At 44.7% G+C, this 141,849-nt stretch overlaps 4 protein-coding genes and 1 long non-coding RNA gene across 11 annotated transcripts; 3 read left to right on the top strand and 2 right to left on the bottom strand.

Moving 5' to 3' along the window:
* Positions 1 to 11,511: 11,511 nt before the first annotated feature.
* Positions 11,512 to 21,609, bottom strand: LOC143638325 (uncharacterized). Its single transcript, XR_013154588.1, has 3 exons — positions 21,283 to 21,609; positions 16,332 to 16,456; positions 11,512 to 12,380 (listed from the first exon to the last, which is right to left on the bottom strand). It is a non-coding gene; the product is annotated as an uncharacterized LOC143638325 (long non-coding RNA).
* On the top strand, positions 18,193 to 24,516 carry LOC143385331 (uncharacterized). Its single transcript, XM_076840770.2, has 3 exons — positions 18,193 to 18,707; positions 18,906 to 19,019; positions 20,657 to 24,516. The coding sequence occupies exons 1-3, from the start codon at positions 18,503 to 18,505 to the stop codon at positions 21,832 to 21,834; spliced, it is 1,497 nt and encodes a 498-aa protein (XP_076696885.2). The 5' UTR covers positions 18,193 to 18,502; the 3' UTR covers positions 21,835 to 24,516.
* A 17,187-nt stretch (positions 24,517 to 41,703) lies between these two features.
* On the top strand, positions 41,704 to 43,893 carry Znf688 (zinc finger protein 688). Of its 2 annotated transcripts, XM_076840493.2 has the most exons (3): positions 41,704 to 42,133; positions 42,442 to 42,555; positions 43,188 to 43,893. In XM_076840493.2, the coding sequence occupies exons 1-3, from the start codon at positions 41,938 to 41,940 to the stop codon at positions 43,703 to 43,705; spliced, it is 828 nt and encodes a 275-aa protein (XP_076696608.2). In that variant the 5' UTR covers positions 41,704 to 41,937; the 3' UTR covers positions 43,706 to 43,893. The 2 variants fall into 2 exon arrangements, with proteins under 2 accessions (XP_076696608.2, XP_076696609.2); XM_076840494.2 differs by lacking the exon at positions 42,442 to 42,555.
* Positions 43,894 to 53,679: 9,786 nt separating this feature from the next.
* Positions 53,680 to 70,823, top strand: LOC143385165 (zinc finger protein 764-like). 5 transcript variants are annotated; one of them, XM_076840490.2, is made up of 5 exons: positions 53,680 to 53,773; positions 54,476 to 54,587; positions 57,653 to 58,375; positions 58,519 to 58,632; positions 59,296 to 64,364. In XM_076840490.2, the coding sequence occupies exons 3-5, from the start codon at positions 58,201 to 58,203 to the stop codon at positions 60,240 to 60,242; spliced, it is 1,236 nt and encodes a 411-aa protein (XP_076696605.2). In that variant the 5' UTR covers positions 53,680 to 53,773; positions 54,476 to 54,587; positions 57,653 to 58,200; the 3' UTR covers positions 60,243 to 64,364. The 5 variants fall into 5 exon arrangements, with proteins under 5 accessions (XP_076696605.2, XP_076696604.2, XP_076696606.2 ...); XM_076840489.2 differs by having other exon boundaries at positions 57,628 to 58,375; XM_076840492.2 differs by lacking the exons at positions 53,680 to 53,773; positions 54,476 to 54,587 and adding an exon at positions 69,474 to 70,823 and having other exon boundaries at positions 57,900 to 58,375; positions 59,296 to 59,940; positions 62,249 to 62,256.
* Positions 70,824 to 76,326: 5,503 nt separating this feature from the next.
* Positions 76,327 to 119,569, bottom strand: Itgal (integrin subunit alpha L). Of its 2 annotated transcripts, none has more exons than XM_076839872.2 (31): positions 119,432 to 119,569; positions 118,086 to 118,188; positions 117,305 to 117,399; positions 117,125 to 117,192; positions 115,106 to 115,223; positions 114,849 to 114,979; positions 113,502 to 113,647; positions 109,987 to 110,119; positions 109,695 to 109,845; positions 104,467 to 104,540; positions 104,241 to 104,373; positions 101,842 to 101,993; positions 101,442 to 101,579; positions 100,791 to 100,988; positions 100,543 to 100,673; positions 98,195 to 98,355; positions 97,955 to 98,106; positions 95,651 to 95,740; positions 91,395 to 91,451; positions 91,228 to 91,298; positions 90,573 to 90,714; positions 88,663 to 88,773; positions 88,202 to 88,281; positions 88,024 to 88,110; positions 86,311 to 86,386; positions 82,304 to 82,417; positions 82,024 to 82,080; positions 81,335 to 81,433; positions 80,844 to 80,939; positions 80,159 to 80,269; positions 76,327 to 77,404 (listed from the first exon to the last, which is right to left on the bottom strand). In XM_076839872.2, the coding sequence occupies exons 1-31, from the start codon at positions 119,496 to 119,498 to the stop codon at positions 77,234 to 77,236; spliced, it is 3,513 nt and encodes a 1,170-aa protein (XP_076695987.2). In that variant the 5' UTR covers positions 119,499 to 119,569; the 3' UTR covers positions 76,327 to 77,233. The 2 variants fall into 2 exon arrangements, with proteins under 2 accessions (XP_076695987.2, XP_076695988.2); XM_076839873.2 differs by having other exon boundaries at positions 91,395 to 91,448.
* Between the last annotated feature and the right edge of the window lie 22,280 nt (positions 119,570 to 141,849).

Below are 141,849 nucleotides of genomic sequence, written 5' to 3'. Positions count from 1 at the left end.
TTTTTTTTATTTTCTTTTTTTAGAGAGAGAGAGAAGTTTAATATTTATTTATTTAGTTAGTTATTGGCGAACACAACATCTTTGTTTGTATGTGGTGCTGAGGATCGAACCCGGGCCGCACGCATGCCAGGCGAGCGCGCTATCGCTTGAGCCACATCCCCAGCCCTAGAATTAACTTCTCTCAGGACAGGAGCCCAGTTTATTTTATAGCCAGGACACACTCTTGAAGGCCTTATGGACCAAGGGAACAAAAGCAGCCAAGGGAGAATCACGCTGAACTACATGGCCTCAATACACGATTACCTCCTCTGAACCTCCTCCATCTTGCGCATAAACAGCTGTCAGTCGTTACCTAGCAACAGCGTCCTAGAGTCTGGTCCAAGACACCAATCAGCGCGTTATTTCGATGAGGCGAGTTGTCCAATCACCGCGCACTTTCGGAAGCCAAGTCTTCTAGCCTGCCTCCGCCAGAGCCAATGAGGGGTTAGGAATTTTAAGAACCTGGGCTGAACCTGCTTAGCTGTTTCTTATCTGATAAGATCAAATGGAGGAAATGAGTGGCAAGCCTCAGAATGCTTATGAATGATGGTCTTAAAGGGTCGCCGCCATATTCTCTTAGGGTATTGTTTGTTCCGTTGTTCATTTTGGTACCAAAGTGTCCCACGCCGTGGTGATTCCTCCATTCTGGCCGCAATTCGCCCCGTGCGAGGCTAGTTCAAGGCCGGCTCAGATGTAGGGTCCAGCAGAGTGGCTCCCTCTCATCTGGAAACTACAGTGGTGTGATCATGGGGCTGAAGCATTCAGCTGGGGATGGGGATCAGGGAGGGTTCAAGGCGCTGCCCCCAGCCAGGTTCCCCATCCTGAGCCCAAAAAAACCTGAATCTGTGCAAAAGAGGCTGAGGTTTGTGAGCTTCTAGGTGGCGATCTTGTATTTCTTCCTGCGGGAGTGGTGAAGTCTGGGTCAGGGATAGAAAAACCCTGTATTGGACGGTGACACCAGAGATCAACCGCCACTTGGGGGCGCTCAGTGAGGCCGTTTAGGACCTTCACTCCGCCCAATTCTGCTCACTCATTTATGCAAAATGTTACTTAACCAGTTCTTGAGCGAGAGCTGCAGATGCAAAGAATACACAGAGGGCTCAAAACTGCTTGGAGAGGACAGGGAACGGATGAAAGAGAATATTGAGTTGGGCTGAGGTTTGGGGAGCGACTGTTCCAAATGCCTCCTGGCAACCTTTGTGTGTGTGTGTGTGTGTTTTGTATAATTTACCATGACCATATTTCTATGCCTGACTATTTCTTCTCAGCAAGGGTTTTTTGTTTTGGTGACAGCTTTCTTGGGTATTAGTCACATACCATTAAAACTAACTCATTTTCAATGCACAATTAAATGGGTTTTAGTGTATTCCCAGAGTTGTATACCCATCACCACAATAAATTTTAACACATTTTCATTAATCTCCCAAAGAAATCCCACACCTCTTGGCCATAACTTCCTCTATTCACCCCTTCTCCAGCCCTTAGCAAAAATTAATCTACTTTCTATCTCTATACATTTGCTCATTTGGGGTCCATATAAATGAAATCATAAGGCTTGGATTTGGGCAGTGGGTGGGGGTGCTTGATACTGGATTAACACAGAGATGCTTTACCATTGAGTCACATTCCCAATTCTCCCCTCTATTTTTGTTTTTAAGTCATTCATATTTTATTTCCATCCCCTGGGGTAAGGCCAAACCCACCTGCTCTGAATAACATTTTTTAATTTTTTTTTCTATATTTTTAGTTGTGGATGGACACAATACCTTTATTTTGTTTTTTTATGTGACTCTGAGAATCAAACCCAGTGCTTCACATGTGATAGGCAAGCACTCTACCTTTGAGCTATAACCCCAGCCCTGAAAAACTTTTTTCCTCATTAAAATTCTTCCTCCCAGGACCTGCCAGGTATGGTCTTATGTTGCCATGGCAACTAGCCTGGCCTTTGTCCCAATCTACTTGATGAAACATTGTCTTCAGGATTCTCAAGATTCAGTCACTAATTTTTTTTTTCCCCAAAAAAAGTAGTTTCAGAGGCCTATGTTTTCCCAGATGGGCCCAACCTCCTTTCAGTCTGGGAGGAAGGGGCCTATTCTAATTCACCTAGGTTATGCCAGAGGTGGCCCTCAGGAGTATAGAGACTTATAATTCTCTACTACTGCTAAGATTGAAACTCAGTTGACATTCATACATGCAAATCCATCTTCTTTCTGGCTTGGTCCAAATTTCTCACAAATCCATAGAAGTCTCTTGAAGACACTTAGTACACAATTTCTGGACAACCATGCTCTGGAATGATCCACTCACTCCCACCATCCTGGTCTCCCACCTCCAGCAAATCCATTATGATGTGAAGAATGGTTTCTGTGACACACTGGATAATCTTGGATTGCAACACCAGAAAAATATGGAAACAAGGCTCTCAGACTTTGTCAGGAAAATGAAAACTACCTGGTTATATTCCCTCATCATGAAGCCCCTGCAACAGAATGGGGGGAAATATTCTCAGCTTCTTCAAAATAAGACACTTGTAGCTGTAAATAACAAGTTCAATTTCTGCCCCAGTAGGCTTTATATGCTTCTGTGTGGAACATAAAATAAGCTATGAGGTGTTGTAGTCATTATTCAGCTAATCTGGCTTCTTTTTTAATTGCTAAAGGAGATTTCTATTTCAATAACTACAAGTTCCATGGATATTAAAATACTTTTAAGCTTTATTTATGTGAGTTTCCCTAACACACACAAAATTACCAGTGTTAATTTGAGATAGGTGGTCTCCCATAGAGAGAGCAAAAAACAATCTTAGTAGATGGAGACTCTGATCTATGAGCATGACCATTTGTGCTTATCTCTTTAATTAGATGAATAAGATCTCCAGCTAATGCTTGTAGATCAACTAATTTATTTAATCTCATCAGATTCAAAGACCTGCACAATGTGCCCAGAACTGATTTATGGTATTCTCCTTAATTAGGAAGAAACAAATGATTGACATGCCATCTGATTTTTACAATAGCTTGCCTGGGAATCTGCAATTTTCTGCACAAGCAAAATGTATATATAGTAATAGAGCTCAGTCCTGGCTGCATCATTTGTCTTCTCTGAGAGATAAAGACACTTCTCTGAGACACTGTAATTGCGGCATGCATGCTTTGCTTTACTGTCCTATAATAAATCTTTGTGCCGTGCTCAGACATGTCCTGAAAGTGTGGTGTAAGTCAAGAACTCACCTGGGCCAGAAGGTTCCACTGCCCCCTTGATAAGACATCCTTGGACCCTATCTGGTGACAATTTCATCTCTGGTTCTGAGCCCTGCATCAAGAATTTCCTTTCCATCAATACACTCGGGGAAGCTAGTCTGATTGATAGATAAAGAGACATGTGTGGAACATCTTTAACAATGAGGATTAGTAAATATCCAGAGGTCTCAGTTTAATTTACCATATGGAACGTGAAAAAAAACACATGCACATGTATATGGAGATATTCATAACAGACCACCCAGTTTGTGTAGAGCCATTTATTACTAACACTAAAAACCAAATTTGAAGACTCAACACACAAGATTATGTTCACACAGGGGGCATGAAATGCCCTGTGTGTATCCCCAGGCTACAGTCAGGCTACAGGAATGCAAATTTCACTTCTTTCCCCAGGGGTGAGTTCACATACACCTACTCCACTTTTCCTCCAAAGACTTGTGAGAATGGGCCTCAGACTACCATGACCACTATGATTTTCCCAGTTTCCCCACTCTACTTGGTGATGAATTGTCCCCAAGTTTGCTACGCTGCTCCATTAAGGCAAGGTAGTTGGTACCTTCTTTGCTGTGTCCAATGAATCTTCTCTTATTCTAATCAGTGGAGGCTTATTCCAATTCACCCATGTCCTGTCAGAAGTAGCCCTTAGGAACATGAAGATTTCTACTTCTGGGTCACTATACCTTCTACTCAGGGGTAGAAACCCAGCATATTTTTGACCCGGTCCCAGATTATCTCCCAGGATTCAGAGAGAAACTTGTCAGCAACTCAGGTGTTCTTCAACATTCTAAATTCATCTTCTTTGCTACCTGGTCACAGTTTCTCTCCCAGGTTTTCACAGATATCCTTTGGAGACCCAGGTTCTGCCAAACCTGACCTTCGGGTGTGTGAAGCCTTTTAGCTCTGGACCATTCTTTTGATAAACCGGGTGTCCTTCACAGCTCCAAATCCCTCTCTCCTCACTGGCCTGGCCCTATCTTCTCTACCAGGCATTTACATAGATCATTCAAGTCCTAGCACTCAGATGCTTTGTGTGAACAACTTAGGGGTAGGGCTTTGGGTATTTTCATTTCAGTTCCCTTCTCTGAGATGAGTTGAAGAGGACCCAGATTTTCTGTCATCTTCAAACACCCAGAACTGAAAGAGTGAATTTATCTGTTGTTTTCAGGCTATGCAGCAAGAAAATTTCTTTCCCCCAACACATTTGGGGACACTAGTCTCCTGTGGGGTGAGACTATGCCCAGTTGTGCTGAAAAACAGTACTCCACAATAATAAAAATTATTCCTCCAAGGAACTCCCAGCAATGTTCTCAGGCTTCCATGTCCACCAGATATGCCTGGTGTCCCAATTCCACTAAATAATACATTGTCTTAGGATTCCCCAGCTTCAAAGTTGATACTCTTTTAGGGAAAGGTATTTTAGTGGCCCATGCCTTTCCAGCTTTTTCCAACCAGTCTCCTCCTAGACTGAACAGAGGTGGCTCATTCCCATTCACCTAGATTCTGTCAGCAGTGACTTTCAGGAGTGTGGAGTCTTCAAGATCTGGGATCATCTGCCTGCAAGTCAGGTATCCTTTGCATTTCCAAAGTCATCTTTTCTTGGTGTGACCTGAGTGTGACCTCACCAAGGTCATAGGAGAAGCAGATGACCAAGGGTGTCTCGACTTAATACTGAGTTCAGTTTCTTTTTTCTCAAATAGACCACGATGGAGAAACCTCTCCAAAAATTGGCTCTCAAGTTTGCCAGGCACCTTGCATCCTCTGCATGGAAGTGGGTTGCTTAGAGAGTCAGGCCTGCCCAAGAAAACCAGAGCAAGGGCTGCTCTTGAGTCCCTTTGTGGGTCACCAGTTTTGATATCAAAAGTTCAGTCCTTGTCCCTGATGCCAATTTAATAAGGAGGACATGGTTTTGAGAAAAAGGAAAAAGAAGTTTTATTGCTTTGCCAATAAAGGAGAAGCACAAGGGACTCCTGTCCCAGAGGCTGCGATTCTCTCCCAGCCCTTTTTATTTTAAGAGAGTGTCTCACTAAGTTGCTTAGGGTCTTGCTAACTTGCTGAGGTGGTTTCAAACTTGTGATCCTCCTGCCTCAGTCTCCTGAGTTGTTGGGGTTATAGGTGTGTGCTGCTGCTCCTGACAAACATGTGGTCTTTTGTGTCTGGCATCTTCCCTTGGCATAATAGTTTAAAGATTCATCCATGTCGTAGCACGCATCATCGTATCATTTTTATTATTATTTTACTGAATCCAAGACCACACATATCCTAAGCACATGCTTTACCCCTGAGCTGGATGCCAGGCCCCCTACATTTTAAAAAATATACTTAATTTTTTACAGCAGTTTCAGGTTAACAGCAAAACTAAGTGGAAAGTATAATTTCTATGTCTCTCAGCCCTACCCCCTCAACACACAATTCTCCCACTATCAATATCCCCCACCAGATTGATACATTTATTAAAATTAATGAAGCTATCAATACCCAAAGTCTTTATCATTATCACCCAAAGTCCACAGTTTACATCAGAGTTTACTTTTGATGTGAAACCTACATCTTGTGGTTTGGAATAAATAAAGCCACCATTATAGTATTATTCAGATAGTTTCGATATCCTAAATAATACTCTGTGTGTTCCACCTATTCTGTCTCTCCTTACAACCCTGCCTGGCAACCAGATTTTTGTTGTTGCTTTTATGTGTATTTTTTTTTTCTTTCTAGGCATTGAACCAGGGGCACATTACCACTGACCCACAACCCCAGTCCTTTTTGGTTTTAGACAGGGTCTCATTAATCCGCTGAGGCTGGGGACTCATGATCCTCCTGCCCTGGCCTCCAGAATCACTAGAATTACAGGTACATCACTGCTGCCTGGATGAGATTATTTTTTGGTACTGGGGATTGAACCCAGGAGCACCATAACCACTGAACCACATTCCCAGCCCTTTGTATTTTGAGACAGAGTCTCTCTAAATTGCTGAGGCTGGCTTTGAACTTATCATCCTCCTGCCTTAGCTTCCTGTGTTGCTGATATTACAGGCCTGTGGTCACCCAGCCCGGTTTGAAAATAACCACTTTTAATGTAATTTCTCTGGTTTTCTCCATATTTCAGTTAGTTGGAGACTATTATTGACTTTTTCCCCCTTCACTGATTCACAATGCATTTAGAACTCAGAAGTGAGAGACCCCGACATAATTCCTGTCAGTGCTTACTAATGTGGCATAGGCGCGCGCGCGCGTGCGCACACACACACAAACACACACACACACACACATCTTTGCACAGTTTTGTGTCTCCCTCACTAGGTTGTAAGCACCTCTGAGAATAGGCACCCTGACCATTACCTTTCTCAGTTCTTAGCCTTAGGCTTGGAGTTACCCTGATTAGATAAAACCAAAGAGCCAGGCTGGTGCTTGAGGACTAACCTTCAGTGAAGTGTAGTGGAAACCTTAGAATCAGAAAGGTTGTGAGGGAATTTGACCTGCGGGAAGAAAAATTTGTTTAGTTCCCTGCTATACTATATGCCCGGGCACCTAGAACTGTGTTGTCTGACAGTAGGATCTTAACAAATGCGTGTATGCTGTTTCAGCCTTGGTACAAAGGAAGGGAAAAGTCCTAGAGAGGCACAGATTGAGCTTGGGCAAAGGTGAGCTGAGCTCTGGTTCACTGTCCCTCTCTCCAACAGCCCAGAACAGTGCTGGGCACATAGCCGGTGAACCTGAAGTCTGAAATTGGTGATATTCAGACCTCAGACTAGATGTTGCTCAGGCAGAAGTTCTGCTCCCTGGCTACTGCCAGCTTCCAGCAAACTGGAATGTTTTGCCAAGACCCAATTCAAAGGATTGTACTTTGCTTTCTGCCAAGATCCCAAGGAAGAGGCTAGGCACCTGGGGTCTGGCATAGGGAGGAAAAAGGAGCAGAGGTGGAAGTCAGCCTTTCTTAGGTTCCCCTTTCCCCAGCAGTCCCTGTCCACGCACAGCTTCGCTCTTTATGGGCCCCAGTTGGTAAGAATCCTCTGAACCATCTCTTCCGAAGTTCCTTCCCCAAGATTTGGAGTCTCACTCACATTCAAGGACAGCTGATCACAATGAGGTGGAAGGGAGGTGGCAGAGTGGGGATTGGTGTCTTTTTCTTTCTTTTTGCCGAGTACCCACAGTATTGCTGTCCAATTGAGCTTTTTTCAACCTTAGGCATGTTCTGCATTGCTGCTGTCCCCCAGAGAAGCCACTGGCCACACGTGGTTATTTAGCATTTGAAATGTGGCTAGTGTGCCTAAGGAATAAATGTTTACTTTTGATTAATAAAAGCCTTTTCTGATTGGCCTCAGCTTGACGCTAGAAGCATCACAGAGCCGCCAATTTTTTATTCTGTGTATGTGCTTGTGCGCGCGCGCATGTGCATGCGCATTTTACTAAGCATGTGCTCTTACCACGGAGCTGCACATCCCCCCACCCTAGAACATACTTTTTTTTTTTGGGGGGGTGTACAAAGGATTGAGCCCACGGCCTATGTGTACTTGGCAAGTGCTCTATCACTGACTTACATCCCCATCCCTTTTTAATTTTTTTGAGACAGGGTCTTGCCAAGTTGCCCCAGCTGGTCTCAAACTTGTGATCCTTTTGTTTCAGTGTATTGAGTAGCTGGCATTACAGTTGTGTGCCACCACACCTGGGTTCCCAAAATATTATCTTAAAAAAAAAAAAATATATATATATATATGACACAATATCTTTATTTTATTTTTATGTGGTGCTGAGAATTGAACCTAGTGCCTCACGCATGCTAAGCGAGCACGCCACCACTTGAGCCACATCCCCAACCCCAAAATATTCTTTATGTAAAGAATTTGATGGGAGGCTGGGGTGGCTCAAGGTAGTGCGCTCGCCTGGCATGCATGCGGCCTGGGTTTGATCCTCAGCACCGTATACAAACAAAGATGTTGTATCCGCCGGTAACTAAAAAATAAATATTAAAAAATTCTCTGTCTCATTCTCTCTTTAAAAACAACAACAACAACAAAAAAAGAATTTGATGATTTGGCACTTAACAATTAGGATAAAAAAATGTCTTTTTTTGTTTGTTTTCCGCTCCTGCTAAGTTTTTTTTTTTTAGAAGTCTATGTCCATTGAAATGCCCATTTTTACTATCTTTAACCAGGAGAGGTACCAGCTTACCCCTGAAACAAATTCAGCCTTTCCTTATAAGAATACTATACAAAATTGGATGTCAGCAATAAGGAAGAATTCTAGAAAAGTGATAGTACTTTTGTCTGAAAATGGGAAGCTGCTGCCTTTGGTAGGTGGAGTTTCTCTGAATTCGAGATTTGCACATAGGTCCTACACCTTGAAAGAGCAGACAATCTTGTGTGCTGTTCTATCCTCACATATAGCTGCCCGATTCAAGAACCCAGCTTTCAAAACACCCTATCATTTTCAGTTCAAATTCTCTTGTTTTGTGGAAAGCAAGAGAAAGAAGGTAGAAATAATCAATAGACTTGATCCTTGGGCTGGGATGCACCCCAGAGGTAAAGCACTCCTGAGTTCAATCCCCAGTACCACCGAAAGAAAAAGAAAAAATATAATCATCCTTACAAGGACTCTACAATGCTGAGAGCCATTAGCCAAGTAGGTATGACAATTTCCTTGCCAGTGTACCCCATGTTGCTTAGAAGAAGGACTCCTGGAAATGGACTTGCCCAGGTCATCTGCAGTGACATTGCATGTAAGGTGACCTTGCTCAAGGACCAGGGCGGATCTGGGTTTAGAGCGGATCAGGGTTTAGGGCTCTCCTTGGGTTTAGGGCGGGTCCAGGTTTAAGGTGTACCCTGCTGGGAATAGGGCATATCCTGCTGCCTCAGGCGTGCCTGCTCCTGGAGTTCCTGTTGAGTTCTCTCGGGATTCAGAGAGTTTTGGGGATCCAGAACGTGGAACTTGGGATAGAACGTGGATTTTCCCCCGAGAACGTGGATTCCCCCAGAACGTGTTTGTAGAGGGCCGGTGTGAGTTCGGGAATAAATAATTGCTGTTTGAATCTACAAAGCTGTGAGTGGCTCGTGATTTTGTACCCAGCCAGACTGCGGCACTACAAGGTGAGTTTTGAATGATATCTATATTAGTGTGCCATGTATTTAGTTAAAACTCAACACCATTTAGTTATATTTTAATTTTTTTTTATTTTAGTTGCCAATGGACCTTTACTTTATTTATTTATATGCAGTGCTGAGAATTGAACCCAGTGCCTCACACATGCTAGGCAAGTGCTCTACCACTGAGCCACAACCCCCGCCCTAGTTTTATTTTTTGTGTGGCTTTTGATGTGTAGACTCTTGGGATCTTCTGTAACCTTCTCTGCAATGGGCCATTTTACTTCAATAGGAGCTTTGCTTCACCTGATGCCCAGTGTGGATCCAGAAATTTATACAGAGGGAGAAGGGACTCTGCTCTCACACTAGGTCCTGGTTACTTCTTTCTCCAACAAGTTTCCCTATAATTAAGAGCATCTGACTCTGCTTATCAATATCCCACCTTAGTGCGTTGGGGATATAGCTCAGTTGTTAGAGTGCCTGCCTCACATGCACAAGACCTGGGTTCAATCCCCAGCACCACACACACAAAAAAAGATCCCACCTTAGTGGCTCCTACCAGGATGATGGCAAACCTTGCCAAACAAGGCTTGTGCAACCAAGAGCCGGGATAAGCTTGCACCATTAAGTTTGACCTGCCTTCCCACTGCATGGATGTGGGCAGAGGGCCCAGCACCTTCTGACCTCCATATTTAATATTTCTTTCTGGTTCAGTTGTGTATCAAGGCAAGCTGATTGCAGATTTCTTTTCTTTTTCTTTTCTTTTCTTTTTTTTTTTTTTTTTGGTATTAGGAATTGGACTCAGATGTGCTTTACTTTTGATCTACAGCCCCAGCCCTTTTTATTTCTTATTTTGAGAGAAGTTCTTGCTAATTTGCTGAGGTTGGTCTTGAACTTGCAATCCTCCTGCATTAGCCTCCCAAGTTGCTGGGATTATAGTATGTGCCACTATGCCTGGTGACTACAGAGAACTGATTCCTTCCCCACTTCCTTTCAAATATCTGCTATTCATTTGCCTTTTTATTCCGTTAGCAGCCTACATTTACACTCATATTTTCCCAACTTAACTGTGTGTACACAGAAGGAGTAGTTCAAACCTATCAGTTCAGCTTGCAAACTTCCTGAAACATTAGTAGGTCATACATTCCTATAAACTTATTTCAGAGCTTCCTAATACACAAGATGAAGTCCACTAATGTCAGGTGCCAACTAACCTTTTCAGTTTTACCACCATTGACTACACCAGAAAATATCAATATTCTCTTCATACCTAGAACTTTTCTGAATTCCTAGCTTTGTGCCATAGACCTTTGTAGCCATGATTCAATGGTTTATTCAACAAATGTCTATTGAGCACCACTGTCCTCCCTTCATAGACCAATGAATCAATCTGGAAAAAAAGAAGAGTTGTTTGTTACTTATCCTGGCAATTCTAATATTCCATTAGTTCCCCTGTTTAGTTCAATAAAAGCAACTTAGCCCTGAGCAAGAACTCAATTAATGTTTTTGGTTTGACCTTTTTTTAATGGGGTCTCTGTTAACCAGGTTGGTCTTTGGTCTTAAAATGATCTCACGTGATACTCCCATCTAAGCCTCCTGAGTAGCTAGGATGATAGGTAAGCACCACAGCACTAAGCTGAAACGGCAGTAATTGCAGTTATTTAATTAGTGCAGAATGTTAAGTGCAGGATTTTTAAAAAATTCATCTCTATTCAAATATCTTTCTCATAATTCCTGTCTTATTTTGTGATTCCTGACTTTATTACTTTATGAAAGCTAAAGGGTTACTGTTTTCACCACAGTAGGTGCTTTTAAGTATCAATTACTGGATTAGAAAGATGTCTATATTGCCAGCTAAGAGAGATGGCAAATGGGCCAGGCACACAGGTGCACACCTGAAATCCCAGAGACTTGGGAGGCTGAGGCAGGAGGATCACAAGTCTAGGTCAGCCTCAGCAACTTAGTGAGGCCCTAAGCATTTTAGTGAGACCCTGTCTCAAAATAAAAAGGGGCCAGGGGTTTGGTTCAGTAGCAAAATATCTGTGGGTTCAATCCCCACTACCAAAGCGAAAAAGAAAAAAGAGATGTGGCAAATGGTATATTCTCCTGAAAGACCCACCGATTCCCTGTCCAGGAAAGACGCACGAGGCACTGGCTGCAAACGCATGAGGTTTATTCAGACACAGACGCCTGTGGGTGCTCAGCGAAACCTCAGCCGGAGCTTCGGTGAGCTGGCACACCGGGCTTTGGGGTACAGGTTTTTTTATAGGGTCAAGGGGCAGGTTTCTTATTGGCTATTTTGAACCCAGCATATAGGTTACCTAAAGGGTAAAGTTATTTTTCATTTTATGTTCCTGGAACAATACCACATGACAGTTACATATGAGCACTCTGATTTTTCTGTTCCTGCTTATTAGCCCCTGTTTATTCAGGCATGCCCTGGAATCTGTTTTTCTGCTCTTTCCCAACCATCCTGTTTTTCCCTTTTCAATCGGTCACACTTAACTGATTATCTGAAAAACACATTGTCTGCAGGTTTGTGACGTGCCCTAATAATTTTGTAACTAAGCCTAAGGTTGCTGGGCTGGGGTCTTTCATTCCCCCCTTTGTCTGGAAACTTGGGAACCAATCATGGTTCCCTCAGTTGGGGGCCTATTTGGGCTGGCTCTACATCTTGGTAAACAGTAATCCTCAGGGGACAGTCTTTAACTTCCCAGACTTACTTAAAATTGACCTCCTAGATCCAACCTGACTTGATTTACCTATCTACACTATCTATCTACTTTTGGCTTTGTTCCCCCCCTAATTTTAGAAACTTTATTGCTGTGTGGAGAAGGGGCGATGACTCGTTCCGGCTGCTTCAGAGCTGAAAAAGGGGTGTCGAACATGAGGGGGCTTGAAGACGTTGGGGAGCGACGTGGGGGACGTGAGTTTTCTTTTAGAAGTCAGTTCCATTTGAGGTCTGGTTGGGGAAAAACAGGTTGTCATCTGGGGATGGGTGCTTCTATGAGAGAAACAAAAACCATGAGTACTGAATAAGTGTTGCAGCAGCTGGAACATGTCACTATACATAAGTTTCCTCACCAGGCTTTAACATCCCCAGTTACTAGGACTGTAAACATAACATTTAACTTTTAGGGTTACAGATGTCCTTTTTTAAGACACAGTTTAATAATTTAATGTCATCTGATCTTGCAAAATTTTTTACTAATTTGACCTCTGTGTCTAATAGAGAAATCTTTAATTCTGTTACTAGGGCTGGATAACCATATTAGTAAACATTAAGCCTACCTGTGTAGGTTAGAAATAAAAGCCTTAAACTAAAAACTACTCAGGCAGTTCCCTTTGATAGTTATCAGGCATTTCTACCTAAGAATCTCTTTTGTAGCCTCCAGTTTACTTATTTATGGAAGTTACATTTAACTATTATTTTATTTAAAATGTCCAGGAATAGCTGTGTTTTGGCTTTGACTGTCTTTGCTAACTGTTTAAGATGAAGCAAGTCAAACTGACCTTTGTTTTTATCTATTGTTAACAGCTGAGTTTTCTTAGGAGTCCTCGGGAACTTACAGCAGCTTTTCAAGATCTGCTAGTGCCATTTGCGCTAGGATGGGTCCAGGCCTTGCTTGACCATGTGGCTTCCCTCGGAAGCATCAGGGATGTCTCCCTTTTCTGATGACCCTCCTCTTCACATCAAATGCACTGATTGGCTTTCTGTCCTCCACTGGTCTCATTAATCTCCCTGTTCAGGAGGTTATGTGGCCTAGAGTTGCAGAGCCCTTAGGAAAAGTCCCCTATCCCTTGACTCAGACTGACTCAGAGGGCAAGAGCCAAATTTTTAATTTTAAAACTTGATCTTAAACATCCAGCAAATAAGTCAACAGCCTTATATTAAGAGCACTGGGCTTTAATGTCTATCTCTCTATCCTGTAGGTGATAACTTTTTATCTTACATTAACCCAGGTTGTGAGTTCTTAAATCAGTACCTCTGCAGAACATTAACAGGCAGTCTTTCAGCCATTTTGAAAACTACAAGATAAAATTATCAAAGAGTAAAAACATATTTAGTTCATATAATAGCTACCTTGAATTTTGGCAGAGTTATACATTATAATTTCCTGTTTGAGATCTTAGTAATCTTAACAAAAACTAACTTTTGGACATAACTTTAAATGTACTGAAATCTAGCCTACTTTTTTTATAGTCACTTTTACATATAGTGGGATGGGACATAGAGCTTTATCTCAAGTAAGGCGGGGCTCTTTATAAATCTTAAGTACTGCAGTTCTGAGACTGATCTTTACTTTTTAGACATCATTTTATAAAGTTTACATAAATTGTTGTGAACTTGAGCAAACATAACATAATATTACATTTAAAACATGAATTAAAGAAAGGCTGAAAGCTTTTAACCTTTTGTAGAAAAGTGGCAAAGTACTTTTGTGTTTTGCAATAAAACCTTTACACAGATTAGGCTCTCATTAACTTAAAAATATATTTAAATTGTATCTCAGTGTAAAAAGTAACATAGAACTTTACATATCTTATTGATAACAAGTCCAGTTATAGAACACAAATGATATAAATAAATCTTTAACATGTTTTTTTTTTAAGCCTAAAATTACCATACAACTTTAGGACCCCAATTTGATATAATGTTCTTTTGAAGCTTTTACCTTACAGACTTGTATACCTGGAAGATATAAACATATTAATGGCACCACAATTACATTGATGTTTTTATATTAACCAAGTTTAGCTTTTTAAAGAGATAACATAGCACAATTTTTTTAAAACAACAGCACTTGTTTAACCAGCTGTTTAATTTTTTTAAGATTACTTGTTCAAAAACTTACACTTATAAGCAACTTATACAGACCTTTTTTATATCATTTACTTAAACTTTTTTTAATTATTTAATCATATAGACTTTTATCCAGAAATTTTTTTTTATTAAATTTATATCTAGAACCTTCTAGTTTTTTTTTTTTTTATCTGTTTACCCAATTTAAATTGAACCATTTGAATCACGTGAGTCAAAGATATTTGGATCCATTTTTAAAATATTTTATGAGTGCTCCTCATCTGTCAATTGTCATATCACTACATGATACACGGACATACACACATACAGACATACTGACGTATAACACGTAACAAGTGTAACACAATACAATAGTAAAGGCCTTGTTGCTTTCTCAGGTGATATCTCATTGCAATGTTTAAAAACTCCATAGTTGATCAAAAATAGAACTTATCAGAAAAACATTAACTTGTCTGTAGGATCAAAACCATTAGCTCAAAAAAAATACAAAATTTAAGGAAAAAGCAAAAATCCTAGAAAAAATTGACTGGCCAGTAATTAGTAAATGCCATACAATTTACCCTCTGGTTTAATCTAGTTTGAGTTTCCATAAAAAGACACTTTTACTATTTTTTTTTATACTAGAAAAACTTGCTCACACAAAACTGAAAATAGGAATTTACTTAATAATATAAAGCTACCATCAGAAGAGATCCCTTCAGGATCATTAAGTCACTTTCTTTGTTCTGAAGTTTTTCAAAGTAGTACTAAGTTACATTAAATCACCTGGAAAAAAAAAATCTTAAAAAAGAACCACACACTACCATGTATATCCAAAATTAAGCTTTAAATATTTCCAAAACTGTTGCTATTTAATGTTATTTTAATAAGCCAGACCAACATTTTAATTTAACATTTTTTTTTCTGAATCTTACACACTAAGGGGAACAGATACCAAATCATAATTTACTATCCTTGCCCAAATTAATGCACTGGTATACCTAGTGAAATCTTTTTAGGCTACCCAGTTCAAAATTGATGAAAAAATAAAACTGAATGATTGGGAGTTACTTGCCAACTTGGAAGTAGAGTTCTTTTAATTTTTTTATCCTAAATATTTAAGTTTTCTGGCATGAATTATCTGAAATCACAAACTAAACAATTACCTAACCCTAACTTTTAACTGCAAGATTATACAATGCTTCAAACTCATTTAGGTACCAGATTGTTACAATAAAAAATTATCTTTTAGACACACATTTAACCTAGATTATCCCCAAGAAACAATCAGACAACTAGATAAGAAAATATCTCTCCAGGTTTTGAACTTTCATTTAATTATGACTCCTATCAGTGGCACCATAGATTTTCCCATGAGTGGACCAGATGTTTTTACATAGGGGCAACTATAGGTGTAAAATCAAGGGTCTCAGTGTGACTGACTTTACTGCATTCAGGTGGAGTAATCCTTGCAGTGCAGGGAAAGAATGAGGAAATTCCCCAGAGCGAAGATGGCTCTGGCAGCTGCTGGGAGTTTCTCAGTCTCTCCTTTACTTACAGGATTAACTTCTTTGGATAGACCCAATTTCAGGCAATCTGGCATATCTCCTAACTTTCCAGTAGAGTCAGTTTTTATCTGTCTTAGGTCTTAAAGGGGGAAGAGGGTATGTACTTTGATCGGCTCAAATTTCTCTCTTGACTCTTTTTTTTTTTCCTTTATGGCGGATCTGTAGACTAAAGAAGCCACCTAAGTGTTAAGGGATATCTACTGGTTTTAAGGTCCCATGTTAGTCTTAGATGGAATGAGAAAGTACAAAGGCAAGAAGACAGACACAAATATCAGACTGGACACAGAGAACGCTGCGCGGCTCGAGCACAAACCGAACGGATTAGGGAGAGGAGGGATACCGTCACCTCCGTCACCCAAGAGTACAGTGTACTCTACAGAACATTGGAGGCCCCCCAAGATGGGCCTCCCTGAGTCCCTGGGACGTCTCCCAGGGTGGCAGGGGAGAAGTCTGAGTTCGTCAACTCCTTCTCAAGCTGCCCAGAATACAGAGCAATTACGCGTAATCGTACAGACGCTGCGCATGAACAGATAACAATCAGACATAGACAGAGACACAAAATGACACGAACTGGCCAGCTTACCTCCCAGTGGTTATCGGGTGTTCCTCGGGCAGGGATCCGGACGGGGTTACAGGAGTTCTCCTGGCTGGCTCGCCAAATGAAAGACCCACCGATTCCCTGTCCAGGAAAGACGCACGAGGCACTGGCTGCAAACGCATGAGGTTTATTCAGACACAGACGCCTGTGGGTGCTCAGCGAAACCTCAGCCGGAGCTTTGGTGAGCTGGCACACCGGGCTTTGGGGTACAGGTTTTTTATAGGGTCAAGGGGCAGGTTTCGCGCGCGCGGTAAGCAACAGGTTTCTTATTGGCTATTTTGAACCCAGCATATAGGTTACCTAAAGGGTAAAGTTATTTTTCATTTTATGTTCCTGGAACAATACCACATGACAGTTACATATGAGCACTCTGATTTTTCTGTTCCTGCTTATTAGCCCCTGTTTATTCAGGCATGCCCTGGAATCTGTTTTTCTGCTCTTTCCCAACCATCCTGTTTTTCCCTTTTCAATCGGTCACACTTAACTGATTATCTGAAAAACACATTGTCTGCAGGTTTGTGACGTGCCCTAATAATTTTGTAACTAAGCCTAAGGTTGCTGGGCTGGGGTCTTTCACTCCTGCCCCCAGTATCCCTGGGTGATGGCATTGAGCTGCAAAACTCTGTACCATAATGCACACAAATGGGAACTGATGGGAAATATATGTGGCTTGTTCTCTCAGCATTTGTGTGTGTGTGTGTGTGTGTGTGTGAGTGTGTGTGCACGCGCCTGTGTGCCTTTTACATGTTAGTTGCATTCGGTTATTAGTGGTTGTGAGTTTGCTTCACTAGACTGTAAACTCCATTTGAAGCACAACCCATGAGTTACTTCTGTAATTTTGTCTCCCCTAACTGCCTAGCACTATTCTATGAACAATGAACAAATGTTGTTAGAATAATGTATGGAGATTAGGCAAAAGACCAAACCTGAGACCAAGAATTCAGATTGATTCCTGAGTTAGCAAGCAAATCAGGATAGTCAAGTGGTATGAATAAAAAACCTTGTCAATCTCAGGTCTAATTTTGGTTCCCCTCCTTACTAGCAGCATGATCCTGGAAATGCTTAGATTCCCTCTTAAGACATTTCTTGAAACTGGGATGGTATCCATCAACTCACGAAAATGGCAGCAAAGGATAAAATGAAGCACCAAGTGGTGGCACACACCGGTAACCCCAGGAACTCCGGAGGCAGAGGTAGTAGAGTTGCAAGTTGGAGACTAGCATCAGCAATTTATCCAGACCCTGGGGATGTGGTAAAGCAATCTGGGTTCCATCATCCTTACGGTAAAAATAAGTAAATAAAAAATATTTTAAAATTTTAAAAAGGCTAGGGATCTTTCTCAATGGTAGAGCACCCCTGGGTTCAATCCCCAGTATGGGGGGGGGGGGGGTAAAAAAAAGAGGAAGAAGAAAAAGGAAGGAAGAAGGAAAGAAGGAAGGAAATGAAATGTTTAGTAGGGCGCGTGGCCCACGCCCGTTTTCCAAGATACAAAGGAGGCTGAGGCAGGAGGATCCCAAATTCGAGACCAGCCTGGGCAACTTAGTCATAAATAAATAAATAAAGGGCTGGGGGTTAGCTCAGTGATAGGGCACTTGGCTAGCTAGCATAAGAAAGCCCGAGGTCCTGGGTTCAATTTCTTAGAAACACTGCACTACTGGTCCAGCTTCCTGCCCTTATGCATTCGTTGGCTTCGTTCAAACAGGCCGCCTTCTCCAGCAACCAATCAGAATGTTCGATCTTCAGTCGCAGGCCAATGAACAAAAGTAACAGGGCGACGGGGGTGAAAGGGCGTGAAGCCTAGTCTCGGCGCCATTGCACTTTAGGGCAAAAAGGTTAGGAAGCCGGCATGGCGCTCCGGTCAATAAAATCGATAGCTGGAAGCTGTCTGTGTTACAGGCAAAGGCGGTGCAGTAGCAGCGCCGCCATTTTCCCCGAAGGCATCTTCCGGTGCCTTTCACCCAAGTTCGGGCAGGAGTTTCCTGAATAACACTGAGAGGTTTCCGTTATCCCCGCAGGCGGCCGATTCTGATTCCCTCCGGGCCTTCCCGGCCACGCTTAGCCCCGGGCTGGCGGGGGCTCCTAAATCTCGGGGTCCGTCATCGCCCAGAGGTCCGGGCTGGGAAGGAAAAGGCCGTGGCGCGGGTTTCTCAGGTCCAATGGCGCCGCCTTCGGCTCCGCTCCTTGCTCGGGGACAAGGAGAGGCCGGACCTAGTCGGAGAAGGGGAAGGAGGCCAAGGGCCTTGAAGTTTGTGGACGTGGCCGTGTACTTCTCCCCTGAGGAATGGGGGTGTCTGCGGCCCGCACAGAGGGCCCTGTACCGAGACGTGATGCGGGAGACTTACGGCCACCTGGGCGCGCTCGGTGAGGCCCGCCCCACTCCGCTTCCGCGGGGCCTAGAAGGGAAGAAGGAGTTTGGGGGCGGGGGCGGGGGCGGGCAGGGAGATCAGGGTCCTGTCCTGCGACCAGGTTTGTGTCAAGGGAGAGGGCAGACTGTTGGCAGCAGTAGCCAACGGGTGGATTAACTGGGGATAGCCCTCTGACTTGGTTCTCCTTCTCCAGGATGTGCAGGTCCCAAGCCAGCCCTCATCTCCTGGCTGGAACGAAATACCGATGATTGGGAACCGGCTGCCCTAGATCCGCAGGAGTATCGGAGAGGATTAACAGTCCAAAGGAGTGAGTGAAAAATGCCCACGGAGAGTCTGCAGCCCTCCTATAGTGTTCTAGCCTCTAATGACTTAGTACTGACTTTTGTTCTGGCTAGGGGTACCCATAATCCATTCTGTGTTGCTGCTACACTTAACTTTATTCATTTTCAGGGCGTCAGGTTGTTTGTCTGTTTGCTTTGCAGTGTTGGGAATTGAACCCAGGGCTTGGTGCATGCTACGCAAGTGATATATCACTGAGCTACATCCTCAGCCCAGGGTCTTGTTTTTGATGGTATGGGGTTGGTCCACAAACAAAGATTATCAAGTCAATTTTCAAACTAACCACCTGCTGTACTCCATTGTGTGTGTGAATGATCAGTGAGCTTAAAATAGCTACTCTCCTGCCTCCTTCCCAGGATCCCTGTCGTGGCCTCCTTTAAATTGGACTCTGACCGAAACACCTTAAATTTCTGTTTTTGGGTTTGGTTGAAGGGAGCAAGGGACCTCATGGGGGAACACTGCCTGGGATGCAGCCCAATTCCCCCAACCCCCATGTGGAGCCCAGGGTAGCAGGTGCTCCACCACTGAGCTACATCCCCAGCCCTTTTTATTGTAAGACAGGATCTTCTCAGTTACTGAAGACTCAAACTTGCAATCTTTCTGCCTCAGCATCTGGGAGTAACTAGGTTTACAGACATGCGTTGCTTCATCCAGCCTCTTTATGCTTTTATGGCAGTGTGACCCTAAGTGGTGAAAATCATTTCTTCTCAAGATCAAGTAAGGCTCTGGTCAAGCCCATTCAGGTAGAGAGACCCCAGATCTGCCCACAGGGGCAGAAAGAACTGTTTGGGCTGGAGTTTCTGAGCCAGATTCTATAAGGCCACAGGTATTTCTTAAGATTTAGATCTGATCATATTTCCTTATTTTAAAACTTTCAGTTAGTTTTTGCCAAGGTTATCAAATGGCTGTTGTTTATATCTAAGTCATTTGAGGAACAAGTACAGATACCAACACCCCACCCCAGATGCCCTTATTCTCTCTTGTGAATGTGTACGAGTTTATATTTCTTTTTTAATAGCTCCATTGATTTGGATGTGCACCTAGATCTGTGAACCAGTGGGTAAAATATAGTCCAAGGACCTTATTAACAAGATTTACAGCACTGGATCTCAAAATGTGGTTCCAGAGTTCCAGATTAGCAGCATTACTTGAGAACATGTTAGAAATGCAAATTCTTAGACCCTTCCATAGTTTAGCTGAATCCAAAGTTAGCACAATAAAGTTTGAAAGCCATTAGTTAGAGGGTCTTATAACCCAGACATTGCCAGTTTACACCTCATTTATTTCCATTTCTGCCTATACTCTTTTTTTGGGGGGGAGGGGTACAGGGGATTGAACCCAGGAATACTTAACCACTGAGCCACATCCCCAGCCCTTTTTTTCTTTTTTTTAATATTTATTTTTTGGTTGTAACTGAACACAATGTCTTTATTTTATTTATTTATTTTTATGTGGTGCTGAGGATCTAACCTAGGGCCTGGCTCATGCTAGGCGAGTGCTCTACCACTGAGTAGAGCCGCTGAGTCTATGGGTTTTATAACCTACAACATTGTAAGAACAAGAGCCCAGTATTTCTTAAATTAATTTTTCCCTGTGTCCCTGTAGAAACCAGAAAGAAGAATGGGGAGAAGGAAGCATTCCCACCCAAGGAGGCACCCAGAAAAGGCAAACGGGGACGGAGACCCAGCAAACCCCGATTGATTCCCAGGCAAACGTCTGGGGGCCCCATCTGCCCTGACTGTGGCTGCACCTTTCCTGATCACCCGGCCCTGGAAAGCCACAAGTGTGCCCAGAATCTGAAAAAGCCTTACCCTTGCCCAGATTGCGGGCGCCGCTTTTCCTACCCATCCCTGCTGGTCAGTCACCGGCGGGCACACTCTGGTGAGTGCCCCTATGTTTGTGACCAGTGTGGCAAACGCTTCTCCCAGCGCAAGAACCTTTCTCAGCACCAGGTTATCCACACCGGGGAGAAGCCTTACCACTGCCCTGACTGTGGCCGCTGCTTCCGCAGGAGCCGGTCCTTAGCCAATCACCGGACCACACACACAGGCGAGAAGCCCCACCAGTGCCCTAGCTGTGGGCGTCGCTTCGCCTACCCCTCCCTGCTAGCCATCCACCAGCGCACACACACGGGAGAGAAGCCCTACACCTGCCTGGAATGCAACCGTCGCTTCCGCCAGCGCACCGCCCTAGTCATCCACCAGCGCATCCACACTGGTGAGAAGCCATACCCGTGTCCAGACTGTGAGCGCCGCTTCTCCTCCTCGTCTCGCCTGGTCAGTCACCGGCGCGTGCACTCTGGGGAGCGGCCCTATGCCTGTGAGCACTGTGAAGCCCGCTTCTCCCAGCGCAGTACACTGCTCCAGCACCAGCTCTTGCACACGGGAGAGAAGCCCTACCCTTGCCCTGATTGCGGCCGTGCCTTCCGGCGGAGTGGCTCCCTAGCCATACATCGCAGCACGCACACCGAGGAGAAGCTGCACGCCTGTGACGACTGTGGCCGCCGCTTTGCCTACCCCTCGCTGCTGGCCAGTCACCGGCGGGTACACTCGGGCGAGCGGCCCTATGCCTGTGACCTTTGCTCTAAGCGCTTTGCCCAGTGGAGCCACTTGGCTCAGCACCAACTGCTGCACACTGGGGAGAAGCCCTTCCCCTGCCTTGAGTGTGGCCGATGCTTCCGTCAGAGGTGGTCTTTGGCCGTCCACAAATGTAGCCCCAAGACCCAAAACTGTAGCCCTAGATCTGCTATAGGGGGGCCCAGCCAAAGGGGTAATGCGCTTTAGAATGGAAAGGAACTTGTACTTCCTTTCACTTCATGGAGGAATCCAGAGAGGAGTCGTCCTAGGTCACACAGGGCAGAGCAAGAAATAAAATCCAGGCCTTCTGCTTCACATACCTTACCTTTAGTGTATTCTACCACATTGGCTGCCTTACTGTATGTGTCTAAAACAGTCCCATTAGGAGAGGTGACATCATTTTGTTAAATTTTCCAAGCTACCCTATCCTAAAATAATATATGTGAGCAGATCCCAGGCTAAAAATCTTCATCTATTTTGAGTGCTGTCGGTTTAGTTTGTGCATACAGGATTACCTGTCCCCTTGCATGCTGTCAGGAAAATCCCATTTATAGGGAGCAGGACCTCTTATACTCTGCCTCTTTCTCCAAACAAGGCCAAAAAGCCCTTTTTTTTCCCACCACTCCTGCCAAGTGATCTACTGCTTGCTTGAAAACACCCCTTGAGGTAGGGGGCTCACTACCTCACAAGGCAGGTCATTTCATCTATCTGGCAGTCCTTCAAATGATCTAGTTTCTTTCTTTTTTTTTTTCTTTATTTTTGATACTGGGGATAGATACCAGGGCAGTTTGCCACCTTTTATTTTTTATTTTGAGACAGGGTCTTCCTAAATTGCTGAGGCTGGCCTTGAACTTGAAATCTTCCTGCCTCAGGCTCCCTGAGTAGCAGGGATTACAGATGGAATCCCACTACCCCTGGCAAAGTTTGTTGAATCCTGTAGGCTGATCTCAAACTTGCAATTCTCACCCTCCTTAGTAGTTGGAATTACAGGCTACTTCACTGTGTCTGACTTGGTCAATCATCCATTAAAGTCAGGGTTTCAATTTCCACTTGTGATCTTTCTCCAGTTTTTTCCCCCTCAGTATCCCTTTTAAAGGGTCATACAAAAATAAGGCAGTACCCATAGTGTATGCTCTATACCTCTTTTTATGTGTATATATTAGTTTTCAATGGGTCTTTATTTATTTACATGTGGTGTTGAGATTTGAACCCAGTGCCTCACATATGCTAGGCAAGCACTCTACCACTGAGTTACAACCCCAGCTCTACATCTTTGGTCTATACTTGTTTTAACAGCTCTAGGTTGATGAGTCTGGGGGCAGCTGTGCTGTACCAGGGCTCTCCTGAGCTGCAGACCTCTAAATTCCCTAACCTTTCTTTTTAAATGGCATTTGATAAAGTTATCTTGTTCAAGTTGGTATGAGACATAAGCACACTAAGCTTTGGGAGAAAGACTGATTTTTTTTTTGTTTTTTTTTTTTTAAATTGGGAATTTAACCTAGGGGCCAGGGTGCTTTACCACTGAGCTATGTCCTCAGCTTTTTTTTTTTCTTTCTTTTTTTTTTTTTTTTTGAGACAGGGTCTTGGTAAAATTATTTAGGGCCTCACTAAACTGCTGAGGCTGTCTTTGAACTTGTAATACTCAACTTTCAGAGTTGCTGGGATTACAGGCATGTACCACCATGTCCAGCAGAAAGACTACTCTGTGGTCTAGCAGGTAATAGGGAAAAATGGAACTGGCTTACTATACTTCATCTGGTGGACTTGGATTCACTCCAGGCAGTGGCTGAAAAATCCAGAACTGGGTCTTATTTCTCCCTGATTCTCATGAGAATCAGCACAGAACCTATGAGGCGTCAACATTTTTTCATAAACTAAATGAGTCCATTCAAGGAGGGTAGAAAGATAGGTGACTGAACACAAAGAAGAGTCTTATGTAATGTCCATGCCCACCTCTCCTAATCTGCTAAGGGACCATGGCAGCAGTGTGTCCTAATTTTTGATGTCTCCACAGCACCCACCAGAGTAGGTAGGTGCACTGTAAAGCTTTATTAAATGTGAATGAGGCCTACCACTTTGCCTTGGGCAGCTGCACCAAATTGGAATTGCAAACATGACTCATTCCAACAGTTGGAATGGGTCTTTCTCCTACACTGGTTGTTTTTTCCTACAGTTCTGATCTTTGCTCCAGATTTGGGGAGCAGCTGGGAAACACAGTGTTTTGTAATTACCTCTGTTCAGGTCTTTAGCAAGTTGCATTGTAACTGTCTTGTTTCTCCTTGGATGATGAGCTGCCCAGTGGGCAGGGGTCATATCAGATTTGGACTCATTAAAATATTTGATGAATTAATTATGTTCATTGTGGAATTACTGTTTATAAAATGTAAATCTAATTCCTTAAGAAATCCACTGTTCCAATGGATATCCAGCCTTCCAGACCAGGAGACCTGACCTGCCCTGCCCCAGCAGAGACCAACTGAAATGGCTGTTGAGTCTCCTGTGTTAAAACCAGCTCTTTTCTCTACCTATTATCACCAGGCTAGTCCAAGTATTTCCTCATGTAGGAAGCTTATTTATGTTAGGGCTTGAATCCAGGGCTTATACTTGCTAGTCAAGTACTTAACCACTGAGCTGCGCCTCCAACCCTTTTGTTTTTAACTTTAGACAGGCTTGCTTTCTTCCTCCCTAGCCTCCAGGGTAGCTGGGATCATAAAGCATGTGCTACCATGCCTGGTGGAACTTTCTTTGAGCCTGGATTGTAATTCACAAAACTTGGGATCCATCAATAGCTAAATTCCATCATGTGGTTTGTGGAGAGCAGAAAGAGTAACTTCCTAGACTCCCTAAGACACTTCTGTTCCAGGGTCCTTTCCAGATGTGACCTGAACTTATTCAGCATGTGATCCTTCTAATAAATTTCTTTCTCTGTTTAAGATAGTTTGAGTTTCTCTTACTTGCAAGCAAAAGAATTAACTATATGGGTTAACAATATGGGTTAACCTCCCTTCTGCCTTCATGCCTATATGTAAACTGTAAATGAAAAAAATCACTGTGCTGTTGACAGAAGCCAGAATTCCTTTCCTGATCTCCAACCTCAATTGATTTTCTAGTATTTATATCTTCCAGATATTAACCACCAGTGAGTAAGTGTTGAACAGGAACTCCTTCATCCCGACTCTAAATTTGCTAGTATAAGTACCCAATCAGATTTTTTTGCTTTCATGTCATCTCAGGGCAAGTTCCTCATATGCACTGCTACTTGACATAGCTGTGCCTATTCCAAAGCTCAGACATTACTCCATCTATTATTCTCTCTCTTCTTTAGATTTATAGTTTCAGAGTTCCTCTCATCTTGACATACACAGTCCAGCTCTATAAACACGCTAAGATCTGTCTTTAAAATATTAAAAAACTTTCCTCAGGCCTTTGTTTTCATCTCCTATTTTCACCTAATTTCTCTTTCTTCCCCTCCTTATTCCTTCCTTTGGTTGAATTCAGGGATCTCTACTACCATGGTACATCCCCAGTCCTTTATATTTATTTATTTTTTAAATTTTGAGACAGGGCCTTGCAAAATTGCTGAGGCTGGTCTTGAACTTGTGATCCTCCTGCCTTACCCTCTCAAGTTGCTGGGGTTTCAGGTACGCACTGTCACACTGGGCTTCACCTCAATTTCTTGCAGCAACAACCTACACTCATGTGTCCACTTCAGGTTATTCTTTGACCTACTGCAATATTGTTAATTGATCAAGTTTTTGTTTTTCTGGTACCAGGGATTGAACCCAGGGCTACTTAGCCACTGAGCCACATCCCCAGCCCTTTTATTTATTTATTTATTTATTTTAAAGAGAGAGTGAGAGAGGGAGAGAGAAAGAGAGAATTCCAATATTTATTTTTTAGTTTTCGGCAGACACAACATCTTTGTTTGTATGTGGTGCTGAGGATCGAACCCGGGCCACATGCATGCCAGGGGAGCACGCTACCACTTGAGCCACATCCCCAGCCCCATCCCCAGCCCTTTTAAAGATTTTTTTCAGGGCTGGGGATGTGGCTCAAGCGGTAGCACGCTTGCCTGGCATGCGTGCAGCCCGGGTTCGATCCTCAGCACCACATACAAACAAAGATGTTGTGTCCGCTGAAAAACTAAAAATAAATAAATAAGTATTAAAAAAAAAAAAGATTTTTTTCAATTAGAGACAGGGTCTTACTAAGTTGTTTAGGTCCTTCTAAGTTGCTACGGCAGGCTCTGAACTTGCAGTTCTGCTGCCTCAGCCTCTTCTAGCCGCTGGGATTACAGGCATGCACCACCACACCTGGCTTGATTTGAGATTTTATGGTGTGCAGTGTACTGTATTAAGCACTTAGTATGCATTCTAATCTCATGCTTACAAGAATCCCATGAGTTAGGTGTTACGCGATACTTCCCCATGGGTCCCTCATGTTCCTTCACATCCTGGTGAATATACCTAAAATGCAAGACTCTGCCCTCCACAAATTCTCACACTTAAGCTAATTCACTGACCTAGATAGAGCTTCTTAGTGAGATCCTATCTCAAAAAGACTAGGATTGTAGCTCAGTGGTACAGCACCCCTGGGTTCAATCCCCAGTACCACAAAATAAATATAACAAACATTTAAATAAATAAGCAAACAACTCTTAACACAGGCTGTTTTCTCAGAGTTATGTTTGTAGTAGGCAAACTTGAGGGATGGATAATGTCTCCAAATGGGGAAAAGAGCAGCTTACTCATCACTTACTATAAAATATTAGGTCCCAAGCTCCTTGTTTTCCCCCTATAATTCAGTTTCCTGTATGCCTCACATCCATCTGGTCCCCTCTATGTTGGCTCTGGGGGACTTGGGAGAATGCAAACAAGTAACCAAGGCATATGTGCTTGTGTTACTTGTGCCTTGAATTATAAGGTCTTTTTATCTCTGACCCAGATATCTCTTGTTTTCTATCAATATCCATGAAACAGTAACTAATTTATTAACTTGTAAGTAAGAAGACCTCAAATTCCAGACCTGATAGTAGATATTATTTTCCTTTCCAATTGGATGGATAGATAGAAGAGATTCATTAGGGGAACTGGCTTATATGATAAAGAGGCTAAGAAGTCCAACCATAGGCCTTCTGCAAATTGGAGGCCATGGAATGCCAAAAGGGTGGCTCAGTCTCAGCCCTAAGGCATGAGAACATGGAGGGGTGGGGGGGTGTCACTGATGTAAGTCCTGAAGTCCCAAACTGGAGATCCTGGAATTCTAATGCCACAGGGCAGGAGAAAAGCATTTACCAATTCCAGGAGAAAGAGACCTTTGACTTTTTGTCCTCTCTGGGCCTCCAGCTGATTGGATAGTGCCTACCCACAATGAGCATCGATCTTCCCCACTTAGTTCATTCAGACCCACACACCAATCTCCTCTGGAACTCCCTTCAGACATGCCAAAAAATAATGCTTTAGCAGTTCTCTAGGCATTCCTTAATTCAGTGAAATTGACACTTAAAGTTAACCATCACAAGTCCAGCCCTTACCAATCTGGTACCTCCCAATAAATAATGAGGGAGTAGTTCTATCCAAGATTACGCAACTGTTTTGTATACAACAAAAAGTCCACTACTATCCCTTCCCTCAAAGGGAAAGCAAAGTCTTTGGGTAATGTTTACTCTTCTCCTGATATCTTTTATCTTAAATACTAAGATATAAAATTAACAACCCTTAAGCACTGAAACACATCCAACAAATCTTTTTTTTTTTCTTTTAATTTTTTGGTACTAGGAACCGAACTCAGGGGCACTTGATCACTGAGCCATATCCCCAGCCCTATTTTGTATTTTATTGAGGCAGAATCTCACTGAGTTGCTTAGCGCCTTGCTTTTGCCAAGGCTGGTTTTGAACTCCGGATCCTCCTGCCTCAGCCTCCTGAGCTGCTGGGATTACAGGTGTGCGCCATTATGCTTGGCTCCAATAAATCTTTGTTACACAATAAAATAAGAAAGGAATTGAAAACAAAGATACTGCTTAACATATGAAAACACACAAACATATTCTTAACAGTGTAAGAAAATACTCTTGATAATCACAGTCCTCATTTCTGAAACTAGTCACAATTTATATATGCCTCCAGGTGCTGGGGGATGGAATGTGAAGTTTCATAAACGTTCAGAAAGTGCTCTATCACTGAGCTACACCCCAGCCCCACAGCTACCTTCTACTACCATACTGTACTCCATTTACCTTCAATAAGCACCTCAGCTAGTCATGCTTCTTACCTTCCTGAGTGGTCCAAACCTTCATTCCAGATGTCTTGGCCATTTATAGGCTTGCTTTGAATTGGGTTCTAATTTCCCCTTGATCTTAATCACAGGGCATAGTAATATTAGGAGACGCTTTAAAGGATTACCTACATCCCAGACATATTCTTCCTTACCTCCATTGTGGAGGACCAGTCCAATTTCCCCTTGGTAGTCTGGATAAGTGACCCTAGCCAACTTAACCTGTTGACTCAGAGGCATGAAGAGCCCAAAGTGACCTGATAGCTATCTTAACTTCCAGTTCAATGTGTCTCCTGGTGGAAGAATCCCCACTCTGGCATTAAGACCTCTAGGCCAGAAGGACATAATGTTACAGAAGCAGGAAGCAAAAAATTACTTGGTCACTACAGATAATGGTGAATTATGTCACTCCCATTTGTATCCCTTGGTTCCTGGATTTGTGAATCCTGGCTATGGGAGTACTATAGTACTATTACACAGTTCCCAGCTTATAATGACTCAACTTGCAATTTTTCAATGGTGTAAAAGCAGCATTATGAATTCAGTAGAATCCATACTTCAAGTTTCAAATATTGATCTTTTCCCAGGCTGGCAATGTGCAGTGTGATACCCTTGTCATAATGCTGGACAGTAGAAGCAAGTCATAGCTCCCAGTCAGCGACATGATCATGAAGGTAAACCAACTTGATTATCATTAGTACTAATGATAGTACTGTGTTGCTAAGTCATGATATTTAAAAGGTTAATTATATTAAACGTACTTTCAATTTGATATTTTCAATTTACAATGGGTTTATTAGGATATAGCCCTATCGTAAGTCCAGAAGCCTCTATGTTGAATGCTAATCTGGAATAAACAAAGCCTTTAAAAGAATCTTGCCCCAGCCCTGCAAAGTATTGTCACCTACCTGGTGATATGACCCTTCAAAGGGCCATTCCACTACTCCAGGTGCTTCAGGATGATGAAGATCATGTTAAGACCAGTGAATCCACAAGCACGAGGCAATTATCTCACTTTTTTGGCTACAAAGTGTGTTCCTTGATCAAAACCAATGCTATGTAGAACACCATGATAGTGGATAAAGCACTCTGTGAATCCACAGATGTAGTTTTGGCAAAAACACTGTTTTGGCTGGATAGTCAGGGACTTGAAGGAACATGATTGGAAAACTAGTGACAAAGAATTTGACAGAAGTATGTAGATTGATCGCTCTAAGGCAAAGGATGTGGAGATATCTGTGTCCTGTGTGAATGCTCACCAAAGGATGACTTTTCGTAGTAATCAGGTGGATAGGATGAACTGTCTAATGGATACTAGTCAGTTTTTCTCCCCCAACTTTGTCATCACCAAATGGCCTTGTGAACCAAGCGACCATGGTGGCAGGGATGAAGGTGTTATGCATGCACTAAGCAACATGGACTTCCATTTACCCAAGGCCAACCTGACTATGTAACCAACTGAGTGCTCAATCTGCTGGTAGCAGTAATGAACATTGAACGCTTGATGTGACACCACCAGTCTCTGGGGTGACCAGTCAGCTAACTGGTGGCAGGTGGATTACATTGTAATACTTCTGTTTTGGCAGGGGTAGTATTTTGTCATTACTGGAATAGACACTCCAGATATGATTTGCCTTCTGCACACAATTCAGAAGCAGAAACTATGAGATTTGGGGATATTTCTTTATGTAACTTCTTTGTTCCTTCAGGATCTGCTTGGGCCTGATCACGTATGAATTTGATAATGGACTGCTTCTGTACATGCCCAACTGTTACTGGAGTCCTGGGCCACAGGCCAGACTCCAGGGGTTCCAAGAAACCAGATCCAGCCACTTGTCCAGAGAACCAAACAGAAAAGATATTGGCGAAAAGCAGGAAAAGAACTTTATAAACAATATGGCCATATTGAGACGGCAAAGTGAGATCCATCATCTTAGCCCTGTCTTCAGTGTGCTGACAGAAGCTGTAAGTTTAAATAGAGGAAGAATTGAGGTGGGGTAAGAGGTATGCATAATTAAGCAGTCTTAGACTGTTGTCTGGTTGATCACTATTTCAGTTTTGGTTCTGAGATGTGGTCTGGAGTTCTTACTACTTGAGAAGACAATTTCTACTTGTTGCTCGGAATATTTATCTACCAGACTTGTCATCAAGTATAATTCAGTTCCCATGGAATGAAATGATTGTTCCTGTCCTGCTTAGGATGGTAGTCTCATAGTGGGGTAATTTGTCTATAAGGTTCTGTTGTTCCTGGAAGGTGTAGAACAATCACTGATTTCTAGGCACCACTCCAGGAATCTGAAACAGGATGTTATATAAGCTGACAGTTGCATGTCCCTGAAAATCTCATCTCAGGGGGGCAAACTGGTTAGGTAAACTTAGGGCTAATAGACCCTATATTACTAGTTTTTAGGTCAGCACTCCATAAATGATTAATATGCCTACATATAGAGCTAAGCAGGTACAAAGTTTAAGGTAATAAAAGAGATACAAGGCAGGGATGCCAAGCTTTATCCTGCATTCAGTTACCTAATGGGCATCTACAGACTGAAGTAAAGAGTCATTGCTTTTAGGAAAGGCAACTTCAAGTCCCTGTTGAACAACTTTCTTGGCTTGGTGAGTCAAATAACACCCAGTTCATGACGGGCAGTTCAGGTTGCATGGTAACTTGGTAGCCCTGGTCAAGCACTCAGTTTCTACCAAGGTCCAGTAAGCTAAGAGTTGTCTTTTAAAAGGAGAGTAGTTATCTGCAGATGATGGCAGGTTCTTGCTCCCAAATCCTAAGGATCTGACTATAATTCACCCATAGAGACCTACCAAAAGGATCCAAATAACTGGAGTCTGCCAGTAACACCTCAAGTGTTAGCAAGAAGTACTATTGGATCTGTTGGATCCTATGGCTGAAGTTGCAGAGCAGCTTACACAGCAGTTTGGACCTGTTGCAGCTGTCTCCAGTTCTCCACTTAAAACTAGTAATTTTTAGGTCACCTGATAGAAGGGCCACAGTAGCACATCAAAATGGGAAGAGTATTGCCTCCAAAATCCAAACTAGGCACTGTACCTTCTTCTCAGTTGTATAAACCCTTTGAAGGGATATCTTTTTTCTTTTCTTTCTTTTGTAGTGCTGGGAATCAAACCCAGGGCCTCATGTGTTCCAGGACACACCCTACAACTAAGCCACATTCTATGCCATTGGACCCCTAGAAATCTCACTGATGTAGACAGCCCCTGAATTTTAGTCTGATTTATTTCCCATTTTCTGATATATAAATGTCTTACCAATAAGTTCAGAGTACTTGCTATTCATGCTCACTAGATCCAATCAAAATAATATCATTTGCTGGATTTCTGTTCTCGTGACTAAAAGGCTCAGGGGTCACTCTAATTAAACTGGGCTAACTGGGCTGCATGAAATAACCACACAAGAGACACAAATACCTTTTTCTTTGGGGTTGCTGTGACGGCGCCTCTGACCTTAAGGGTCCACAGAAAGAGAGAGAGCGAGAGCACGTGCTGACCCCTTTTATTGAGGAGAAGCTATTCAAATGAGGCAAGCGGGGGGCTGAGTCTATCTTCATGATGTCCACTGTCAGCAGGTTGACTGACACCTGGGTAGGCCACACCCAAGGGTACAGTAAGAGGAGGGGACACACACAAGACACTTCCATGGAAGATTCTATCCTAAACAGGGCAAGGGGTTATATTACAAAGGAACAGGTGAGCATAGCTTCACCCATGGGGCTGTAGCAAGACACACCCATTTCTGTGACTGAGCGCCTCAGCACCCAGCTGGGGAGTGTAACTCAGGCACCCGTAAGGTTGGCATCCCACAATCATTAATGTAATGGATGAGTGTGATACCTTGTAGAAGGGAAATGCAGTCAAGATGTCTGAAAACTAAATTATGATACACAGCTGGAGAGTTGATACAGAGTAAGACAGTGAAGATGTATTGCTGGATTTGCCAACTAAAAGTAAACTGCTTCTGATGGGCCTTATGGACAGGGATGGCGAAAAAGTCACCTGCCACAACGATACCTATACCTGCATTCCAAGTACCAAAAATGTTAATTTGCTCAAGCAATGAAACCACATCTGATACTGCAGTTGCAATTGGTGTCATCTACTGCTTATCCATTCATTCTATAGTATCCACATGTCTTCCACAGAGGCAGAGTAGGAATGGGGATGTGGTGGGAATCTCAATCCTTGCATCTTTCAAGTCCTTCATCACGACAATAATCTTTGCAATTTCCCATTTTCTTAGGTAGAGGCATTTTTAATAATTTCCATTTGGCTTTTCCTAATTAATGCTAGTCAGCTTTTTGTCACTGGAGAAAAATAATATACAGGAGGAAAAGTTATTTTGGTTCACAATTTCAGAAGTTTCAGTCTATTGTCCCCAGTTCCACTGCTTTGATCCTGGGGCAAAGCAGAACATGATGGCAGAAGGGTGTGACAGGTAGCCAGCTCCTGGTAGCCAGGAAGGCAGGGGGTGGAGGATATAGGGGCAGGATATAGTTCTCAAAGGCATACCCCCAGTGACCTATTTCTTCCAATGATGCCCTGCCTGCCTCCACCACCTCCTAATAGTCCCCTTACTTTATTAATCAGATGGATTAATCCACTGTTAAGTTGAAAGTCCTCCTGATCCAATCATTTCCTAAAAGCCCCTGAACATCACAACATGGAGGACCAAGCCTTCAACATATGAATCTTTGGGGAACACTTATAATACCCACCTCACTCCAAAGGTTAGGGAACCAATGTGGGGATCTGCCAGCTGCTAAGTACATGAATTCCAATTATGCACTCTGGAACTGGGGAAATGATTAAAGGAGGGGTTCAGGACCCTCTGTGAGTTGGATCTGAACTACAGCTTCATCTATTACCTGACCTCTATTAGCTCCTACTCTAACTGGAGAGCCACAGTGATGTTTTGGGTCTCCTGGAATCAATGTCCATTCAGAGCCAGTGTTCACTAATTCCCCCCAAAAGGCCTTTTTATTTCTGTTTACCCAATGTACAGTTACCCTCATAAAAGGCTGTAAGTCCCTTTGGAGAAGGATGGGAGGAAGATTAATAGTATAAGTTTTAGTAATATACCTGGGTCCTTTCTGGATGAAAGCTGGCCTACACCTCATTCAAGGGGAAAATTGACTGAAGGGCCATGATTCTGTTTTTGTATTTATTTTATTTTTTCAAGGCATTTTTTTTTAAATCACATTTACTATGTTTCCCTACTATTTATATCACATTCAGTAGGGCTCTTTTATGCATAATTAAAAGCTTCTCAATTTATCAGGCATCTCATTGTGCATAGCACATGTATCACATTATTGATTGGCACTTGTTAAAACTATAGATGGATTCTGAAAACAGTGAAAAGTACGGAAACCTCAAATCCCTATCACAGCAACTTGAAAACTGCAATATTTCAAAGGTTCAATTACATTGTTAGATGCATAGCAAATGATTATACATACAAGTGGTAAGGATGTGCTTGTTTTCATGATTTAAGTTAGACTCTTGTTCACCCGACCTGAAAATTTTCTAGTTATACAAATGAGGTAAGAATTTAGTAGCCTTTCTATCTATTTTACTTCTAGGAACACCACGAGTTCCTAGGAACAAGCAGCCAACATCACAGATCTACACTAATCAAACTATTCTAATTGTTGCTTTGCCTCTACTTTCTGTACAATACCTTTGTTCATCTTGCATTTGATGGTTGAGTGCTGTCACTTGGCTCCTGCCTTGCTAGGATCTAATTATTCCCAATGCATTTAAGTTGTCCAATTGAGTTACTGTGGTTCCCATTGTAATGTCTGGTTTATAGAGAAGCACAATATCATGGAGTTCTACGGGGATGCTGGGGATCCCCTCACATAACTACTTTTATTTCCTTTTTAAAAAAAAAATATATATATATATATATTTTTTTTTTGGGCTGGGGATGTGGCTCAAGCGGTAGCGCGCTCGCCTTGCATGCGTGCAGCCCGGGTTCGATCCCCAGCACCACATACAAAGATGTTGTGTCTGCCGAAAACTAAAAAAATAAATATTAAAAAAAAAAAAAAAAAAAAAAAAAAATATATATATATATATATATATATATATATATTTAATTGTAGTTGCACACAATACCTTTATTTTATTTATTTTTATGTGGTGCTGAGGATCAAACCCAGAACCTCGCAAGTGCTAGGCAAGTGCTCTACTGTTGAATCATAACACCAGCCCCATCACATATCTAGTTTTCAAAGTAGATTGGACAAAGGTATATCTTCCGGACCCTCCAGTGTGGGAGAAGTCAACCAAGAAGTCATAGACAAAGTTAAAATAAAAGCAAAGATGTTTTAAATTCAGATACAGAATAGGTTTGCAAATCAGGGGTGTAGGTTTGAGACAGACACCATCATAGGGACAAAGGGCAAATGCATTCCTGCACAAACATGACCAAACAGCCATTTAAAACAGCAAAACATAGCTGGGTGCAGTGGTGCACAACTGTAATCCAAGTGGCTCAGAAGATGGAGGCAAGGGGATTGTGAGTTCAAAGCCAGCCTCAATTTAGTGAGGTGCTAAGCAACTCAGTGAGAACCTATTGCTAATAAAACACAAAATAGAGCTAGGGATGTGACTCAGTGATAGAGTTCAATTCCCAGTACCCTGCCCCCCCCAATAGCAAAACGTGTTTTCTTTTCCCCCCTCCTCTGCTCTCCTACTCAACTCATAGCTTGTTAAGTAGCAAAAGCTTGGTATGCCTAATTACCCCTTAAACAACTTTACCAGCTTCAGACACCAGGTGCACCATTAGGGGCCGGTTGATCTTGCCATGACTCTCCAACGACAATATAAAGGAAAAAAACTGTTGAGAAGCCATCAAAATGGCAAATTCCCAGGGCCCTTAACTTGTTACCTGCCATGATATGTGTTCTCTTCCATTTCCCACCTGCCTGTTCTCTTAACAGTTTCAACAGTCCATACTTACCACAAGATGTTTATACAGACCATTGTCTCAATGTGAGAAACTAACACTTGGCTCCACAGGGCCTTCCCCAGAAGTTAAAATGTCCTCAAATTAAAAGAAAAGCACACTTTTAAGCATACCTAAAGATAATCAACATTCCTAAATCTTAGCTCCCTCCCTTGCAAATAGCACTTTCACATGAATAACTCCCTTTATTATCAGAGTCAGCCTGACACTGTGCTGTGACACTCGACTAAATCAGTCAGGGTCACTCCAGGTGAATTGGGCACTAAATAATCACACAGACATGGAAAGTACCTTTTTCTTGAGGTTCAGTGACAGCTCCTCTGCCCCAGCTCCCACAAGGGAGGCAAGAGAGAGAGAGCAGGCCTGAAACCCTATTTATTGGAGGGAAAGACATTTGAGAAAGTTCAACCCAAATAAGACAGCAAAGAATTGGGTTTCAGGGTGATTTCTTGTAGTCAGCAGATTGACTGACATCTAGGAAAGCCATACCATCTCAGGTGCTGTGTGGGATGGAAGGCAGAGCAAGGGAAAAGGACACATAGGTGGCACAACCCAATCAGAGCAGCACCCTCAGGCCAGTACCCTCATATGCTGAAATGCTCACAGCTCACACACACTCATGGCTGTGGTCAGTTCTGTCTACCTTCTCTTAGGAGAAACCATAATAAAAGCCTTGTCCATATATTCTCTCCCCTGACTTGCTTTCCTTTCTGCTGTTACTAAGTCAAAGTTCCCATATCCTGCATCAGGCTCACTTCGAAAATCAAACAAAAAGGGCTGTGAGTGTGGCTCATGGTATGAGTTTACCCAGCATTCAGGGGACCTGTGTTCAACACCCAGCACCTCAAAGAGAAAAAAAGAAACCAAACAAGTATTTCAAAGCATTTCATCAAGGGTGAGGAAGGCTGTTTTTTAGTGGTTTTTTTTTTTTTTTTGCACTGGAGATTGAAGCCAGAAACACTTTACCACTGAACCACATTCCCAGCCTTTTTAATTTGTTAATTTTGAGATAGGGTCTGGCTGTTTCTTAGAGTCTCCATAAATTGCTGAGGCTGGCCTCGACCTTGCGTTCCTCCTGTTTCAGCCTCCTGAGCCGCTGTGATCACAGGCGTGAGCCATCGTGCTCAGCAGAGGATTCTTTTTTTAATACGGTAAAAGAGAGACTGTGGGGTGAGGTAATGCAACATTATTATTATTACTATTAGGTGCGAAGATTGAACCCAGGGATGCTCTACCAACGAGATACACCCCCAGTCCTTTTTATTCTTTCTTTATTTAGAGACAGTTCTCGCTAAGTTGCCCAGACTGGCCTGGAACTTTCGATCCTCATCTCGGCCTCCCGAGTCGCTGAGATGATAGGCGTGTGTCGCGCCGGGCTTGGACACTTTGTGTAGGGACCCTACACTAAGCACTCGACGGAATCCGGGATTCAGAACTTTGGGTCTCGGTTCTGCCGCCTGCAAGCAGCACCTTGGCCTCTGCATCTCTAAGAGGAACGGCATCCGTGACCACAGCCAGAGCTAAATCAAAGCGAGGCGGGAACCTGCCGCCGCGGGCCAGTCCAGCCGAGATCGCGAGCACCGGTGGCTCGGGCCGCCCCTCGCTCCCTTGAGTCGCTTAACGGCTCCAGTCTTCGCCTTCGGCTTCTACTCACCTCACCGATCCGTAGGCAGTCTCACCTAAGTAGCGGGAAGGAACTGCGCCAGGCAGTCGGAACCTTTCTCCCAGGCTGCAGTCCGGGAAAAGCGAGTGAGGGCAGGCCCCCAGCCCCGGCTGCTTTCAGACCAGTCGCTCCTTCATCCTCATTCGTTCAAATAGGCCGCTCCAGAAGGACCAATCACAGCCTCCCTTGTCTCCCGGGCTTCCCGGCGCCGTCCAATCTACGCAGGCCATCTCTCAGTAAGTTGCGCCCAGGAGTCCAATCTCCCCTCCGGTTTCTCTACTCCCATAGGGTAAGGTCAGAGGGGAAAGGCAAGGATGTTGACGCCGGAGAGGCGCCATCTTGGCTAAGGGCAGGACAATGGGTCCTGATGGGTTTTTCTGATAGAAGAGCTACACCATATCTTCGTGTTTCGGAAGCCTGTCTTAGCCAAGCACTGAAGGGATTTCTCATGGCGCCACCCCTGAAGAATGTAGAGAATGCGGGCAGTGAGATTCGCGGACGTCGCCGTGTCCTTCCCCCCTGAGGAGTCGGGGTGTCTGCGGCCGGCGCAGAGGGCGCTGAACCGGGACGTGATGCGGGAGACCTACAGCCACCTGGGCGCGCTCGGTGAGGACCGGCGATCCTGCCAAGACCCCCGGAAAAATCTGGAGCAAGTGGGGATTGGTGTTCCCACAGGCGAGTGGGCAGGTGGTGGGGCCATGAGAAAGTGGCAGCATCCGCCCCTCCCGTGGTGGCCAGCCGGCCTGTCCCCTGACTATACCCGACAGAGGTGGCGGATAGAACAAAGGACACCTATCGCTGGGTGTGGTAGCTCACACCCTAGTCCCAGCCGCTCTGGGGCAGAAAGATGGCTTGAGGCCAGGAGTTTGAGAGGCTAGCCTGGGAAACAGCCAGAACCTGACTAAAAAAGAGAGAAATAAGGGACTCATTTCTTCACTTTGCACCAATGACCACAATGAGCGCAGGGAGGCACTGCCAGAGCTCAGGCCATAAAACCTGCATGTAACCAAGAACAGGTGGGATGGCAGAAGTCCTACCAAAAGCCAGAATGTATTGCAGCCATAACAGCCAGTGGAGGCCAGAAAATAGAAATTGACTGAAAAGGCCCTAGTATTATCCTAAGTGAAGGACATGTTTAAACAAGAACGGGAGGTTGGGCCTGAACTTGGAGGCAGGAGCGCCGGCCAAGAGTGGCTCCAGGGCCAGACCAGGCTCCTGACAGCAGAGCCTAGTGGGTCTTATTTGTTTTCTCCAGTGACCAGCCCCAAGCTCGGCAAGCAGTCTTCTGGCATCTTCCTGCCTGACTGCAAGAATGTTCCAAGTGGGAGGATGAAGGTATCTGCACTGACAGTCCAACTCTACTAGCCACCAAGATGACCCATCTTGACTAAAACGCAAAGAGGAAAACACTGAATCTAGGAAGCAGAGGTTACAACCCAGGGAGACCCTGAGTGACAGATGAGGCCCAGTCCAGTCTGGAGAGAGGAATGAGGCTCAGGGAAGGAGATTTCCAAAGGGGGAAATATGGATTTGAGAGCTGATGCTACTATCCTTAATAATTTGGAACAACTTAAAGGAGAAGGAGTAGATAACACAAGGAGGGGAGGTAATTAGAAGCCTCAAACAATTGAATAAGAAAGGAATCAACAAGCACATATGGGGAATATTTACTAAGATTTCATTAAGTGTGTTAGGAATAGAGGTGAGAAAGGGGCTGGAATCTAAAGCAGCAAGTATGGAGAAAGATCCTCTCCTTGATCAAAATGAGCAATTTCTCCATTAGCTCAGCCTTGAGCTATAAACACTGACATAGTTTCTAACAGCTCCAGACCACACTCACAGGGGATCCCATCAACCCCTTAAAGTTCCTGCCTGAGAAAATTCAAGGCTGCCAAAAGAATCTACTGTGGGCTGGGGATGTGGCTCAAGCGGTAACGTGCTTGCCTGGCATGTGCAGGGTGCTGGGTTCGATCCTCAGCACCACATAAAAATAAAAGATGTTGTGTCCACAGAAAACTAAAAAATAAATATTAAAAAAATTGTCTCTCTCTCTTTAAAAAAAAAAAAAAAATCTACTATGTGTTCCAGCCAACACCTGGAGATGGGACTTTCGCCCAGCCTCTGTGGGAGGGTAGGAGCTTAACTTTAATAAGCATCAGTTAAATCTTGTTAACAAACCCAGGCATGTTTCACATGGATCAGCAGCCCCTTCCTGATCCCTTCATTTCCCCCCTTTAAAGTGCTCAGTGGCAGCTGTACAAACCAAAGTTGAGTTCAGCTCACATTGGGCGCCTCTCCTCATTGCAGTAGTGTATTACCAACTAAAATCTATCTTTACCACTTTAGTACCTAGTTTTGATTTGTGATAGCATCACAGCAGGATGCCCTAGATAATGACAAAAATCGGTATATATAAAAAAAAAAAAAAAAAAAAAAAAAAAAGTAGTCAGCACATAATCCCAGCATCCCAGCAGTTTTAGGAGGTGGAGGCAGGAGGATTCAAAGTTAGAGGCCAGCCTCAGCAATTCAGTGGGATCTTGTCTCAAAATAAAAAGGGCTGGGGGTGTAGTTCAGTGGTAAAGCGCCCTTGGGTTCAATACCCAGTATCCCACCCTCACCCCACCAAATTAAAGTTCTAAAAGAAACAAATCAGAGCATTAAAAATATATTGACCCAATGTGTGAAGATGAAAATGTTCTGGAGATAGTTGGAGTAATGGCTGCACAATGTGAATCTACACTTAAAATGGTTAACTTTGTTACATATATCACAATTTTTAAAAAAGAGGAGTGAAATCCTAATATGTGCTACAAAATGGATTTACCTTGAAATTAAGTAAAATAAGTCATATTATAAAAAAGGGCAATTATCATATGACTCTATATGAAACATCTAGAACAGGCAAATTCAAACATGCACAGAGTAGATTAGAGGTGACTAAGGGCTGGCGGGAGAGGAAAGGTGTAGTAAGCCATTGTTGCAAATTGTGGCCGCCATTAGAAGATGGCGCCGGCTTCCACTGTGGCCTGTGATAAACAAATTCCTTTGTGGAGAGTTGGCACGTTATCTCTTGCCACCCTATAAGAAAGATCCACGCGGCGGCTTAAGATTGGTACGTGGGAGGCTTTATTAGGCTGTGCTTGGGCCCTCGAGAGGAAAGGAAGAAGAAAGAAAGGGAGTCACTAAAAGATACTTAAATCAAGGCCTGAATAAACTGCTGAAAGAAGATTCCTGAGTTGCGTCTTCCTTGCGGGCAAGGGGTCGCGACAGAAAGGAATGGGAATTTACTGCTCAATGGATTCTGGATTTCCTTTTGGACTAAAGAAAACATTTTGGAACTATATAGTAATGATGGTTGCATAACATTGTAAAAGTACTAAATGCTGCCAAACTGTAAACTTTGGGAAATAAGTTCTGGTGTTCTGCATGGCACGTTAACTCCAGATAACAATAATTGTACTGTATGTTTCAAAAAAAGGAAGAATTCTTCCTTCTAGGTTTTTTGAAATATGCAGTACAATAATTCACAGTTGTGAATGTTTTCACTACAAAGAAACGATACTTGAGGGGATAGATATGCTTATCTTGATTTGAATATTACACAATGTCTACATGTATCAAAACATCAGACAGTATTCCACAAACGTGCAATATCAACGTGTCAATTTTAAAAAGTGGGGCTGGGGTTGTGGCTCAGTGGTAGAGCACTACAACTAAAAAATTAATATTAAAAAAAAAAAAAAGTGACTGGAAAGGGTACACAAGGAAACATTCAGAGGTGACATCCATGTCCCAATCTTGTTTGGGGTAACAGTTACATTTGTTAAAACTCAGGGAATCTTACATCGAAGATCTGGGTATTTTATTGTATGTATACTATAACTCAAATTAATAAAGAGAAATAGTTTCCTTCAAGAAATGGGGGTTGTGGCTCAGTGGCAGAGCACTTGCCTTGCTCATGTGAGGAACTGGGTTTGATCACATCATCACATAAAAATATAAATAAATAAAGATATTGTGTCATCTATAACTAAAAATTTTAAAAACTTAAAAAATAAAAAAGAGGGGCTGGTGATGTGGCTCAAGCGGTAGCACGCTCGCCTGGCATGCTGCGGCACGGTTTCGATCCTCAGCACCACATACAAAGATGTTGTGTCCACCGAAAACTAAAAAATAAATATTAAAAAAAATTCTCTCTCTCTAAAAAAAAAAAAAAAAAAAAAACTTAGAAGATAAAATTTCATTAAAAAAAAATAAAAAAGAAATAGGGGGAGTTTAAGTACTCCTCTTTACATTACAAACCTGGTTATATTACTTTTATTTTTCTTTTGCAGTACTGGGGGTTATACCCACCGGTGCTCTACAACTGAGTTACATCCCTAGCCCCTTTATTTTTTGCTTTGAGACAGGAGCTCGCTAAGTTGTTGAGGCTGGCATCGAACTTGCGATCCTCCGGCCCCAGCCTCCTGAGTACCTGGAATTACAGACGTATCCAGAGCCAGGGCAAGCGGAATCTCGCATACATAAAGGGTCCTGTTGGCTTCGCAGCTGTAAACACGTACTGTTTTCTACCTGGACCGCCGTACCCAGGTTTTGCCACAGTGTCTTCCCGCAAGAGCTGGGGTCCAGATTCTAGATCCCGCCGCCGAAATGCACGAGGGAAACAGTGGAGGATCAATTCTCAGGCACCAAAGCCGCCAAGGTTCTTCTTGAGCTCCAGTAACTGGTCCACCGAGGATTCAGGTTCTGTTTCAAACGCCCCGCCGATCTGGACCAGTCACAGCGCAGCTTCTTCCTGCGGTTACAGCCAATCATCAACCGCTGTGTGTTGGGGGTAAAGAGAGGTGGAGTGAGCTGCGTCCATCTTTCTTGAGGGCAAGAAAGTTTTCCTCGACTTTCCAGTCAGTCCTTCTGCCACACCAAAAGAAGGGGCCCCGGGGACAAGGAGGGCGGGGAAAACTCCTGAAGCGGCCATTATATTTAAGGGCAAATGAGACGCTGATGCCAGAGAAGCCAGAAAGCGCCATATTTGATATGCCTAAAAGAAACGGCGCCCTCAAGAACAACCAGTGGCAACTGAAGCCAAATTGTCGCCATATTTTCTGAAGGCACCTTCCGGGTCCTTTAACCCGGGTGTCTATGTCCAAGCGGCCATGAAGTGAATAAACACCAAGGAGTTTTATTTGTCCCCATCCCCGAATCCTTAGCAGCCAGTCCCTACTATTTCGGTTCCCATTCCCGGCCGCGTTCGGACGCCGAGGCTGGGCGGGGCCCGGGCCTGGGCAACCCTTCCCGTGGACGAAGAAAGCTGAGGCCAGGAGCCGGGAGGCGGTGGCCTCAGGGACTAGGCTGCCGCTACTCAGGGTTGGAAACCCCATGGCGCCGCCCCCAGCCCAGCTCCTGGCGCTGAGACCCAGGGAGACCCGGCCAGGTTGCAGGGAGCCCGGGGCCGTGAGCTTCGCGGACGTGGCCGTGTACTTCTCCCCGGAGGAGTGGGGGTGCCTGCGGCCCGCGCAGAGGGTGCTGTACCGGGACGTGATGCGCGAGACCTACGGCCACCTGGGCGCGCTCGGTGAGGCCCCTGGCCAGAGGCCCCCTCCTTCACCGGGTTTCCTGGGGGACATGATTCAGAAGGACCCAGTGGATCGTGAGCCCTCACCCCGCATTAGTTCACCAACGGCGCCAGCCACCTCCCATTCCCGGGGCTTCAGGTTCTCTCCCCCCGGGAGTCTTACCCTTCCGCATCCGCTTCATCCAGAGCATTGCAGACTCTGTCCAGGTTGAGCATAAGTTCTGAGGAGGTGCCCTCACTGTGGCAGGGGGATGCCATCTTCCAGGACAGCCTCTCAGGCTGGCACTGTGATCCCTGTTCTCTCCCAGGATTCCCAGGCCCCAAACCAGCCCTCATCTCTTGGATGGAACAGGAGAGTGAGGCTTGGAGCTCCGCCGCCCAGGATCCTGAGGAGGGGGAAAGCCTGGGAGGAGCTCTGAGAGGTGAGGGGTTGTCCCAGGTCTCCTCCCACCCCCCCCTTGATACTCTTCCTAGCAAAGTTTTCTTTCAGGTCCTTAATCCCAACATCTCTAATGAAAGAACCAACCTATGTTGGATACTAGAAGAGGAAAGAAGGCAGACCTAGTACAAAATTTGCAGAACTTGAGTCAGTAGTCATGTTGACGCCAGGAGCCCAAGTCCAAGACTCAGGTTTCCAAGCCCCTCTGTTAGAAAGCACCATTCTCCCCTTTTCAAGAACAACTCAAATGTCCTTAACAATGGAAGTGGCTTCCGGTCTACTTTTTCACAATTCTCAAGCAAGCCAAAGTGGTATCAGAGAAAATACTGGTAATTGATTAACTTGGGTCTTTTCCCCTCATCAACCCCCAGGGAAGTGAACTGGAGCAAAGTGCTGACTATGCATTATTCATTTAATCCTCCCATGGATCTTATGAAGTCAAGAAACCATTATTGTTTCCATTTGACACATGAGGAAGGAGATCTGTTCACCTTCCACCAAAGGTTAATTACTGGCAGTATTTTTTTTCAGCACTTCATAAGTAAAAAGCAACCTATAACCTGAGATGGTTTATGCAAAAGTGTTTTAAAATGTACCTTAATACCTGTTTCCCAGGAGACATCCCAAACAAGGAGAAGTTGGAACCCATGGAAGGTCCTGCAGCCAGAAGAGGGAAGACTCCTGGGAAAGAGCAGCATCAAGAGTTTGTTAAACACAACCCCGACTCTACTACTAGCAAGGCCTCTGCGAGAGCACAGCTGCCCATGAAAACTGCCTGGGACCAGACGGCACATGCACAGTCCCCAGTACCGGTGCCCAGTGTAGATGCTCAGGCAAACCAGCGGCGTCATGTATGTGCAGACTGTGGCCGCCGCTTCACCTACCCGTCGCTGCTGGTCAGCCATCGGCGCATGCACTCCGGCGAGCGGCCCTTCCCCTGCCCTGAATGTGGCATGCGCTTCAAGAGGAAGTTTGCCGTGGAAGCCCACCAGTGGATCCACCGCTCCTGCTCTGGGGGGCGGCGGGGCCGGAGGCCTGGCATCCGGGCTGTGCCTCGGGCCCCAGTCCGAGGTGACCGGGATCCACCAGTGCTCTTCCGGCACTACCCAGACATCTTCGAGGAGTGCGGGTGAGCATCTCCCACCAGCTGGACTTCAACTTCACCTTGGCACTGTCTGAACCCTGAGGTTGGCTCCGGAGTCAGGGATTTGGGAACTGATATTCATCCCTTGTGCTTCCCTCAAGGATCCCTCAAGTTTCCAAACTTGTAAATAAGAAAAGTGCCTGTAAAGATCTAAACAGATTAAAACCGATATCCCTCTCCCAGTCTTCTGTTAAAAAAGGGGGGGGGGGGCGGAGTAAGAGGCTGGACTTTTCTCAGTGTTATCTCAGTAGCAGGTGCAACTGAGACCTTGCCATCATCTCAGGAAACATCCACTGACTCCCTGTCTACTTCAGAGGTAAATGTTGAGGCCTGGGGAGAGAAGCCTGCAGGCAGACATGGTCCCCCAGGATGTAGGGCAGGTGGACTGGTGCATGAGTACAGATGCATGTGGCCCAAATCTGTTCTCTGAAAATTGCCCCAGGGCACTTCTGGTAAGTCATATGCCCTCCCTGAGCCTCAGTTCTCTCATCTGTAAGAGGAAGGTTAATATCTACCTCAAAGGGTTGCTGTGAAGATTGAAATTTTAACAAGATAATATGTATGACATAGTAAATGTGCAATAAACATTTGTTAAAAAGAGTGAGTTATTGTCAACATTTTACACTTTACAAAGTGTAAAGAAGAGTTGGTTGTGGTGGTGCACATCTGTAATGCCAGCTATACCAGCTACTTGAAAAGCTGTGACAAGAGGAAGTCAAGTTTGAGGCCAGCCTTGACAACTTAGCAAGATCCTGTCTTTAAAAAAAGAAAGAAAGAAAAGAGGGCTGGGGTTGTGGCTCAGCGGTAGAGCACTTGCCTAACGTGTGAGGCCCTGGGTTTGATCCTCAGCACTACATATAGATAAATAAAGGCGTTGTGACCATCTATAACTAAAAAATATTTAAAAAAAAAAAAAAAAAAAGGAGCTAGGGTTGGATAAAATGGCACACATCTATAATCCTAGCAACTTTGGGAAGCTGAAGCAGGAGGATGTAAAGTTCCATGCCAGCCTGAGCAACTTAGTGAGACCCTGTCTCAAAAAGTAAAAAGGGGTCTGGGGATGTGGCTCAAGTGGTAGCGCGCTCGCCTGGCATGCATGCGGCCCGGGTTCGATCCTCAGCACCACATACAAACAAAGATGTTGTGTCCGCCGAGAACTAAAAAAAAAAAAAAAAGTAAAAAGGACTGGGAATGTAGCTCATTGGTAAAGTGCTTGCCATTGGGTTCAATCCCCAGTAAGGGGATTGGTGGGGTGGGGATAAAAGGAAATAAAAAGAAAAAAGATTGTGCAACTGAAGTGATTCTGCAATCTGTATATGGGGTAAAAATGGGAGCTCATATCCCACTTGAATCAAAGTGTGAAATATGATATATCAAGAACTATGTAATGTTTTGAACAACCTACAATAAAAATTAATTAAAAAAAAAAAGAAAAAAGAAAGAAGTCAGGCATGGTGGTACATGCCTATAATCTTTCTTTTCTTCCTCCTTCCTTTCTTTGCAGTACTAGGGATTGAACCCAGAACCCATAGCCTCCCACATGCCAGGTAAGTACTCTACCACTAAACTACATTCCCAACTCTTCAAAAAAAATTTTTTAAGGGTCTGGAGATAATAGAGCATGTTCGACCCCCAATACCAAAAGAAGGAGAAGGAGAAGGAGGAGGGGTGGGAGAAGCAGCAGCTTTCTAAGGAGGGTATGGATACCAACAGCCATGTTTTGCAAATATGTAAACTTAAGGTCAGATTTAGTGATTTAGTGATGCTCTCCAGGTTTGACTGTTATTCCACAGCAAGGCTGGAAACTAACATTGAGCCCCAGTATTTCTATCACTTCTTCTGAGAAGTCAGATCTGAAGCTCAGGATACAGGACCTAGCCCAACCTGCCTGGGGAGTGTGTGCAGAAAATTAAGCACACCAGCAAAGCTAGTGCCATTTTCACTCCAAAGGTGCAGCCAATATTCAGTGACTGTGTTGAAAGCTTTCTTTGGAGAGACTGGGTGGTAAGGGAATTCCAAGATGAGGAAAGCAGACCTCATTTATTCACTCATTCATTCATTCATTCATTCATTTAGCAAAGGTCATCTGAGGCCTCTGTGGGTTTTGTGCTGGGCTCTGGGGTCACAGCTCACCCAGGTTGGAATGTGGAAGAAAGTGATTGGGGCAGATACCACATAACCCAGCCTAGCTGATGATAAGCCAGGAAATGCTGCTGGGAGAACTGTCCTTGCTTACCATGGCATGAGGAAGAACTGGTGTGGGGAGAGGTTCTCCAGCAGAGAAAGCAGCAAAGGAGGCTTGTTTCACAAAAATGATAGAAAAGGGACACAATATGGGGCGAGGTTAAGAGCACTGGCTCTAGGCAGACTGGGTTCAGCTTTTGACTCACCTGCTCTTTGCTATGCAATCCTGGGCAAATCATTGCTTGCCCAAGTGCATCAGTTTCCTTGTCTCTAAAAACCTGGAAATAACAACACGTATCTCATAAGATTGGTATAAGGAGCCGGGTGTGGTGATGCATGCCTGTCGTCTCAGCAGCTAGGGAAGCTGAGCTAGGAGGATTGCAAGCTCAAAGCCAGCCTCCTCAACTTAGTGAGGCCCTAAGCAATTCAGTGAGACACTGTCTCTAAATAAAATATAAAAAGGGCTGAGGATGTGACTCAGTAGTTAAGCGCCCCTAGGTTCAATCCCTGGTACAAAACAAAAGAAAAACACCAAACCAAACCAAAACAACAACAAACAAATTGGTGCCAGGAGTCATCTGTGAAATGTGTGTGAACCCAATCATCATGGAAGCCACTAGGTAGGAAAGTCTGGAATCTGGGAACTCCCAGAGGCACTCATTTTGGTTCTGAGACTGCCCAAAACATGGAAACTCCTACTTAGCTCTGCCAGGTTCAGCACTGCTCTGGAATTGGGGTGACCCGCTGGAGCTACATAGGCACACAGCGTCTCAGATATGGGTGTAACTTGCCAAGATGCCAGTCAACCTCCCTCACTGAAAACTTATCCCCTGCTTTTGAAGTTCTCCCTTAAACAAAGGACCAGAGCCATTTTCTAGTCCTTCAGTTTCAGCTCCTACCAGGACTGGAAGACCTATCAGGTGCTCTGCTTTTTAAAACTAATTTCTGACTCTGGTCTCTTAATTCTTCACTAGTTATTTAAGACTTTCATTTTCTCAGGTGGCTCATCACCTCTTGAGCAGAAAACTATACTGTCAGGGTGCTGGTCACCCTGTGATAAATTGGTATAAAGATTACAAATAGGTGCTGGGGCTGTAGCTCAGTAGTAGAGTGCTTGCCTAGCATGCACGAGGCACTGGGTTTGATCCTCAGCACTGCATAAAAATAAACAAATAAAATAAAGGCATTCTGTCCATCTACAACTACAAAAAAATAAAAATAAAAAAAGGTTATAAATAATGGAATCTTGCACATTAGTGGTTTTTTGTTTTGTTTTTATTTGATTTGTTTTTGTTTTGCAGTAGTAAGGATCAAACTCAGGTCCTTGCACATGCTAGGTAAATGCTCTACCACCAAGCTATACCCGTAGCCCCTGCCCCCTTTTTTGGTGGAGTCTCACTACTGTGCCCAGATTAGTCTCAAATTCCTAGAGTCAAGCAATTCTCCGACCCAGCTTCCCCAGGAACTGGCTTCACATTAGTGTTTAATCAACATTAGTTATTGTTATTATAAAATAATATGTGGGAGGACCTCGGAAGAGACTTGGGCAGGTCTTCTGAATCTAGGAAGGCTTCCCAGAGGAGGTAGAGCACACCGGACTTGAAGAATGACAAAGATTTCAATAGACCAGGTAGACCTGCATGTGGAATGGTCAGCAGTTCCTCTTGACTAAAACACGAAGACCTAGGAATGGAATAAGGGAAAACAGGCAGCTGAGGGATGGGGTCATGTTTTAGTCAGCTTTGTGTCACTGTGACTGAAAGACCCGAAGAGAACAATGTAGGGGAGGAAAAATTTATTTTGGCTGAAAATTTCAGAGGTTCAGTTCATGGCTGACCAACTCCATAGCTAAGCACCCCAAGTGAGGCAGGATGTTAAGGCAGAAGGGCCTGGTGGAGGACAGCAGCTGAGACATGACAGCCAGAAAGGAGAGATGGAGAAGAGGGGGCGGGGGAGAGAAAGAGGGAGAGGGAGGGAGAGAGGAAGTGTTCTGTTCAGGTTGAAAGTAAATTCCCTAAAGTTAAGCACCCACTGACCTATATCTTGCAGCCACATCCTACCTATCATTATGCTGCAGGGACAAACGAGACAAGGCACCGAAGACAGCAGGAAACAGTTTTATTTGGCTGCAGCCAGGTTCAGAGGGCACAGCTTTTGCTGTCATCAATCAACCCCCTGAACCCAGAGTTCAGGGAGTTTCAGAGTTTTATACCCAGCATGTAAGGGGAGGGGCTCAGAAGTTCACAGTCTGCAGAAGTTCACATAAAAGCAGCTTTTTCTTTCACTATTTTGGGCAAGTTAACCTTTCAAGGACAACACCTGAGAAGGGGAGAGCTTCTTCTCCCCTTCTTTCTTCCCCTGCCAGCTGTTACCATGGAGCCCAATTGGTAACTTCTCTTATCTTAGAAATGTAGACATCTCTGTGAAGCCCAGCTCAAGGGCAGAGGCCTTGTTTGCACATTTCTTCAAAGTACTATACTGGATATTGAAAGGAAAGTGACCACAACACTCGGAGCAACCAAGAGATCTTTATTGCAGCAGTGCAAAAGAGGAGAAAAAGAGAGAGAAAGAAAGAGGGGGAAAGAGAGAAGAAAGGTGGGGGAGAGCAAAGAGAGAGAGAGAAGAGGAGAGGAGAGAGTGAGAGGGAGAACTGAAGCAAGAGAAGAAAGAGCAAGAGCAAGAGAGAGGGGCCCGGCGGGAGGGAGTTTTTATAGCCCAAATCTAATGGGGTCTCAGGGTCTGTAAGCTGCCTTGTTGGCCTACAGTGATTAGATCATACAGTAGTGTCATCTTCTGCCTTTAGGCAGACAGGGCAGGGGCTAGATGTGGGTTTCCGTTGCACCAGACCGGTGGGGGTTGAGTGTTCAGCCTTGATGCAAACAGGTGATAAAGGACCAGACAGAGGGGGGTTTGAGTGTGTGGGTTATCCTGCAGCTAACATTCATTCAGCCTGCCCTGCACCTAACAGATATGTTTGTGAAAACTAATAAGGGGTGTCCAGCACCTGGAGTGCTGGTATCTTCTTAGCCAGTGGCCAAGTAAAACAGGGCAACAGGAAAATAGGAAGTTTATCTACACTGAACTCTTTTGCAGAGACTCTTTTGCTGATAGTCCTAAAATCAGTCTGGGTGAAGATTTCTGGAGAAGCCCAGTTAAAGTCTTTTCTAGGGAGAAAGAGGGTTTAATTATAATTCAGTTAATCCACATCAGTGGATTAATCCATTGATTAGATTCAAGCTCTCATAATCTAATCATTTTACTTCTTTTTTAAAAAAAAAATTTTTTTAAAGAGCGAGAGAATTTTTTAATATTTATTTTTTAGTTCTCGGCAGACACAACATCTTTTGTTTGTATGTGATGCTGAGGATTGAACCCGGGCTGCACGCATGCCAGGTGAGCGCGCTACCGATTGAGCCACATCCCCAGCCCTAATCATTTTACTTCTGAACCTTCTTGCATTGTCTCACACATGACCTTAGGGGATATCTCATGTCTAAGCTATAACAGATCAATCTGAGAGAATAACCCATCCCAGCAGAAGAGTCTGAAGTTTATTTTGCAGGCACTGAGGAACCATAGGAAGTTCCTGAACAAAAGCAGGACTGTTTGATAGGTGTTGTCAGAAGATGTCTTTGCAAAGCATGTGAAGTGAGATTTGTAGAAGAAGCCTAGACCCTACAGATCTGTTGAGGAGCCATGGGAGTTGGAGAGGAATGGGTCTCGGGGCTGCGGGTTTTGGGATGGAAAGAGTAGGGGGTACAGGGAACAGCAAGTGAACCTTCTGAACTAGGAATGAGTTTGGGAGAGGTACAGAAAAGACACTTGTGTTTGGACCCAAGAGCAGAGTACAGATTTACAGATGGGCTTGGAGAATGGGAAGGGGCAGGTCACAGAAGCTCTGGTTGCAAGTATGCAAACTTCGGACTTGATTCTAAATATACCAGGATTGTGTTTGTACAGTGCTATGGATTAAATCCAGGGCCTTGCACATACTTACCGAATGCTCTACCATTGAGCCATACTCCCGAGTCCCACCTAAACTATTTTTAAGTATACAGTACAGTGGCTATAAATACAATCATGTGTTGATTAAGCACAGGGTTTCATTCTGAGGAATGCTGCCTTAGGTCACTTAATTGTTGTGTGAATATCATAGAGTACTTAAACTAAGAAGGATTTGACATCACCTGGCAACATAATCCCTTGGGACAGTTGTTGTACTTGCTATGGACTGAAACCTCATCATGTAGCTATACATTCAAATTGTTTTATGACTATCAAAACCATCATGGGCTGGGGCTGCAGATCAGTGGCAAAGCACTTGCCTAGCATGCATGAGGCACTGGGTTCGATCCTTAGCACCACCTAAAAATTAACAAATAAAATAAAGGCATTTTGTTCATCTACAATTACAACAAAAAATTAACAACAACAACAAAGAAATAAAAACCCAATCAGGCTCCAGAACTTCTTCATTTTCCCCAATTAAAATTCTGCACCCATGAAACACTGACTCCCTATTCCTCCCTCCCTGCAACCACTGGCAACCACTGTCCCTTTTTGTGTGTGAAGGTGACTCCAGTATGTGCTTCGTGTAAACCACTGGGGGTTTAGGCAACATGTTAATTAGATTTGATTTGCATTAAACAAACAAACACACTTTGGCTGCTCTGAGAATGAACTACAGAGGAGGATAGAGGAAGGGTGGAGATGGAGAGTTGCAGATGAGGCTAGAGGTTAACAAGAAGCACCTGCTTCCTTCTTTGGCTAAGCGTGGGGAGCATCAAAGGAGGCTGGGATGATGGTTTCAGTGAAGAGGAAGATGGAGGAGCCAGTTCCTGGGTAGCCCTGGGGTGGGCTTTTAAGCCTCTAAAACTCCGGTGGGTCAGTGTTTTAAGCACGGTTTGGTAAGCAGTGGATGCAGTTCTTTCCTTCCCCTCTCCCTCCCCTCCTTTCTTTTTTCAGTATTGGGGATGGAACTCAGGGCCTCAGACATGCTAGGAAAGCACTCTATCCCTGAGCTACATCCTCAGCCTCATTCTCTCTTTCTGGTACTAGGGATTGAATCCAGTGGTGCTCGACCACTGAGGTATATCCCCAGCCCTTTCTATTTTTTTTTTTTTTTTTTTATCTGAGATAGGGTCTTGCTAAGTTGCCCAAGCTGGCATTGAACTTGAAGTTCTCCTGCCTCAGCTTCCTACTTGGAATTACAGACATGTGCCATTACACCTGGTTCTTTCTTCTTCCCTTTTCTTTTTCTTTCTTTCTTTCTTTTTTTTTTTTTTGGAGTAAGAGTCTCACCTAGGTTGGTCCCCAAATCATGGGTTCAAGGGATCCTCCTGCTTCAGCATCCCAAATAGCTGGGACAACAGGCATATACCATCACATCTGGCCTTAGGTTTCTTTCTGAAGACTGCCCTGTATCTTAAATATGTTAAAGGGACTCTCTAAGGGACATGGAGGAAAATTCTTATTTTTCCCCCATAGGGCATTTCGTGGGAATACCATTCCACAGAATATAGTCAGAGAAAGCTGAGGCCCAGAGATAGGAGGGAACTTACTGAAGGTCACACAGTTGAGTCAGTGGCAGAGACAAGTCAGAAACCTAAACCTCCTGATTTCTCATTTCTTTTCACTACAACAGACTGTCACAAAAGATGGATGGGAAAGGCAAAAGACTAGGTGCCCAGAGACCAGCAAGGAGACCCCAGACTTAAATCTGTAAGGGTCTGAATCAGAGAAGCCCACAGGGCACCTTTTGTTCCTGTCATCCTTCCTCCTGGGCAATTTCACATACCTCCTATACACATGAAACAACTTTCTTCCTCTTTTACATGACCCCTAAATATATCTTTCTTATTTACTTTTCATGGCTTATCATAGCCTATTATTTTTAGCTTTTCTTTTCAGGGTTATAGGACTGTGGAACAGTGCATGAGGCCCGAAGTAGCTTTTCTGATCTCTAGGTCCCTGCTTCTTGCACTACCCCATGTTACTACTCTATCTGGCCTGAAATTCCACTTCTCTCTGGTTGTTGAAAAATTGCCTTCTCTTGGGCTGGGGATGTGGCTCAAGCGGTAGAGCGCTCGCCTGGCATGCATGCAGCCCAGGTTCGATCCTCAGCACCACATACAAACAAAGATGTTGTGTCTGCCAAAAACTGAAAAATAAATATTAAAATTCTCTTTCTTTCTCTCTCTCTCTCTCTCAAAAAAAAAAAAAAAAAAAAAATTGCCTTCTCAATTCTGTGTGTTCCAGCATGTGTTGTGGAGTCATATTGCCTGGATTTGAATCCTGGCTCCACTACTCACTAGTTCTGTAGCCTGAAGAAGATAATCTCTGGTCCTTAGCTTCCTGATAAAGGAGATTACCTATCTCTGAAGAGTTGTTTAATGAGTTAACCAGAAAGACCACTTAAAGTGTGTGTGTGTGTGTGTGTGTTTAAACCAGGAATTGGACCAAGGGGTATTTAACCATTGAGCCACACCCCCAGCCCTATTTTGTATTTTACTTAGAGACAGGGTCTCACTGAGTTGCTTAGTACCTCGCTTTTGCTGAGGCTGTGTTTGAACTCACGATTCTCCTGCCTCAGCCTCCCAAGCTGCTGGGATTACAGGCTTTGCCACCGTGCCCTGCAGCACTTAAAGTCTTGTACACAATAAATGACCAATTAAGGTAAACAAATACTACTAATCTCTTTAGTCATATCACAGAACCAAGTGCAGTTTTGTAGAGTGGGCTATTGTCTTCTGTCTGGAGAGCCTGGAATTAGGAAATTCAAGGAAGTGCAGCTTTAAAAACAAACAAGGAGCTAGGAATGTAGTTCAGTGGTACATTTTCCTAACATGATCAAAGCCCTGGGTTCAATCCGTATCACCCACAAAAAAACCTGAAAATAAATAAATGAAACAAATGAATCCTGTCGTCCATTAATGCACCTAATTTTTTACACAATCATACCTTAATACACTTAAAATCCAGCTCCTTTTCATATGGTCAGCAGGGGTCAGCATATTCAAAGTGTTCACGTAGCTTTTCTGGCCCACACCTGGAGGAGGCAGTGTGAGGCGCTGGGAAAGGCTGAAGACCTGCAATCACCGAAGGGGTATCTGCCTTTGGCTAACAGCCGGATTTCAGCTTTCTCTTTTCTCGTTGAACTCCTAAGGCATTGAGAGATATTCGGCCCAGTGTCCTCAGAGCTAGTAAATATGACTTCTGTACAGGAATACTTAAGAAACTGATAATAAAGGAATTGAATAGGAAGTGACGTCACTGAATATTCTTCCGCACCTGGTAAATGAAACTTTTAATAACATTTTAAATGAGGTTGTTTAAAAAAAAAAAAAAAAGATCGCTGGTTATATCTTCTTGCAGAAATTGAGGCGGCGGTGGTGGGGGCACCAGGTTCCCTGACCCCATCTTTTTCCACTTCTGGATCACTCGCCGCCGCCCGCCCTGAGCTCGTAACCCGAAGCAACCGGGGCCATATTAACTATGGGCAAGTGGAGCCGCCAAGGGACCCTCAGGAAGAGAGGACAGAGTGTTTCTAGGGGGAACAATCCAGGTTACTGACACCAGGTTGACATTCAAGCTATTCAGTGACTTTTTCTAAAATGAATAGAGCCTAGGACGCAGCCATCTTTTGTGAGGTCACCTTAGTTTTCTAGCCCCCGCACCACTGAGTTCGTGTAACCTGAGTTTCTCGCGGTCCTAGAGCGGACGCACCCAAAGGTATTTCCGGTCGCCGAGCTCCCTATCCCCCGCCTTGGCCCCCAGATTCCTTAGCGTCGCTCTCTGGGTTAGCGGAACTCTTTTATTTCGCTCCCGATGTGCCTGTGAAGAACTGAGAAGGGGAGAGATGGAAGGCTGTGAGGTTCGCAGACGTGGCTTGGAGCAGTGGGGTGTCTGCGTTATGGGGGTGCACACGTGTTCGTTAGCTGGTGGGGATTTCTGAAAAAGGAAAAAGATGGGTGGCATGGGCAGGGCCTTGTGTCTGACTCGCCCTCGCTCCTGCCCCAGATTGATTCCTCCCTCTCCAGGTCAACCTCACTGAAATTCCTGGCTGCTTCCCCTGCCAGATTCCTCCAGTGGCCTATCAGAACCCACTGTAAAAAGTTCTTAGTGTATATACCACAGTGGCCGGCTCCCTACCTTCGGAGAGGCCGTCCCACTTAGGTTACACCTCCAAATTTAACTCATCCTTCAATGCTCTCAAATGCTACCTCCAGAAATTCCCCCTGGAGCTAGGTTTGGTGGCTTACCCCTCTAAATCTCAGCAACTCTAGAGGCTGAAGCAAGAGCATTCAGGTTCAAGACTAGCCTCAGCAATGTAGCAAGGCCCTGTTTCAAAAAATGAAAAAAAGGACTGGGGATATAGTTCAGTGGTAGAGTGCCCTCAGTTCAATATTGGGGGGAGGGGTGTCTTCTGAATCCCTTCTATCCCACGTTAGAACCCTACTCAGAACCGTGGCTCTGTGTCTTATTTGTATAGCCATGAAGTTCTATACAATCTGCCCAGAAGATCTTCTAGAAATTTGTGCCAGGGAAACTCATACCTGGTGTCTCTCTCCCTCAGCTTATTGTAAACTTAGAGCAGAAACTTCATTTTGATTCAACAATGACTCCAACACCCAGAGCATCTGCCCTGCACGGAAGAGATGTTCCACTTTCATTCAATTAGTACACAGGTAGTTTTGGTGGGGGGTGGGGTGGTACCAGGGATTGAACCCAGGGGAGTTTAACCACAGAGTCACATCCCCAGCCCTTTATATTTTTTATTTTGAAACGGTCTCACTAAGTTGCTTAGGGCCTTGCTAAATTGCCCCAGCTGGCCACAAATTCCTGCCTTAGCCTCTGGAGTTGCTGGGATTATAAGCATGTGCAACCATGCTCTGCTACGCACAGATAATCTTAGGATAGGTTTCTTGAGTAATGAGTGTTTTCCCCAGGATTCTTAGACCCCAAACCACCTTCATCTCTTGGGTGAAGGAAGAATCTCAGCTGTGGGGCCCAGATACTCAGGATCAATAGGAAGGCAGAAACCTGAAAGCCAGTAGGGATAGTGTACTGGTTCCAGCTAGAAGAGAGGATGTTCTGTTGAGCAAGAAACATCATCTACATATTCTTTGCTGCCAGTGTTACTAATTTCTGCTGACCTGAATTTCTAACACACACTAGAGCCTGAGATTTTGACCTTCTTCTCAGGTAATTGGCTTTGAGACATGCAGTGGTACCATGATCAGGCCACACTATATGAATCATTCAAACTTGAGGTCAGTGGCAGAGTGTGAATTCAAATTTAGCTTGGAGGTGGTACACCTTTCCATCTCCACTTCCCTAAGCACTGTAATAGTTGCTCCTATGATACATCCTAAAATGTGTGATTGGCCCTACCTGGTAAGCCCCTCATTTGCCCAGCATAGTTCAGGGGTCAGTGGCTCCTAGGGGCTAGCTACCCACCTGAATCCTTCTGCTGTTGTGAGGTTTGATGCTGTTACCTAAAGGTAAGTAACCCTTGGGGAGGTCCCAGAGCAGAGTGTGGAATGGAAGATAGATTTTTAAAAATCTTTGTTTAAAAAAAAAAAAAATCTACTTTGTTTCTTTCTGAGTAGCCACTCAGGGAAAAAAAAAAAAAAAAAAAAAAAGATACATTTAGAAGAGGCCAGCAAGGGAGCTAGTTGGGAGTTGTCATGAGCCCTTGGGCTCAAGATACACTGATGTGGTTTCTGAGCCTCTAGCCAAGGCTCTCTGTATCCCAAGCCTTCCCCAAACCCTCAATCTGTGCCAGGTTTCAAACACCTGGCACTCACCCAGCAACCTTATGGCTGTTCCCAAGTGTAGTCATGAATTGCCAAAATCTTCAGTCTGGCCCAGTGTACTGCATGGAGTGACCTTTTGCCTGTAGCACCTGTTTCTACCACAGGGAATAACATTGGAACAGTGTTTTTATGTCTTCCTTTAGTGGGCCATACTTCAGTCAGAGGCTTACTGGGGGACCCAATGCTGTGGTCCCATGGCCCTTAGGGGCTCACCTCCAGGGGTGTGAACTCTGCTCCTGGTTCTTCCCTAGAAGGGTCCAGACCCCCCATAAGTCTTCCCAGTCCTGTGGGTGATGAGTCACTCAGGGAGTGGGCACTGAGAGGTGACAAAATGCCATTGCTCTTAAGGGAAGTTTTCAATGTTCTCTGTGTCCTTCTGGGGCCTGAGAGACTGGGAGATCCAGGGCTGAGGTGTAGACCCTTGGGAGCAACTCTATACCCTCACCCTTTCCAGCCCACTCTTCAGTTAGTCTGGCCCTGCCCAAGATCTTTTGTCTCCTCCTCAGTCTGCTGTGATCAACTCTTTATTTGCCCAGCTACCCTGGGTGTGGGGAAAAGCATCCACTAAGCAAAGTGTCAGGTGAAAGCTTCACAGCAGGCTTCTAGAAGAGATGAAGTCTTTCCATGAAGCACTCGAAATGCTGTGATTGATTTAGCCTGCCCAGAGAAAAATACCAAGTCTCCCTATGGCAGGGTATGTATGAAGGCATGTGGGAGCAGAGTTGGCAGTCAGTAAGTGAGAGGGAGGGCTGGGGCTGTAGCTCAGTGGCAGAGCACTTGTCTAGCACATGTGAGGCACTGGGTTTGATCCTCAGCACCACATAATAAATAAATTAAATAAAGGCATTCTGTCCATCTACAACTACAAAAAATATTTTAAGAAATAAATAAGAGGGAGTTTTAGGGTTAGACACTTGTTTAAATAGAAGACCTGAGGTTGGGAGTGTGCTTGGGAAAGAAAGTAAGTTCAGTTTGTCAGTTTATTTTGTTTTTGCTTTTTGCAGTATTGGGGATGCTGATAAACCCAGTCTAATTCTCTCTTAAGATTGGGAGCCATCTTGTCACAAAGGCATGAAAAGTTAATTTCGGCTTTACTATAAATTACTGCAATTTCTAAACTTGCTTGGAATGCCTGCCCTTGCCTTGAACTCACCCATGCCTGGCTTTCCCTGACCAGATAACAACCCTCTCTGAAACATTAGTGGCGCCTCATAAATTCTGGCTTTCCCTGGCTAGATAACCACCCTCTCTGAAACTCTAGTGGCCTCATAAATTCTGATGTTGGGATCTAAATTTACTCCTTAAGTGCTGAACCATTTAGACCATTAAATTATTATCTGCCTTTGTATTATGCTTGTCAAACTCCTATTATTTGTAAGTTCTCAAGATACTCCTCTTTTGCAACTTTTTGGTGCTATAAAACTGCACTCCTAGAGAGCTGGAGGGCTGTCTTCTATTCCCACGGGTTTTGGGAGAGACAGCCTGGGCTGGTGGGAATTTCAAGCTTGCTTTAATTTGATTTAAATTGGAGTGGGTGGTCTTTTCTTTGCATTATGGTTTAACAATGGAACCCAGAGTAGCACACATACTGTCAAACCCTCTACCAATGAGCCATACCCATTCTCTAAGAGATCAGTTTGAGGCATGTGGAATTCCAGGTGCTTGAATGACATCCAGGCCTAGCCAGGAAGGCAGTCGACCTATAAAGGTGGGTCCTGAGGGGAAGGTGGGGGGAGTATCAGCTTGCTTAAGAGGGTTTCTTCTGTCCTTTCTGAGACACTAGGCTAGGTTCCCTAGTGGCCCCCATTACCTAGTGTGCCCAGAATTTTAGTCTTGAACAAGTTTCCAATAGAAAAGATTCTCTTTTATTTATTTTTATTTTTTTTAATTTTTAACTGTCAACATTGAGAAATGGCTGCTATCATACAATTTAGAGCTAATAACAGAACAAGAACGGCCCAGAAAAGCAAACTAACGTCCCAACCCCAAGAGCACAGCGATCATCAGTTCCGGCCGGCAGCGACTCTCCGCAAGGGACTCGGCCTGAACCCCGACAGGGTAGCAGCTCCGCCCTCCGCGCGCGGAGTCCTAGCCCACTCGGCCCAGGGGCGCGCGGCGGGTTCTCGGACTGGCACTTGCAGCCGCCGCGGCCATTTTGGATGAGGGCTGAAAGACAAAGCGACCGGGAAATACCCGGCTGGCATCACCGTGGGCATGACGGCGTGGGAGCAAAGTTCGAGAGGCAGTGTTGCCGCCATTTTTATGAAGGCATCTCCTGGTTCTGACTATGTATCCGTCGCTCTCAGTTCTCATCCACTCCAGTGGGCCCAGGAGAGGCCCGGTCTTGCCCTGTCTGGGTCCTAATTCCCGCCCTCCGAACCCCGAGCCCGGGCTGGGGAGGCGTTCTTAAGCGCGGGACGCTCGGCAGAGCCAGGTTCGGTAGGGGGAGGTGGCTGGCCTGTCGCCGGAGCTGGCAGTTTCCATGGCGCCGCCTCTGGCTCCTGTCCCCGCCCGGGAACCGAATGGGGCCGGGGCCGTGAGCTTCGCAGACGTGGCCGTGTACTTCTCCCTGGAGGAGTGGGGGTGCCTGCGGCCGGCGCAGAGGGCGCTGTACCGGGACGTGATGCGCGAGACCTACCTCCACCTGAGGGCTCTCGGTGAGAGCCCTGCCTGCCCGCCGGCGCCCACCTGCCCCTGTACCCTGGGTTCTGCACGCGAAGTGGGAGGCCCCAGGTCGGGGAAATCGGGACAGTGTGGGGTGGCCTCTCCACAACGCGGGGTTTGCGTTCTTTTTTCCCAGGAGGCGGAGGCACCAAGCCAGCACTCATCTCCTGGGTGGAGGAAGAGGCCGAACTGTGGCATCCGGATGCCCAGGATCCCGAGGTCGCCAAGTGCCCAACAGAAGCAGATACAGGTGAATATGTACTCAGGCTCAAGGGGACTTACCTGCTTAGCATTTTCTTCCCTGAATTGCGTCTCAGCCGAAACCATCATTCCTGGCCCCTGCCTGGCTTCTGGACTCAGCCTAGAGAGAGGCGGCTGGGCCCACCTGGCTCCACTCCTTTGAGCTCTCACACCTATTTGGTCACTAAGCTCTGTTGCTACCCCCCCTACACACACACATCATTACTCTGGCTTCTCTACCACCTGTGTGTTGCAGTTCATTTTTCTCTTGGCTTTTATTGCTGTAATTCTTTAGTTCCTCAAGGGCTCAGCCTCGATTACTTTGTCATTGCTGGCCTCAGTCATGCCTTTCTTTAAGCTGTTTCTGCCTCTGGGAACATCCATAAGCATCCATTCATCTTTCTTGATCCAGTTCAAATGGTACCTCTCCTGTCCCCAAGTGCCATTTCCCTATCCCTGAGGGATAATATACTGCTTTTCCCTCCCCTCCTTTCTGTTCCTAAAGCTGATGAGAGGTGTTCATTCAAGATCCACTGCCCATTCTTCACTAAGTCCCAGAGACAGCCATGGGTCCAGAAAGTGGTGTATCTGAGAGGCCTGTCACTGTGCAGGGTGTGGGATTCAAGGACTAGGATGAGCCTGAGTCTGAGCTCTTGCCCCTGTCTTCCAGCAGATTCCAGAAATAAGGAAATAAAAAGGGAAAGGGAAGAGCCAGAAGCGCTGGAGAAGACACTTTCTGTGGACTCTGGAATTCCTGGGCAGAAGGTTCCCCAACCATCCTCAGCTGGGTTCCTTTCCGGCTTAGAGAGGCGGTCCAAGGTCCGTCACCGGGGTCGCCCTCCGCTCCGTGCCCACCCATCTGTCCCACGAGCAGATCAGCGTCATGGCTGCTATGTGTGCGGCAAGAGTTTCGCCTGGCGCTCCACACTGGTGGAGCATCTCTACACCCACACAGGAGAGAAGCCCTTTTGCTGCCCTGACTGTGGCAAGGGCTTTGGCCGGGCTTCCTCCCTGAGTAAGCACCGGGCCATCCATCGAGGGGAGCGGCCCCACCGCTGCCCTGACTGTGGCCGGGCCTTCACGCAGCGCTCCGCCCTCACTACCCACCTGCGCGTCCACACCGGCGAGAAGCCCTACCGCTGTGCTGACTGTGGCCGCTGCTTCAGCCAGAGCTCTGCCCTTCACCAGCATCAGCGGGTGCACAGCGGCAATACCCCTTTCCCCTGTGCAGACTGTGGCCGGGCCTTTGCCCACGCCTCAGACCTTCGGCGCCATTTGCGCACCCACACAGGCGAGAAGCCCTACCCATGCCCAGACTGTGGGCGATGTTTCCGGCAGAGCTCTGAAATGGCAGCCCATAGGCGTACCCATAGTGGCGAGCGACCCTACCCCTGCCCTCAGTGTGGCAGGTGCTTTGGCCAGAAGTCAGCCATGGCCAAGCATCAGTGGGTCCATCGGCCAGGAGCTGGGGTCCGCAGGGGCCAGGGGGCTAGTGGGTTGCTTGTGACCCTGGATCCTGGCCCAGGGGACCTGGACCCACCTGTAAGCTTTCAGCTTTATCCAGAGATATTCCAGGAGTGTGGGGGACAGGCAGAGGGTGAAGATCTAGACCTAGTCTGAAGCCCCAGATGAGCTCAGGGGTATGAACTTCTGTGGTGACCTCCAGGGAAGTCACAGAATTTGTAATTAAAAGCTGAACCTGGGGACTGAGGATGGTCTTACAGGCCTCACCAGCTTCATCTGCTCCCTGCTCCCCAGGTTCTAGAAGCTCTCCCCCTCTCATTTGAGGTAGGGCTGTATAACCCTCACTGGACCTCCCTTTGGGGGAAAAAAGGCAGTTTTTCAGCTCAGAAGTATCAAGAGGATTGAAGTCAAAGAGAACCTTGTTTGACCAATTGTCTCTTTAATGTAGAAGTTAAAACTCACTGCTGCATCTTGAATCAGGGCTGACCCAGGCAGCATTTTCAGTGTTATAAATTAGCAACCCAAGATTTTTAAATCTCAAGAGGCTGAGGCAAGAGGATTGCAAGTTTGAGGACAGCTTCAGTAAGTTAGGGAGACCCTATCTCAAACAAAAAATTGAAAAGGGCTAGCATGGGCAAGTTCTAGTTTCAATCCCCAGCACCACATAATAATGATAATAAAAATCGGGGTATTTCACACAAAAATCTAGGTTTCTAGCTTCTCTTGAAAAGTCCAAAGATTTGGCAAGTTGACCTAACCTAAGTTCCCATTAAACCATAGCTGGCAGAAGCAGATCAACAGCTGCTTCCTCAGTGAAGCCAGAGCTCCCTATAAGCACAGCCCACACTCCTTATCAGCTCCTGACAGCTGATAAGCTATTAACCATGGCTTGCTTTTTAGTGTTTTCAGTGTTTTTCTTAAAGCAAAAAGATAAAGTAAATTGTTTCTTGAACCAATCAATGTCTTTGACAAAGCAGGTCTTCTCCCTCTGGACCTGCCCTCAAGGAGTCATTTGAGTTTACAAACCAAGGTCTACAGTGTTTGGGTTTTCTTGAATAGGAATGAGTATATATGGGAGAATGTGGCAAGTGGGAAGTAACATCAAGGTTTGTATCAGATCTCTGCTTCTCTCCTGTTTTATGGTTTACAAAGTACTGTCGTCCATAGATTCATTTCACCCTTATAACAGCCTAGGAAAGGAAGCATCTTGCTTGAAGGGGACAGCCTAGTCAGGATGAGGCAGTAAGGGCTGAATCAAACCAAGTGTGACATCTGCCATGCCACAGTACCACTCTCAGGTGATCAGCAGCTCCTGGTTTTTTGGTTTTGGTTTTGGTACCACAGATTGAATCCAGGGGTGTTTAACCACGAACCACATCTCCAGCCTTTTTATTTTTTATTTTGAGGCTGGTTCTTGCTAAGTTGATTGGAGCCTCAGTAAGTTGCTGAGAATGGCCTTGAACTTTTGATCCTCCTGCCTCATCCTCCAGAGTCACTAGGATTGTAGGCATGTACCATCACACCTGGCAGGTCCTGGTTTTGAAGGGGAAGGCCCCAAGATTTCTTCCTAGTCCTCCTTGGACCTTCCTGAGAAACCCTTGGGGCTCAAGCCTTCTTAGCTACCTTAGAAGGCCTCCTCACACATTATTATTATTGTTTGTGTGTGTGTGTGTGTGTGTGTGGTGCCGGGGATTGAACCCAGGGCCTTGTGTAGGCAAGGCAAGCACTCTACCAACTGAGCTATATCCACAGCCCTCCTCACACTTTTTAATTGAAGATTTATTTTTCTTGACCCTTTGCAATTGGGGACATTGGGATCAGGTGAGGCTAAGCACCCTGCCCCAATACATACACAGTGAAACTCCAGGGTTCTTAATTGTCCTTTTTTTCTTTTCGTTTTTTCTTTCTTTTTTTCTTTTTGGTACCAGGGATTGAACCCAGGGACACTTAACCACTGAGCCAAATCACTAGCCCTTTTAAATATTTTATTTAGAGACAGGATCTTGCTAATTGCTTAAGGCCTTGCTGAGTTGCTGAGGCTGGCTTTGAACTTGCAATCCTCCTGCCTCAGCCTCCGAAGCCACTGGGATTGGGAGATATGGTCTCACTATATTGTCCGGGCTGGCCCTGAACTCCTGGGCTCAAGCAATCTTCTGCTCCAGCCTGCAGAGTAGCTGGGACTACAGGTGCACACACTGTGCCTGACTGTTGTCATTTTCACCATACCATTCATGTGTTCCTTGCCAACTTCTCAGGGTTTAGAGGCATCTGTTCCTTGTGATAACACCCAGGCACTGACCTGGATGGGGATAGTCAATCCCAGTTATAAGATGGGCCTTAGAGACAGCCATGTGTCAGACTTAGGCAAGAGAAAAAACCCAGCCCAAGATGAGAGTTGCAAATCAACAAAAGCAAATCTTGCATCTTCATTCTTTTGGTACCTGCCATAATGAACAAAGGGTGATGGGGGTCAGAAGCCATGTGGCATTATGAAGGAACTGTACCATCTGTTTCCAAGCTTTGCAGAAACTTTTCCTGATCGCCCTGTGACTCCGTTTTCCATCTACCACCAATTCCTTTGTGGTTCAAGTCCAGCCTCTCGCATGTGGCAGGGAACAGCCAGCATGGGTGAACCCTGACTTCCCTTGGTCAGGAAGACCCTTCACTTCATGGAGTCATGACAAGGGCTTATGTCCTAGCTGTCCTGTGTGCACTTGCTTGTTCACCTGTCTTACCACTGTGTTTGAGAGGAAGAAAGCAGGCCTGTCAACTTCAAGAAACTTCTGAAAAGGTAGAAAATTTGGAGAAAAGGCACTGTTCTGGTAAAGTAATGAACTCTACCCACCTAATCTTCAAATCTGACTCCATTAAGGTCTTCCTAACCCTAACCTTTTCTGGGGAGGATTGTTTTATTTGTCACCTTATCACAAGGGGAACAGGAGGTGAGAAGAGGCACCTTGGCAGTAGGAGCTGCCTTTAAACCAGATTTTAATTCCCAGTTTACAGCCCCAGCCCCTCCCTGGGGCTCAGTGCTGCCTGGGGAAATCCCAGTTTGCAACACCAGTTCTCAGCTCAGATTCAAGCCAGATCTGGCCCCTGCCCTCAGCTTGCCAATTAAAGGTGCCATAATTGCAACTTAAACATGTTTGAGTGCTTTGAAGTTTGCAAAGCTTGCTCAGGGCTCAACTGAGAAAGAAACCAGACTCAACTCCTCTGCTTCCTGCCCTCATGACACGATTTTCCACTGTTTAATCAAGTCTTTAGGGTCATGAAACCCTTGGGCCTCAGCCCCATTTTATTCTCAGCTGCTCATTTCTTGGCACAATTACTTCCACCAAAAGTAGGGCTCCCTTTTTCTGCTTTTGTAGGTCTTTGAGGCTCAGCTTCAGAAACAATTTAAACAAGGAAGAGGTGTTGTTTAGTTTTGTTTTTACTAGGAATTGAACCCAACAGTACTTTACCACAGGGCCACATCCCCAACCCTATTTTTTTTTTTTTTTTTTGAGATACAATCTTGCTAAATTGCTTAGGGATTTGCTAAATTACTAAGGCTGGCCTCAAATGCTCTCTGCCTCTGCATCTTGAGTTGAGGGGTTTCCCAAGGTTTCATAGGTGCATTGGAAGAAACACTTGTCAGCACTAGACAAGATAAGCCCTCTGTGAAAAGCCAACCAGGGTGAGAAGTAAAAGCTACAGCTACATCATTCACCCCTAGCTTGACCAGACCACTTAAAATAAGGGCAAGTAAGAGGTTGAATTCCAAAGACCCCCTAAAATTCCTCAGAACATTTGTCTTTCTAGGAATAGGACACATAAAGAAATTTATGATCCAAAGAAGCTAAACCTTGCTCTAGGCCAGTACAGTTGTTTTCAGGGTTGGGGAATTGGTTCCAGGATCTCCATAGATATTGAAATCCACAAATGCTCCAGTCCCCTGTATAAAATGGTGTAGTATTTGCATATAACCTACACACATCTGCCTGTATACTTTAAATCATCTCTAGATTACTTAAATACCTAATACAACAAGTGCTACATAAACAGTTATACTTTATTGTGTGGAGAATACTGACAAGACCAAAAAAAGTCTATACATATTCAAAACAAAAACAGATGTATTTTTTCCCCAAATATTTTAAATCTACATTTGGTCGAATTAGTGGATGCAGAACCCACAGATACAGAGGGCCGATTATATTTCCAAAATAAGGGATCCCTGTCACAATTATCACATGGGGTGCCTTTTAAAAAATGCAGCAAGCTCCCTGGCTCTGGGCTCTGCCTATTGAATCGGAATCTCCAGGGATGGAATTTTATGCCTGCTAAAGTTCAAGAGAACTACTCCTCTGAACAAAAGGTCATTTTCCAATTACTCTTTTTTTTTTTTTTTTTTTTTTTGAGGTAGTGCTGGAGATTGAAGTTGTCTTTCCAGGGTCACTTTCTTCAGCATTCAAAACTATACCTGGGGCAGTATTCTTGGATTCTCTTCCTCTCAGCCAGACAGGACTGGAGAGTTCTTGGATCACTTAAAAGGAATTTCATATATGCTAAGTGAGCACCCTACCATCAACTGCATCCCAAGCCCCTCACTGCTCTTAGTTTTGCAAGAATAGTGGCTGGTTCCAGGGTCTGTCCCAAATGTGTCAGGCCAGGGGATGACCTGCCCTGGTACAAAGACCACATTTCATTTTTCTGGTGCCTTAGCTGGTCTCTCCTGGGCACCTCAAATCATGTTGTCTATATTGGAGCATCTCTTCTCATGCCTGACAGAGGCCTTTTAGAGGCTTGTCTTTTGCTTGCAGGAAGAGACAGTTCACGCAGAAGTCCTTCACACATTGAGAAGCTCTTTCTAGCATGGGCCCTGAAATGTTGTTCAATACTTTGTCCCTAAACTGAATGGTTCTGCCCCAGGCTCCTTTACACTGAGTGGACAAGGTGGCCACTCAGCTCAGGACGTGCACAGGGTTCCTCACTATGGACACAGTGGTAGAACAAGTCCAGTGGACTCCTAAGTTTTCTATGCCTTGCAGTGAAGTTTGTAACCCTTACTTATCAGAGGGGACTGCACCATCTGCTAGAGCTTCTCACTCTGGGTGTGTGGCAAGTGGAGGCTGGAAACCCATTGAAGGCCCTTTGCATAGACAGGACCCAGTGTTGGGGGAGGTGAACTGGAAATCAGCCACTCTTTTCCTCTAGGGACAAAGGTGGCTAAATTTCCCTGTGGAAATGCTGGTGCCAGAGCAGCTGGAAGTCCTGGCCTGACTTCTGCCACACTTTGGGTTTGTGACTCATGATAAGAAGAATGCAGGCAATGGACTGTGTCAGAGCTGTGACTGGAGGACCTGCCATACATTTTGTAGAATTTGGTTGCTCTTCTGTGAATCTTCTGGTGAATAAACAAGTTAGAAGCCAGAGAAAAGTTGTAAAGGAAACTTTTGTTTCTTACCTATGTTCGTGCTTTGGGTACAAGAGGTGGCCTCATGTATAGCTCTTCCCACAAACAGTGCACTTTGTAGGGTGTTCTGGCTATGTGGGCTCTCTAGTGATGCACCACACATATCACTCTTAGCAAAGATTTTAGAACAAACAGATATTGTGATAGGAGAGAAGCATAGAACTGGTAGCTGTTTCCTTGGAGGGCAGAAAGGTGCCTCAACTTCACTGTGGAAAGATCTGTAATTCTATTTGTAAGTCTCTCTCTCTCTCTCGTCTTTTTTTTTTTAATTTTAAGTTGTAGAAGGACACAATATCTTTATTTTTATGTGGTGCTGAGGATCGAACCCAGGGCCTCACGCATGCAAGGCAAGCACACTGCCACTGAGCTACAACCCTAGCCCTCTCTCCAGTCTTTTATTGTTAGACCATGATGCAAAGAAAGGACCACTGACTCTAATTTAAATCAAATTAAAGCAAGCTTATAATTTTGACTGGCCGGGCTGTCTCTCCCCAAAACCGTGGGAACAGAAGATAGCCCCGCAGCTTTCTAAGGAGCACAGCTTTATAACACAGAAAGTTACAAAAAGGGGGGTTTGAGAACTTACAAATAACAAAATTTTGACAAGCATAACACAAAGACTAGTTAATATTTTAGCTGGCCCCAACATCAGAATTTATGGGGGCCATTAGAGCTTCAGAGAGAGTTGTTATCTGGTCAGGGAAAGCCAGGCTCCGGTGAGTTCAAGGAACGGGCAGGCATTCCAAGCAAGTTTAGAAATCACAGTAATTTATAGTAAAGCCGAAATTAGCTTTTCATGTCTTTGTGCAAGATGGCTCCCAATCTTAAGAAGGAATTTATCATTACCACTTGGTATTGTCTAAATAATTGTTCTCATCTCTTTTCAGGAATATTGGAAGATGCCATCTTTCTTCCCAACAAGTTTCTTACCTTTATTTGTTCGGTTAGGCAAGAAAACACACAATCCATGGCCACTGTAACATTCACACAGGATAATTTGGCTCCTTAATTGTCAAGAATGTTACCTAACTTGTTTCAGCAAGAAGGGCAGAAAAAGGACAAGATTGGATGATATTAAGTTGTCTTTTTAGGGTCACTTTCTTCTGCATTCAAAGATACACCTGGGGCAGTATTCTCAGGTTCTCTTCCTCCACAAACATCCAGTCAAGCCAGACAGGACTAGAAAGTTCTTAGATCACTTAAAAGGTCCTGTGGTTCTGTCTGTCAATTCTCTTCCTGAACTCTTCATTGTCATCCTCCCCTGCAAGAAATCCTGCTTCCCTGTGAGAAAATTCAGGAACCAGGGACTAAGGTTCCCAGGGATTGAGTTAAATTCAGGCTTTGAGGAGAGTAAAGGGAAGAGACAGGGTAATGAAAAAGAAAGAGGCTTCCTCTCTGCAGGAGGATCTCTGGACTGGTTCCTTCAGCACTTAGAACCTGTGGGAAAAAGGAAACTGCTGAGAAAGGACTGCAGGGAGAGAGGGTAAGGAAGTGTATCTATCCTCACATCCCTTGGCTTTCATTCCTCAAAAAGATAAAACATAATTGAGGGCAAATGGGGGTGGAAAAGTTTTGAAAGCACGGGCCGAGGCGCCGGGCATCTCCCTCCCACTCACTCCCCCGGGCAATTCTGGCGGACAGATGTGCAACCGGCCTGAGTGCCTTCAGCCAATCATAAAGATGCCTCTGGTTCCCTGGCGACCATTAACGCCAGGCAGCCACCGAAGTCGGAGGAGGAGGGGCGGCGAATGCACTAGCCACATTGACCAATCGTTGAGCTCTCTGGGAAGTTAGGGGAGGTGCTTCTGGGAGCCGGAGGCGGGGCTGTCTCCTTGGCAACGATCCTAGCCTTCCCAGTAGGGGAGAAGGGTGGATTAGGAAGAATGGGGAGGGGGCCGAAGAGGAGTGAGGGTGGGCGCGCTGGTGTGGGGACACGGAGTTCGACGAGGGAGTCCCAGGCTCAAGAGCCGCGATGAGGTCAAAGGGGAGTCCGTCTAGGATTCCGAGGTGCGGCCGGAGCTGACCCGAAGGCCTGGGAGGGGAGGGGAGTTAGACACCGCCCCCGCTGGCGCCGGGAAGCGTCGCTCCTTCTCGCTGACCTTGGTCTCGCTTGTCGCCTCGCCCTTGGCCACACGCACTGAGGGACACAGGGTTCGGGAGGTCGACAGACAGGCTCGTGGACAGACGGAGACCCAGGATATAGGCACACAACTGCCCTAGCCCCTTCCGCTGGCTCCAGCACGCTGCGTTTCCCCTCGCCCTAACGCCGGGGCCATCCAGCCCAGGGTTAATGCCAACGAGTTTCCACCTCCAGCCGCTCCTAGAGAGGCCGCGGCGCTAGCCAGCGGGGGGAACTGGCCGAGGACGGACACTTCCTGTGCGGGGGGAGGGGGTCGGAGAGCCGCAGCCCAGCCCCGGGCCGGGGGGCCAGACCGCGGGGTCTCGGGCGGGGAGCGGTGGCCAGGGGCGGCAGGGCTAGTCGTGAAGCCCCTCATCTCCGAGGCCCCGACGCGCGGGGGCTGGTGAGGGCCACGGGACAAGTCGAGACCTTGGGAGGGGGGCGGGGCCGCGGGTAGGGGAGGGGCTCGGCGGGCCGGAGAGGCCCAGGGTCAAGACGTCCGGCCTCGGGGGCCAGGGCTGGGCAGCTGGGTGCCCTGGGCGGCGCTGAGCGGGCGAGTGGCGAGGGCCCAGGGCCCAGGGCACTCAGGCAGGGTCTCAGGATCGTTCACCATCGCCACCGTTGCTGCACTGGGAGCTGGCGGGGATGGAGCGGGAGGCGTCGCCGTGGGGTCTCGAGCCCCGGGATGTGCAAAGTCCTGACGAAATGGGGAGCCCCGAAGGGTCCCTCAAAGGTGAGGGAGGGACCTCTCCTCCGAGGATTGTACCGGGAGCGGGAGAAGGGGCTTTGGTCCGTGGGAGGGAAAGAGGGTCGGGGGCTTGGACACCTGGGACTAGGTAGGGGGGTGCTGGGGACTGGATGTTCTGGGTCTTCTCTGAAGGGTTGGGAATTTCAGCACCTGCCAAAGGGTCAGCGACCCTGCTTGGGGCGCGGGGAGAGGTTTGTGGCAACTAATGGACCAAATGACCTTCCAGGTCCCCACACAATCTGGATTTTCTGTAATTCTCTTGACCCTGCAGGCAACTCGAGTGAGAATGAGGAAGAGGAAATTTCTCAGCACGAAGGCAGTGGGGAATATGAAGTTGAAGAGATACCTTTTGGGCTTGAACCCCAAAGCCCCGGGTTTGAGCCACAAAGCCCAGAATTTGAATCCCAAAGCCCCAGGTTTGAGCCTGAAAGCCCGGGATTCGAGTCCCGAAGCCCTGGGTTTGTGCCCCCAAGCCCCGAGTTTGCACCCAGAAGTCCTGAATCAGATCCTCAGAGCCCTGAGTTTGAACCCCAGAGCCCTAGGTATGAACCCCAAAGCCCTGGCTATGACCCTAAGAGCCCTGGTTATGAACCCCGGAGTCCTGGCTATGAACCCAAGAGCCCTGGTTATGAATCCCAGAGCCCTGAATTTGAATCTCAGAGCTCCAGGTATGAATCCCAGAGCCTGGAATATGAACCCCCAAACCCTGGAATTGAACCCCAGAATCCTGGGTTCAAATCCCAAAGCCCCGAATTTGAGGCTGAAAGTTCTAAATTCCAGGAAGGTGCAGAGATGCTTCTGAACCCAGAGGAAAAGAATTCCTTGAGTATCCCCTTAGGAGTTCACCCCCTGGACTCCTTCACTCAGGGGTTTGGGGAACAGCCTACAGGAGCCCTGGCCCTGGGGCCACCTTTTGAAATGCCTACGGGGGCCCTGCTGGCAACACCCCAGTTTGAGATGCTCCAGAATCCCTTGGGTCTGACAGGGACCCTTCGGGGCCGGCGGGGCGGCAGGGCCAGGGGTGGGCAGGGCCCTCGGCCCAACATCTGTGGAATCTGCGGGAAGAGCTTTGGGCGGGGCTCCACCCTCATCCAGCACCAGCGCATCCATACCGGTGAGAAGCCCTATAAATGTGAGGTCTGTAGCAAGGCCTTTTCCCAGAGCTCTGACCTCATCAAACACCAGCGCACCCACACGGGCGAGCGACCCTACAAGTGTCCCCGTTGCGGCAAGGCCTTCGCTGACAGCTCTTACCTGCTTCGCCACCAGCGCACCCACTCTGGCCAGAAGCCCTACAAGTGCCCCCACTGTGGAAAGGCCTTCGGCGACAGCTCCTACCTCCTGCGGCACCAGCGCACCCACAGCCACGAGCGGCCCTACAGCTGCCCTGAGTGCGGAAAGTGCTATAGCCAGAACTCGTCCCTGCGTACCCACCAGAGGGTGCACACCGGGCAAAGGCCCTTCAGCTGTGGCATCTGCGGCAAAAGCTTCTCCCAGCGGTCGGCACTTATACCCCATGCCCGCAGTCACGCCCGTGAGAAGCCCTTCAAGTGCCCGGAGTGCGGCAAGCGCTTTGGCCAAAGCTCTGTGTTGGCCATTCACGCCCGCACCCACCTGCCAGGCCGCACCTACAGCTGCCCCGACTGTGGCAAGACCTTCAATCGCTCCTCCACGCTGATTCAACACCAGCGCTCACACACGGGCGAGCGGCCTTACAGGTGCGCCGTGTGCGGCAAGGGCTTCTGCCGCTCTTCCACGCTGCTGCAGCATCACCGGGTCCACAGCGGGGAGCGGCCCTACAAGTGCGATGACTGTGGAAAGGCCTTTTCTCAGAGTTCCGACCTCATTCGCCACCAGCGGACCCACGCGGCTGGCCGGCGTTAACCCGGGACCCATCAGGGGTGGGGAGGCGGTGGGCAGAGGAGAAGGGGACCGGGAGCTAGAGAAACCTTTAGAGAGATTAGTGGAAGGGTTGAAGGAGAATGGAAGAATTGAGCATCCTACAAGAGGGCCAGGGTGCAGGAAGTTACATGCCCTGGAGACTTATGGGAAATGGGCTATGAAGAGGGATTGGAGGGAGGCCAAACAGGCAGCAGGAGGCACTGGGAGAGATCCAGAAAGAGGTCAGCAGAGAACTGGCCTCAACAGCATGCTCCTTAGTGGGTGCCTGGCTTGGCAAAGTGCTAGATGGGGAGGGGGGGAGGGAGAGGGAGGGCTAATTAGAGTGGGGTAGTTTAGATTGGTAGCTGCTGAGACCCTCGTTGAGTTTGGAAGGGGTTAAAAGGGTAGGTAGGGTGGGGATTGGGGCCTTGGGGTAGGGCCTGGGCCTCCTGAGTGCAAACCCCAGCCTGCCTTGTCTTCCTCAGGCTTTGGAGCCCCTGAATTTGAGATCAATAAAAACCTTATGTGATAAAAGAGACTTGTCCTTAAAATGAGTGTGTGGACAGTGCCCTGGGCTTCATGAGCCACTAGTCATGACTATAAACAGCCAGTGAAGCCCTAGGGCCTTGTCTGGGAAGTGCTTTTATGTTCAGTGTTTCCTTGGAATCTTATCTAAAATTCAGGAGGCATGATTTCCACCTAAGTTCTTGTTCCATGCATTGTATGCTGCACAAATAGAGTGGCCCAGTGTGGGAGGTGTGAGGAAGCCTTCAACTTTATGGAGATTGCTCTTCCTAAACACAGGGTTTCCCCTTGGGCCAGAAAACACCCTGATTGTCATCTCTCCCTGGTTCCTAGCACCCAGTTGCTCTGCAATCTCCAGCCACTATCTTGTGCAGATCCTTTGTCCAGGCTCTGAGACCAGAATGGGCAGCTGCTATCACAGCTTCACCCAAAGCACAGTGTATATTTGATCAGGTGTGAAGACTGGACCATTTTTCTTACTCTCATGACCCTCCCACCACACTGGGCTGAATTTGCCACAATTCTGCTTCCTTTTTAATGCCCCTGTGCCAGTTGGTGTGGGACCCCCCTGTCCCTGCCCCACTTTTGTGTTACTTTTCCATCCAGTCCTAGCCTTCTTAACTCTTGGCCCCTCAGGAATGGATGGAAAGTGCCATCTGAAGTGTGGCCTCTTGTGACCTTTGCTGGAGAGGACAGATGCCACAACTCGGGGAATCACTTGCTGCTGGACACATTTTGAGATAAAGACTACTAAGGGCCTGACAGTTCTCTCTGAAGGTTTACTTATTTTATTCACAGATAAGAAAAGAACTCATAGAGCTAAGTGACTTAAAGTTACTCTGTGGCTAAGAGGCAGATGTGACATTCAGATTATATCTATGTGGCTCTGCCTCTCTCCAGCAGCTTGGTTACACAGGCATATTTAAATCTCTTGGGTCTCTGGATCCAACCCCATACCCATCCTCAGGGCTTTATAACTTGCAAAGAGCAAATAACTTCTTGGAGCACATTTCAGACCAGCCTCTCATTATCTGCAAGCTCTAGAGTTATGCAGTTCCGTTTGTTTGGTTTTCAAACTAAAATATTTTTGGAAGTAGGAGCTGGAGATTTTAGCTCCCAGGCAGAGCTTTTACTTAGCATTCATGCACAACACCCTGGGTTCAAGCCTCAACGTGTGTGTGTGCGCGCACACACACACACACACACACACACACACACAAAGTAAAACATCATTGTCAAATGAAATCTTAATAATAATTTCAAGATTTTTATGAATTTGTGTGTGGGGGGGAGGGGAACTGGGGATCAAACTTAAGAGTCTCATGCATGGTAGAGAAGCACTCTATCACTGAGCTACCTCCTTAGCCCAACCTTTATGAATCTGATGAATATATTTTTTTAAATGGGGTTAAATATTGCCCAGGCAGCCCTCAAACTCCTGGATTCCAGTGATTCTCCTGCCTCAGGTGCATGCCACAGGGCCCAGCTGATGCAGACTTTTTGTATTGACATTCTACCACACATAATTTCTAATATTAAAATACTCCAACTACCACATGTAAAATAACTACATAGCTATAAATGTTTAATAGTACTGCACCTGACTACCTGACATATTTGTGCATTTACTTAACCCTTCATTTCAATTCTATAATTTTATTTTTGTATTTTGAAGTTGATTTTGTATTCAGCTCCCAAACTTGTCTATAGACCCTTGAAAACTGGAAGACCCAGGGCACAAGACCTGTGACATTTAATACAAGTGGCTTGTATGAACAGACCCTCAATATTCATCAGTATCCATGGGTAATCAGCTCCAGGACCCCCTGAAGATACCAAAATCTGAGGATGCTCAGGTTCTTTATATGAAATGGCATAGTATTTGTGTTTTTATTATGTAATTTTCCCATACACTCTTTTTTTTGATACTGTGGATTGAACTCAGGGGTGCTTAACACTGAGCCACATACTCAGTCCTTTTTTGAATTTTATTTTGAGGCAGGGTCTTGCTGAGTTGCTTAAGGGCCTTGCTAAGTTGCTGAGGCTGGCTTTGAACTCATGATCCTCCTGCCTCAGCCTCCTGAGCCACTGGGATTATAGGTATGTGCCACCTTGCCCAGCTACTTTATTATTATTTTATTTTATTTATTTTTAAAAAATATTTATTTCCTTTAGTTTTCCGCAGACACAACATCTTTGTTTGTATGTGGTGCTGAGGATCGAACCCTGGCCACATGCATGCCAGGCGAGCGCACTACCGCTTGAGCCACATCCCCAGCCCCGTCCAGCCACTTTAAATCATTTCTAGATTACTTATAATACCTATACATGTAATTAATCATTAAACTGCATTGTTTTAAGGAATGATGACAAGAAAAAATCTGTACATTTTCAGTACAAATGCAATTTTTTCTGAATATATATTTTGTAGTGCTGGAGATTAGACCCAGGGCATCATGCATGTGAGATACATGCTGTACCAGTGAGCTACATCCCCAGTGTCCTAAATGTTTTCAATCCACAATTAGTTGAATTGGCAGATGTGATAAAGTTTGTGGATAAAAGGTCCATTGTATATAAAAGCAGATCAAATAAGGGTGAGGATTTAGGTGATCAAACTCCACCCTTCTCTTCTATGACAGCTCCTGAGAAACTTCCAGAGTAGGGGAAAAAAAAAAAAAAACACAACAGAAAGGGCAGGTTTCTTTCCCAAGATCACACAGCAAGCTAGTGGGAGAACTCCAACTCCAGATTAGGTCTCTCTATTTGGCTTTCTGCTACAGCCTGCACAAGGAAAACCATTGCCGTCCACTACCATTAATAAGCATATATGGGCTAGGAACAGTGCTAAGCAGTTTGCAAGTGTCATCTCATTTAATGCTCATAGGAGCTCTGAAGTATACATATATATATATATAGTTTTTATTTTCATTTTACAGATGAAAAAAAAAAGTCCCAAGGACACAACTAGGAGGCAGCAGAGCCTGAACTCAAACCAGGTCTGACTGAAGTTTGACTATTCTCCTTAACAATATTAAGATGTTCTTTGTTCACTCTCTCTTGAAAATACAGCATTTTCTAGTTATGATTTGCAGTGACATATATCATTATTCTGATGGTTCATGTGGAATATGGGCTTGGATGTTCTTATGTTTTAACTTTTTCTTCCATTTTTATCTTCTAATTTATAAATAACAATAGATATAACCCATATAAAAATGGTTCTTTGGAGAATCCTCAATAGTTTTAAAAGCATAAAAGAATCCTCATATTAAGTACCTCAGAATTAGACACTTATGGAACAGTCCCTTGTGCCAGCCCTGGGGAGGAGCAGGTGCTGCTAAGACACAAATGAGGCTTTATCCTCCTTGCAGGACCTAACAGTTTGGAGAGAAGCCTGCTCAGAGGCAGCATGATGGGCCCCATTGAGGAGGAAGCTCAGTGCTGATGGAATCGAGTGAATGAAGAAAGCTCAAGTGCTTTGAAGTAAGGAAAATCGTATTTGACAGAAAAGAGGTAGAATCCAGGTGTGGTGGTGTGTGCCCATAGTCCCAGCTATTTGGAAGGCTAAAGTGAGAGGATCACTTGAGTCCAGAAGTTCAAGGCCATCCTGGGAAATATAGGGAGACCCCCATCTCAAAACAAAACAAAACAAAAAAAAAAAGAAGAAAGGAAAAGGAGAGGTGGAATGAGCATTTTGTGTAAAGTCATAAAGGCAGAGAAAGGCAAGTAGAGAGGACCAGTTAGAAGAGATTCCTAGATGCAAATGATGGCAGTTCTCATCCTGAAATGAGACTTGCTTTTTTGGTTCCAGACTCGATGAAAACAATCTTTTTTTTGTGTGTGTGTGTGTGGGGGGGGTGGGGGTATGTGTGTGCAAGTATGTCTCAAACTATCACCTCCTCAGAGATACTTCCCTGACCACCCATGGCCTTCTGCATCACTCCCTAACCTGTTATCCTGCTTTCTTTTCTTCCTATCCCTAATCACTACCTGAAGTCACCGTACTATTTTCCCACTGGAACAAACTTCTTGAGAGCAGAGATTTGCCATTTTCATCACTACATCTTCAGATCCCAGGACAGAGCTGGACACAAAGCCCTCAAGACCTACTGAATGAAAAGAACCTGACTTACCTTTCATGAGCTCTACAGATCATTTCATGTGCTGTTCTTGGTTCTGCGATATTCTGGGAAGTTAAATATTTTCTCCACTCTGGGAAAATGGGTCTCAGTTCTTCCTTTTTGCTATCTTGTTTATGGGCCAGCCCCAGGTTCTTTGGGGGCTTGACCAGGAGAATGGGTGGTGAGGTTGGAGAGGCTAGGAGGCTTTGAATGACCATCTTGGGTCTTGCATGCCAGGCTTGGGAATGTTTATTTATGTCATCTTCTCTAGGCAGAAGGGGGCAGTCACTGCCTGGGGAACCAAAATATTGCACCATGTTCTCTCTTCCCAGTGCTAGACCAGGAGCTGATCTTAGTCACTCAATATTTCCTTGGGGTCTTACTGAGCACAGGAAGACAGCAGTGACTGGCCCCCTCTTTCTCCTCTAAAGGAGGTACTCGAAGGCCATACCTCTTCCATCCTTGCTCTAAATAAAAGATGAGGAAGGTGTGGGGATCACTGAATCCAGGGTCTCAAGCATGCACAAACATACCACTGAGTCCTTTTCTAATGTTTATTTTGAAACAGGGTCTTACTTTGTTGCTCAGTCTGGCCTTGAACTTGTGATCCTCCTGTCTTAGCCTCCCAAGTAGTTGGGATTACAGGCATGCACCATTATTACTGGATTAGACTCCCATCTTAATAAATTATCAAATGCCCCTAACCTTTTCTACCTGTTCTCTGATTCAGTCTTTCCCTTCGCCCCCACCTTTGTCCTTTGTGGTGCTGGGGATTGAATCCAGGGCCTCATGCATTTTAGACAAGTGTTCTACCACTGAGCTACACCACCAGTCTCTCTCCTTTTTTAAAAAAATATTTATTTTTTAGGTGTAGATAGACACAACACAATGCCTTTTTTTTTTTTTTATGTGGTGCTGAGGATTGAACCCAACTCGTGCTAGGGGAGAACTCTACCACTGAGCCACAATCCCAGCCCCTCTCCTTCTCTTTTTAATAAAACCTACAAGGTCAGGCACAGATCAGTATCTGAGGGTCACCATGGAAAAAGAAAAAAAGAGGGAGGATAGGAAGGAGGGAGGGGGAGAGAGAGAAGGAGAGAGTCACAGAGAAGGAAGAGGCAGAGCTGACCATTTTGGTTCCTCTTAGGGAGAACTGCAACCTCTTAGGTTGAAAGGGGAATGTTTATCTAATTGAACCAGTCCGGAATGTTGCACCAGCACAAAAACATCACAAAATTGGACCGAATCTCACATTTACTGGGCAAATATGTACAGGCACTGTGCTTGGTGGCAAGGCACCAGTGGAACCCATTCCATTTTGAGCTTGGCTTTCCTCTGAGCAGGTGCTGTGGAACCAGGAGAGGGGCAGAACCTGTGAAGGCTCTTTCCATAGGTTCCATCATGAATTTAATGAAATTGTGACAAACACCTGCTGTGTGCCCTACCCTGAGATAGCATCAGTGATTCCAAGGTGAACGCGGACAGTTACGCACTCCTTACTTCATGGAGTTCACTATTTGAGAGATTGAAATTAAATAAATCATTAAGCAGTGAACACATACAACCTGGGGGGCAAGGAACAGGTTCAGGCCGGTGTAAGTGTGGACAATGTAGAGCTGGATTGAGCCAGGATGGGGGCTGCCTTGAGGAAAGGACAAGTAGGCAGAGATCTGAAGGGTAGGAATGTTCCAGGCACAGGGGGCTGTCTGGGCAGATGCAGCAAGAGAGGAAGGAGCTTGGCAGTCAAGAAAGGCTGGAATAACAAAAGCCTAGAAAGCCCTAGAAAGCGAGGTAGGACATCTCCAGAACTGTAGGGACCCAATTCTGCAAGACCTTGAAAGTCTTATTAAGGAAGGTGGTCTTTGTCATTTGCTATAGCAATGCAGTTACACAGATCACACTTGCTCTCTGGCAACAGAATGGGGGGGACTAACACAGGCAGGAGAGAGTACAGGGGCAGGTTCTGAGAATCCGAGGCCTCTGGACATTCAAGGGCAAAGGTGAAGGCCAGAGTATCACTAGGTTCTGAGACTGCGGTTCAAATTTCAATTTCAATTTAAATCAGATATTCTCTTCCAGGGGAGAAAACTAAGACAGGCTGGTGGGAGCCAGGACCATCTGAGGACCACAAGGCCTCACCTCTGTAAATTCTCACCGTGAATCTGCAGAAGAGACAGGCGGGAATGAGATCCATGCTCAAAACCAGGAAACAGAGGCCTGCAATGCAGGCAGAGGCTGACTAGCCCCAGGCATCTTAAGTCTAGTTCTGAGTCCTCTGTGCATCAAGCCTGGACCTCAGTCCTTGTCACCTCCATCCTGGGCCTCCTCTCCCTGGAGGGGCTCTAAACAATCCAGCTCCATGGACTTTTCCTGAGATGCTTCTCCAGAGTCTTCTCCAGCAATTCCATTTGGAACATTTCCATCAGCTTCCATCTTCTCCTTCAGGTTCCGTTTGAAGAATCCAACCTGAAGGAAGACAGATATTGAGTGAGCAAAAGTCCAGGCAGCATTTTGGACCAGTCAGTTCCAACAACATGTGAAGACACTCTGTCATCTGCAAGCTTGGTTCTTTGGTGGGGGAAAATATATGTACATATAAATCTTGAAAAAACTTTTTTTTGTGTTGGGGAATGTAACCGAGGGGCTCACACATGCTAAGCAAGTACTTTACCATTGATCTACATGCCCAGCCCTTCATATTGTTTGTTTGTTTGTTTGTTTTGTTTTGATACTGGGGATTGAACCCAGGGTGCTTTACCACTGTGTCACATCCCCAGCCCATTTTTTTTTTTTTTTAGTTGTTGATGGATCTTTATTTTATTCATTTATTTTATATGTGGTGCTGAGAATTGAACCCAGTACCTCATGCATTTGAGGCAAGTGTTCTACCACTGAGCCATAACCCTAGCCACCCCTAGCCCAATTTTTATTTTATTTTATTTTTTTTTAAATTTTTTTTTAATATTTATTTTTTAGTTTTCGGCGGACACAACATCTTTGTTTGTATGTGGTGTTGAGGATCGAACCCGGGCCACACGCATGCCAGGCGAGCGTGCTACTGCTTGAGCCACATCCCCAACCAATTTTTATTTTTTTATTTTGAGACAGGGTCTTCTTAATAGCCCAGGCTGGTCTTGAACTTGTGATCCTCCTTCCTCATCCTCTTAGGTTGCTGGGACTACGGGTGTGTGCCACCCTGCCTGGCTGGAAATACTTTTAAAACCTTTAAGTTTAGTAGTTCACTCTTTTTTCTGCAGTGCTGGGGATTAAACCCAGGGCCTCATGAGTTCTAGGCAAGCACTTTACCATTGAGCTACAGTACAGCTACATCTCCAGCACTAGTATTTCATTCTTTTGGCTCATCAAAATGTGATGTTTCAATCTTTTAAATGAGTGTCTTTTTTTCCTCCCAGTGCTGGGGATTGACCCATGGCCCCCCACACACTAGGCAAGTGCTATTCCCCAGCCCATTGACCAGTTATTTGACAGTATTTAGTAACAAACATGAAGAGCCAACACTTATATAGAGCTTATTATATGTACACACTTGTTGAAAGCTCAAAACATACATATATTTTTCCCAGTGCTTTCACTTCTAGGAATTAAGTCTAAAAAATATTTGAATGAATGTGCAAGGATATTGGTAAAGAGTCTTTCTTTGACACATTGGTTGAAACAGACGGGAATGAGAAACAATCCAAATGTTCATTGCTCATCAATAGGGAACTTGCTTAATCTTGGTGACTTGGGAGGTTTAGACAAGCCTGGACAACTTAGCAAGACCACATCTCAAAATATTGAAAAACAAAACAAAACAAACAAAAAAACAAAGAGGGCTGGGAGACTCAGTGGTAGAGCTTCTCTGGGTTCAATCCCCAGTATGAGAAAACTAAAAATAAAAACAAAATAGGAACTTGTTAAATAAAAAATGGGACATCCAGATATTAAAAAACTAGCCAAGTTCAAAAGCAGGAGGTAAAGCTGACGAACATCAAGATGTAGTATCAAGTAGATACCAGACACAGTGGTGCACGCCTGTAATCCCAGTGGCTTGGGAGGCTGAGGCAGGAGGATTGCAAGTTCAAGACCAGCTTCATCCATTGGCAAGGCCCTAAGCAACTTAGTTGTGAGATCTTGCCTCAAAATAAAAAGTAAAAAGAGCTGGAGGCTGGGGGAATGTGACCCAGTGGTAAAGCACCTCTGGGCTAAATCCCCAGTACCCACCCCACCGCCCGCAAAAAAAAAAAATAAATAAATAAATAAAATAAAATATATATATATATATATATATATATATATATATATATATATATATAGAGAGAGAGAGAGAGAGAGAGAGAGAGAGAGAGAGAGTTAAGTGGAAAACACAAGCTCCCAAGAAGTCTTTATAGTTATTACTCCATTTATGTTCTTCATCTATACACACATAAAATTTCTCTTTTCTCTTTGTTAAAATATTTTTTAGTTGTAGATGGACACAATACCTTTACTTATTTATTTATTTTTATGTGGTGCTGGGGATCCAACCCAGTGTGTCACACATGTGAGGCAAGTGCTCCACCACTGAGCCGCAACCCCAGCCCTCTCTTTTCTCTCACACTCACATGCACACATATATTAACAATGAAATCGGAATTTGAAGGAATAAAAACAAAATGGGAGTTTATGACAATCCTCCAGGAATGCAATTAGAGAGAAACTTTGATTTTCTGTGCTCTCTTTTCTGTAATATTTGAGGTTCTTTACCTGGATCATATGCCCTTCACTCTTCATCTCTATCTTCTAGTCATTCTTTAAATCCCAACAAAATGCCACCTCTCTTAGGAGGACTTCCCAGGCCCTCCCAGCCTGAGTGAGGTCCCTGTATGACAGGTCCCCAGTATGGCACTCATTATGCCTTCCCTTTGGGAAGACAGGGACCATATTTTGGCATATGCCTCTGTACTATGGGACTTGGCACCAGGAGGCCCTGCTACATGGGCATCCTTGTCCCTCCTTTCTAGGGTACCTAGTCCTGGCTCTGCCAGTGCTGGACTGAGCAATAGTGGGAAAAAACCTCACATGCTCTTTGGACCTCAGTAGCCTTATCTGCAGAAAGAGGAGATAAGTTGACACCTTTTCTGGCTCTAATGCTCCCTGAACACAGTGGTGTCCTCCCTGGCTCCTGCCAAAGGGCACCCCCCAGTCTTGGCGATGCCCATTCCTCCCAGAAGTTCCTACCTTGTATAACGCTGCGAAAATTAGCAGCAGTAGTAGCAGCCCTCCAATGCCACTCAGCACATACAGATAGAGCATCTCCTTTTCGTAAACCACATCGACCTTCATGAGGACCTGGGGGAGGAGGGGCAGCTGAGTGCAAGCCTTCCCATCCCTAAAAGTTCCCATACCACCCAGTCCCAGTCTCACCATGTCCTTCTGGGCTTATTGGAGCACTGGACTCTGGCTCCAGATCCCCTCTCTCAAATGTGTCACCCACTATAGTCGCCACATTGGCTTGGTCAACCTACACCACAGTCTTCCCTAAAACTTACATGGCTTCCCATTAGCCCCAGCACACAGTGCCAGAATCTCAGCTCAGCATTCAAATCTGAATCTGGCTTCTGCTTCTGCTTTAAGATTCATCTGTGGGGCTGTCTATATTTCTCATTGATCACTCTCTGAACCTCTGTACTGCTCTCTATGTTCACTGCTGGACTGGTGACCCTTTGCTAAACTGCCATCCGATTGATCTTTAGCTGACACCTGAGTCTACCTCATCTCAGAGGGTTGACCTTGGGGTCTGCTTGCACCCAAGTGGGGTGGGAAATTCCCCAGGGCAGATGGCTTTGACTGGGGTTGTGGGTGTGTGTACTTGGCCTGAAAACCCTCTGCTGCCTGTTCCTGGGACTTCTAAGCGGGAAGATACCTGGGCCATGGAGGCGTTGCTGCCATACAGGTGGAAGTGCTTGCTGCTATTGAAGGAGATGGAGAGCGAGCTGCAGAGGCTGAACGTGGTAGAGGCCTGTTGGAAGGGTGGGAAGACATCAGGACCAGGAGAACAAGGATGGAGAACTCACTGACTTCTGCCCCCACTTCAACACAAAGGGGAGAAGAGGGGAGTGGGACCAGTGGGGTGACCCTCCTCTACCCAGTTCTCTACCATGGGCACCTCCTCATTGCTGGAAGGAAGGTTTTTCCCATAAAGAACATCCCCTTCCGTAGACTCACAAAAACAGCCCTGCAAATATCAAGCAAATCATAGTTCTCTTTCATCTGTAACTGTCTAAACTTGGGGAATTTTCATCTAGACAGAAAGAAAAATAGAAGTAGACATTTGGGGGAGTTCCCATGCACTACCACCCACAGAGGCTCCTAGGCCCTGACTACTCCCCATCACCAGTTTTGAATAGGTGGTACCTCAATCTCGCCCACCAGCTCCACAGTCCCGGTAACATGGACGAGGATCTCCTGACTGAAGACAAATGGGCAGTGGAACAGGACTCCTGGGAGACAAGGCTGACCGGGTCAGGAATACAGGGGTATCAGAGAGGGCTATTGTCTCTTTGCATACTACCCAACCACAGACTGATTTCTTTCTTTTTTTTTTTGTTTTTGTTTTTTTGTACCAGAGATTGAACCCAGGGGGCTTTACCACTGAGCTATACCCCTACCCCCACCCCCATTTTTGTGTTACCAGGGATGAACTCAGGGGTTCTCTACCACTGGGCTATATCCCCAGCCTTTCTTATTTTTAAAGTTTTAAAAAATTTTAAATTTGTTTTCTTTCCCTTGCTATTTCTTTTTTTTGGGGGGTGGGGGAGCAGTACAGGGGATTGAACACAGGGGTGTTTAAAGACTGAGTCACATCCCCAGCCCTATTTTATATTTTATTTTATTTATATTTCATATTTGTAAAATTTATAAATTTATATTTATTTATTTACATTTTGTATTCATATTTTATTTAGAGACAAGATCTCGCTGAGTTGCTGAGAGCTGGTTCTGAACTTGCGACCCTCCTGCCTCAGCTTCCTGAGTGACAGGGATTACAGGAGTGTACCACTGTGCCTGGCCCCAGCCCAGTTTCTTAGCTCACATGCTCATACCTCAGCTGCACTGGGCAACTTTCTCAGTTCCTCACGATGGCAGGAGACAGGAGGATCCTAGGAATGAAGATGTGGGGTCTCCAGTTGGTCTGGGGCCTCTTTCCACCCGAGTAAAGACATTAGCATTCCAGTTTTCTTCCCCCACTGGCCCTTAGTTATTTTAGACATCACTGAGTCTATGGGACTTGGATCCCTCCATCCTCACCGGCTTCGCATATCCAGCTCCAAGCTCTGAACCCAGGATAAGTTCACCCACAGGCCTTCTCCGGGCAGCACTCACCATCTGCACGTGCCACTGGTGTGTGATGGGCCCCTCGCTGTGAGGCTGTGGCACCCCAACCAAGGCCTCTAGGGTCGGCATGTTGTGATCATGGACAGAAGGCTGGATCCTCACCTGGCATAGAGGACAGGGACTTCAGAGCCTGAATATCAAACACGCCAACTGCCCCTCCACCCAAGTGCCCTGCAGTCCTCACTGGTTGAGTCCCAAGGGCCTACTATTTGTGGGCACTGGGCACTGATGACCCACACCTGGGCCGCCCTCACAGCTTTTCAGTGTGGCTTCTCTGCTCTTCATAAGACAAACCCTCACACACCTGCCAGGCCCTGCCCCATCATCATCTCTGAAGGTTTTACTGCTGCCCCAAAGAGAGGGCAGTTTCCTCCTCCTGTGTCCCACAGCACTGGTCATCCCTGGCAGGATGGCAAAGTGTCTGTTTCTGTGTCTCAAACTCCACTAGACCTTGAACTTCCTGACTACAGAGGCAATGTCTTATTTCATCTCCTATTCCTTATTGCTTGACGTGGTGTCTAGTACGTAACAGGCTGAAAAAAAAAGGTAGTTTTGTGCTTTTGTTTAGGTGCTGGGAATTGAACTCAAGGTCCTGCACATGCTAAAGTATATGTTCTTACCACTGAACTAGCCAACCCCAGCCAGAAAAGTAGGGTGTTGTTTTTTTTTTTTTTTTTTTTTTTTTTTTTTTTGGGGGGGGGGAATCCTGGGAATTGAACCCAGGGGCTTTACCACCGAGCTATTGATAAACCTAGCCTAATTCATTCTTAAAATTAGGAGCCATCTTGTCAAAAGTTATAAAAGAATCATTTCTGTTTTCTGTAAAATATTAGGGTTTCTATTTGGTCTGGCTGTATTTTGATGTTTTAAACTGGCTTGGAATGCCTGCCCATGCCTTGAACTCACCCAGGCCTGGCTTTCCCTGAACAGATAACAACCCCTTCTGAAACCTTAGTGACACCTCATAAATTCTGGCTTTCCCTGGCCAGATAACCACCCTCTCTGAAACGCTAATGGCCCCTCATAAATTCTGATGTTGGGATTTAAATTTACTCATTAACTCGATACCTGCCTTTGTATTATGCTTGTCAAAATCCTGTTATCTGTAAGTTCTCAAGACACCCCACCTTTTGCAACTTCTTGTGCTATAAAACCTGTGCCTAGAGAGCTGGAGGGCTGTCTTCTATCCCATTGATTTCGGGAGAGGGACGGTCCCAGCTAGTCAGAATTACAAGCTTGCTTTAATTTGACTTAAAATTGGAGTCGGTGGTCTTATCTTTGCATCGTGGTTTAACACTACATCCCCAAATCTTTTTTTTTTTTTTGAAACATGGTTTCATTAAATTACTTAGGGCCTCACTAAATTGCTGAGGCTGGTTTCAAACTTTCAATCCTCCTGCCTCAACCTCCTAAATCTCTAAGATTATAGGCAGGAGCTGCCTGGTTTAGATTTAGGGTGTCCCAAATAAACTCATGAGACAATGCAAGAGAGTTTGAGGTGAAATAATTGGGTTATGAGAGTTTTAACCCACTGGTAGGGATTACTGTGGTAACAACAGGCAGGGTGTGGCTGGAGGATGTGGTTCACTGAGGGTGTGCCCTCAGGGTATACATTTTGACCTTGGTGAGCAGAGCACTCTCTGCTTCCTGATTGTCAGGTCCTGGATTGCTTTCCTTTTTTCTGCCTTGATCTTCTACCTGATCTTGGGCCCCAGGACAGTGGAGTTGGCGGTCTACTGACTGAGACCTCTGAAACCGTGAACCCTAAATCAACTTTTCCTTCTCCACTTTGATCTTGTCTGGTCTTTTGATCACAGCACCAAAAATGCTGACTAAAATATCTGACTTTTATTTAATTATTTTATTTTATTTTACTTTTTTAGGTCCTGGGGATTGAATATCTAAGTCCACTTTATCATTGAGCAATATCCCTGGGCCTTTAAAAATTTTTTTTTAAACTTAAATTTAAATTTGACACCAAGTGTTAAGTTGCTGCTGGTCTTGCTAAATTGCCCAAGCTGGCCTTGAACTTGTGATTCTCCTGCCTCAGTGTCCTGAGTTGCTGGGATTATAGGGATTATAGGTGTATGCTACCAGGACCAGCTCTTGAATGCTTTTGTGTGACGTAGGCAAGCTACTGACCTGTCTCAAGCTACTTGTGCTAATGCTGGAGACCCAGAATGCATAAAAAAGTGACACAGAAGTCGCACCAATATGTCTCAGGGAGGTCAAGCAAGGAAATATATATCCAGTATGAAGGGTTCTATTGTTATTCACTCAACAAACATTGGTGGGCACTTAAAATATCAGTTAAAGTAACTCAAAAAGGCCTAATGTCAGAGGCAGCAATTGAACTTAACTGTGAGAGTCTGCCAGGGTTTTCATAGGTAAAGATGGGAGGGTATCCAGAAGGAGAAGATACAGAGAGTCAGAACTATACCAGGTGAGTGTGATTGGTTGGAGAGTGGAAAGGAGACATGGGGAGAATCCTGCCATCATATTGGGATCCAACTATGGGACTCAGAAGGCCTGAGCATGAGGAGTCACGGTACTATCAACTACGTGATGGAGAATCATGGTGGTAGCTGAGGAAAGAGTAGAATGGAAGAAGTTCAGAAAGGCAGGTCAGGCCCCATGTAGGGCCTGTCTCAAATTTTTATTTTTAATATTTATTTTTTAGTTTTTTCGGCGGACACAACATCTTTGTTTGTATGTGGTGCTGAGGATCGAACCCGGGCCGCACGCATGCCAGGCGAGCACGCTACCGCTTGAGCCACATCCCCAGACCCTCAAATTTTTAAAATTTTTAATAACTCTTAACGCTGGGCTATTTAGGCCTTACTAGCCACATTGAAATTATATGCAACTTTATTTCATTTTATTTTATTGTGGTGCTGGGAATAGAACTCAGGGCTCAGCATATGCTAGGCAAGTGCTCTACCACAGAGCTCTATCTCCCTGTCTGAAATCTTAGAGCCTGTTTCAACAATCCAGATGCAAGAAGATGAGAAACTGAGTCTGAACAGTATCAGGGGGCAAATAGAAAAGGGATACAGACTATAGAACAGTGGGACCAGGCATAGAGGAAGAGAAATTCATGCAGACTTGGCAATTCTACTTGAGGAAAAGCTGGTGCTTTAAAAGGATTCCGAGCAAGTCAGAGGAAATGCTGACTTAGGGGAAGATGACAAATTTGGCCTGGAACATGTGGAGACCAAAGCTGCAAGAGAGCAATTCTATGCAAAGTTTACTACACTCCTCTGCACTGTACTGTACTGGATTATATTTATCCTACAAAGTAAAATGAAAATGCTCTTGACTTAGTCAATGCCTCCTACTCCCTTTGAGGTCACCTATAAGGAAACCCTAAATGGGGGTGGTGGGGTGTGGTTGAGGGTTGGGGGTGGGAATCACTGCCTGGCAATGACCATATTGCAGGAGGAATGACAAATCATGAATTTGGAGGTTTAGCACATGGATTTGGGTATTCAAATGCAAGCCTGAATCCGATCCTTTCCCCTAGGAGCCATGTGACCTGAGCAAGCTACTGACCTGTCTCATCTGTTCAATGAGAATGGCAATGACTATCAAATAGGGAGGGCCTTACAGGCTGGAGTGGGAGTGACATAGGTGTATGAATAAGGCACCAGTCGCAGAACTTAGGTTTGGTGATGGGACCCAGCACCAAGCAAAGTACCTAAAGTAGAACAGCAGTTCATTAAATGCTTGAGCAAAAATATAGGTTCTCTCTCAGAGTCCTTGTTCTCAAGTTCTGATCCCATAAATGATGTGTCCAGTGGTGGAAAGGCAGTTGTGAGTCTGCTGCGGGTGGAAGCATTTAAATAGAGGCTGTGAAGCTCTGTAGGTGGGATGACAGACTTGGATCCACTGAGGATAGACTGTGTCTAATTGGCATGTGCAACCTCCATCCCCAGGGCAGGCCTGAACGAGTATGTTCAGGTCTATAAGGACCCTTCCCCCTTTGAGGTTCATACCTGGTAGATGTGCTTGACTTGGTGAATCTTGGGACCTTTGGGGGTGAAACTGACATAGAGTGTGGAGTTTTCCTGGCTGTAGAGAGAGAAGAGCAGAAACTGAGGGTGGAGGAGATGTCATCCAGAACTCTAGGAAGCCTCTGAACTGTCAGCACGGGGGGCTAGGGATTACAAGGGCACCATCTCATTGAGTTCTTTGGAAACTAAGGCTAGCCTCTTGCCCAAAGCCCCACAGTGGAGAGATAGGACAGGTGCCTGGTGGGCAAGGCCATGTTTTGGGGGCTGTGGTCTTTGTGCTGAGTGTCACCTCATCAGTGTCTCCCTAATCCTCTGAGCTCTGCTTATCTTGATAACCACGTCAGCCTCTGCACCCCTCCTCCAACCCATGTTTCCAGTGCATGTGGCTGGCTCTTCCTGATATCTCGCTGATCCTGATGCTACTACTCAGAACCCGTCCATAGCTCCCTGCTGCCTGGGAGGATCAGGGCCAAGCTCCCATATCCAGACTGCCTTCCTTCTGCTCCCCTGCACACACCTGCCCTTGGTGGCACCTGCCCAGTCCCTATTCCCAACATGGGTCCCTCTGCTTCCTGCCTTCATCCCTTTGCCTATGCTATGATCTTTGCCTCCTTTCTGGCCCTTATCCAAATTGCCCTATCCTCCAGACCCCAGTCCAAGCCTCATCTTCATCAATCTTTTGCCTCTCCCCCACTTACCCTGACCTTGACTGGCTCATAATTTCATATCAAGTTGGAATTTATGGTCAAAAGTATCAGAGACCTGAACTCAGATACTGTACCTGTCTTTATCTCACTGAGCCAATCTGAAAAATCCCCTCAACCTTTCTAATTTTCTTCTCTATAAACTAGCAAGTCCAACTAGAGTTCCCTGTGAGTCCTTCCTGCCCAGCATTCTAAGATTCACTGGTTCTAGGGGTGCAGGAGTTTGGTTTCTCTGGCTTGACTGTAAGCTCCCTGAGGGCAGGGGTCATGGTGGGGACTTTAATCTCTTCCAGCACTGCTGAGCCCAGGAAGAGAGAGACTCTAGAACAGCTAATACCAGCTAAGAGCTGTGGCTTTGGAGCCAGACAAAGTTGAGACCCTGGCTCCAGTGCTTCCTGGCTATATGACCTTGGGCAAGTGCCTTTCTTCTCTGAGCCTCGGTTTGTTTACTAGTCAATGGAGAGAGAGGTACAGCTTCCCCATGGAGGTGTCAAAAGCTCCAGGGAAAGCAAACAGCCATGCAGTGCCTCTGGCATAGCATCTGACACCAGGCAACTGCTGTGGAGTTTTAAATTCCATCAATTAATGCTGACCTGAGTTCTTAGAGGACCCTCCATTTTTGGAATGTGGAAAACCACAGGGGTTGTGGCTGGGATCAGTTCTAATTACTGTGCTGCCCCAAGCTCTAGAAAAGGAAGAGAAGCCAGGCACAGTGGCATATGCCTGTAATTCCAGCAGCTTGGGAGGCTAAGGCAGGAGGATCTCAAGCTTGAGGCCAGCCTCAGTAACTTAGAGAAACGGTGTCTCAAATTAATAAAAAGAACCGGGGATGTAGCTCAGTGGCAGGGCACCTCTGAGTTCTATCACCAGAATCAAAAAAGAAAAAAATAAAAATAAAAGGAAGGGTGCGTGGGCGGGGAACTCATGGGCATCAAGACTGGGTGGGGAGGCTGAGGTGGGAGTGGGGTCAACACAACACAGAAGGACTCACTCCTTGATGAGCACGTTGATGGGGTACAGGACAGGGATGCTGGTGGTGGCCGAGTTGTCCTCCAGGAGGCCCGGCTCCTCATTCTCACTACATCAGGGCAAGGCAGAGGGGGTTAGATGGGCTTGGCCAGGCCTGGGTGGTGGCGATGCTGGCAGGGGCCCTCTGAGGACCTGCTCACCAGTTCACAGTGGCGTGCAGCTCGACAAAGTCCTCCCAGGAGCTGTTCAGCAGCGTATTAAACATCACCTGGATACCAACCTAGCAGGGAAGGACAGGGGGCCTCAGGAGCAGTCTGAGCACCTCATGGCCCCCAGCATAGTCACCACGACTGCAGTGACCACCGCAGGTGCTTACTACATCCCAAACACTTGGCTAAGTGTTTCATCCCCATTGTACAGATGAGAAAACCAAGGATCCAGATGGTTCAGTCTTGTGTCCATGGTCACAAAACGAATAACCCAGTCCCAGTTTGTCTGCGTCCAAGGTCCAGGCTTTCTAACATGACAGAGAACAGCTCCTACACATGCTCCCTGGGGTAGGGACCGGCTTCCTGGTTAATCACCTCCGAGCCAAAGCTACCTCCCCTCCTCCAGCTCAGGGCCCCCTGGCTGCTGGGTTTCAAGCACACACTTCACTCACCGAGCTGCCTGCTTTGAAGATGGGAGAGCTCACGTTGCACAAAAGGGTCCTGGTCAGGAGTCTGGATTCCTGGGGAAGCTCCTCACAACTTGCAGGCATCTGGCTGTGCGGCTGGGAGTGAGAAGGGAGACCAGGGGTCAGGGTTCCCCAGGGGTCATCAACCTCCTCCAGGACCCCTGCCCTGTCATAGCACATTCCCAGAGAGGCAGAGCCAAAGAATCAGGGCAGAGTCAGATGGTGGTGTGTGCTGTAGTTTTTTTTATCTACCCAGGAATCTGAGGCAGGAGACTGTTAGAGACCAGGAGGTGGAGAGGAGCCTGGGCAACACAGTGAGCTCCTGTCTCGAAAAAACAAAAACCAACTCCAAACAAAAACATTATCTTAAGTGAAATAACCCAGACCTAAAGGGCAGAGTCATATTGTGTATATTTAACACCATAAATTTTTTTTTTAAACATGGGCGGGGGAATAACTATGTGGAGGGCAAAAATGTCAATTAGTTAAAATAAATATAGAAATAGAAAAAGTACCCAATGTGGGGGTATAGCTCAGTGGGAGAGCACTTGCATAGCATGCAGAATGCCCTGGGTTCAATCCCTAGTACCACCAAAAAAAAAAAAAAAAAAAAAAAGAATAAGTACACAGCACTGTGTATGTGTATAAATAAACAGATAATATATAATATACACCTATGTACATATGCATATATGAAACTATATATAGAAAAGTAAAAAGAATGAACACTAAAAGATTAAAGTAGTAATTGGCCAGGCATAGTGGCACACACCCGTAAGCCCAGTGACTTAGGCAGGAGGATCACAAATTCCAAGGCCAGCCTCGGCAACTTAGTGAGACCCTCAACAACTTAACAAGACTCTGTCTTAAAATAAAAAACAAAAAGGAAAGAAAATGTGGTATATATGCACCATGGAATACTCCTCAGCCATAAAGAAGACTTGATGATATTTGACAGTAAAGGGATGAATCTGGAAACTATCATGCTAAGTGAAATAAACCAATCCCCCTAAAACAAGGAGTGAATATCTTCTCTGATATGTGGGAGCTAACTCACAATGTGGGGAGGGGAAGAACAGAAGTTCAGAGGATTAGACAAAGGGGAATGAAAGGAAGGGAGGGAGGATAGCAATAGGAAAGACAGTGGAAAGAATCTGACATAACTTTCCCATGTACATATATGAATATACCACAGTGACGTAGGTCATGTATATCCACAAGACTGGGATGGGTCCTAATTAGAATAAGATATATTCTGTGAATGTATAATTTTATCAAAATGTCTCACTAAAAAGAACCAATAAAAAATAAATAAAAAGAGCCGGGGATGTAACTCAATGGTTAAGCATCCCTGGGTTCAATCCCTGGGACAAAGGGGCGGGGGAAGGGTAGCAATTGCTGAGTTGTAGAAGTACATATCATGGTCCTCTTTAAACTTCTCTGTAATTTTCAAATTTCCATTGTGATCATATATTGCTCTTATAATAGTCCTTTAAAAGTAAACATTATATGTGAAACACTCCAGGACATTGCTCAAAATCACTCTGGTTTGCCTCTACCAGGGAGGCGGATCCATCTCACTCAACTGTACATCTTACTCACCAACTGCATGGGGGACAATGGCCCCTGAGTCTCTTCCACATGCTCCTTTTGTATGACCCTCTCACTAACCCCCTGAGTGTCCCCAGTCTCATTTTTGGTTGTGAAATCTGAGGTTCAGAGAGGGTAAACTTTGTACCTCAGATCACAGAGCTCAAGGGGGACCACATCAGGCTGGGAACACAGATATGACACTCACTCCCTCCGCTACCAGCTGCTGCCAACTGCTCAGGATATAGGATGGAGTAGAGGCAGTGGGAATCAGAGCAGCAGGTAGGTGCTGCGCTCAGGCTCACCTTGAGCACCTTCACCTTCCGGAAGGAGAGTCCCCTGGGGAAGCTCAGGTTCAACTGGACCCAGTAAGCATCTTCTCCCGAGTTACTCAGTGTCCACCCCACAGTCAGACTGGCAGACGGCGTCAGACGCAGGACTGTGGGTCTGAGGGTGGGGGGATCAGGGAAAAGTTATAGGAACCAAGATGAAGGAAATAGGATGGAGGTGGGGACTTCAGAACTGAAAGATTTGTAAGGCCACACAAAATGAGCTCCTATGCACTTGAGTTCTCCACAAGGTACCCGCATTTCTCAGAGGCAGTGTGCAGGGAGAGGGGTGTCTTAAGTCCAGCACATGTTTTTTTCCCAGCACATGGGAGCTGCTGCATCAGAAAGATGGAGAATGAGCCCAGGAGAGCGCAGCGGTGCACACCTGTCATCCCAGCAGTTTCGGAGGCTAAGACAGGAGGATGGGGAGTTCAAAGCCAGCCTCAGCAATTTAGCGAGGTCCTAAGCAACTCACCAATACCCTGTCTCTAAATAAAATATTAAAAAGGGCTGGGGATGTGGCTCCGTGGTTGAGCACCCCTGAGTTCACTCCTTGGTGCCAAGAAAAGGAAAGACACAGACGGAATTGAAGGGAAGGCTGGAGGTGGGAGTGGGAGGAAGTCTTCCAGACCTGTCAGCGGAGGAAAGTTCCAGGTTAGCCTCACACTTCTTGTCCTCCCCGCAGTTTTTCTCAAAAGGGATCTGAAAGGCCAAGAAGAAAGGACTGAGAGGCTCTGGCTCCAGACCCAGCTGGAGCCCGACCCCAGGCCTTGGCATCTGCCCCTCCTCCCCTCTTACCTCCTTGGTCTCAGAGTGTGGGGCGGGTCTCAGAATGGGCTGCAAGTCCTTGTCCTGCTGTGCACAGAGGGAGGAGGACAGGGGAGCTCAGTTGAAGCAGCAGGACTAGTAAAGGCGGGGCTGGCCTCACTCCAGCCTCAGCCCTTGCCTGTGTGTGCAGCTGTCAGGCGGCAGCTACCTAATGGGAGCCTGAGGCTCGGGGTGACCCGTTCCCTCCTACGGACAAGAAATCGAGGCCAAAGCAGCCTCACCATTTCTTCCTTGACAGGGGATCCTGGCTGCAGAGCCCCAGAATTTACCTGCCTGCCAATGGCCCTTTCTTGGGGTTCTCCTCTGCCAATTCCTTCTCCCCCTAAAGTGACTCTCCAGCTCTTAGAAGTTCAAGGCTGATTTTTCCAACATTTTCTGCGTTTCTACTCCAGACCTGGCCCCATGCTGGTCACTGGTTATATACCAAAGGACAAACAGACATGCTGCCTGTCCTCCTGTTCTGGAAGGAGAAACGCCCCGCTTTTTTAACTATGAGTCAAAGTTATGACCAGACAAGTTCTGGGTATGTTCAGAGCGTGGAGAAAGGACTCCTATCTCAGACTTGGGGATCAAGGAAACTTCCTGAAGTTCCTGAAACTTTCTGAAACTTGCATTCTGACTGAAATCTAAATACTATAGTTTAGACCTGAAATGTCCCCCAAAGGCCATGTGTTAAAGTCCATAGAGCAACTGGGGGGCGGTTAGAGGCAGTTAGGTCACTGGGAGTGTGACTTTGAAGGAGATATTAGGATTCCAGCCCCTTGTCTCTCTTTCTTTGATTCTGGCAATCATGAGGGTGAATAGGTCACTCTGCTGTGTGCTCCACCATGATGTGGTACCTCACCCTAGGCCCAAAACAACAGGGTTAACGGATCAGGAACTGAAACCTCCAAAACCACAAGCCAAAATAAATGTTTCCTCTTTATAAGTCGATTGTCTCAAGTATTTGTTACAGTAACGGAAAGATGACTGACACATTAAAGGAGGGAGCCAGATGGAGAGAATGGAGTGTATCCAAAGGCCCAGAGGCAAGATAGACTGTGCTCCTTCAAGGAGCAGAAAGGTGCTCAGACTTGCTGGAGCGCCATGCATCGGAAGGGCAGGGAGGCAGAGCAGGGTCCAGGTTCCATTGAGCCTTGTGGGCCATGGTAGAGTTGGGACTTTATTCTAAAGGTAATGGGGGCCCCAGAAAGCCAGCCTCCTCTGACTTCAGATCACCTGCCATGAAATCTCTAGATTCTTCCTTGAGGGTCTGGGGTCCTAGTGGTCTCTGCTGACTGCTCCCCATATACCCTCAACATTCACAAACAGCTCTCCACCACCCACTTGAGCCATGCGCCAAATGGTAGTCCAGACCTTGAACTTGACCAGCCGCCAGAAGTGAAGTCCATCTCTTCATGTCCTTTGATATCTCCACCATACCTTTCCTCTCTTCTCCATCTACCTAAAGTTTACTCATTTTGCAAGACCTAGTACCAATGTCATTTTCTCCAGGAAGTCTTTTTTTTTTTTTTTTGACTTTGACTGACCTCATGTCTCTTTTTCCCTGAGTATCTACACTACATAGTTTGGCATTTAATTAATACCTACGGCTGAGGTTGCTGGTGGTACCCACATATCCTTCCTCACCTGTTGCTTTTCAAACAAAGCCTCCACTTTTTGTTAGATCACATGGCCTAGTTCCAACCAATGAGATGTAAGTGAAAGTATTTTGTGATTTTTGAGGAACTGTTCTTAAAGATATATTTCTTCTGTCTTCCTTGGCAAGTCACAAATGGGATGGGTAGAGTCCATGCAACTTTGAGCACAAGAAGGCACAAAGAAGGTGACGAAGAAAAAAGATGAAGAAGCAATTCAGAAGGAACTGAGGATGCTGACTTAGAGAAGGAGTAACTGGATTATAACAGGAAGGCCAAATCCTGCCCTCACTGTTCAGTTAATAAAGTGCTTCAGGAACACAGACAGACCCATTCATTTGCCTGTTGTTTATGGCTGCTTTGATGCTATAAGGGCAGAATGGAATAGCAACAGAAACCACCTGGCTTTCAATGCCAAGGACATTGATGGTTTGGCTCTTCCCAGATAAAGTCTGGGAAGTATTTGTTACAGTAATGAAAAGATGACGAACACATTAAACTCCTGATTTAGAAACTCAGAACTGCCACACCAACTCCAACCTGTCTTTTACAGAAAGACTTTTTAAAAGGTACTTTCTTTTTTCTTTATGTAGTTGTAGATGGGCAGCATGCTTTTATTTATTTATTTTTTATTTTTATGTAGTGCTAAGGCTCAAACCCAGGGACTCAAGCATGCTAGGTAAGTGCGCTGCCACTGAGCTACAGTCTCAGCCCTTAAAAGGGGCTCTTGATCTCAATGGAACCAAAGATTTACTTTCCATGTAAATTTCTGTGTTTGCAGCTGAGCTAATTTAATGATACTTTGCCTCTGCCAATAATGAATCCAGTTGCCTCTTGGATGATGCACAGACCCCAAGTGCACCAAGTTCAAAGAAGTTCAAAGCTGAACTCTGCAGCTCGCCTTCCTGACAAATCTGTGTTTCCATCAGCGTTTCCTTTTGGGGGCGGGCTCCGTCATCCACCCAGATGCAAGTTAGTATGAGTATAATCTTCTGCCTCTCTCCCCACATCTCAGTCTCTGACAATGCTGCCTCTTAAACTCTCTTGAATGCATCTCTTTCTCTCTACTTCCTCAGAAAATGCCTTGGGTCAGAGCTTACCATCCCCCAGTGGGACCAATCATTAGAGCAGTCTCCCTGATCCCAGGCTCAAGTCCTTGCAAGCCAGACTCCTTATGACTGCTGGAATTAGCTTCCTAAAATATCTACTCCCTGCTTTCCCAACTCTTTTCCATGCCCGGTCCCACCAAGGGCTTTGATTGTCCCCATATATCCACCTACTGGGTACACATTCTACCCAGGCCTGGTCCAACAGATTAGTTTAGGGGTGTGACTATGGCCATGATCATGACCACAAGATCTCTGCTTTCTACTTGGAGTTGCCAAGTAGTGAAGATAACCTCAGACAATGATACCAACACAAAGATAGTAAGTGATGATATGAAAAAAAAACAGTTCCTGAATGCCCACCTCTCTACCTGGGGACTTCCTGGTCACCTCTGTGGGCAGACTTTCCTTATCCCCTCAAATCTCTGGTATAGATTGTTGCTGCCCTGAACCTAACTTGACGGTGGCATCATGGCAGTGTGTTGTCACTGCTGATCCCCCCGCTTCTCCAACAGTGGACTTTTCAATGGTGGAGTCATGCCTATTGATTTCAGTAGAACCAGTGCCCAGAAAAGGTCTTAGCACAGGAAAGGGGCTCAGTCAGCTTTGCTCAGGTGCGTGGTGACCATCCGGTAGGCAGGGCTTTATTTCTACCACGGGTATCTTCAAATCTCAAGTGGGCAGGGTGCTCTGCTGACTGTTGCCAAAAGCCACAGGAACTTGCAGTCAGCAGCGAGAGGCCTCCAGCTCTGGAAGGGGCCTCACAAGGCTGGACTCCCCTCATAGGTGGGGAAACAGTTCCAAGGAGGGACAGAACCTGCTCATGCTTGTGCCAGGAAAGAAATCCACATGTTCAGGCTACCAGGCCCAGGTTCTATCTTCTAGATCCAACCAAACCATCCATTGAGTGCCAAGGATCTCAGAAAAGGACATCAGGCTCTTGGCACTGGGTAGGGAGTGTCTGATCTGGGAATGGGGGGTGGATATTGTTGCCCTCTACTTTTACAATGTCCCAATTTGACTTTGAGGAAACTGTCCCCAACTGAACATGCATAGGTGAGAAGGTTAATCAAGGTACCCTGTTCTTTCACCAAGAAGGGACAAGCCTGGGCCCAAAGCTAGGCCTTCTGAACTTCTCTCCCTGGAATTTATAGGTTGAACAGTGTTAGAACCTGGTGTAATCTGGAGCTAATACCTTGTAGGGACCCAGAGCAGATTCACTGAAGGGGACCTGGAGAATCTATCCATTATCTTCTCCTCTTGAGAGCACCCAGAGTCACTACCCAGGCCCCCCTTATTCCCAGAGTTGTGTTTTGAATTTTTTAAAATATCTATTTTAAAATTCCTTTCCTGCTTGAGTAAGCCATATTTGGTTTATGTTGCTTAGAATCACAAACTCCTATATATTCCAGTGACTTCTTGCTAAATAGAATTTCTTCTCTTCCATATTACCCATTAATGTCCCCAGCCAGTCTCTTCTTACCACACTTTGATTCCTCTGTGTCCCTTCTTCTTCCCAAAGAGAGAAATTCAGGGAGACATTGATGGGGGAGATAAGGTCTTGAATGCACACCTGAAAGTGAAAAAAGAGCACAATCTTTGTCCTGAATCTAACATTTCAATTGAGTGCATTTGCATGCCTTGCTTGCATTTTACCAAGAATCAAATGCTAGTAGTTAGTTGTCTAAGACCTTAACAGAAGTCAACATTTTTTTTTCACTGCTTACTAGTAATAAATAAATATGCCATATAGCATATGTTGATATTGTGCTCAGGGTACTTCTCAGCACAAATTTCTAATTGCCCAGCCCCAATTCCATGGAGACATCACTAATCAGTCACAGCACTGTTTGCCATTGAGTCCTAATGAAAGCTACTGAATCAGTCAAACGGTTCTAGGTAGTCATTATCAATGTTTGCTCAAGAATATTCTAGAATAAGCTGAGCATGGTAGGACACACCTGTAATTTCACTCATGAGGCTGAGACAGGGGGATTGCTACTTGGAGGCCAGCCTCAGCAATTTAGCAAGGCCTAAGCAACTTAGTGGGGCTCTGTCTCAAAATAAAAAATAAAAAGAGTAGATGTGGCTCAGTGGTAGAGCATCCCTGGGTTCAAGGTTCAATCTCTAGACACACACACACATACACACACACACACACACACCACACCCCAAAAAGACAGAGAGAGAGAGAGAGAGAGACTATTCTAGAATAATAGGACTATCCTAATTCTAGAATATTAGTCCCTTTGGGAAGTTTTGGGGGGTTTTTTTGTATTTTTTTAGTTGTAGATGGACACAATATTTGTATTTTATTTATCTATATATGGTGCTGAGAATTGAACCCAGTGCCTCACACATGCTAGGCAAGTGCTCTACCACTGAACTGCAGCCCCAGTTCCAAGGATGTATTTTAGTCGTTTGTTATTACCAGTGCCTGACACTGGCACTTCACAGGATGTAAATCATACTTCTCCTAAAATTCTTACTAATTTTGAGAGGTAGGCATTATTATTTTTATATTCAAAATGAGGAAAATTAGACTTAAAAAGGTGATCCAATTGCTCAAAGGTCTAGAACATGGAGTGACAGAGCCAAGATATGAATCCACATCTGTCCAAAACCAAAGCCAAGGTCTTTATGCCATCTTCTCTGGCAAATTAAAGTTCAAGTGTTCAGCTCTTGTAAGGGCTGGGAGGTGAGGAGGCGGAGGAGCAAGACATGAGTGAAATAAGACTGAGTTGACACTGTTGGAAAGCTACCGGGGGATCATTAAACTATTTGCTTCTACTTTCAGGTTAGACACTCCCCATAATAAAAAATGTAAAACAAACTTCAAAATCTCTTTACCCTAACCCTATCTTCAGCCCTTTTTGAAACACTTTAAGAGATATAATAATTTGATGTCAATTCCATTTTTGCACAGGATAGCTATAAGCAAACTGCATTTGAGTATTTCAGTACTTGTTCAAACTAATATAAAAAAACTTTCTGCAGCCCCATGCAGTGCCTGTAATCCCAGCTACTGGGGAGGCTGAGGCAGGAGGATCATAAGTTCAAGGACAGCCTGAACTACTAAGTGAGATGTTGTCGCAAAAAAAAAAAAAGGGGACCATAGATGTAGCTTAGTAGTAGATCACTCCTGGGTTCAATCCTAAAAACAAAATAAACAGAGACAAAAACACAAAGAATCTTTTTCTCGGATATACGTTAATAAATTATTACATGTATCTGACAAATAATGACATACCATGATGATTGAATGTTCTCTAGCTATTAAAAATATGAAAGAGCTGGGTGCAGTGGTGCACACCTATAATCCCAGAGGCTCGAGAGGCTGAGGCAGACAGAGGTGAAGTTCAAGGCCAGCCTGGGAAACTTAACAAGGTCCTAAGCAACTCAGCAAGACCCTGTCTCTAAATAAAATACAAAAAAAGGGCTGGGGATGGGGCTCAGTGGTAAAGCACCCCTCCTAGTACAAACAACAATAAAAAAACTGTGAAAGCTGAGTAGCAGCATGAATATAAGATGTGAGAAAATAATAGAGGAAAATGGTAAGTGCATTACAGTCATCACCATGTTAAAAATGCTTATGTGAACATAGTCAGGACCAGAAGCAAATATGTGTTAGGGTATTATCCCCACTATTGTACAGCATAGGAAATGGTAGTATTGAGGATCAGCATGACTTGTCACCCAGCTGGACAACAGCAGAGCTGAGCCCACACCCTCTCACCACAGTAGGCTCATCCACACCTTTCCAGAACACCAGCACTAGCTCCCTTACCGGGAAGTGAAACCAGAAGTTCATGCAGGACCTGGCTGGGGTAACCAAGGTGTTCCCAGTGAGTTCAGGTTTCCCTCCTGGGAACAAACCCCGGCTCCTGGTCCTGTGGCCATCGAGCTGCAGAATGTAGGTGAGATTGGCAACCAGGGGACCTGAGAGGGTAAAAGAGGCAGGAGTTAGACTATAGAGGATCCTGAGGCCATAGCTGGGATTCGGGGCTGGCAGGAGAACAGCACTGACCCTGGAACTTGGGGATGAGAGACTTGAGCTGGAAGCAGACTGTGACGTTGACACCTTCCTTCTTCTTGTGACTGGCTGAGTAGGAGCACTCCACTTCGTGCACTGGGATCTCCGCCAGGGAGAAGGATATCACAGTGATAACGTCTACCACAGGCCGGGAGCTGACAGACAGAAAGCCACCAAGTCTCTCAAAGGACTCTTCTTCCCTAAACTGAACTCTATGTCATTGTCACCTCTCAATGATAACAATGACCATGACAATTAATTAGGCCTCCCTAGTTTGCTTCTGGTAGCCCTGTGACCCATTTTCTATAAAGAAAAGTGAGTTATGTCAGGCTCAGTGGCTCACCCCTCTAATCCCAGCAGCTCGGGAGGCTGAGGCAGGAGGATCACAAGTTCAAAGCCAGCCTCAGCAGATTATTGAGGCCTTAAGCAATTTAGTGAGACACGGTCTCTAAATAAAACATAAAAAGGACTGGGGATATGGCTCAGTGGCCAAGTGCCCCTAAGTTCAATCTCCAGTACAAAAAAAGTGTGAGTTATAAGAAGAGAAATCACAGCAGCTAAGGATGTAGCTCAGTGGTAAAGTGCTTGCCTACCATGTACAAAGTCCTGGGTTTGATCCCCAGCACTACAAAAATAAAAACAAAATGAAAAGAGAAATCATATTGAGCTACTTCCATGCGTATAACTGTCCAATGATGACATGTGATATTTAGAATAAAATTCAGATATTTTACAATCCCAGTCATACTTCCTGTATCACCAATCTTATCTCCCTACTCTTATCTCTAACCCTGTGTCCCCTGATTCTGGGCTGACCACATTCGAGCCACATCAGTCCACTTTTGCCTCCTAGGGCCCTGACACACCCTGGGCTTTCTACACAGAATGCTCTTAACCTAGATTTTTGCAAGCCCAGTTCTTTCTCATCTTTCAATTCCAGGTTCAAACATCACCTTCTCAGAGAGCCTTATTTGGCCATCCAATCTTCAAGAGGCCTCCTCCACTATTTTCTCCCATAGTGTCCTGTTCATTTCTTTCACTACACTTACCACAATTTGTAATTATCTATTTATTTGTTTACTACTTTTTTGCAATACTGGGGATTGAACCCAGGGCTGCTTTACCACTGGACTGCACTCTCAGCATGTTCTCCTTTTGGTTTAGAGGCAGGTCTCTCAGTTGCCCAGAGTGACCTCAAACTTGTGTTCCTCCTGCCTCACCCTCCTGAGTCGCTGGGATTATAGGCATGAGATACCACACCTGGCTTGTTTAATTTACCATATCTATCACTACTCAGAAACTCTGGACCCAATGTCGGGCTCATTGTTCAAGACATAGCAGGTGATCAATAAATAGCTACCATCAACACAAAGAGAGGATAAGGCAGAAAATGTCCCCACCACTTCAAATGTGAGAAAAGTTAGGTCCCAGAAACCCAGGACACCAGGTCCTGAAGCCATGCCTTTGTCTATCACACGTGTTGCTTCTCTAGGATGTTTTAGATAGACAGGTCTTCCCTAGGAAGTATCTGATAGGACTGAGTTCAAATCGGTTCTGTTGCTGAACGGCAGCTGTGACTTGGAGTAAGACGTGAAGCCTCTATAAACAGAACCCAGCCAATCACAGGGGCACATGCCTGTAATTCTGGGGACTTTGGAGGCTGAGGCTGGAGGATCACTAGTTCCAGGCCAGCCTGGGAAATTCAGTGAGACCCTGTCTCAAAATAAAAAGGGATGGGGGCGCTGAGGTTGTGGCTCAATGGTAGAGCACTTGCTTATCATGTGCAAGACACTGGGTTCGATTCTCAGCACCACATATAAATAAATAAAGGTCCATTGACAACTAAAAGAAATATATATATATATATATATATATATTTTTTTTTTAAAGGATGGGGATGTAACTCAGTGGTAGAGTACCCTTGGTTTTTCTTTCTTTCTTTCTTTCTTTTTTTTTTTCGGTTGGGGGTATTGGGGATTGAACCCAAGAGGTACTTTATCACTGAGCTACATCCCCAGCCTTTTTTATTTTTTATTTTAGAGATGGGGTTTCACCAAGTTGGTTAGGGACTTGCTAAATTTGTTAAGGCTGGCTTTAAACTTGCAATCCTCCTGCCTCAGCCTCTCTAGCTGCTGGGATTATAGATAAGCATGTACCCCTACACCTGGCTGCAACTCTGTGTTCAATTCCTCAGTACAGGGAGAAAAAATGGAGAACCCATCTCCCAGGGTTGGGGTGAAGACCAAATGGGCCGGTGCTGTCAGGCATTCAGCATACTGCACAGTTCACTACTCAAAGGATAAGAGCTGAAGTTATCAAAGGGACTTAGGAATCCATCTTACCGCAGTACAATCACCTGGCCCTCAGCCCCCACAGCCACATCTGCCAGGCCATCCCCTCCAAGGTCCTTCACCCCATGAATGGAGCGTCCAAACCAACGAATTCCTGAGAACATCTGGGACCCTGCTATACGCTGTAAGCAAGGAAAAAATTCATGCTAAAATGGGAACAGGATCTGTAGAGGCAGGCTGGGGACTCAAGGCTTCAAGGAGCCTGGGAACAGAGTTTGATGGGCAAGTCGGTATCTCACCTGACTCGGCCGGGAGCTGAGTCCACTGTTCCTCCCATTGAAGATGTAAACAGCCCCCTGCTCCTCCAGAGGGGCTCCCACAGCTACATCCATCAGCCCATCCCCATTAATGTCGGTCAAGGCAGCAATGGTGGCTCCAAACTGCCCAAGTGGGTAACCAGGATCTCCCTGAAGTTCTGAGACCATTTCAAACTCCAGCTGGGAAGGAACAAGGAAACAAATCACAACTCCATCACGGCATTGTGAAGAACAGTTTAGTGGAAAACACTAAAGAAATGTGAGATGTGGTCCCTCGCAGTCAGAATGATGCTGTCAAACTAATCTGGCCCTTAGTGCCAGCCCGATCTTGTGTTGTCTGGGTGATCGCATGGCTCTGGAAAGTTCCCTGACCTCCCTGAAATAGCATCCTATTTACAAAATAAGGCTTGCAGGATCTCAGGAGGTGATGAAATAAGGTCATGTATATAAAACATCTGGCACTGGGCCTTGCACACTGTCTACCCCCAAGTAGTGCTAGCTGTTGTTTATTGTTCTAAAGGTTTGATTTATACATGATCAGACAGGAAAAGCCCTTTGGAATAATTAGGACCCAAGTAGGCCTGAGAATCTCTGCCTCTCCACTTCCACCTCGCTCAGGGTCATGATTCTCACCTTTTTTTTCTGGTAGATAAACACCCGGCCACCTCTCTGCTCCCCATAGAATAGGGGGGCTCCAATCAGCAGCAACTCTGTCTCCCCATCTTGGTTCATGTCGATGCCACATAGCTCCCCACCAAAATAAGAGCCAATCTGCAGGGAGAGGAAGATGTTAAAGGAAGAGCCCATAGGGACAGCAGGAGGTGGCAGGTTACCTCCCCTGTAGTTGCACCATGTCCATCTTCTTACAAGCTGAGTTCTGGAAAGTTCAGTTTCTTAAACTGTAGAGACACAGGGCTTACCTCAGAGGGTTTTGTGCTAGGGTCTGCCACACAATAAGGGAAAGAGAGTTGAAAGGACATAAAGAACATCATTCATGTCCCTATCCTGAAGATGCCTCTTGGCCCATGCTCACCTGGGTCCCATTTATTTTCTGCACCTGGCTCCAGTGTCCTGTGTCCTTTGATTTTTGAAACAGTAGTACTCGCCCCACATGCTGGTATCGAGGGGCTCCAGCTGCCAGCAGTGATGTGGGCCCCCGGGAGGGCAGCCAGGTCACAGTGTAACCTGAGGAGAGAGAATGAGGAGCATGGAAATGCAAAGGAAGCTGGAGTCAGGAAATAACCCCAAGGAAAGGGCAGAAGCTGTTCACAGAAATTGAACTTGAAGCAAAGATGCATCAAAGTGGCCAGAAGACCTTCTCCTGAAATGAAAAATAAACAAATAAATAAAAATGGGAAAAGTATCAACTTCATAGGGTAATTTTGAGCATGAAATCAGGCTAAGCATATAAAATGCTAGCACTTTGCTAATAACTAAAATAAGAGATAAAGGTGAGTAGCAGAATAAACATTCAATGTTTTATATATATATATATATATATATGTGTGTGTGTGTGTGTGTGTGTTTGTGTGTATGTGTGTGTGTGTGTGTGTGTGTGTGTGTGTGAGAGAGAGAGAGAGAGAGAGAGAGAGAGTAGGGATGTGCCTGCCTCTTTTTCTTCTTTTTTAAAAAAATGTTACTTGGGATCAAACTCAGGGGCACTCTACCTCTGAGTTACATCTCCAGCTCCATTTTTAAATTTTGTTTTTGAGACAGGATCTTGCTAAATTGCAGATGCTGGTCTTGAACTTGCAATCCTCCTGCCTCAGTCTCCCAAGTCCCTGGAATCATGGGAGTTCACCACTGTGCACAATTTGACTGCCTCTTCTTTAGTGAGCAAAGTTGCCAAGGATTTTACAGTATATTGAAAAGCAGTAATGTGTCGTGGATAATAGAACAATCTACTTGAGTTCCCCTACTAGTGATGTAACCCTGAGCAAGTTATTTAAACTGTTGTTGACTTGATTTCTTCATCGAGAAATCATAAAAATACTTTCTTGGCCTTGGGAGGTAGCTCAGTGTGTGTGTGTGTGTGTGTCCCTGCTTTCAATCCCCAGCACCACAAGAAACAAAAAATATTCCAAAATAAAAACTCACTTAATAAGTTCTTCTCATGGTGTTGTTGTGAAGATGAAATGACATAAAGTATGTTAACACAGGTAAAGCCTTTAGAACATAATATTTGCTCAGTAAAGACCGTCCAAAAAAATGAAAGAAAAATAATCACTGCAGGTAACCTGATATAAGATAAATAGCACTAATTTTCCGAGAAAAATTCAATAAGACATTTGTGTTCTGAGACTTTAACAAGGATGGATCCATTTCTAAGCACAGGGCATGGATGAGAGAGTGTGGAAGAATGTGGTTCTAAATCCCTGAGAAGATCAAACTTGGAAGCAGTCCTATCCCAGGCTCTTGGAGCCAGTTCATACCTTGGGGCACGCTGACTACATGAAGCAAACAAAACAAAACAAAACAAAAAAAAAAAAACCCTATAACCTCAGAGCCCATGGATTAAGTCTAAAAATGGCATCACTTAGGTAGACTTGCACATACAGAACTGTGCAGGCCCAGACTTCAACAGCGACACCACGTGGCAGAGATAAGCAGCAGCAATTGTGGATTGAGCAGACTCATTTCCTCTGTTTAGCATAAAAAAAAAATCTTGAAACTGAGTAAAACTCTAGAATTCTTCAACAAATCAAGAAAAGGAATTCTTGTAAAAAGAACAAGTAGTCCTCCTATTAATAAAGCCGGTTGTTTTAAAATAGACCTGGGATTTAATGTTTAGTTACTACTGAATGATGACAGAGAGTCACCGACATTGAAAGAAGTTTCCTATTCGTTTCCCGAGAAGCAGGATGTACTGCTCACCACAAAAGAGTCAGTGGAGAAGCATCAGCTCAGTGAGGAGGCAGAAGGACAAGATTGTGGTTTTCGTGGGAAGGATGGGGAAGAAGGGTTTAGGATTGGACAGACTGAAGAATTTTGGTAAGCTCAGGGGCTGTAGAGGTATTTTCTATTTTGACTGAGGCAATTTAGGGCAGGGGAACTTTTGGCTTGGTGTGTGAATTGGATAAAATAAGTGATTGGTGCTCTGGGCCCTGGATGACTGGTATGCATATGAAAGTCATGTTCACAGGCAAGAGTTCACTAGCTCTAGGAATTAGCCAGCCCTGGGAGGGGCAGTTTCTTTAGGATTATCCAGGCCCCAAGAAGTCAAAGCACCAAAAAAAATCAAGAAAAAAAAAACATAATTAATACACAGGTAAAAAGTTATTAAGGGGGAAATTAAGAGTGTTATAATCATACTTAAACCCTGAGTTTGCTCAAGCTGGTTGCTTAATTGCTTTCACTATTATTTGGAAAGCCAATCTGAGTTACTCTCAGCATCTCAAACAGAAGAACCCATCAAAAAAGAGAAATACTTACCCAAATATCCTGCTCTCACATCTGGTGTCAATGGTTCATTTCCAACAAATATGTCATCCTGCAAGTCAGCCTTCAGGTCTAGAAAGCCTCCAGCCCAGTCCTTGGCTCCAACTGCCCCCACAACTGCATGGCCCTGCTCAGGGAAGGAGGGGAATCATGTCAGGACCCTCCCTGATCCAGATCCATCCCCACATCCCTCTGTTCATTGCTTCAGGCCACCAAGCACCTTGCTGAGGTCTGCGCTGATCCCACTGGAGGACAGCTCCATGTTGAAGGATGTCAGGTCCTGCTGGTTTGTGCCTGAAGGACAAAGTAGAGGAGATCAGGCTGAGACCCAAAGAGCAGTAAAAACAGTGACACTCGGGAAGACTCAGAAGAAGCCCAGCATTCACCTTAGTGCAAAGTAGAAAGCATGAACATCAAAGTGGGACAGATTAGGGAAGTTGCCTGATGCTCTGAGTCAGCTCTCTCTGTACAATGCCAGGAGCCCAGTGACTCCACCTGAGCATGTCTTGGTACAGCTTAAAAAATATATATATATATACACATATTATTGGTATTGAACCCAGGGGCACTTTACTACTGAGCTATATCGCAAGCCCTTTTTATTTTTTTATTTTGAGAAAGGGTCTTACTAAGTTGCTTAGGCTGGCCTTGAATTTTCGATCCTTCTGCCTCATGCTCCTGAGTAGCTGGGATCACAGACCCACTGCCGCTGGATAAAGTCAGCTCTTACTTTGTCTTACTTTGCTCTTACTCAGGCTTCCCCCAGTCAATGATGAGCATCCCTAACTCCCTAGGGAATAATGCTAAGAAATCAGGAACCAACCTTGATTCTTCCTATTCCCCTGTATCATCTCTAAGAATCACCAATCATCACAATCGTGATGGTTCTGCCTCAAGATAACACCTCCTCCTCTGAAAAGTCTGTACTGACACCACATGGGTCCAAGCCATATTCATCTTTTGCCTGAATGATGTAACAGTGGCCGGGTGCAGTGGTGCATGCCTATAATCCCAATGGCTCAGGAGGCTGAGGCAGGAGGATTGCAAGTTCAAAGCCAGCTTCAGCAAAAGTGAGGCACTAAGCAACTCAGTGAGACCCTGCCTCTAAATAAAATACAAAATAGGGCTGGGATGAAGCTCGGGGATCAAGTGCCCCTGAGTTCAATGCCTGGTACACCCCCCAAAAATTATGTAACATCTTACTGATTTGGTCTCTGACTCTATTCTTTCTGTGTTTTCTTTCCACAGAGCAAGCCAGAGTAATCTATTTTTTTTTCAAAAATGTATATCAGACCCTATCTTGATATATGATAAAATCGTGCCATTGCTTGTCACACTGAGAGAGAGAGAGCACACCTGAGACTCTTTTTATTGAGGAGAAAGTTCCATCCAAATGAGGCAAGGGACTGGGTTTCAGGGTGGTGTAGCCCAATCTCATTAGGTGACGCCCACTCCCAGAGCTTCATTCCTCTGCCAAGCGGAGGTGAGATCCACCTGCTTCTGCCAAAGTGGAAACCAGTCTCACACCTCCATAGCTCAAAGCTAAGGGTGCTCAGCTCCTATGTGTCAGCTCCAGACAGTCGACCTTTTTTCTATTCCTCCAACATGCCAAATCCTTTCGCATATCCTGGCTTTGTGATTGCTCCTCTTTCTAACTAGGATGCTCTTCACCTACATTCCTCAATTGCCATTTGATTCTCATCCTTCATGTCTCAGCTTGAAAGTCATTTTAGAGTGTATTTTAAACAATTTTAAAAAGTAATCTCAACTATGCCTGTAATGCCAGCAACTTGGGAGGCTGAGCCAGGAGAATTGCAAATTTGAGGCCAACCCCAGCAACTTAGCAAGACCCTGTCTCAAAATAAAAAATAAAAAGGACTGGGAATGTAGCTCAGTGGTTTAATTCCCAGTACGAACAATAAATAAATAAAGTCATCTTGAACAGGCCTTCCTCTGAAGTGGCACCCCCTTTCTTCACTGAAAAGTCTTAACTGGGTCTCTCCAGAAATCTTCACCATGGCTGCCTTTAGGACTGTCAGCAAAAGGGTCTCTGCAAAAGAGTTCAATGTAGATAAACTTCCTACTTTCCTGTCGCCCTGTTTTATTTGGCCACTGGCTGAGAAGATACCAACACTCCAGGTGCTGGACACCCCTTACTAGTTTTTCACAAACATATCCAGTATAGTTCTTTGTAGAAATGTGCAAACAAGGCCTCTGGCCTTGAGCTGGGCTTCACAGAGATGTCTACATTTTTAAGACAAGTTACAAATGGGCTCCATGGTAACAGCTGGCAGGGGGAGGAAAGAAAGGGGAAAAGAGGCTCTCCCCTTCTCAGGTGTTGTCCTTGAAGAGTTAACTTGCCCAGAACAGTGAAAGAAAAAGCTGCTTTTATGTGAACTTCTGCAGACTGTGAACTTCTGAGCCCCTCCCCTTACACACTGGGTATAAAATTCTGAAATTCCCTGAACTCGGATTCAGGGGATTGATTTATTACAGCAAAAGCTGTGTCCTCTGAACCTGGCTGCAGCCAAATACAACTGTTTCCTACTATCTTCGGTGCCTTGCCTCCTTTGTCCCTTCAACATCTCCAAAAACCAATCCAAAGTGGCAAGTGTTCTACCATAGAGCTCTACCCCAGCCCAGCTTCCTATATATAAGTCTATCTCATTGTTTTTTTTTGTTTTTTTTTTTTTTGGAAGTACTGGGAATTAAACCCAGGGGCACTTTACACTGAGCTGCACCCCCAGCCCTTATTTATTTTTTTATTTTGAAACAGAGTCTCACTAAGTTGCTTGTGGCTTTGCTAAATTGCTGAGGCTGGCCTGGAACTTGTGATCCTCCTGCCTCAGCCTCCCAAACCACTGGAATTACAGGCATGCGCCACCACACCCAGTTTATCCCATTGCTTTATTCATCCTTTATATAGCAGTTATCACAACCTTTAATGATCTCATTTGTTCAATTGATCACTGTTTTTCTTTATCCAATGTGAATATGAGTTCTACTTTCAGAAAATCCCTGTCTTAATCACAGAGTCTGGTATATAGCTGTTGCAAGCATGAATCAATAAAATGGAAATAATAACATCAGCCTTACAATGATGCTGAGATAAATATTTAAATATTGTAGCCAAAGGGCCTGTTTCATGTAAATTTTCAAGAAACATGGCAAATATTACGATAATTCATTCATTAATTGAATAAGTAATTAGCAAAAATAAGTATCTGGCACCAGGGATATCAGTGGTGAGAAAGCAGGCACAGCATTTGCCATGACAGGTACCTCAGAGGGCAGTGTCGAAGACAGAAATCCACAAATTTAGAAGCCAACATATGCTATAGGGGCCATGGCAGGGAGCATGCAGCAGTTACAGTAGCACACAGCACATAACCCACACTTGTGACATCTAATAGGAGGAAGTGAAATCTAAACAAGAGCAGAAGGATGAGCAAGAGCAGGTTAAGATAGATGATGACAACTAGTGATAAGAGCTATGACTTATGCACAAGAAAAAATATAGGGCTGGGAGCTAGGGTGCATGCCTGTAATCCCAGAGACCCAGGAGGCTGAGGTAGGAGGATTGCAACCTCAAAACCAGCCTCATCAAGTTAGTGAGGCCATAAGCAACTTAGTTAGATCCTGTCTCAAAATAAAATATAAAAAAAGGCTGGGGATGTGCCTCAGTGGTTAAGCACCCCTGGGCTCAATCCCAGCAAATAATAATAATAATAATAATAATAATAATAAAAAATGGAAAAAAAGGAGCTACAATCTACAGAGAGCCCACAATGTACTGGGTACATTACTAAATTGAGGTTAGGGATTGAATTGAATTATGTCCTCCAAAAAGATATATTGACATCCTAATCCCCAGTACCTCAGGATGTGAGCTGATTTGGAAATATGGTGTTGATAGAGGTCATCAAGTTAAAATGAGGACGTTAGGGTGACCCTAATCCAATATGACCAGTGTTCTTATTAAAAAGGAAATGTGCAGAGATGAAAATTGACATGAAGAGGCACAAGAGAAGGTGGCCATGTGATTGGAATGATGTACCTACAAATGGAGAAATGCCAAGGATTGTAGGCAGACACCAGAAGTGAAATTGTTAAGGAAGGGCTTTCTTCTAGAACCATCAGAAAGAGCATCTCCCTGCTCTTCTGGACTTCAAGCTTCCAGAATATTCAGACAATAAATTTCTGTTGTGTTAAGCCACCTGGTTTTTAGTACTTCGTTAAAGCAGCTAAACCTTACAGCACTGTAAGACTGGTATTATTATTCCCCCATTTAAGAAAGAATAACAAGCCTCAGAGACGGAAGTATCCTGACTGAGGTCACACAGCAGGTAAGAGGTAGAGTGAATTTTTTTTTTTTTTTGGTACGGGAATTTAACTCAGGGACACTCAACTACTGAGCCACATCCCCAGACCTGTTTTGTATTTTGTTTAGACATAGGGTCTCACTGAGTTGCTTAGCGCCTCCCCATTGCTGAGGCTGGCTTTGAATTTGCAATCCTCCTGCCTTAGCCTCCTGAGCTGCTGGAATTACAGCTGTGAGTCACTGCGCCCAGCTTTAGGCAGAGTGAATTCTGGATCAAGTCTGCCCAGCTCCGTTCTAGCCATCATATTGCATCTTCAAGTGAGCCAGACACCAAGGCTGTGTCCTGGCCTAGGGGACTTCCCCTTTGAAACCATATATCTGGAGGCAGAGTGGGCTTCCTGAGGTAATGCCCTTTTATGACCAGTCCTCCATCTAACTACTGCAATAAGAACTTTCTTTTATTCTAGGCCAAGGAAGAACATCTGTGGGTTCCTCACACTTTGTTTCCACTAATTTAACCTGTTGTTTTTTTTTTTTTTTTTTGTACCAGTGATTGAATCCCAAGATACTTAACTATTGAATCACATCCTTAGCACATTTTTTTTTTTTTTTTTTTTTCCCATTTTGAGATAGGATCTTGCTAAGTTGCTTAGGGCTTCGCTAAATTGCTGAGGCAGGCCTCCAACTTGTGATCCTCCTGCCTCAGCCTCCTGAGCCTCTGGGATTACAGGTGTGTGCCACCATGTCGCACTTTGCCCATCTTAAGTAAGGTAGGGCCTACGCTAGGTGAAAATGAAAGAGTTGACCAAGAGGAGAAAGAATTTAGACGGAAATCCTTCAGGGCTCCCATGACCCCAGATATAGGTCAGATTTAGGCTCCACTTTGAATCAAGCTGAGCTCCCAGAGGAAGATGGAATTTCAGAGAGAACTATCTTATCAGAGCCTGCTCCTAAGTTGCAGTCTCCTAAATTCCTTCCTGTGGCTGTTAATTGCTTGTTGGTTTTGGAGAGCTCCCAGCACCCTGGAGGATCCCCAGTGCTCTTTATTGTTCAGCGTCTTTTATCTAATGTCCTGGGGAGTTCTTGAATACATCCTCTCAAATTCTCTCCCAGGGACTATTACTCACCCTCGATGTCATAGATCTTCTTTTGCAGCTCAGTGAATAGATCTTTGAGCTTCTCAAATGTGTCCAGAATCTTTACAAACTCCTTTGTGGGGTTTGAGGCAAATTTGTGGAGGGTCTCCTGAGTTCTATTGGTCTGGAAGTGCTTTCCAATCTGCAAGGGAATGTAGAGTGAAGAGCTGGCACCCCCAAACCTCAGACCAAGACTTTGGCCCCAGGGAGAAAAGGAATCGGGTGTCAGGAGTAGAAAAGGAAAGGGGAGAGGTAAGAAGCAGATAGAGCCCAGGACCCATACCCCAATGACATAGCGGATGATGTCTTTGGCCTTGTCAATGTTGCCAAGGTCAGTAGCCTCCCCATCGGTGATGATGATGAGCACTTTGGTGGCATCTGGACGGGCCCCCTGCTCTTTCTGGAACACCTGTGTCCTGTGTCCAGGAGAGGGGGATGTTAGAGATTTCCCACAAACCAGAGCCTGAGGTCTCCCCACTGTTCTGCTCATCAGTTATGCAAAAGCCCTTCTTGAATCTCCCAGGCAGGTACCCAAGCATTCAACATTCTCCTCTAAACCTTGACCTCGTCTTTCCTGCCACCCATTCTCTCTAGACTAGTGATCTTTACACTGCTCTATTCTGGGCAGCCTGGTGGGTGTTCCAGAGTCCACAGGGGAAGTTTTGTGCAGGGTGACTCAGGGCTTCCTACCCTCCATTTCAACCATGTAGCAACCACGCTTTCATCAGCTAAAGATGTTGATCTAGGTGATATCCCATGTGACAAAAGAGCTGCACAAAGAAAATTGGGAAGTCACTCTCACGAGTAAGCTCACACAGCAAGCAGCTCCTCTGCCTTCTTTCCCTACCTCCCCCAGGCTATCTAGAAAGTTCTACCATAGCAGATAACCTAGTGAATTTAGAGACCTGTTTCTGTGTCAGCTTTCGCCCTGCACCATCAATATTCATGGAAAGGACCATATTTCATCCACTGCCCTATCTATGGCTCCCAGTACAGCATAGAGGCTCAATGTGTTTGAGATCAAAGAATCAAAGAAAGGAGCCCTGTGTGGTGATACACGCCTGTAATCCCAGTGGCTCAGGAGGCTGAGGCAGGAGGATAGCAAGTTCAAAGTCAGCCTCAGCAACTTAGCAGGAACCTAAGTAATTTAGCAAGACTGTCTCAAAATGAAAAGTAAAAAGGGCTGGGGATGTAGTTCAGTAATAACACGTCTCTGGGTTCAATCCACAGCCCATTAAATATTTATTTATTTATTTATTTATTTATTTATTTATTTTAGTTGTAGTTGGACATTATACTTAATTTTATTTATCTTTATGTGGTGTTGAGGATGGAACCCAGGGCCTTGCACTTGATAGGCAAGCACTCTACCGCTGAGCCACAACCCCAGCCCTTCACAGCACATTAAAAAAAAAAAAAAAAAAAAGGAAAAGAAAGAATTGTGTATTTGGCAAAGTTCAAAGTTCTGCCATGTCCACAGCCTCCTTCTGAACAAGTCAGCTTGCCCACAGCTCCTGCTGCAATAGCAGCTCTTTGTGAACCATTTGACTGAGAATGCCTGCGCTTCAAGACCTCTGGTTCTATCTTGGATGGAAAATGTCTTTCAACTTTCATCCACATGTCACTTATCTGGATTTCTCAGGCTCATACTGGGCCTCTCTTCTTCTACCCTGGTCCTCTCTGTTGGCTTTGAACTTGTGATCCTTCTGTCTCAGCCTCCTGAGCTTCTAGGACTATAGGCACACTTTTCTTTTTATAGGTTAATTATCTCAGGCATTTGTCACAGTTAAAGTGACAGAAAACTGAGTAATACAAAGTTTGTGTACATCTCAGAGCCTTTGTTATTCTCTGCGCCTGGTACCCACATGGCTCACTTCCTCTCCTTCATCAAGTCTCTGGTCAGAAGTAACCCTCCTTGATCTGCCTATGGAATATTGCTTTATTTTTCTTTGAATAACTTATGTCTTCTACTGTATTATCTAATTTGCTTATTTATCCTGTTTGTGACATTTCTCTCCCCTACTAAAAGGGTAGCTCTAGGAGAGTAGGGATTTTTCTCTGTTTCATTCACTGCTAGTTTCCCAGTATTTAGAACACAGCAAACAATAATCTGTGGTCCAAATTCAACCTGCACCTTGTTTTGTATGGTTTGTATATTTTTAAAGAATTATAAAATCAAGCAAAGAAGAATATTCAACAGAAGCCATATGTAGCCAAAAATGTTAAAAATATTTACTATCTGGCCCTTTCCAGAGAGTCGTCAGATTCCTGATAGAACACTGTCTGGCCCAAAGGGATGAGATTTAAATGAGACAAAACTGTTTATGACCGGGAGGGTGTGGTGGCGCACAACTCTAATCCCAGAAGCTTGGGAGGCTAAGGCAGGAGGATCGAAAATTCAAGGCCAACCTCAGCAAATTAGTGAGGCTCTAAGCAACTTAGTGAGACCTTGTCTAAAAACAAAAAAGGGCTGGATATGTAGCTCAGTGGTCAAACACCCCGGGTTCAACCCCCAGTACCAAAAAAAAAAAAAAAAAAAAAAGTGTTTATGACAGACATTTTCATGACTTTCTTTTTGCTCCCACAATTGACCCTTTTAGAGGGTCTACTCATTATATGGTGATCTCTTTCTCTAAGAATTTAGAGACAAACTTTCTAAGACAACTTCCTGCAGAGGTGGGGCTCTAGCATTCATGTTTGTGCCATTTGCTTTGGCACACTACTATAAAGTAGTTCCTGGTCATAGCTGCGTGGAGAATCTCTGCTTTGGACCCAGGAAATCAGGATATGGTAATTTGATTCTTTCTTTTTTTCTTTTTTTTTTTTTTTTAGTACTGAGCATTGAGCCCAGGGCCTTACACATGATAGGCAAGCACTCCACCACTGAACAACACACCAAATAATTTTATTTTGAGACAGGGTCTTGCTAAATTGCCAAAGCTGGCCTTGAACTTAATATCCTCTTGACTCACCCTCTCCAGTAGCTGGGATTACAGGTGTGCACCATCTTGTCTGGGTAGGATATGATCTTTTCTCTTCTCTTCTCTTCTCTTCTCCTCGCCTCGCCTCTTCTCGCCTCTTCTCTTCTCTCTCTCTCTCTCTCTCTCTCTCTCTCTCTCTCTCTCTCTTTCTCTCTTTCTCTCTTTTTCTTTTGTGTCTCCTTGGTGGTATTGGGGATTAAATCCTAAGCAAGTGCTCTACTGCTAAGCTATATCCCTAGCAGATATGGTAGTTTCTAATGTGGGACTTGAGTATATCAAATTTTATGAACAATTCAAGAAATTCTTCAAGGATTCTTTTTGACTATTTGAGATTTTTGTTCATATATTGATTTCCAAAGCTGATCCCCATCTAAGATGTGACTCTTCATGATTATTGGGTTTCATAATTATTTTCCAAGTCCTGGTTTTAGTCCCTCATGAGATCGAGAAATACTTCTTGTTCCTGTATCCTCTCAAGAATTTTTCTTTGGATTTATAAAGTACAGAATAGATTACTGTTACTATAACCAAAGACTAGACTGGACTAGGGCTGGGGTTGTAGCTCAGTGGTAGAGTGCTTGCCTAACACATCTGAGGTACCGGGTTCGATTCTCAGCATTACACATAAATAAATAAATAAATAAAGGGTTTTTGTGTGTGTGTGTATTTTAAAAAGTAACTGGACTAAAGTTGCTCCACTAGAATCCCTACAATAAACTGCCCCTTGTTGTACCTATCTATTGAGTTCCCACACCTTGAAAGCTTGCTCCCACAGAACACATGAATGGACATGTTCTCCCCTCAAAAGGGAACTCACGCGACATAGTTGATGGCACCAAAGGTGTTGGTCAACTGGCGCATGTGTTTCACATGGTCTAATAAAGCATCAGGGTCCTTTAGTCTCACATAATCCAAGAAATTAAATTCTGTTTGGTAACTTGTGGAAAACTGAACGGCAGCAAACTAGGAAAGGAAGGAAGAAATGATATGTAGTTATGTATCCCTTCCTACTTGTCCCCTCTAACCTCTACTTCTTATGCAGGACTTGGGTAACCCAACTCTGCACCTCTGCTTAAAATCATTCTTTTGAAATGAAGCAATAATATGTAAATAAATGCAGACATAAAACAAAATGAGCCTCTGCTTTCTTTTGCAGTGTTGTATGATGAACTCTTGTTCTTGGGCCTGACTACCTCATCAGTTAGGATGGTTCCTGGTAGCCATATTTCTGTGGAGTGAACCTTGCTAAAGTGGATGTATTAATTAGGGATAGTATAATGATTTAGATGTGAAGTGTCCCCAGAAGCTTATGTGTGAGATGATGAAATAATGTTTAGAGGTGAAATGTTGGATTATGAGAGCCTTAACCCAATCAGTGAATCAATCCCCTGATAGGGATTAACCGAGGGGTGACTATAGGCAGGTGTGCCTTTGAGCTTTAAATTTTGTCCTTGTTGATCAGAGCTCTTTCTCTGCTTCCTGGGTACCAGGTCCTGAGCTGCTTTCCTCCACAACTCCCTTCTGCCGTGATGTTAGGTCTCATCTAAGACACTGAGGAATGGAGTTGGCCATCTGTGGACTGAGACCTCTGAAACTGTGATCCCCAAATAAACTTTTCTTCCCCAAAGCTGACTAAAACATATGGCCACCGAACTGACTCTAGGCCAGTCAGAATCTCTTCTCTGAAAATTTAGAATTTTCAGAGTGAGGAGTTGGTTGAGAGGAACTTTAACATGTGACTTGGGAGCTTTCCACAGGCCCCCATTGGCTCATGTGATCCAAAAAAAAGTTAGTTTATGGAGACAGCAAGAAAGAAAAGAGGGAAGCTAGAATACAGAAAGAAACAGGAATGAAAATTAGGGCCTGGGTTGTGGTTCAGTGGCAGAGCCTAGCATGTGTGAGGCACCAGGTTCTATTCTTAGCACTGCATATAAATACATAAAAAATAAAGGTTCATGGACAACTAAAAACTTAAAAAAGAAAAGAAAAGAAATAGGCAGAATACTAGAAGCTTTCTACTCCTGGGTTCTTGTGCCTTCCAGAGGCTAGTTATAGCCATGCCCATAGGCTACAGAGAACTCATACCAAATTTTCCTTTAATGACTTAGCTGGGTCAGGTAGGCATCTACTGCCTATAATCAAGAATTCTAACCAGCATATTTACCTGGTAGGAAGAGTTGCTGAGTTTCCTCATCACATCCTTCATGAAGTCCACAATTTTCTGAAATTCATCTTGCTGCAAACTTCCTGAGCCGTCAAACAGGAACACCAGGTCTACATTACCTTTTATACATTCTGCAAAGGCCGGATGGAAAGGGGTCTGTTGAAGTGTCTCCAGTAGTTGGGCCACCATGCTGGTTTCCACGTAGGGGCAGCTACTTAGAGATATTTTTTTACCCACTGGGTCCCCAGTTCATTTACCCTGATAACCAGGATGCCCTTGTAGCACAGGTTCCCCTAGACTTGGAGGAAAGAGGTAACATAGGCCACTCAGATAGGAATTCTGGTCACATGTCCGAGACAACCCAGGGTCACAGGCCTGAAGGAAACAAAAGCAAAAGGGTTGGGGTTTCCTCTTGCTGTGTATCTTTTAGGTTTCATCACAATGAATAAGAGCCTACAGAATCCTGTATACCTTCCTCACTCTCTACATCCAAATAGTTACTCCAAAGCAAAGGAATTCTCCCTCTGCAAGTTCTCTCATGTCCATCTCTCCATTCCTAAAACTAATACTCTATGCCAGTGGATAGTCACCACCTATGAAATAAAGTCTAAAAGCTTTAGTTTGGCATTCACGCTATGTACAGTTGGGCACATTTCCAGGCACATTCCTCCCCATGCCCAATCACACATTCTGTGTAAGCCCAAATCACAAACTCACTATTCCCAGAATATACAATACTGCCTCTTTTGTTTATGACTATCTTTCCTGCCAGACTGACATTTCCAGACAGGGCTTGTATCAGATATCAAGATCAACTTTCTATTCACTTTCCTTTCCTCTTTAGAACCTAGCACAATGCCTGATACATAATAGCAGCTCAGTAAACTAGCTACAGTTAAATAATGGATCAGTATGTCACCAGTCTATCTAGCTCTCACACAGCCATGTCAGAAGGATACTGCATAGGAAAAACCAGAAAGAACAATAGAATTGAAATCAGTTGAGAATTTGATTGATCTTAGCTCTACTACTTTGCAGCCATGTGATCTCAGGTAAATTTCTTAATTCTTTGGTTTCTCTTTCCTCACATAAAAAAAAAAAAATATATATATATATATATATATATATATATATATATATATATATATATATACTGATCATTATCTCATTCCAAAGTCTTGAGGGTTAAAAGAAATGAAGCAATGCTTCCCAACCTTTAGGCATTTGTATAACACTTTATGATTTCTAACATTTGGCATACTTATTTAATGCTTTCTTTTAAACTTACAATTTTTTTAACTTTAGCTTCCTCCTCTATATTTATTTATTTATTTGGTACCAAGGATTGAACCCAGAGCATTTAGCCACTGAGACAAACTTTTTAAAAAATTTCCAATCCTATTTAAATTTTTTTTTTTTTTTTTGGTTTGGTACCAGGGATTAAACCCAGTGGCACTCAACCACTGAGCCACATCCCCAGCCGGTTTTTGTACTGTATTTATAAACAGGGTCTCACTGAGTTGCTTAGGGCCTCACTTACTTGCTGAGGCTGGCTTTGAACTTGTGATTCTCCTGCCTCAGCCTCTAGAGCCACTGGGATTACAGACGAGCCCTGTTTATATATTTCTAATAAGCAATTGAAATACATGTAACTGGGCTGGGGATGTGGCTCAAGCAGTAGCGCACTTGCCTGGCATGTGTGGAGTGCTGGGTTCGATCCTCAGCACCACATAAAGATAAAATAAAGATGTTGTGTCCACCGAAAACTAAAAAATAAATATTAAAAATTTCTCTCTCTCTCTCTCTTTAAAAAAAATACATGTAACTACTAAAACATTAAAAGTAGGCATACAGGACTGGGGATGTGGCTCAAGTGGTAGCGCGCTCGCCTGGCATACGTGCGGCCCGGGTTTGATCCTCAGCACCACATACAAACAAAGATGTTGTGTCCGCCGAGAATTAAAAAGTAAATATTAAAATTCTCTCTCTCTCTCTCTCTCTCTCTCTCTCTCTCTTAAAAAAAAAAGTAGGCATACCACTAAAGGTCATATTATATATCAATAGGCATAGATATTTCATCTTTGTAAAAGTAACTGAAGTAAGTAGATTCTTTGAAATAAGTGATTTATAACTGGTTCTTGATAAATATGCATAGAATCTGAATCTCTGGTGCCTTTAACATTTTATGGAATCTTTCATTATTTTCTTTCCCCCTCTTTTCAATCTCTCTCTCTTCTAACATATTCTCTGAGATCACCACTATACAAAATTCTTACCAAAAGGCTTCCACCTGAGGGGTCTGTCACCAAGGTCATGCCCAAGTACTTGGATGTATAGTTGGAACCTGTAAGCACCAGAAGGTTGGTCTGAAGGAACTCAGGCAATCCAGATGTATTGGGGTCAGCCTCAATTTCCCTAAGATCCCATTCTTCCCTGCTCCCTTACCAGCTACTCACCTCCCAGGCTGACTGGCTCGCAGTGTCCACTGCTCGACTGGCACTGATAGAGGCTTCCTGTGCTGTTCCCCTCACCTGGAGCTCCCACAATAACCCTGGTGAGAAATATCATTTGTGAGATGGAGCTGTCCAGGTCTTTACCCACCCACTCCTGCCTATTAAGCAGGACCAGATCCCACTACATATCTCAAAGCCATGTGACCACACCCCTCTGGGGACACTCCTCAGCCCCCACCTCTTCTCTCCTGAATCCCAGAGAAATAATTCCTCACGCCTGAATGCTAGAAGATCAAAGATCCTTTCCATTTACAGTCTAGAAAACTTGAGGCCCAGAGAATGATCTTCCAGAGTGTCACTCATTCAGCCATCCATTCAAAAGTCATTAATGGCTTACCTACTGTGTGCCAGGCTGGAGAATGTACTAGAAAGAGGGGGAGGGACAAAATCTCTGCCTTCAAGGAGTTCACTGTGTGGTCAGAGAGAGTCAAAAGCCCAGGATGGGATGCAACGTGTTTTAAGGACTGTAATGTCTCCTCTGTTAGATACTTAGGTGGAGCCTTAATGATTGTCCCCTTCCTACTATTTGATAGCCTTGCTCCTGTCTCCAGAGAACGCCTTCAGAAAGGAGACCTTCCCTGTTTCATTGACTGGCCGGCAGGAGGTAGGTGAAGCATGCCCCAGAGGCAGGGGCAGTCTCTTGGTGGGCATAGAAGCACCTGGTCTTGTGTACTGTGCCAGGCAGGGAGGATTTGGCGGGGGTGGGGGGGGGATATCAGCTCACCCATTTCCAACCTGCAGGACGCGGTACCCAAAGTGCCTCCCGGCGTGTGGGGTGGAAAAGTGCTGCACATTCTGCACGTCCAAGTTGTAGCTGGAGGCCGGAGCTAAGGGAGGCAAGGGTGCTCAGTTGCTTCTGACCGGGGCTCCCACAATGTCCCCCACACATCAAGAGCCTAGGAACTGACTGGCCACCGATCACACTTCTGGTCCCCAAAACTCAGCCCACCTTCCCCAGGCCACCGATATCCAGACAGAATTAGAAAATGTTCTTGGACTATCCCTCAAAGTCCTTGACTCTGGGGAACAGGAAAGCAGCACACTCTGCCACCCAGAGTTCTGGCAGCTCTTCCCAAGGCGTGAGAAGGACACCACTTCCCTTTTGGCCTATCAGCAAAGAAGAAAGAATGAAGAGGTTGAGGCCTGTGAGAGAGGAGCAGGTCAAAGGGGGCCCCAAGGTACAGGGGTGCCTAGGCTTATAGGCAGGAACCAAGATGGGGATTTCCCAAAGCAGGCTGTGCCTCCTCACACACCCACTTCTTCCATGACCAGGGGCCTCAGGTACCCAAGAAAGACCAGCCTCGGGAACTCAACATCTTCTGAATCCTGGGAGGCTGCCTCCTCACTCATCTCAAGCTCCCCAACCCCACCAGAGATGGGTTTCTTCCTGAAATGCTCTGTCTCAGGTTCCCCCCAGCCCAGCCCATCTCCCATATCAGGCAACTTGGCATCACCTGCAAACCAAATGGTTCTTTCCCACCCTGTTTTCCTTATGGGTATCAGAACTAGTTCACAGCATCCTGGGATGTCAGGGATGCTAGTACCTTTTGTTTGTTTAGATGAAGGGATAGAGACCCACAAGGAAAAGGATTTGCCTAAGACCAGGCACAGCAACTGAATTCCACCGTCTCCTTTAACCCCACATGCCCTTTCTAAGGCTGCATTCTCCTCCTCTCTCACTGGACTGCCTTTGTCACCTCTCTCTGTCTTTTTTTTTTTTTTTTAGAATTTTTAATATTTATTTTTTAGTTTTCGGCAGACACAACACTTTGTTTGTATGTGGTGCTGAGGATCGAACCCGGGCTGCACGCATGCCAGGTGAGCGCGCTACCGATTGAGCCACATCCCCAGCCCTCTCTCTGTCTTTGTCTCCATATTTTGCTCATACTTTGGGCTTTGGCCTTATTTCTCTTTCTTTTCCCCTCTTACCCTCTCAGATTCCCTGGCCCCACATTACCTATGGCCAATCCCACCCTTAGAGCAACTCCTCTTTACCCCCTTCCACAGACTCCTTCAGTTTCCCTGGTCACAGACACATGTCCCTTCCCCCACCCCTCCCTATTTTCCTACCAAAGAAAAAGGGTCCAGACAGCAGTAGCCTCATTACGATGATGCAGGAATTCTTCATCTTTCCCATGTTGGAGGGACCCCCGGGTCCAGGCTCAGTCTCCGAAGGCTCTTGGGATTTGCTGATAACCTGAACAGGGTGAAAGAGGGAAATGATAATGCCTAAGGGGCCTCTTGCAGTGGAACTTTCTCACAGAGGCGCCAGGCTGGTGACACTGGGTGGGAGGAGGGTGAGAGGGGGTGCCTTAGGGGTTGTGAAACCTCATAGGTTCAGAGAGGAAGTGTAAGCGGGTTAGAAACATTTCCTGTGCCTACTTGCATTTTCACATCATCCAAAAGCAGACAGCAGAGTGGTTTGGTTGAACAGCTGCATCATGGTCTCTCACCAGTCACCAACTGAAGACTCTTCAAAAAGCTCAGAGGAGGACTGGTCAAACAAACTGTGATACAACCGTTTGTGATGGAATGCAATGTAGCCATGAAAAAGAATGGGGGTGGAAAAGATAAATGAAGAGAGAAATTTGAGGTCGTTTTTTCTTGACTTTGGAAGATGTTCATGATACACAAGTTCATGATAGCACAAGTTGCAGAATGGAGTATTTAGTAATTACTTTTGGTCCTAAAAAGCAAAAATAAAATCCAGAGATTGGAAGAAAATATTTTCAAATCATATATCATGTATCATATCTGATAAGGCACTTGTATCCAGAACATATGATTCACAACTTAACAATAGACAAATAATCTATTTTTATTTAATTAAATTAATTGATTGATTGACATTTTGTGGCATTGGGGATTGAATTGAAGGTCTTACATGTTGGGCAATCACCTTATCACTGAGCTACGCCTCCAGTCCTTGTTATTCAGTCTCCGAATAAACTATTTTTTAAATGAGCAAAGGTTTTGAATGGGCATTTCTTTAAAGATGATATATAAAAGGTCAAGAAGCACACGAAAATATACTCAGCATCATTAGTCATTAAAGAAATGCAAATCAGGGACTGGGGTTGTAGCTCAGCGGCAGAGCATTCACCTAGCACCTGTGAGGCCCTGGGTTCGATCCTCAGTACCACATAAAAATAAACAAATAAAATAAAGGCATTCTGTCCACCTACAACTACAAAAAAAAAAAAAAAGTATTTAAAATAAAAAGAAATGAAAATCAAAGCCACATAAGATACCACTTCACACCAACCAAGATGACTAGAATTTTTAAAAAAGGAAAGAAAGGAAGGAGGAAGATAACTGTTGGTGAGGCCAAAACTGAAACCCTGAAACACTGCCAGTGGGAATGTAAAATGATACACCTGCTATGGAAAACAATGTGACAGTCCTTCAAAAAAGTTAAAGATAAATCTGGTGCAGCTATTATGGAGGCTGAGGCAGGAGGATTGCCAAGTTTGAGGCCAGCCTTAGCAGATTAGCAAGATCTATTTCAAAATAAAATACAAAAGTCTGGGGCTGTAGCTCAGTGATAGCCCCTGGATTCAATTCCTAGTACCACTAAAATATAAAATAAAATAGAAAGGGCTGTGGCTGTATGTAGCTCAGTGGTAGAGTGCTCCTGGGTTCAATCCTCAGCAATATAAAATGAACAAAAATAGAGTTACCACATAACACAGAAATTCTTCTCCTGGGTATGTATCCCCCAAAATTGAAAACTTAGCTGGGTGTGGTGACTCACACTTGTAATCCCATTGAGAGGGATTACAAATCTAGCCTCAGCAATTTAGTGAGGCCCTAAGCAATTTAGACCTTGTCTCAAATTAAAAAAAAAAAAAATTAAAGAGATGGGATCTAGCTCGGGAGTAAAGCATTCCTGGGTTCAATCCCCAGTACCACACACACAAAAAAAGGGCACACTTTAAAAAAAAAATATTTTTAAATTGTAGTTGGACACAATACCTTTATTTTTTTATTTGTTTTTATTTTTATTTTTTTATGTGGTGCTGAGGATCAAACCCAGCACCTCACACATGCTAGGCGAGTGTTCTACCGCAGAGCTACAATCTCAGCCCCCCAAAAGGCACATGTTTATACAAAAACTTATACACAAATTATTCATAGCAGCCTTATCCATAGCAGTCAAAATCTGGAAATAATCCTCATGTGCCACAATTAATGAATGAATAAACAAAATATAATATATCCATATAATGTAACATTATTTACCCATAAAATTGAATGAAATACTGTACATGCTACAATATGGATAAATCATAAAAACAGGCTAAGTAAAAGAAGCCAAGAACAAAAAGTCCCATATTATATAATTTCATCTAAGAGAAAGATCCAGAATATGTAAATCCATAGAGACAGAAAGTAGATTAGTGGTAGCCAGGGATGGGGGACAATAGGGAATGGAGGCTTGACTGTTAATGGATATAGGATTTCTTTTTGAGGTGATAAAATACTCTGGAATTAGATGGTTGGAATGATTGTACAACTTCATGAACATATTAAAAACTACTGATAGGGCCAAGGATGTGGCTCAGTGGTAGAAACTGTCTTAGCATAGAGATGGCCCTGGGTTCTAACCCTAGCCCCACAAAACAAAACAAAACAAAACAAACCACTGAATTGTGCAATTTGAAAAATTTTTTTTTTCTTTCTTTTTCTGTACTGGGGATGGAACTCAGGGCCTCACGCATACTAAGCAACTGCTCTGCCTCCATGCTACACACCCAGCATTTCTTATTTTTTTATTTTTGAGACAGAATCTTACTAAATTGCCCACTCTGGTCTGGAGTTTATGATCTTCCCACCTCAACCTCTGAGTCACTGGGATTAAGGTATGCACTCCTGTGCCTGAGTGGAAATGAAGATTTTTATATGTGAATTATGTTTTAATAAATAATAATAATAATGAAGCTGTATGTGTATGTATTTTAAAAATCTAAAATGATATACAACCAAACTCTAAATAGTGGTTGTTTCTACAGAATGAGGTTTATGCATTTCTCTGTGTGTGTGTGTGTATGAATTGAACATAGGGCCTTGTGCATGCCAGGCCAGGGCTCCAACACTGAGCTACAGCCCTAATCCTTTTTAAATTTTTATTTTTAGACAGGTTCTCACTAAATTGTCCAGGCTGGGCTTTAATTTGTAATCCTCTTGCCTGAACTTCCTGGAATCATAGGTGTTCACTACCACCAGGGTTTATACATTTTTACATCATCTGAATTGTTTCTTAAATGAGGATGTATAGCTTTACATTCTTAAAAAAAGCACAGAAATATTAAAAACACAACAGAATACAGGAACTGTATATGTTATTGGGCAAATGGGAAGAACTTTCAGTTTCTCCCTGTGCTGTGAGGAAATCCTTCTCAATCAGCAAGGTTAGTTGCAAGGCCACTGCCCAGGGGAAGGAAGGCTTTTGCAGACAGATTATCTGTAATCTCTACTGCCAATTAGTTATGTCATGACAAGTTGCCTCGGGTAATTAGATGATGTCAATCTCTTTAAAATTTTTCAGTTAAGATTATGTGATTCAGGCTGTTGCTCACCTATCATCCCAGTGGCTTGGGAGGCTGAGGCAGGAGCATTGCGAGTTCAAAGCCAGCATCAGCAATTTAGCCAGGACCTAAACAACTCAGTGAGACCCTGTTTCAAAATAAAAAATTTTTAAAAAGTGCTGAGAATGTGACTCAGTGGTTAAGGCCTCTGGGTTTAAGCCAAAAAAGATCAGATGATTCAGATTGATTTCTTTCATTTTCTGTATAGCAATTCTTATTTACAACTAACCAAATTCTATGCTAAAATTTCAGAAAGAATATACATTTTAAAATTCAAACACTGTAGAAGTATGCAGAGAAAAAGGATAAAAACACTTTTGAAAGCCCTTCCCCACACCATTCCTAAGTCCCAAGAATAACCATTGTTAACAGTTGGAGCCACACATTCTCCATGAAAACTAAAAAAGGTTCATTTTAATAGTTAACTCTACAGGTTTTACTTGTTTGGGAAAACTGCAATGATCTCACCACAGAACATCTAAACCAAGAATTGATAGTCAACTCAGCCATCCCCAGTGTGAAAATTTTCCTTAAAGCCATCTTTGAAATGCTTGGATTAGGGCTCTGAATTTATAGAAATGTTAAGTGTTTAACTTCAAATGTTTACAAACATTTAAGCAGCAATGAATAAGACAGCTGGGATAAAAGGAATTCAATAAATGATCCATTGCGTGGATCACAATTTAAGTATATATTATAGCAGGCAAGTGTACTCATTTTTTTTTAAATATTTATTTTTTAGTTGTAGTTGGACATACTATCTTCATTTATTTATTCACAATTTAAGTATATATTATAGCAGGCAATTGTACTCATTTTTAAAAAATATTTATTTTTTAGTTGTAGTTGGATATAATATCTTCATTTATTTATTTTTATGTGGTGCTGAGAATTGAACCCAGAGCCTCGCACATGCTTAGGCGAGTGTTCCACCACTGAGCCACAACCCTAACCCAAGTATACTCATTTATAAATTTATCATAGTTGGTTTCAGATTTTAAAAAAGTAAAAGCCACTGGGCATGGTGGTGCATGCCTGTAATCCCAGCAGCTTGGGAGGCTGAGGCAGGAGGATTGCAAATTTGAAGCCAGCCTCAATAATTTAGTGAGACCCTAAGCAACTCTGTGAGACCCTGTTTCAAAATAAAAAACATAAAGAGGGATGGAGATGTATCTCAGTGGTTAAACACCCCTGGGTTCAATTCCCATTACAAAAAGGAAAACTAATACTATTTCAGTCCATTTTAGCTGCTGCAGCAAAATATTTTGTCTGATGAAGGCTTTTTCTGCTTCAAAGATGGTGCCTTCTTGGGGCTGGGGATGTGGCTCAAGTGGTAGTGCGCTCGCCTGGCATGCGTGAGACACTGGGTTCGATCCTCAGCACCACATAAAAATAAATAAGTGAAATAAAGGTATTGTGTCCAACTACAATGCTGTTGCTTCCCAAAGGTTGAGCCCCTAAATACTATTGCATTAAGGATTAAGTTTCAACATGGATTTTGGAGGGACATAAATATTCAAACCAAAGAGTTCCACCCTCAGGGCCCTGAGTATCCAGGTCCTTTTCACTTCAAAATACATTCATTCCATCCCAATAATCTAAAAAGTCTTAACTTGATTCAACATCAACTTTACAGTCTAACTCTAAAGTCTCATCTAAATGTCATTTAATTCAGATTTGAGTGAATCTTAAGATATAATTTATCCTGAGGCAGATTCCCTCTGCAGCTGTCATCCTGTGAAGTCAAACAAGTTAAGTGACAAACCCAGTCTAATTCTCTTTTAAGATCAAGAGCCATCTTGTCACAAGTTATAAAAGATTCATTTCTGTTTTCTGTAAAATATTAGGATTTCTATTTAGCCTGGCCATATTTTGATGTTTTAAACTTGCTTGGAATGCCTGCCCGTGCCTTGAACTCACCAAGACCTGGCTTTCCCTGACCAGATAACAACCCTCTCTGAAATTTTAATGACCTCATAAACTCTGGCTTTCCCTGGCCAGATAACCGCCCTCTCTGAAACTCTAGTGGCGCCTCATAAATTCTGATGTTGGGATCTAAATTTACTCCCTAATGTTAAACCATGACACAAAGAAAAGACCACCAACTCCAATTTAAATCAAATTAAAGCAAGCTTGTAATTTCCACGGGCTGGGGCTGTCTCTCCCGAAACCCTTGGGAATAGAAGACAGTCCCGCAGTTCTCTAGGAGTAGAGCTTTATAGCATAGAAAGTTGCAAAAAAGTGGGGGTGGGGGGGTTGTCTTGAGAATTTACAGATAACAGGATTTTGACAAGCATAACACAAAGGCAGGTAGTAAATTAATGGTCCAGCACTTAGGGAGTAAATTTAGATCCAAACATCGGAATTTATGAGGCACCATTAGAGCTTCAGAAAGGATGGTTATCTGGCCAGGGAAAGCCAGAATTTATGGGGGCCACTAATGTTTCAGAGAGGGTTGTTATCTGGTCAGGGAAAGCCAGGCATGGATGAGTGAGTTCAAGGCACAGGCAGGCATTTCAAGTAAGTTTAGAAATCGCAGTAATTTATAGTAAAGCCGAAATTAGCTTTTCATGCCTTTGAGATAGTTTCCAATTTTAAAAGGGAATTAGGCCTGGTTTATCACCCAAGTGCTGAACCATTTAGACCATTAACCTACTACATGCCTTTGTGTTATGCTTGTCAAAATCCTGTTATCTGTAAATTCTTAAGACACCCCCCTTTTTTTGCCACTTTCTGTGCTATAAAGCTGTGCTCCAATTACAATCTTGCTTTTATTTGATTTAAATTAGAGTCAGTGGTCATTTCTTTGTGTGTGGTTTAACATTAAGGTGCTTCCAAAATACAATGGCAGGATGAGACAGACATTCTCATTTCAAAAAATGAGAAATAGAAAAGAGAAAACAGATCCTAAGCAAATCCAACAGGACAAACATTAACTCCTAAGGTTCCAGAATATTCTGTGTGTGTGTGTGTGTGTGTGTGTGTGTGTGTGTACTAGGGATTGAACCCAGAGGTGCTTAGCCACTGAGCCCCAGCCCTTTTTATGTTTTATTTTGAGACAGGGTCTTGTTAAGTTGCTTAGGACTTTGCTAAATTGGTGAGGCTGGCTTTGAATTTGTGCTCCTCCTGCCTCACCCTCCCAAGTCACTGGGATTACAGGCATGTGATAGCTCGGCTGGCAGAATATTCTTCTGTCTTCATGTGCCACCTTTCAGACACAGGGAGTGGATGTTGGGGCCCCATGGCTTTGCTGGGCACAAGAATAGCAGCTCTTGGAATAGCAGCTGAAACAATATGCTGTGGCTGTAGTACCAGTCGGGGCTCTCAGGGGTGGACCTACCCTCACAGCCCCCTTAGGCATTGCCCTTGTGGGGTTTTCTTCATAGCCCTGTCCCTGCAACTCTCCTGGGCATTGCTTTAGTTGTGACACTCTGAAATGGCCCAGTCCCTCAGCTTGCTCTCTGCATGGGCCTCAGGGATCTATGTGTTACCCTTTGAAATCTGATAGGAGGAAACCATGCCCCACAACTCATGCACCTTGTTCACCCATGGATATGGTACTTTGTGCATGCTGTCAAGGCCACCTGGAGCCACTTTAGTCACAGCTGGGGCAGCTAAGGAGAACTGCATTGGAATGCATGAAGCAGGACCTTGAGATTATAACAACAAATCCTGAGGTCTCATTGGTACCCTGGGCCCTTCCCTTGAGACCAGTTTGCCTTCAAGGCCAGACATGCGATAGGAGTGGCAGCATCAAAGGTCTCTAGAAATGGCTTCTAAATCCTTCTTCCATGTCTTGATGAATATCATGTCTCCTTCTATCCATATCAATCTCCTTTTTAAATGTCTTCAATGTTCTTTCATAAACATGGTATTCCATTCTTAACACGGCCAGGCTGAGAATTTTCTAAATCTTTAAGTTCTGCTTCCTTTTTTGATTATAAATTCTGTCTTTTAAAAAAGTTTTAAACATTTTTTTAAGATGGTGTCTTGCTATGTGGCCCAGTATGGCCTCCAACTCACAAGCGATCCTCCTGCCCCAGCCTCCTGAGTACCCGGGACTACAGACACATGCCACCATGTCCAGTAATTCTGCCTTTGATTCATTTCTCTCTTCTTAAATTTTACTGTAATCAAGAGGAGCCATGCTATATCCTCAACACTTTGCTTAGAGATTTCTTCACTAAATATTCCATTTCATCTTTGTTAAGTTTGCCTTCCACAAAACACTAGGTCCCAAACACAATTCAGCCAAGTTTTTTGGCCCTTTATAACAAGAATGATTTTACCTTACAAGGCTCTATGGTATTTGGTATCTGTTAAGGACTTTCTTTATTTTTCCAAAGAAATGGCTCCTTCTCACCGTGTTATTGTGTAGCAGAAAGCCAAAAGGAACAGATTCTGTCCCTCGAGCCCTTTTTTGAAGACACTAATTCCATTTTTTAAAATTTTATTTTATTTATTTTTTGGTACCAGGGGCACTTGGCCACTGAGCCACATCCCCAGCCTTATTTTGTATTTTATTTAGAGACAGGGTCTCACTGAGCCTTGTTTGACCTTGGACTTTCCAGCCTCCACAAATATAAGAAATAAATTTCTATTATATATAAATTACCCAGACTAAAGTATTCTGTTATAGCAGCCCAAACAAACCAAAGCAGAAATTGGTATTGAGAAGTCGAGTATTGCTGTTAACAACTACCCAAAACTGTGGAAGCAGCTTTGAAACTGGATAAGGGGCAGAGGCTGGAAGAGTTAGCATCTTGCTATTGCTGAGGCTGGCTTTGAACTTGCGATCCTCCTGTCTCAGCCTATCGAGACACTGGTATTACAGGTGAGCACCACCGTGCCTGGCTCTCCACCCCTTTTTATGTTTTATTTTTTATTTTGAGACAGGGTCTTGCTAAGTTGCTTAGGGCCTGACTGAGTTGCTTAGGCTGGCTTTAAACTTGCAATCCTCCTGCCTCAATCTCCCAAGCCACTGGTATTACAGGTGAGCACCACCATGCCCAGTCACTAATCCCATTTATGAGGGTGGATCCCTCATGCGATAGTCACCTTCCAAAATTCTCCTGTATGTGTGTGTGTGTGTGTGTGTGTGTGTGTGTGTCCATGCACACTGGGGATTGGGCCTTATGCATGCTAAACGTGTGTTTTACCTATCTATATCCCCAGCCTAGGCCTCACCTTTTACTACCATTACCTTGGTGTTTAAGTTCCAATGTATAAATTTTGGAGGAACATAAAATCCAAACAACAGCAAATACCTCTTCTTTCTTTCTTTCTTTCTTTCTTTCTTTCTTTCTTTCTTTCTTTCTTTCTTTCTTTCTTTCTTTCCTTTCCTTTCCTTTCCTTTCCTTTCCTTCCTTCCTTTCCTCCCTCCCTCCCCCTCTCTCTCTCTCTCTCTCTCTCTCTCTTTTTCTTTCTTTCTTTCTTTTTATTTTTCTTTTTTTTTTTTTCCTATTTGAGAACGTTACTGCTAAGGAAGTTATAAGATTCAAGTGAGCCTAAGGATTAAAGGAAGTCAGGATCTTAAATGTGTGACAGTAAGTAATTCCCCTGAGGAACTGAGCTGCAAAGATCTCAGGCTGGGATCACGGGGGAAGTCCCGAGGCAAGATGTCTCTCTCTCACACCCACCCACACACAGAAATTCTCCTTAGTCACTGGCCTTGATGCCTCTTAACTCAGATTGTCAGTTCTCAGATGTCTCTCAATTCCATCCCTACTGTGTGAACTTCCGCCACTTCTCACCGGAAGTATTCATTGTCACTGCAGCTCATCCCTTGCTCACTCTTCTCCCCGACGGGTACTGCCAGATTACCCTTGAGAAGAAACCTGAGCATGCCTCTCTCAAGAGAGAGATTTCTCTTGAAATTTCAAGATTTCTCTTGAGCTGGACACCATGGTGCATGCCTGTCATCCCAGCTGCTCAGGAGGCTGAGGCAGGAAGATCACAAGTTCAAAGCCAGCCTCAGCAATGGCAAGGCCCTAAGCAACTCAGTGAGATGCTGTCTCTAAATAAAATACAAAATACAGCTGGGGATGTGGCTCAGTGGTCAAGTGCCCCTGAGTTCAATCCCTGGTTTCAAATAAATAAATAAACAAATGTCTCTTGAAATCCTCTGATGATTTCTCTTTTATGCACACAAGATCAAGTCCAAACTCCTTGGTGTGGCTTTCAGGGCCTTCAGTCATTATTTCTCTAAACGCCAATGGTAGCTCTACCACACATCTCATCAGTGTTCAATTAGGCCACGTGTCCTGGAGAACAGTCCATGGAACACGGAGCATTGGCCACACGGTCCTCTTTCTGCAGAGCCCAGTAGGGGATTTTCTGCATGACATCATCTTGCCTGCTGCAAATGAATAGTCTGAAACTCACCTGCTGGCGTGGCTGCGTGGTTGTGGCTCACAGGACCCAGCTCAGTGTCTGAGGCAAAAGGAGCCACACGTAGTCTGAACCTGACAAATGTTAGTTCTCTTCAGAATGGCTTCCTTGCTTTGCTTAATATGAGTGGTGACATATAGGATCATGAACATGGGCCCAATCATATGGTGTCACAGGGGGAATGAATGACAAGTGACATCCTTGACTGGGAAGTTTGAAGGTTTAGAGAATCTGAGCATCTAGGATGGAGCCAGCATCCTGGCTGTTCAAGTCCTCTGTATCCTCTGAGTGAAGTAAAATGATCTTAATTTTGTCTCCATGTCCTGAAAATACTTAGAGGGGATTTTCTTCTGTCCCACTCAAGAGAGCACACAACACTTTATGTCCAGTTACCTCTCAACTTCACTTGTGATCCCTGATTCAAGCCACCATCATTTTTTTTGCCTGGATTTTGTGATGGTCTCTTAACAGGCTTCCCTTCTTCCAACCTTGACCCTGATCCAATAAGCAGTCAGAGAGATTTTTTTTTTTTTTTTTAAAGAGAGAGTGAGAGAGGAGAGAGAGAGAGAATTTTTAGTATTTTATTTTTTAGTTATCGGAGGACACATCTTTGTTTGTATGTGCTGCTGAGGATCGAACCCGGGCCACACGCATGCCAGCCAAGCACGCTACCACTTGAGCCACATCCCCAGCCCCCTTTTTTTTTTTTAATATATAAGTCTAGTTGGGTGCAGTGGTGCACACCTGTAGTCCCAGAGGCTTAGAGGCTGAGACAGGAGGATCACAAGTTCAAAGCCAACCTCAACAAAAATGAGGTTCTAAGCAACTCAGTGAGACGTTGTCTCTAAATGAAAAATACAAAATAGGACTGGGCATGTGTCTCAGTGTTTGAGTGCAACTGAATTCAATCCCCAGTACCAAAACAAACAAACAAACAAAAAAAAAAAATCCAATTCAGTAAGTCTTAGATGAAGTCCAAGGATATTCTTTCCTAACAAGTTCTCAGGTACTGCTACTGCTGGGCCAAACTTTAAGAATGCTTGATCTGGTGGCACATGCCATAATCCCAGCAACTCGGGAGTCTGAGGCAGGAGTATTGCAAGTTCAAAGCCAGCCTCAACAACTGAGTGAGGCCCTAAGAAACTTAGTGAGACTTTGTCTCAAAAAAAGAAAAAAAAAAAAAAAATTTAAAAAGAGGGACCAGGTGCAGCACACCTTTTTAATCCCAGGGCTCAAGAGGCTGAGGCAGGAGAATTAAGAGTTCAAAACCAGCCTCAGTAGTTTAACAAGGCCCTAAGCAACTCAGTGAGACCCTGTCTCTAAATAAATTGCAAAAGAGGACTGGGATGTGGCTAAGTAGTTAAACTCCCCTGAGTTCAATTCCTGGTACCAAAAAGGGAGGGGCTGAGGATGTGACTCAGTGATAAAGCCCCCTGGATTCAATTCCTGGTGCCAAAAAAGGAAAAAAAAAAAAAAAAAAAGCCCAATCTAGACAATGAAGTTAATTATACCTGTGTTTAAATCCTAACCTTGAGCTGGACCTGGTGTCACACATTTGCAGTCCCAGTTTACACCCAGAGTCTGAAGCAGGAGGACCCCTTGAGCCCAGGAGTTTGAGGCCAGCCGGAGCAACATAGCAAGACCTTCCTATAATCCCAGCAGCTCAGGAGGCTGAGGCAGGAGGATCATAAGATCAAATCCAGCCTCTGCAAAAAGCCAGCTACTAAACAGCTCAGTGAGACCCTGTCTCTAAATAAAATACAAAATAGGGCTGGGGATGTGGCTCAGTGGTCGAGTGTCCCTGAGTTCAATCCATGGTATTCCCCCCGCGCCCCCAAAAAAGCCATAGCAAGACCTTGTCTCAAAACAAAAACAAACAAAACCTCAAAAACCTCACTTTGCCACTTGGTAGCTGTGTGACAATGGGTGAATAGTTACAGAGCAGACTGAACAAATGTTAGCTGCAGGGTGAGCTGAACACTCCACCCTATCTGTCTGGTTCCTTATCCCTTGTTTGCCTCAAGGCTGAACACTCAACCCCACTCAAGGCTGAACACTGGACCCCCAGCCATCTGATGCAAAGGAAACCCATATCTAGCCCCTGCCGGTCTTCCTTCCCTGTTAATCTGACACCGCAGCAATAAAGATCTCTTGGTCCCTCCAAGTGTAGGGGTCACTTCCCTTTCAGGTGAGTTCAATAAAGAGGCTGAGCCTCACTTTCTTTATCTGCAAAAAGGAACAATAACTGTCTCAAACTTCAGTTCAAAGGATTAAATGACATCATGAACTAGAAGCTCCTGATGGGACAGTGGGGCTCAGGGGATATTGTTCTTCACTGACTAAAACACTCAGGGCCACTCCAGGTGAACTGGCACGAAATAATCACACAGAGACAGAGAAATGTCTTTTTCTTTGGGTCCTGTGACAGCTCCTCTGACCTTAAGGATCTATGGAAACAGAGAGGAGAATGTGCTGAGCCCTTATATTGGGGAGAAGCCATTTAAATGAGGCAAGGGGTAGGATTACAAAGGAACAGGTGAGTGTAGCTCAACCCCTCTGGGTGCCACCTACTCCTAGGGCCACACCTTGTTATTTGATCTAGGGAAAAGCCCAGGTCACTACAGTGACCTTTCATATCCCTGTGATGCATCAGGACTTAAAGGTGCGTGCATTTGGAGTGGCTCCCCACAACAGACCACCTTTGTACAGTCATTTAGGTGGTCCTTGAGTCAAAAGGAAGATCCATGAAAGTTTAACAAATAGATTAGAATGGATACTGCCAGGTGATCACCACCCACTCAGAGGAGGGTCCTTCTGGAACTTTCCTTTTGGACTGAGGTTGTAGCTTGTTGGTATATTGCTTGCCTAGCATGTACAAGACCCTGGATTTGAAATTCCCATCACTGGGACAATAAATAAATAAATAGATAAGGATAAAGGTCCCTTCAGCAAAGATTTCTGGGATTTAGGCCCAGCTACTGGGAACATTGCTGATGAGATTCAAATGTCTTTTAGGGATACTTAAGGGGGGCTTGAGAGCTCATTAAGAGAAAATGGTCAGGGCTGGGGTTGTGGCACAGCGGTAGAGCGCTCTCCTCGCATGTGTGAGACCTCTGGGTTCGATCCTCAACACCATATAAAAATAAACAAACAAAATAAAAATATTGTGTCCATGTAAAACTAAAAATATATATTTTTTTTTTTTAAAAAAGAGGGGATGGTCATAGGGAGAGCAGCCTGGCACCCAGGAAATGCCTCCTAAACCCACCCCCTCTCTCCAGCACCACCCTTCACCTTGATCCATGTCCTCATCGATTTTCCCCTGTGGTTACAACTCCCCTACAGTTGGAGCTTATCAGCTCCAACTCTTTTTATCTATTTCCACAATCCTTTTCCCAAAGCAAGGAACAATCATGTCAAGGCCTGGACTCTGGCACCTGACTAATCCCACTATTGCAAAGGCATCTCATGAATGACTCTGGGAAGTTCTCCAAACCATCTCACTCTCTCTTTTCTTCTCTGTAAAATGGGGATCTGAATGCCTTAACCCCTTTGGTGTAAACACAGTGGGCACTTAATCATACCCATGTCCTTTGTCCTCCATGTAAGCACAGATCACATAGAGATCTCATAGTCCTCCTACTCAAAGCCCTTCAAGAGCTCCCCACTGCCTAGTTGTTTTAGTCTATTTTACATGGCTATAACAGAATACCACAGACTGGGTAAATTAAAATCAACAGAGATTTATTTAGCTCGTGGTTCTGCAGGCTGGGAAGTTCAAGATGGGAGAACTGTACCTGGTGAGGGTCTTCTTGCCGGGTTACAATATGGTGGAAAGAATCACAGAGTGAGAGAGGGTGAGAGGAGTTGGGAAGAAAGGGGCTGAGTTTATTTTTAACCAGGAGCCAACTCTCTTGGTAACTAACTCACTCCCTCAATAAGGGCATTAATCCATTCATGAGGGAACAGCACTCATGGCCTAATCACCTCTTTTAAGTCCCACCTCTTATTGGGCACATACCTGTAATCCCAGAGGCTCAGGAGGCCAAGGCAGGAGGATGGCAAGCTCATGGCCAGCCTCAGAAACCTAATGATGCCCTAAGCCTCACTTAGAAAGACCCTGATCAAATTCAAAAATAAAAAGTGCTGGGGATGTGGCTCATTGTTAAAATACCCCTGGGTTCAACCCCTGGTACTAAAAACTAAATTTTAAAAAAGGTAAGAAGAGAACAGTACAAACATGGAGAGAAATAGATGTTGAGATGTTCCAAAAACTCAATCAGGAGATCCATAAATGGGAAGAGTAATAACTTGTAGAGTAGCCTCCATTCCTAATGGTCCCAGTCTAATACTGAACTTTTCTTATGGCTCTTAGATCTTGAGTGAGCAAGGGTGTGGCAGAAGGGAGTTTCTTGTTCTGCTTGGGGACCAGTGGGCCTCCGACTAGTGTATAGCAGAAAAGATCTGTTCAGAAAAGCAGGCAGGAACCTCCCTTTGCCCCACACACCACCAGGTCTGATGGCCAAAGGCCAGGGACAAATTAGGGCTAAAGGTCTCCCCAGATGCACCCAAAAGATGAGCTGGTACAGAAAGAACTTGACATCAGCTGCTGCCTCCTGGCCCAGGCTCCCTACCCACCACTTCCTCCTGGGCGTGGTGACACAGGCACATTGGTCAGGATGGATAGAGATAGAAGTATGTGGGTCACAACAGTGCTCCTTCCCCTTATTCCGCCTCCCCGCCAAGAGGTTAGAAGGAGGCTGTACCTCATGGGAGAGGAAGTCACAAAAGGCCAGGGGACATCATAGTGGTTGGGGCTTGGAGGCCACCATCCTATTCCAAGACCCTTGTGATCTCAGGTGGGCCTGAGCATTCCAAAGTTCTAGAAACTCACTCTGGATTTTCTGTGGGAGGGCTGAGCTGAGCATGCTTCAGGTAGGGATTTTCTAAGGGTGACATCTCTTGGGCATTGTGGGGTCTTATTGCCATTGGGTGCTCTCATTCTAGGGCTGTGTATCCAAGACTCTGGAGTGAGGCTGATCTTGTGGGTGGTTTTGGCCAAAAGAGCATATAGTTCAGGAACCAATGATGGGTAATACCCTTACTGTGATGTCTTCCCCTTCTCTGACGGTTGATGCCATCCTTCACATACAACACAGACTTCTATAGGGATCACCAATCTGTGAGCTCAAATTGTATCATATTAACCTTCATGCTCCTTGTTATTGCCTTATTACCCCCGCATCTGCCAGTACAAGATCTCTAGTTCTTGCAAATGCCCTGTGCTATTGTGGCAAGTCTCAGTGTTATTTCACTTGTGCTTCATGCCCTGGAGTGTGATCTACCCAAGTGTTATACCTTGACCCCTTCCCTCCCCTCCCCTCCCCTCCCCTCCCCTCCCCTCCCCTCTCCTCCCCTCTCTCTTTCTTTCTTTCTTTCTTTCTTTCTTTCTTTCTTTCTTTCTTTCTTTCTTTCTTTCTTTCTTTTTCACAGTAGGGATTGACTCCAAGGTGCTTTACCACTGAGCTACATCCCCAGACCTTTACTTTTTTTAAATTTTGTGACAGGGTCTCACTAAGTTGCTGAATTTGGCCTTGAACTTGCCATCTTCCTGCCTCAGCCTCTAGAGCTGCTGAAATTATAGGCATGTGCCACCTCTCCTAGTTTGGCTTCAGTTCTAAGCCAAGACTTTAGAGAGAACCATGCTTCTTACTGTTGGCCCTGAACCCTGGAAATGCCAGATTGTTGGGGGGAGATCAGCTCTCTTTGCTTTGATTAATTACATCATAGTAAAGTTGTCCCAAATCTACTGCTTAAGTTTCTGCATGTACAGGCTAGTGAGGCAGCTCTTTTGGTTTTTACTGCTCTCTCTCACTTTCCCTCCCTCCCTCCGTCTCTTGAACCCAAATTAATGTTCATAGGCTGAGCCAAATACATATTTAGTTAATAACTATCATACCATAAGAAGGATCACTACTCCCCTCTGACAACTAAGACTTTGCTCCTAGGTCAAACTCATTGTAGTTTTGTTTTTTTGTTGTTTTCCCTAGCCTCCAGCTTTACTTACTTTTGGTAGGACTAAAACAAGTGTACATCTTAAGTTATATTAAAGAATTTATTTTTCCTTTTAAATGTCCATGTAGGACTGTGCTTTTAGGCTGTACTCTCCTGCCAGATATTTAAGGCCATATTGGTCAAAACTGACTTTGTTCCTATTTATTTTTAAAGTCAACAGACTTTCCTCAGAAATCACACTTAGGGACCTGTGCAAAGCCTTCTGGCTTCTTTAGCTTTCCTATATCAGTGGTGCCACTTGCCAGAATGGGTCAGGGTCTGGTTGACCCCAGGACAAACATCAGGGACATTTCTGTCTCCAATGATCCTCCTCTTTGAAAAATGTGTGCTGGTTGGCTTCCTGTTCTCCAGGGTCCACTTAATCTCCCTGATCAACAGATAGGGTGACTCACCAGAGTTGAGGGCCCAGAGAGGGGTCCTGTCATTCTCTGGGTCCAAGCTCATTATAGTTTTTCTGCTTTCTCTCAAAAAGGTCTTCTGCAGGGTCACCTCTTTTGTTTTCTAAACATGCTCAGGCATCCTGGAACTTCCAAAATAACCCAAAGTTAAATTTGGCCTGCTCTGCACACTGGAGTATGGGAAACCCCTGCCTATTTTATCTCATCACATCAAGGACAGTGAACTCTCCACCACCACTCTCTCAATGGGAAAAAAGAAATGCATTTTTCATCTTCCAACTATGCAGCTTGATCCTATCTAGAAAACAAAGGAAGCTGGGCATGGTATCCCATGCCTATTATCCCAGCAGCTTGGGGAGGCTAAGGCAGGATGATTGAGAGTTCAAAGCCGGCCTCAGCAACTTAGCCAGGCCCTAAGCAACTTAGTGAGACTTTGTCTCTAATAAAATATAAAAAGGGCTGGGGATATGGCTCAGTGGTTAAGCAACCTTGGCTTCAATTCCTGGTGCTTAAAAAAAAAAAAAAAAAATCAAGAAGAACCTAGCAGATTTGTTACTATTGTAACCGTGGTCCACTTTATGCTTTGAATATAGCCCTTGCAGCTCTGCCACTGCAACTTATTTTAAAAATAGGTATGTTTCTTTATCTTCCTCTCTCCCCCTCTCTAATCTCAGGGGAAACAGGATTACCTTTCTTCTCCATCTCAGGCAGATTTATCTGTTCTTGAGCATACACCCAACCGTAGGAACGAAGTTATTAATTCAAACTTTGGGGATTGTACCAGAAGATCTCAGAAATGACTATCTCCCAAATTAGCAAGAGAATTCCCACTCCAACAAAGAACTTGTGGACTGTAGCCTTTGAGTCACCTCTTTAAAAGCCCTCTGTTCCTGTTGATGGGCAGAATCACAGCCTCTGGGACAAGAGGCCCCATATTTCTCCTTTACTAGCAAAATAATATACCTTCTTTTTCCTTTTTCTCAAAACCATGTTCTCATTATTAGGTTGGCATCGGGGACAAGAACCAAGGTTTCAGCAATACTAGGATGTCACTGTCATGAGGTGGAAAGCTGTGGGGAGGCACACAGCCTCTTTCCAATAGCCAAATGATTAGGAAGACCTGTTCTCGCCACCTACTGGACTCTTTCTGCCACATTTCCTCCTGCTGAACATTCCCGAAGCTCCTTCAGGAGCTGTGACAGTTCCTTTCAAAGCCTTGTAGGACCTTCTATTACTTTAAAGGGTATTGGCCAAAGCTCATATTGTGGAACTATATAGGAACCCATTTGTGCTGTCCAAAACCAAAAGAATATATTTGTTTAAAGGATATTATGGAACCCTTAAAAGAATCCAAACACAATGTGACCTCCTAGGTGGCTGGAAGAGGGCACTGCATCTTTTCCATCCTTCTCTCTCTCTCCTCAGGCCATCTTTCTCCATCTCTTCAACAAAGGGGGAAGAGACAGTCCTTCCTAACTTCATTCATACTTCATTAATAAGATCCTGGAGGCCAAGCCCTCAGCTTCCAACCTTAAGAGGGAAAATCTGACTGATTCAGATAGAGATAAATGTCCACTTTCTGGGAATCTGCTATGGCCAAAAGAACAGGGTCACATGATTATATAAATCCAGTGTCTGGCCACCTCACCTGAGTGGAGAAGTTGTTCCCAAGTAGAAGTTAGAGGGCTAGGGGCTGGGGATGTGGCTCAAGTGGTAACGCGCTCGCCTGGCATGCGCGGGGTGTTGGGTTCGATCCTCAGCACCACATAAAAATAAGATGTTGTGTCCATGAAAACTGAAAAATAAATATTAAAAAAATTCTCTCTCTCTCTCTTTAAAAAAAAAAGTTATAGGGCTAGCAGACACATCAAACTTGTCACCCAAGGTAAAACACAATGATACTCCATTTTCCAATCTTATTCTGAAATGTCTCGAAAAGGCCATGTGGTCCCCAGCCTGTGGCACTATTAGGAGGTGGTGGAACTTTCAAGAGGTGTGGCCTAGTGGAAGGAAGTTAGGTCACCTGGGGCATGTCCTTGAAGGGAATATTGGGACTATAGCTCCTTACTATCTCTGCATTCTGGTTGTCATAAGGCAAACAGGTCTCCTCTGCCATGTGCTCCTACTATGAAGTACTGTGCTGCTACAGGCTCAAAGCAACAAGGCCAAGCCACCATGGATAGAAAAACCTCTGAAATTCTGATCCCAAACAATCTTTTCTCCTTTTAAGTTGATTATCTCAGATATTTTGTTACAGTGATGGAAAACTAATAACTTCATAACTTGACCCAAACTTTTCCTTAGCCTCTTGTCCCACTTTCTTTCCTCAATGTCTCTAATTATTCTATCTCCTTAATCTGTAAGTGTATTCCCTAACACCACTTGCTAAAAAATCCCAAAGCCTCTAAAATGTCATGACAACTTCACTGTGTAATATTTTTTTTAAAAAAATTTAGTTGTAGATGAACACAATACCTTTTTATTTAATTATTTTTATTTTTTTTTTCAGTTGTAGATGGAACAAAACCTTTATTTTATTTATTTATTTTTATGTGGTGCTGAGGATTGAACCCAGTGCCTCATATGTGCTAGGCAAGTGCTCCTCCACTGAGCTACCACCCCATCCCCCACTGTGCAATCTTGTATATACTTTGGCCTAATAACATGTTATCAGAGTTGAGCTGGGTGCAGTGGCAGACATCTGTAATGCCAGTGACTTGGGAGACTAAGACAGAAGAATCACAAGTTTGAGGCCAGCCTCAGCAACTTAGTGGGATTCTTAGAAACTTAACAAGACCCTATTTCAAATAAAAAATAAAAAGGACTTGGGGATAAAGCTCAGTGACAAAGCACCTCTGGGTTCAACTCCCAGTATCAAAAAACAAAACAAAACAAAACAAAACAAAACAAAACAAAACCAGAATATCAAGTTGAAAGGATTTCCAAATATCACCTAATTCCACCCTCCTGTACCTCACACGAGTTCCTCCAAATACAAGTTCAACCAACCCCTGCTTATACACCTTCAGAGACAGGATGCTCATGAGTTTCCAAGCAGGTCTTTTGCATCTCCTGCACCTCTGAAATCTCGACAGCCCCTGCAGAAATCTCGCCAAAGCTCATGTCACCCTTAGTCTTCTCTCTTCCTGGCTGATCATCCTCTGTTAATTTCCTGTAAGACCAATTCTCAAGTCCTCTGGCCACTCTAGGAGGAACAACTGTTCCATTTTCCCTCCTAAAATCTACTGCCTCAAAATGCATGCAACAAGAAGGCTCAAGAAACTATTTTGATACAGACTCGGTCATTTTTCTAGTCTAAACCCTCCTATCTTATCCAGAGTCAAGACCAGAGGCATCCCCTGGCCCACGAGGCCCTGCACCGCCTTGCCCTACAGGTCTCTTGGACACCACCTCCTATCTTCTCTCTGGCTTCCTCATCACCTGTCACACGGTCCTCCCACACGTCAGGTCTGCTCCCACTGGGGCTTCACCATGGCCGTTTCTCACCCAAAAGCTCCTCCCCCAGATTATCTCACAACTCCCTCCTCACCTCCCTCAAATCCCCCCTCTCCTTCTCAATATGTGTATCCTCTGTTCCCTGAGTGTCCACCTGCCGTGGCTTTGAGTTCTTTCATCCCTTTTCTCTCTCTCTGTTCTCATGGAAGGAGATGACGGGCGAGAGCTTCTCGCATTGGCCCCAGAAACCAAACTGAAGCTTTCTGTTGCTTAAGTTGGTGGAAGGTTGGTGAGGGTGTGAAGGCCATGGCCCTGGGTGTCAACCCTAAGTCCCCTTGAGGCATAGCCTGTTGCTGGAAGTCACATGGGCAAACACAGGGGAGGAGGGGGTTGGAAACAGACTGCGCTGAGTCAGGCCCAGGTCAAGGACCAACAATGGGGACACTATCTGGATGCTGGAGATCAGGTCATGGGGGTTCAGGCTGGTGGGAAAAGCACCTTAGAAGTGTGTAACTCCAGAGTTTGACTGCAAATTGAAATCTCTAACAAAGGAGAATGAGGATATAGCTCAGTGGTGGACATCTTGCCTGATATGCATGAGGCCCTAGGTTTGATCCCAGAACCAGGAAAAAATAATCTGTAACAATCCCAGCGCAGTGGCGCACACAAGTGGCTTGGAAGACTTCAAAGCCAGTCTCAGCAATTTAGAGAGGCCCTAAGCAACTTAGCAAGATCCTGTCTGTAAATAAAATATAAAAAGGACTGGGGATGTGGCTCAGGGGCCAAGCGCCCCTGGGTTCAATCCCCAGCACTTAAAAAAAAAAAAAATCTGTAAGAAAGTCAGACCAATAGTCCCCAAAAACAACCAAGATCACATATCCTTACTACCTCCCCATACTTTGCCTCACATCTGCCTGACCTTGTGCTATAACTCAAACTATTTCTGCTTACTATGTGCCAATCACTGTGGCCTCCTCATTCCTAGAACACCCCAGGTCCTACCTCAGTGTCTTTGCACTTGCCATTCTTTCACATCCTCAGATATCCTCATGTTTATTCCTCATTTCATTCAGGCCTCTTCAAAGGCACTTTATCAGTGAGGCCCATCCTGGCCACAGCCACATGATACATACTCACCATACTTCCTACACCTCTTGCTTTTCCTCCTTAGCATCAATTGCCAACACATGATTGATTTTTTATTTATTTTTGTCTCTTCCCACAAGTATGTCAGCTCCATAAGGTCAGGGATGTTTGTATATTGTGTTATATTTCCAGTGTTTAGCACAACACCTGGCACAGAGGAAATCTTCAGAAAAAAAATTTGAATGAATTCAGTAGGACTGTAGAGAACATGCTAGATTATTTTTGGCCATTATTTTATTTCTTATTATTTCTTACTACAAGTTGATCATCCTTTTTTTTTTTTTTAATTGGAGTGGGTGTGTACCAGGGATTGAACTCAGAAGCACTCAACAATGAGCCACATGTCCAGCCCCATTTTGTATTTTATTAGACATAGGGTCTGACTAAATTGCTTGATACCTCTCAGTTGCTGAGGCTGGCTTTGAACTCTCTATCCTCCTGCCTAAGTCTCGGGAGCTGCTGGGATTCCAGGGGAGCGCCATTGTGTAGGGTGGGTTGTTCATCTTTAATATAAAAAAATCCAGGCTGGATGCGGTGGTGCAGGCTTATTATTCTGACAGCTCAGGAGGCTGAGGCAGGAGGATCATGAGTTCAAAATCAGCCTCAGCAACAATGAGGCATAAGCAACTCAGTGAGACTCTGTCTCTAAATAAAATGAAAAATAAAGCTGTGCATGTGGCTCAGTGGTTGAGTGTTCCTGAGTTCAATCTCCGGTACAAAAAAATAAAATAAAATCCAAAATCTGAAACTTTTTGAGCATTGGCAATAACCACAAGTAGAACATTCCACCTTATGTATAAGGTATATCTTAAACATAAATGAATGCCCTGTTTAAACATGGGTCCAATCCCTAAGATATCTCATTATACATATGCAAATATTCTAAAAATCCAAAAAAAAAAAAAAAAAAAAAAACAACCTGAAATCTGAAACAATTCTACTCCCAAGCATTTAGGTTAAAAGATTCTCAAACTATAGAAATAAATGAGATAGCCAGGCATGGTGGTAGATACCTATAATCCCAGCAGCTTAAGGGGCTGAGGCAGGAGGATGGCAAGTTCAAAGCCAGCCTCAGCAATTTAGCAAAGCCCTAAGCAGGTTCAAGAGACACTGTCTCAAAACAAAAAATAAAAAAGGGTTTGAAGCTGTGGTTCAGTGGTTAAGTGTCCCTGGGATTTTTTGTACCAAGGATACAAAAAAAGAAAGAAGGGTGGGGGGGAGAGAAAAATACAAAGATCCTATTTTTGCTACAAAAGAAGTGTGCATATAAATACAGAGCATACAGGGCTGCCCCCTGGAGCTCAGTGTGAGGTGGTGCCTGTGTCAACATATATGAAGGAAAATATCTAAAATACTATCTACTAATAATATGTCTCTCTGCCAAGTGGAATTTCAGGTTATTTTAACTTTCCCTTTTTTACTAAGATGTGTGTGT

The sequence above is a fragment of the Callospermophilus lateralis genome, chromosome 19, assembly GCF_048772815.1.
Source record: "Callospermophilus lateralis isolate mCalLat2 chromosome 19, mCalLat2.hap1, whole genome shotgun sequence".
Classification (NCBI taxonomy): Eukaryota; Metazoa; Chordata; class Mammalia; order Rodentia; family Sciuridae; genus Callospermophilus; species Callospermophilus lateralis.
The sequence above is the reverse complement of the archived record's forward strand: the minus strand, read 5'-3'. Positions and strand labels throughout refer to the sequence as shown.

What these genes read in the sequence shown, in the direction of transcription:
- LOC143385331 (XM_076840770.2), top strand. Translation starts at nt 18,503, where the DNA reads ATGGCGCCGCCTTCGGCTCCGCTCCTTGCTCGGGGACAAGGAGAGGCC. An exon ending in CGGCCACCTGGGCGCGCTCG is followed by an intron (nt 18,708 to 18,905) that starts GTGAGGCCCGCC and finishes CTCCTTCTCCAG; the next exon opens with GATGTGCAGGTCCCAAGCCA. An exon ending in AGGATTAACAGTCCAAAGGA is followed by an intron (nt 19,020 to 20,656) that starts GTGAGTGAAAAA and finishes GTGTCCCTGTAG; the next exon opens with AAACCAGAAAGAAGAATGGG.
- Znf688 (XM_076840493.2), top strand. Translation starts at nt 41,938, where the DNA reads ATGGCGCCGCCCCCAGCCCAGCTCCTGGCGCTGAGACCCAGGGAGACC. An exon ending in CGGCCACCTGGGCGCGCTCG is followed by an intron (nt 42,134 to 42,441) that starts GTGAGGCCCCTG and finishes GTTCTCTCCCAG; the next exon opens with GATTCCCAGGCCCCAAACCA. An exon ending in CCTGGGAGGAGCTCTGAGAG is followed by an intron (nt 42,556 to 43,187) that starts GTGAGGGGTTGT and finishes CCTGTTTCCCAG; the next exon opens with GAGACATCCCAAACAAGGAG.
- LOC143385165 (XM_076840492.2), top strand. Translation starts at nt 58,201, where the DNA reads ATGGCGCCGCCTCTGGCTCCTGTCCCCGCCCGGGAACCGAATGGGGCC. An exon ending in CCTCCACCTGAGGGCTCTCG is followed by an intron (nt 58,376 to 58,518) that starts GTGAGAGCCCTG and finishes CTTTTTTCCCAG; the next exon opens with GAGGCGGAGGCACCAAGCCA. An exon ending in CCCAACAGAAGCAGATACAG is followed by an intron (nt 58,633 to 59,295) that starts GTGAATATGTAC and finishes GTCTTCCAGCAG; the next exon opens with ATTCCAGAAATAAGGAAATA.
- Itgal (XM_076839872.2), bottom strand. Translation starts at nt 119,498, where the DNA reads ATGGGAAAGATGAAGAATTCCTGCATCATCGTAATGAGGCTACTGCTG. An exon ending in TCATCCGCTATGTCATTGGG is followed by an intron (nt 109,846 to 109,986) that starts GTATGGGTCCTG and finishes ATTCCCTTGCAG; the next exon opens with ATTGGAAAGCACTTCCAGAC. An exon ending in AAGTCAAGCACATCTACCAG is followed by an intron (nt 82,418 to 86,310) that starts GTATGAACCTCA and finishes CCTCTATGCCAG; the next exon opens with GTGAGGATCCAGCCTTCTGT.